Source organism: Copadichromis virginalis, linkage group LG4, assembly GCF_057382275.1.
Source record: "Copadichromis virginalis isolate Kocher_CV1m ecotype Utaka linkage group LG4, C_Virginalis_male_GT1.1, whole genome shotgun sequence".
Lineage (NCBI taxonomy): Eukaryota > Metazoa > Chordata > Actinopteri > Cichliformes > Cichlidae > Copadichromis > Copadichromis virginalis.
In genome coordinates, this window is record NC_140621.1 from 27,428,202 (window position 1) to 27,572,380 (window position 144,179).

At 38.5% G+C, this 144,179-nt stretch overlaps 6 protein-coding genes across 9 annotated transcripts; 1 reads left to right on the forward strand and 5 right to left on the reverse strand.

Annotated features, from left to right (window-relative positions):
- Positions 1-7,287: 7,287 nt before the first annotated feature.
- micall2a (mical-like 2a) lies at positions 7,288-19,229 on the reverse strand. Its single transcript, XM_085454643.1, has 17 exons — positions 18,874-19,229; positions 18,495-18,543; positions 16,447-16,588; positions 16,121-16,287; positions 15,779-15,909; positions 15,162-15,686; positions 14,856-15,040; positions 13,611-13,665; positions 12,988-13,187; positions 12,147-12,254; positions 11,884-11,948; positions 11,581-11,704; positions 8,661-8,763; positions 7,978-8,051; positions 7,786-7,900; positions 7,629-7,675; positions 7,288-7,549 (listed from the first exon to the last, which is right to left on the reverse strand). Exons 1-17 carry the CDS (start codon positions 19,014-19,016, stop codon positions 7,470-7,472), a joined length of 2,313 nt encoding a protein of 770 aa, XP_085310769.1. The 5' UTR covers positions 19,017-19,229; the 3' UTR covers positions 7,288-7,469.
- A 2,884-nt stretch (positions 19,230-22,113) lies between these two features.
- LOC146711692 (visual system homeobox 2) lies at positions 22,114-23,960 on the reverse strand. Its single transcript, XM_085455462.1, has 3 exons — positions 23,449-23,960; positions 23,003-23,160; positions 22,114-22,548 (listed from the first exon to the last, which is right to left on the reverse strand). Exons 1-3 carry the CDS (start codon positions 23,681-23,683, stop codon positions 22,174-22,176), a joined length of 768 nt encoding a protein of 255 aa, XP_085311588.1. The 5' UTR covers positions 23,684-23,960; the 3' UTR covers positions 22,114-22,173.
- A 7,871-nt stretch (positions 23,961-31,831) lies between these two features.
- Positions 31,832-51,056, reverse strand: ints1 (integrator complex subunit 1). Of its 3 annotated transcripts, none has more exons than XM_085454646.1 (48): positions 50,909-51,056; positions 50,430-50,549; positions 50,037-50,312; positions 49,725-49,921; positions 49,446-49,583; positions 49,203-49,362; positions 49,013-49,118; positions 48,645-48,831; positions 48,319-48,464; positions 48,087-48,228; positions 47,822-47,998; positions 47,630-47,738; positions 47,426-47,546; positions 47,262-47,339; positions 47,004-47,161; positions 46,644-46,743; positions 46,463-46,554; positions 46,306-46,366; positions 46,023-46,220; positions 45,686-45,815; positions 44,645-44,824; positions 44,331-44,480; positions 44,062-44,241; positions 43,869-43,973; positions 43,592-43,759; positions 42,917-43,028; positions 42,677-42,835; positions 42,439-42,585; positions 42,223-42,321; positions 39,964-40,088; positions 39,506-39,760; positions 39,241-39,400; positions 39,026-39,157; positions 38,660-38,828; positions 37,978-38,104; positions 37,757-37,872; positions 37,565-37,652; positions 37,221-37,471; positions 35,626-35,755; positions 34,995-35,128; positions 34,673-34,865; positions 34,424-34,548; positions 34,214-34,323; positions 33,887-34,000; positions 33,711-33,781; positions 33,530-33,621; positions 33,217-33,326; positions 31,832-32,757 (listed from the first exon to the last, which is right to left on the reverse strand). In XM_085454646.1, the coding sequence occupies exons 2-48, from the start codon at positions 50,482-50,484 to the stop codon at positions 32,642-32,644; spliced, it is 6,549 nt and encodes a 2,182-aa protein (XP_085310772.1). In that variant the 5' UTR covers positions 50,485-50,549; positions 50,909-51,056; the 3' UTR covers positions 31,832-32,641. The 3 variants fall into 3 exon arrangements, with proteins under 3 accessions (XP_085310772.1, XP_085310771.1, XP_085310770.1); XM_085454645.1 differs by having other exon boundaries at positions 46,644-46,740; positions 50,037-50,327; XM_085454644.1 differs by having other exon boundaries at positions 50,037-50,327.
- A 5,747-nt stretch (positions 51,057-56,803) lies between these two features.
- Positions 56,804-67,423, forward strand: mafk (MAF bZIP transcription factor K). 2 transcript variants are annotated; one of them, XM_085454649.1, is made up of 3 exons: positions 56,804-56,989; positions 62,825-62,901; positions 62,981-67,423. In XM_085454649.1, the coding sequence occupies exons 2-3, from the start codon at positions 62,857-62,859 to the stop codon at positions 63,416-63,418; spliced, it is 483 nt and encodes a 160-aa protein (XP_085310775.1). In that variant the 5' UTR covers positions 56,804-56,989; positions 62,825-62,856; the 3' UTR covers positions 63,419-67,423. The 2 variants fall into 2 exon arrangements, with proteins under 2 accessions (XP_085310775.1, XP_085310774.1); XM_085454648.1 differs by having other exon boundaries at positions 56,805-56,984.
- Positions 67,424-67,494: 71 nt separating this feature from the next.
- On the reverse strand, positions 67,495-88,049 carry tmem184a (transmembrane protein 184a). Its single transcript, XM_085454647.1, has 9 exons — positions 87,599-88,049; positions 87,190-87,396; positions 79,296-79,461; positions 78,284-78,374; positions 75,142-75,217; positions 72,103-72,194; positions 70,710-70,879; positions 70,422-70,619; positions 67,495-68,951 (listed from the first exon to the last, which is right to left on the reverse strand). The coding sequence occupies exons 2-9, from the start codon at positions 87,394-87,396 to the stop codon at positions 68,722-68,724; spliced, it is 1,230 nt and encodes a 409-aa protein (XP_085310773.1). The 5' UTR covers positions 87,599-88,049; the 3' UTR covers positions 67,495-68,721.
- Positions 88,050-91,243: 3,194 nt separating this feature from the next.
- On the reverse strand, positions 91,244-93,832 carry psmg3 (proteasome (prosome, macropain) assembly chaperone 3). The gene is made up of 3 exons (XM_085454650.1): positions 93,656-93,832; positions 92,570-92,792; positions 91,244-91,948 (listed from the first exon to the last, which is right to left on the reverse strand). The coding sequence occupies exons 2-3, from the start codon at positions 92,780-92,782 to the stop codon at positions 91,796-91,798; spliced, it is 366 nt and encodes a 121-aa protein (XP_085310776.1). The 5' UTR covers positions 92,783-92,792; positions 93,656-93,832; the 3' UTR covers positions 91,244-91,795.
- Positions 93,833-144,179: the final 50,347 nt, after the last annotated feature.

Genomic DNA, 144,179 nt, shown 5'->3' on the forward strand with positions numbered 1-144,179 from the left:
AATATATTAAAAATTGGCTCATACAAACAATTTAGAAGGCTGAAAAATTATTTTTAAAAAGTTGCAGAATCCATCTTGGTTGTTGTCTTTTTATTTTTTGGATAAACCTGGATTTAATGATGAAATGTGCTTATAATTAATTATGAGTGATGACTAATGTTGGGTGGGTGCTTGGGTGCGTGGAAGTGTATTTATAGTTTATGATATTGTAATGTCTCTGTAAGTCTCTGTTTATTGTTGTTTGAAATAGAAATAAAACTGTTAATCAAAAAAATATCTCAAGCTCAATCACTGCTGTAATAGATAATAGATTAAAATTGCTTACATGTACTCTGTGTAACAGAACTGGTCGCCAGTAAAAAAAAAACAAACGGGGGGGGGAAAAAAAAAAAAAAACACCTTTTAGTGTTTTTAATATTTTTACTCACAGCAGGCAGTTTTTAATGAAACTGATGAGATAAATCTACTTTGCAAAAAGTAAATCAGCTCAATCAGCACAATTCCAAATGAAACTAATGTTGCCCCTTCCTCTGCTGGCTGTTTAGACCTTGTAAAACAGCACCTTACAAAAATGTAGTTATTGCACAAGCCAAAAATGATGCATAAATATATAATAAAGTTTTTCATGTGCAAGTTTTTCCTCTCTGCAACTACAGCAAAGATGACGCATTTGTTAAGGTCATATTATCATCTACTGGAATAAAGCTTTGCCAGATGTGATTGGATAAACATAGAAAACTGATCAAAACTTCTTTGTCACAATGTGCACATGAAAGTAATGCATCAATATCTAGTGAAACCTAATTACCTATCTAATTACCTAACAGTTAGGGTTTCATACATCCATCCATTTTCTTCCACTTATCCAATTTAGGATTGCCGAGGGGCTGGAGCCTACGCCAGCTGTCATGGGGTAAGAGGTAGGGTATATCCTGGACAGGTCAGGTGTTGTGCATAAATAGCAATATTAATCCAACTACAAGTGGGCCTACTGTGCGTACCTTTCTTCAAACTGTAAATAGAGACATAAATAACACATTGATAACTGAAAAAGTCCCACACATAAATACAACTCTTTCATGTTTAAAATACTGTTAATCAGTGTATGAAGATGACATGACCAGCAGTAGCAGCAATTTCTTCAAGACAGAAAAGTTTCAGGATAATAAATTGGCTCACAGAAAGAAAGTTTCATTAAATTATACCAGTGATATATTTACCACTCTACTGTCAAGCTGCCTAACTTCTAGCCCTTCACAGGATCCTGGTAAGAAGCTACGTGGTGGGTTCTGCTAAAAGCCACCAGCATTCATCATGGTTTTAATGCTATCAAACTCTAATCTGTCTGGGATTTCATGTGTGTTAACACAGCTACAAATGCAGGGAGCATACACTTCAACAACACTACATAAATGTCTCAATATCCGAACTAGACAATAAACAAACCCATTCAGTTCCAGGGATTTGCATGAGAAACGTGAGCATTAGCGAACACTGAAGAGTCTTCTGCATTTCTGCAGAGGGGAACGATGGCTTCAAACATGATTCTTTGTCAGTCAGGATGGGGGACACAGTCGCGAGCGCTTCTCAGTTTTGGCAGATCTGGGCTCACAATGCCATAGATTAGTAACAGCCTGACCACGGATCTGGAATAAGCTAATTGCTTAATTAGCTGACCCAATTCTATAAGCTTCTTTTAGCATATTAACAAGAGCTATGTAACAAATAGTAATGTTTCACAGAGGCGGTGTTTGTTTATGGAATTACAATAATGAGGATCAAATACAAAACATCCGGTCAATGGCATTTCTTTTATGGAACCTCTGCTTTAGAAAATCATTGCATTGTGTGATTTCAGCAGAACACTGAGGTAAAACTTTGCTCTGATCATAATGCTTATTTGCTTCTTATTTTTTCCTTTTCTTTTAAACAATTAAGCTACTTTGGGGTAATGGTTTGACTGCCCTCTTAATGATACTGGACATTTGGGCAATGTGGGACAAATGAGGAAAAGGATGGGGGGGAAATGTTATTAGATTGAATGATGATTGAAATGGATTAATTTACATTTCCGGCATGCATACTTTACATACATGATCTTTGCTCAGCACAGGGAGTTCTGGGCAAAAGAGCACTATTTGTATGAGATGAACTCATCTATATGCTAATTCATTGGCATGTAGACCTGCTTCATTTCTACCATTCAGGACTGTTTACCTATTAGCTCTTATAGATGCAAAGGGAATTGGAATATTAAAATAAAGTAAAAAAAAAATAAAAATACAGGGCATTAGCAGCACATCAGCTGTTATTATATTTATAGAAGCGGTGGCATTTCTGCCCTTTGTTTAAGCTGTAACCAGCACCACAATCCAAGACTCAAAATGAAATAAGCCAACTCTTTCACTTAAGCGGGACTTGTTGCCACTGACAAAGGTGCTGCAGCTTTTTAGAAGTCATTCAAAGGACTAGAACAGACTAAACCAGGCTCAAAGCTATACAAACTCCTTTGATTCGAATGAAAAATGATCCGACGCTCAAAAAGCGCAAGGCAACTTCTCTTTAGCATGGAGCATTCAAGTCGATTTAAGGTGCTACATTATGTTTGTGTATTAGTCTACGTGACTATAATTCAAGCAAAAAAAGGAAGTGATTTAAATGTTGGCTGAGTGCTGCGTAGTAACACTAATATGGCCTTATAAAGAGATGTTTGACAGATCAAGCTGCAAGTGATGCCTAAATGCTAATGTAATTTCATATGAACCAGGCTGAAAGAGATGCAATCAACCATTCCCCGATTCAGATGACTGTTGTGTTTAAGAGGATGACAACCCCTTTTCTCATTGTCTATGTAATTCACCAAAATTGCCACTTACAGCCGCTAAGAGCAGGATGTTTCATCTCCAAGCTTCCTCTGGTCTTTGCTACTCATCCCATTTCTACTTCCTCCAAAAGTGCCACCACTTCATTAACCTTGCCAGGCATGAGATAAGAGAGGCAGTGCATCAAAGCTGCCAGCCCACAGAGAGAACAGAGCCCTGCATGTCTCCACTACACAGCGGCCGTCACACACACACACACACACACACACACACTCCAAAACCCATCCAACTCACAGAAAAGACCTTTTGTGTTCCAAACTGTCATTCACAAATGTGGTGGTTTTTTTCTGTTCTTGTGCACATGACATCATTATGTTTTAAATATAAGTCCGGGTGGAGCAAAAGCATTTGGTTGTTCCAAAGGTTTTAAGTGAGTTTGACTGTGAGGAATGCAAAATAATTGGTCTCGGTCAGACTTTTCATTGCCTCCAACACTTATCTCCTAACACGCATTGTCTCATTGCATAGTCATAAGAAGAGTTCAGGTACACGCTGCTGTCATCGCTATGACCTACACACTTAAAACCTCGAAAGGGAGAAAATGAAACAAGAAAAGCATCGAGCATCATTCAGCCCGATGAGTAACAACTCCCGACTTCCTCAAAGCATGACAGTAGATGGAAGGAAATATATTAACTGAGTCACAATATTGTTTTACTTGCACCACATACAAATCTCTCTGGTGTATTTAATCCCTCTACCCACAGTTTCTCAGAAAGGAGGATATAAATTATTTTCCTTTGGTGGAAACGGCAAATCCCTGTCTGGATTCTGTTAAAAGGCTTAAAATGTCACTAAATGCCAAGGCTGAGACTCCTGCTAACACGTAGGTCTTTAAGACAAGACGTTAAAGCGTTGAAAGTTACCTGAAATTGATGAGGTTAATATTCTTATCGCAGACTGAGGCTTCTGAGAAAGTGGATATTGAAAATAGCCAGGTAACCCTTCATATTAGAGGCTATCAGGCGGATTAGTAGCATAAACACCAATTACACATTTCATTGTTTGTTAGCATTTTAAAAACATGCCACAATGCATAAATTAAAAGGACCGGGATGTGAGGGGTGGGGGATGTATTTCGCTGTACAGTATCATTACCAGTATGGATTTCAGTAAAGAAGACAAGGAAATGTCCCTAAATAACAAGTCGGAATGCTGAATGCTGGGCTATAAATGAGTAATTTACCATGAATATCCTTCTCTATCCCTTTACAGCCATATGAGTTTCCAAACCACATTATAGGATCATGGAGGGGTCTGTCACTGAAATTTGAAATAGAGGACAAAGGGCCACGGAGCAAATAGGTTTTTTAGACACCATCCTCTGAGTTCTCTGCCAATGTGAATCAGAGGTAAAATACAGTGCATTAAGTCGACCTCTGAGGCTGCACAGAGGAGGGTAGAGTGAGACATTCTGCTATCTATTAAGACTTGCGTTATGTATATATTGTGTTTTGAAGGAATTTTACTGATCCACAAAACCAGCAGGCAAGGATAAGAGTGAGTCCCTAAGACCATGTGGTAAGCAACTGCAGTGCAAAATCTCAGGCAAGTTGAAAGTTGCTGTGCCGTTAAGGAGAAAGTCTGGCAGAATCCTGCATGCCCGCTGATAACATGGTTGGATTAAGGATGTTTAAGGGAAGTGAAAATTATTCATTTGAGATGGATGAAAGCTGCACTTGTCAAGTCTACCAGTCATGCACTTTATACATTTCATTTCCACTAGCCAGCATGCATAATTTCCCCTCAATGCAAATTTCTACACACTGAAAATGGTGAGCATATTTACACCGCTCCCTTAACACATTCTCTGACACAGAAAATGGATAATCTCTATTGAACAGGGAACAAAACAATGCAATTTTGTTTGCAGAGGTGTGAGAATCTAATTTTGTGCAGAAAGATAAACTCTCAAGACTCCCTAGAATGCAAACAATGGCTTTCATTTGAAATCATGCCTGAATGCCCCCCCAAAAAAAGAAAAGAAAAAAAAAAGACGACTATGTTTTGTGCCCTGCTCATCACAGACACATCTTTTGTAATTTTTAAAGCATGTGCCCAGTTATCCAAACGGGCTTGTCTTAGTAGTGTAATTACTGATTTTAAGTCACAAAGTCTTGGCCTTGGTGTTGTTCTAGGAGCTTTGCAACCAAGTGTGTATATGTATACTGTATCAGTCTCACTCTCTATACAAATATTATGATCTCTCTGATGAGAATTAAGTCTCCAGCCTGGATGGCCAATAAATTAGAGGCACGCTTCTCGTTTACTCATCAGAGCTAATGAGCCTGATAAAATTACCTCGAGGATCATAATTACAGGCTAGTGGCAGAGACTCTGGCAGTGACTGGAATAAGAGGAAACACACATACGCACACACACAGAATTTAGATGGTGTTGGAAGAGGCAGACTAACAGCCAACCTAGAACATCACAAAGAACTCACGCCCTATTAATAGAATAACAGACTAATTTCAGTAAAAGAAAAAAAAAATGCTTTGTACATTTTCATGAGACACACAGAAACCTATACTGTTTGACATCGCGTCGTCACGAAATGCACAAGATTAACATAATGTAAGGTTCTGAACAATATTACGATTTCCACCTTTCTGTTCGAGCAGTTCAAACTGATTTCACCACCCTTTCATAAAGATTAAGCACTTCATGGGTAATGGCATATTTTAATGAACGATGGCAGCCTGGACACAAGAGCTCACCTCAGAGGATTCCATTTCATCACACATTCACAGGATGAATTGTTTTACTTATGAATATTAATGTCTCTCTAATTTGAGGCTGTTGTTAATGCTTGTCGCTAGGAGCTCGGCAAATCAGGTCCCATTCCTGTTAAAACCATGTATTAGACACCCCCCTGACACTAAGCCCTCGCCTTTGATTCTTAATTGCAGAAGTGCAAGCATTTGCAGTAGATGGGGCGCAAAGCTTTAATTAACTCTAATATCACACATTCAGTCTCGACTGTCACCCACATCACGCGTGGCATTTTGTACCAATATCATCCTCAACTGTGCTCAGCTAGAAAGATTGTGTTCCAAGTTCATGATCACAATTTCATGCATCTCAAAATGAGCGATATGTAGTTTATAAGAAGCTGCGATATATTGACGCCAGTGAATTATCTTGATGCCGTCTTTAAAAAGCTTTAATGAAGGCATACATCGATGCTGCTCCGTGATCGCTCCGCAGCTTTAATGCAAAGGAGTTCCAGTGCTGTTGGCTTCTTACTGAAAGCAATGTCTGATCTTGGTAGTGTCATTGTATCAACAGTCATTGGTGAAGCTTGTAACATGGGGAGGGAAGAGATGAAAAGTTTGGGGATCTATTTAAAATGGAAGGAGGCGGTTATTGAGTAAATAATTCAACCTCTCGTTCGTTCTAATCTTCAAAGGATTTATTGGACAACAGATTTCAAGTTTTAAAATACTATAAATAGGAGAACGCATACACACACCTTTCAATAACACTTCTAAAATGCAACATTACAGAGCATTCCTTACAAACACAGCAAATGCCATTTTCACAGATGAGTGCCCTCGCACGTCATTTCAACATTTTAATAGCTCAGGTATGGAGCAATTCTGATGCAGATATTAGTAAAGAGTAATGTTTAATTAAACCAGGTTTGAAGATAAAGAGCTCAATACATCCTATAGTTTATAAGCCTTTGCCAGCCATAAGCTACTGCTCTTCCTAATCCTCTTTCACATAACATTATTGCATCAGCACAGCTGAACATTTTTGCAGCATTTATAAAATTAGCAAAGAAATTAACTGTCTGTACTGTGGCAAATAGGATTTCCAAGTTCTTGCCGTGTGATACAGCATACCCAGGCTGCCACCTACAGTACAGTCTGAGAGAGGAACTACAGCCCAACAGTTCAACATGTGTGGCTCCCCATTTTACACTCCACAGCCATTCAAACTTAATTGTCAAGGCTCCCTCTAATATCCTTACAGGAAATTTGTTAAAATCCATTATTAAATAAATACTGAAATAATTTCATTTTGACTCAAGACTGGCAAAGGATTACACATTTATCCTTCTCACTCCTATTCACATGTGGAAGAGCCAGTGTTCCCTCATCATTTTGACATTATGACAGTTGATTCGACGCTGCTTTTATTTTAAACCATGTGCGATTTTAAAATGGTTACTTTATTCCAAGAATATATATATCTATACAAATTAGTATATCCCCAAATGTGATATTCATTTTACTTTAGTGAGACTGAAATTATATTAACAGAAAAATGAGAATTTTCTATACGAACAACCTTAACAGTGGAACAACAGTGGAGTAGCAACAAACCAAGAATTGAAAGTGATTTTCTAAACAAAAACATTTGCACCAATTTTTTTTTCTTTTTTTTCTTCAAATGGTGTATAGACAAAATATGGCTTGGTACATCCTTCCTAATTTGAGATCTCTTCTGTTATCTTTCCCATGAGCACAAATTATACATAAAAAAAAGTTAAATTTTTAAAAGGAATATTAATACAATAGAAATAATGACAATTTAGTAAAAAATAAAAATAAATAAATCAAATAATCCCCTTTAGGATCATTCAAAGCGTCTTTTACTTCTTCGCCTGAACAGTTTTGAGATTGAGGATTTCCTTTCATTTTTGGCTTTCTTCACTCCTGTTCTCAACAAAACCAGTATATTAACAACTCAAATCAAATTGAAACAGAAAAAAAAGACATTTTATATGTTGCTTACCAAGGTTTTGCATCATTTTATTCAACTGCTGATCTTCCTCCACTTCCCTGAAATTAGCCAAAAATCAAACTAAGCACTGTCATATCTTTTTACCACATCAATCTTTAAGATTAACTGCATTGTACTTAAGAATTAATTAGAAGATTGATAATGTTACCTCAGCCTGTCCTCGTCGAGACCATCCACAATTGCGTTTCTGCCATCCACGATCTCCATCAATTTCTGCATTAGTTTCTTCTCCTGCCGTTGTTCCTCTCTGGACTTTAAATGATCTGTGACAATGTTAACAACCGCATGTCGGAAAAAGAAGTAAGACAGATGCTGACAGGCAAAGAGACCGAGCGCTTACCTGGCTTCTCGAGCAGCCTGCGAAGTTCCCCCTCAACACCTGGCTGCTGCTGCTCCAGCTCTTGAGTCCTGGCTCTGAGTTTTAACATCAAATACTAATTCAAAACTCACATTATATCTAAAACTTCTAAACAATCCTAAAAATTTTGAGTTTCTCAGTTAAGTTTGATTTTTGTCCTAATGTTAAATGCAAGTAAAAGTACAAGCAATGAGGGAAAAATCTTTAAAGAAAGTATCAGGTAAAATAAATAAGGTTTGGAATTAATATAATCAAATTGGGGCAGGGATAGCTCAGTAGGTAAAGTGGTCGCCCCATGATCGGAAGGTCAGCGGTTCGAATCCACTTAACGGCTACCCTGAGGTACCCCTGAGCAAGGTACCGTCCCTACACACTGCTCCCCGGGCGCCTGCTTAGTGGGCTGCCCACTGCTTCACTGAGTGAATGGGTCAAATGCAGAGAAAAACAAGTAATTTCCCCATGGGGATCAATAAAATATCCATTATTATTATTATATAAAGAGAAATCCAACTTTCAAGTCTCAAAGTCAAGTCAAAGTAAGAATATTGTTCAAAAGCCTTTTCTAGTGTAAACAAATATTATCCAAATGAGTAATAATTCCCTGAATAATGGAGAAAGGGTCATTTAATATTCTCAATCTACATCGATCCTTCAATAATACTCACATGTAAATGAGCTCTGATTCTTTCCTAATGAACATTTGTTTTTTTCGAATGAGGTTAAACCAGTCGACCATCAGTGGGTCCATCAAGATGTCACCTTCTCCATCTGCAAAACAAGTTAGTAGCACTCAGCTGAATTTATTCAAAAGATAAAATAAAAAGTTTTATAATCACTGATGTGTATATATTGTAGTAAATCAAGCAATTATAATCACTGACTAGATGTTTATTTAACAAGCTCATAACATTTATCATTTCACGTAAGCCAAATATTTTGTGCTGTTCTGATGTTAACTGATATACTCCAAGAGCAAACTTAAAAAAGATAAAAATTAAAATAAATAAATAAATAAATAAAAAATACCCCACTTGAGCAGACTCAACCTCACTGTTTGCAAGAAAAACATTAAGTAGAAATTAAGGGGGGGGGTTAGGATATTTTGGCTCATATGCAGGTAGGTGGTTCTCAATTTTTATTAAGAGAAGAAGTGACTCACATCCTGGAACCACGCTGTCACCTTTATTAAGACACTATGTCACAGCCAACAATCTTAAAATGGAGCTTAGCCTGCCAAACCCGAATCTATTTTTTTTTAATAATATCAAAATGTCACAGAACATGATGTTACAAAAAACCTGTCTATAGACACTTTATAGTTTGTCAGTCATCATTCCTGTGGCATCGACTTTAGAATATAATACAATGTTTTGTTGACAAACATCTTTTTGCAATTTACTCAAAAACCAATCCAGTAAAAAAAAAATAAATTAATGAATTACTAATTAAATCATTCACAACAATACTGCTTATATTTTTCCAAAGCTTTCATTATGTGGGGTTAAACTGGTGGCCACACATATACAAAGAAGCATTTTAAAATTTCATTTTCAGCCCTGAGAAGTTATATTATTACCCAGATTTTAAAGAAAATGTGAGAATGGATGAATTATGGATACATGATGCAGGGAACAATGCAATTTACCATCAAAGATGATTCAATATTTAAGGTTTTCAGGATACGGTGTATACTTTTCAGTATTGGTCCACCACAGTACTCCGACATGCACTGAAACAGTGCTTAAATTTGCTGCTTCACCGAGTCATACCCGAGTAGGTGGATCAATTGATTTTAGGCTGAATATTTTGCTAATCCTAATTAGCGACCAATCAGTCAAGTCACATTTACAACAGAGAGCGAGCTGCAGAGACAGAGGACAGAGCCCCACACATCCTGTCATTACCAGAACAAACATGATTTGATTCTGAACTGAACCTGAGTGCCAGGGTTTAGTTTTTATGCCAACAAATTCCAGTTGAGAAGTAGATGATCTCCTAGGTAGTGTGGAAATGATGTTAAATTCTGGCCAACTGACATGCTCAGGCTTCCTGGGTAGCATGTAGAAAGAAAAAAAAAAAAAAAGCAATCGACCAGAATACACACATATAAATATATATATAAAAATTTATTACTATATCCAAGTCATGTTGACCTTGAGCAAAGCAATAAGGCCCCCTACTCCTACGACCTCAAAGGAGACGCAACATCCCTGTGGGCTAGCTGTGCCTCTCACCTCATTTGACTGCAGAAACACTAATAGAAATGGCATGCACCTCACACACACACACACACACACACACACACACACACACACACACACACACACACACACACACACACACACACACACACACACCTTCAGCTGATGGTGAGCACATGTGTGAAGCACCCAAGATACAACTCACCAATGCAGCAGAGTGATTCAGCAGTTCAAACAAAAATATGATGTCAAATTTTAGTTTAAGGTTATTGCAAGACACATTTTGCTTTAGAATATTACCTCATTCAAACCAACATAGCGGTGAAGGGTCTACCAACCCCCCTCTTGTTCAGAAATGGCCAGGTATTAAATATTACCTAGCTTAGTCCGATCCACATATACAGATGTCATAATTGGTCATATTCAGTGATATAGATGTTACAGATGGGATAGGATAAAATAAAATAAAAAAGGAGATGCCGCAATAAAATTTAGTATAAACATCTTGCAGCTCAAACTTCTTGTTATTACACAGAAAATCCTTCACGTTTCCAGATAATCATACTTCAAGCAATGTGATGATTGTATGGAAAGATGTAGTAGCTTTTGCTTTAAGAGGTTATTAACATGGAATTAGATACAAATCAGTATTTTGAAACCCTGATTCCTGGTTTTTACATTACCATAGAAATAAGAAACTACAATAGACAATATGCCACAACATTAAACATAATATTTACAAATAATAATAATTATTATTATTGAAGGAAAAAAAGATAATATTTGCATTGTGACCTTGTGAATAAGGGGAAATGCTAGATCCCATAATCCCATCATCATAGTATGATAATACTATCCTGATATGGTAAAGCATCACCCAAAATAACCTTATGATTATGAGTTTACTACCACTTTAAAAAAAAAAAAAAAAATCACTGTATGAAAAATGTAAATGCACAGATGCAACGTATATGTATTCCTAACAAGTTATGATATCATTACCAATATACTGTATGATTAATTGGGTTTGCCTCAAAGGCATCTATGTTTTCATTGTATTGCCCCTAGATTTTGGCCCCTTATAAAATTTCAGTGTAATATTACTAAAGTAATTAGTAATGTAAGATATCACATGATATTCATTTGTAATCAAGATGTGGTAACTTGCCATTTCCATATCTTTAACTTATCATATCCAGCTTATTACCACACTACTGCTCTCACTTGTTCAGAAATAATATGGAACTACGCTGCAGAGTTAAGAGTGAAAAGCCAGCTACTAAATGTCTCATGAACCATGTCTGAAAGTGGACTATTGATTGCATTGTTTAATATTTGTATGTTTTTACAAGTAAAAAGGAGAAGTGGAAGACATAAAACGTACCTTCCTCACAGCTTCGAAGCTTCTGTTCCAGCTCCACACCCTCCTTCTCCAAATGAGCCAAGTTTGTCTCAATATCATTCAGCTGCCTTTCAATCTGCTCCATTGGGATATGATAAGACCTTACCTGGTGCAAAACAGAGAATTTAAGAGTCACTGTCAAGTAAAGATTATCGTAATTTGAAAATTCTGACTTTGGCCACTTTAATGTAAAGAAGGTCATCCATTTTTTGCTGGGAATGTAATGAAAGCATATTTGTAGAGCTGTTAATTAATCTCTTAAGAGACTTAATGGAGGGAACTTACAGAGGGTGACCTCATTTCAGTCCTGGAGGCGTTGGTGGGTGACAAATACTTTCCCTTTTTAGCAGCTAAGAGGTAGATAAAATAGGATTAGATAGTTCTTTCATGGCAGCTTTTTAGAAAAGTATTGTCACATATGACTTAACCTGTTTTCAGTAAAATAAATTTTTTTTAAATGTATTTATACACTTTTCATATGAAATCAACAAGAAATCTGAAATCATGTATATTTGGCTTTGATAGCTATTAAAAAGATGGGAAACAACCTGATGGATTTCCATGATTGGCTGGAAAAGTAGTTGAAGAGCTAATAGATTTCACAGCTGGCAGTCTGGGTGAGGATTTCACAGGCAAGCAACTCCCAAATTTAAAATCTAAAATAAAGAGAAGAGGCCTTAAACACTGCAGAAGTGCAGAGTTCACAAAATTTTGTTTTCATTTTGTTTGTTTAATATGGGAACTAATACAATAGGGTGTGTATAATTTTGTGGACGTTCAGAGCATACACAGGATGGGTCCCATTGGCTAGAGTGAGTCATTTAGCATTTCCTCAAGCAAAACCATGAGGTTCACATTTATAGTTTTCATTAAAATAAGCCAACTAAAACTGGCATAAAATTTACACAAACCACCAAGAATGTATTTCATTCTTTGTGTTGATGCTCTCGACTTCTCATACAGTCTAGATTATAGATAATATTTTTGGTTAGAACCCAATCACCCTACCCCCAAATTCAAAGTACAACTATTTTACCATCTTAATAGATGAAAGTGCAAATTTTCCACCAACTTCATAGTTTCATTATGTCGCTTTAGATTCTTCAAGAGCTTGAATAAGTTAGCCAAATAAATAAAATAAAATACACATACATTTGCTTTACTTGGGTATTGCTGCTCTCAGTGTGTATTAATTGATTCCATTAACACATGACTGAACTTTGTTATTTAAACATGAAAATGGCCAAGACAAAACAGCTTGAGTCACCAAAACCTTTACAGAGAGGTTCCTTGCAAGCTAGTTCTGGTTCACTTTGACATCAAACACTCAATTCATTTAATATATCAGCAGACAAATGTCTCTCATTATAATGCAAAGAAGCCTCTCACCTAGGATTTCAGAGGCAGGCTGAGGTTTCTGGGGACTGACTTCCCTAAAGCACGCAGGATCAAACAGAGCAAAGCTAACTCCTGGTGCTGCAGGTGTTTGAGCCAGAGGAAGCCTTGTTGGACTAATTGAGACATTAGATGGAGGTGTGGACATGAATTCAGCTTTATGATTTTCAGTAAAAGCTTCAGGTTCAGCATCTCTGTAAGATATAAACAAAGAAATGAACTTATTATTTTAATACAGAGGCATTAATCCGACACAGGTGAAATGTACTAATAGGTCAGACGAGTAACAACCTCACCTTAAATTTTGAAATGTTAAAAAGGTGATGAAAACAGTTGAGGAATCATCAGCAGGGGTTAGAAATGAGAAAATCTAGTGTTAAGGAGTAGGAAAGCAGGAGTTCAGGCCTTGCACTCCTCGGGACTTGTTAAGATGGGGGATAGAACTAGCGGCTCCACTTTGAGCCAGTCAGCAATAAAAGAGATGGACGAAGATGATTCTGCGTTCTGGAGAGTAAATAATCTGATAGGTCAGATGTATTTCAAGGCAAGTCTTTCAAGACATTCTGGTCCACTTGTGCAGCTTTTCAACTTTCAGCCGAGTAACTGCAAATACTTACTTTAGCCCGAGTTCGGTTTTAACAGGTTTTCTTTGCCACTCATGGTATACTGGATCTGCAGAGAAACGACAAAGTAAAATCAAAAATGAAAAATAAGATCATTATTGCTAGTCTCCAAAGACCATGAATACTTAGATGGGAAAACTATAACGGCATATCACTGCATTTAAGAAAGGACTTGCTTGATAAACAGCTGAAACAACCGTGATTAAAATGATGTTGATTCCAACGATTCATTTTTTCTTGCTGAAGCAGAAGGGCATTCCTCCACAAAGATCAACGATACTTTCCTCAATTCAAAGAAAGCGTTTCAAAATTTCAGAGGTGGTTCTTGTGCCTGTGATCGACATCGCCACCAAGTTTCCCAGCATCTCACTTGGCAGTCTTTTTCATAATCTTGCTGACAACAATAACACGAATCGCAATGATCACAAACGTCTAACTCTGCATTAACCTTGGCGAATAAAAAGCACAATGGTAAATCCGTCATTACACTTCACCTTATAATCTTGTGTAACTACCGTTTTAAAACTTTTAGAACGAGAGAAGATGGCGCATTGCAGCTTATGAGACATCTGCTTTGTCAGTGACGTGCACACTCGCGGCACTTCCAAGTTATTGTACACAATAAACAAAACAAAAAAAAAAAAAAAAAAAAAAAAACTTCCCTCGACTCGTGTGTCACACTCGTCTAAACAGCTGTCAAGCGCACAGTTACTGGTTTCATTATCTAGGTACCGGTATTCACAGCACTCCAATAAAATGATTGCGCTCCACATTCTCGTCTGCACACAAGAACAAAATGATGCTTTAATCACTGACCTTGGCGTAATGTCCAGTCAACATATGGTTAATATTAGTAAGAAACAGACTTCATTTCCATGTCTGGAAAACTTCCATCAATGCTAAAAGTAAAAGTGACTGAAAAACCATTCTCAATAGACCCACCAGTAATTGTATTTCTGTCTACAAACCCACCGACAGTCAGAATGTGACACCCGTGCATGCACATCCATCCCAGGAGAATGACAGTTCAACTATGAAAGTTCATTAGTGTGAGACAGGAATTAAAATGTCAGCTATCAGCATGCGAGATGCACTGGTTTTATAAATAGGGCAAAAATGACAAAAGGGCTTTGTTTTCTAGGAATGTGAGAGACAGACTGAATGGTGGGGGTGGGTGGATGCTGGCTGGATGTCAAATAATGGATCAGACACAAGTAAAATGAATTTAGTGGAGCTTGCCTTTGGTGGTTTTGTGTACAGTTGTTGGCCCTGTGTTGTCTTTATTGATGGCCTTTAGACATGGCAATTCCTTATTGTTTGCCTGAGTGGTGGAGGGCTGTCCTGCGTAGTTTCCTGCTGAGGCTTGGCTGCATTTATCCTTTTTCAAAGCAGAGCTGTCAGCTAAACTTGGCTCATCACCAAACCTGGGGACAGAGAAAGCCCTCACCATCAGCTTTAAAAAAAAAAAAAAAAGACTGTGGGAAAGTTTCCTTCAGAAGGACAGTGCATTCATGGCTATAGATTGTATATTAATGCAATGCTCACCATCTCTCATCCGCCGATCGGATTGTAAATGGGCGTTTGTTATTATTGTTGTAGTTTTGCTCTGCTAGTTTTTTTCCAACCATTACCCTCGACTGGCTCTTTCGATCATCATCATCATCATCAGTCGGGACCTTTGGCCTTACTTGAACACTTGATTGCTCTGTTGGCTTCCTGTTGTTGACTTTGGAGATTTCAGTAACTTGTGGCACAGTCTGGAAAAACTTCTGCCGGGCAGCCTGTGTCTTCTGGGCTGAGGCCGTCCAGGACTGGGAGGTTGGAGTAGGAGCAACTGGTTTCAAAACATTATTCAGTGGGGCTGACAACACCGAAGGGGGGTGTGGTGAAGGCCGTTTTAGGCTGGCATCATTTAGTGGTCGCGCAGCTGAACTGGTGAGACCATTTTTGATCAGAGCCTCAGAGGAGGAAGTCTTGGAAGTGTTCTGGTGGGAGTTACAGATAAAAGTGTCTGGATCCGTCCCAGGTTTGTAACCGCCTACATGGAGTACGCTGGCGCACTCGCCACACCTGGTGGTGGAAGTTTATTAATATTAAATTATTAATGGAATAAGCCCCTGTGCAGGGGAAAAAGCATCTATGAATATAGATTAAATTCTTACTTGAAACAGCTTCTGTGATAGAGCTTGCCTTCCACAAAGTGCCTCTGAACAAGATGAACATGGCCCTTGCATGAAACACATTTGCTATTGAGAGTCCCGTTTTTGTTGGGGTTTTCAGCCAAAACTACCTTCTGTGAAAAAGAATCAAAAGTGAGAAAACATTTATCCAGAAAGGTATCCCATTTCCCCTAGGATTCCTTTGGTGACCCACTGAAAATAAATGCTATGTTTAATCCTAAATATTATTCCTTTAAAAAGCAAAGGTGTGTAAAAGAAAGACGTTTTAACACACAGCCTTAATTTTAGCTGACTGATGACGTGCCGTTTGACATGACTACTGACCTGAGTAGAAGCTCTTGCCAATTTGGGTGAGGTCTGAGCTGTGTGAGTGGAAGGTAAACAACTCTCAGTGGCAGTTTTAGATACAAAGCTTTTGGCAACCACTGGGAGGTTTTTTTTCTCCGATGGCTCCTCCTTGGAGCCCTCTGCTGGCCTTTTTACACCTCCCACTGAAGACAGTAAAACATCATTAGTGTCAAAGAGTTGGGGGAAAAAAATACCTCAGCCTGTACATAAAAAAGAAATATATAAGGAAAAAGCTCAGAATTAAAGAGGATGAACTACTCAAATGCAGTTGCTAGGGATTTTTAAAGCAGACATATTCTCACTGGGAGGCCGTCCTTTGAAGTAGTTGTAGTACTGGGAGACGTAGGTAAGAATGCTCAGCCTGTCTGGGATCCTTAAAGCCACCATGTCCTCTGCATCTAACAAAGCTGGGATCCCCAGCTTCTCCTCTGCGATCTGAAAAGCCTTAAGAGAAAAAAATAAATCAAAGTTTAACCAACAGCCCCCAACTCCAACTAAATATGCCAAACAAAGTAGGCATATCCAAAGCACTTTTTCCATGTAAAAGCATGGCATTGGCTGGGCTACCTCCTACAGTTACAGCATGTGTAAATATGTCACACAATACAATTTACTTTAAATAGACTGGTGGTATTCTGTGGCACAACCCTAGGAGGTTTGGAAAGGGCTCTATAATGAATGGCACACTTCCTGTGAGCTTGTAGGGATAAGAAAGAGGATGGGAAGAGCGGGATATCAGTGCATTGTTTAGGATCAGCCTGGATATGCTCATTAAATTTAAAGAAAAGCCTTACGGAATAGCAAGTGGGCATATATAAAAAGAAGGGGATACTGAGGAGTTTAAGTGGACAAAACCACAAATTTCAGCTCATGGGGAGGAAAAAAAAAAGTCTAACATGGTTATTTATTAAATTAAAATATATAGAATTTACTCACCTTTAACCCCACCACCACCCCCTATCCCTGTACATGGTGGATTTTCCTAAACCTCCAGTAATATAAAAATAAATAACAGAGTATCGGAGATAGGGAAAATGGGTGTTCAATCAGGAGTTGGGCCTATAGGTACAGAATAGTGGATGTTTTTGACTATGAAGCAACCGGTTGCTCTGCTGGCCTCCACTGTGAGACGTCTGTGGGTTCAGATAAGGGCAACAAGAGGCCCAGGGAACTCATAAACATCAGAAGACCTCCGCTGCTGGCAACAGGAGGAGGAGCATAGGCCAACTCCTCCATTGCAGACCATGTTAAAGACCCTGGAAATAAAGGCAGCTGGGATAAAAATAAAAAAATAAAAAAAATAAAAAATCGGTTTCCAATGACCATGTTCTCCTACAGAATCCTTCCTTCAATTACTTCTCTCGATAGGTCTTGTTGAACAAAAGGCTTGCTTTCTGTCCACGTGGCTTGAGCTGAACTAAATAGCTTAGGCTTTTAGAGTGTAAAAACACACCACTGTCAGGTAAAGGGGTGTGCTTTATTTCTAACACAAAACAAAATTAGAGCTTTATGGTGAAAATGAATTCTAAGAAGCAATTTCATACTAGATTGTACCTGAAATTAAAATCCAATTTATCATCCAGCCCTACCTGTAAGAAGCGTGACACCATTCATGAAATATAGAAAGGGTGTGAATTACCAGGTGCTCTCTCATGTTTCAGTAGAGGGAGCATCTTCAGCAGTGTATCAAACTTAACCTTGACCAAACACACAGCTCTTTGCCCACAAATCGTTTTGTTCTCGTATACCATTCAAGATGTATGTATCAGCAGTGCCTTCAAGAGAACAGTCACCATAAGGACCGAGTGGCAGACAACAGTAAAGCCTCATTCAAAATGAATAGACTTGAGAGCCTCTCCCCTGAGGTCAGGTTTGCTGCTGACACAGCCAAGATGATCGAAAACAACAAGGAAGTCGTACGGAGCGCGTACTGTAGCACACTTACTGCAGGGCCTGTAACCCTCAGAGGAAGCCGGCAAGAGGTTAGAAAACTAAATAATGGAGAGGTCCCAGCTGTGCTGCTCATGTCACGCAGGGGTTAACCGAATAGATGAGTTCAAACGGACAGAGCAAGAGCAAAGATTGAGAAAGGTTGAGTTTGACAGGAGTCTAAAATTAGTAGAGAGATATGGCTTTTGCTTAATCTGCTGTGCTGTGAAAATTGAAACAGCTAAATATTTGTCCAATCTGCTGCATAGATGCCAAGGCAAGAACAAACAGCGTGTTGCTGCGTGGCCCGTCATGTCTGGGGTTAATGAAGTGGATGTTTTCTGCTACATCAGATTTTGCAGTTTGTGTATGAAGTCTGCTCCTCTCAGTAAGACGAAGGCTGAACATCTTGACATCTTACCAGTCTGTTGTTCTCAAACACATCCTCCTTTCTGAGTGAGTCATAGTCTCTGGGAAAACAGGAATACAATGAACACAGAGAAGTTACCTCAACTACCCAGAATAGCTCTTTTACAGCATGTAGAAAAAAATATATGTTTAAAAGAAGAAGAAAAAAACAGCACTGTGAAACTGGACAAATGACAATGTATTAATAAAACACAGAAATAAGAATAGGGATCACTTAAGTTAGTACTTATACAACTAACATATTAAAAACAAAATAAGGGTAAATTATTGGAGGAGGCAGGCTGTCTATATGTATTACAATTATTAAAGAACTTGACCAAACCAAAGTAAAGTAAAGTTTTGGGAGAAAAGAAAAAGTTTTCAATACTTACATCAGGTCCGGTCTGTACTTGTGTATTAGCGCACAAAAAGCCAACCCGTTCCTGAATGAAGTGGTCATGTTGGTGATGGCCACATCTCTGTAGCCCTCACATTGCATTTTACACCACTGCTCCAAAGCCTTGATGGCAGCCATGCTTGTAGCGCGACAGAACCACTGCTGCAGACAAAGTGTGCAACAGGCAGGAGGTGTGACGGAGTGAGAGGAAAGACAGATATAAAACAGCGTGTCTCTGTGCTGGCTTTGACCGTGATCTGCGAACTGCAGCTGCGTCCTGTTTCCTTCTTTCACCTGCTTGTCTGACTCACACACTCTGCGAAGTGCTGCTTGCTGCTGCTGGTGTGTGTTTCTCGGCTCATTTCACTAATTGACGCCACTGCCGATTCGTCATTCACGACAGTTGAAGAAAAGCTCATTCGGCTAAGGAAATAGTTGGCTAAGTCTGATGTTCATAATTCATGCACGTTTTAATCCCAGGAAGTGGATCATGCTGACCTATTATTTATTTATTTTCCCTGGGGTGTGATTATTGAGTTAAATGATGTTTAGAAAACCAAATGAAGGTTAAATCCAGTTAGTAGGTAGGTTAGTGTAATCTGTTATCAGACAGCACATGTTGTTATTTAGTGTTTTTAGATCCTCGTGCTTGTCTCACCTGACCTTCTTTTTTCCCCACAATTATGGCACATTTGAACCATCTTCTCTAATAGTCTTTATTGCATTTATTGACCCTGGTATGACAGCCAAAACGATGATCGTGGAATAAGCGCTTCTTGATTTTATTTTGCTGGTAAAACACGGTGTTGGACTTATATGCACGTGAGCCAGTTACGAAATTGAGTTTTCAGTTATATCTTTAAAGATGCAATTAAAAAGATCAAATTAAATAAAAGATATTAATTGAACATAATGACATGACAGTTATAGTTAAACAGACATAAGAGACATAACTAAACGACAGCTGCAACTTTTTGAGGACAGAAGTTTTATGGCCATAATATATTATTTTAATGCTAAATAAAAATATCCTTCGAGCTAAGCTTTGAAGAACAAGTGTGCTCTGGGATATCTAGAGTATAAAACCCCAGTATTGCTACCTCAGACAGTGTACATAAGGATAGTTAATGCTCTTCTACATGCATTCTTTAACCTTATTGTTCTTTGTGTGCGGCCTAATTGGGGACTAATTGAGGCCAGCAAGCCTCATCTAAAGATTCTGACCCAATTAACCCATGTCGCCATGTCCCATTAAATCTTAGGGAAAAGTTACATGTTAATTTCTGGGCAATTTTTCTATGTAGTAAACTGAATACTTAGACATTTGATTTGCAAAGACAGCTTGCAGAGTGATTTCACCTTAACTGGGAACAAAATAAGTCTGTGTGCTTCCCTGGTCCGTTTTGAAAAGTAGTCCCTAATCAAATTTGACCCAGACCTCATCCATGAGTATTCAAACCTCTGACACAGAGAATGTAATTAGTGTGAGACCAGAGCTGAAATTGAGTCTTTGAACTGGGAGCAACCCACACTGACCTCATCATCGATACATGTCACAATTACTGTAAGACATGAATTGCTTATTAATTGACACAGGGTGACTCAGAATATGAAAGCAAAGTCTAAAACTATTGCAGACAACAATTTAAAAAAAAAGTTTCAATACGTTACAATAAAATACAAATAAAAAACCGCATTCAGTCGGTACATGTAAAAAAACAAAAACAAAAAAAAAAGACAAACAATATTTGTCGCCTTGTCCTGTCTAAAGACGTATTGAAGCCCAGAAGGGGGCAGTGTCACACTGTTATCATACCGCTTTCAACCTGTGGTCAACTCTATAAACAAGGCACACATAACATAATTAGTATCTTTAAAATCTAGAAGTTTAGGTGAAGCAGGAACAATTCAAGAGGCACAGAGCACATATCATCAACCATATATCTTTCCGCACTTCTGTGTGTGATTCAGCACATCAGAGCACAATTTCCTAATACTAAATAAATAGGCTGTAATTATAGTACAGAGGAATTAGTATAAACAACAGGGTTTGTTGATCCAAAAACACCTGAAGGTTCCAAAGAGAACCAAACCACCCCTCTCACAAGTGCTACTATGCAAATATGAGAAATATCTTTTTTTTAAATGTATTGTAGACCACTTCTATCTCCTTTAACCTCAATATTAAACATGAGATAAAGTTTTGACCCGACATCAGAAATGAATAAATGTAGATTTTGTAACAGAAATGTTGTATTAGTTAGTATTAAATGTCTAATAAATGAGCGTAAATACTGCAGTTAGTCTTCATGATTTCATTTTTTAGCTATTTGCGTTGTTTCCTGTGAGGACGTGTGGCTGCATGTAGACATCCTGCCTGTGTGTGGAGGTAACCCAAGAGGTCAGGGATGGTTGTCATGCTGAAATCATTTACAGATTGAGTGTATCCCATTTCAGTTTTGCCCTGATAGGCTGACACAATAAGACGTCCACATTTATCATTTGTCATTGTTACATGTTGAGGCCCCACCATGAAGCATCTACCATTCATTGGGAGTGGATGCCACTGCACATATCTGAGGTGTATCTAAAACTGTATTCAGCATATAAAAAGACATGATCATTTGCATATATATACACACACACACACACACACACACACACACACACACACACACACACACACACACATACATATATATATATATATATATATATATATATATATATATATACATACATATATATACACACATATATACGTATATATACACATATATACATATATATACACACACACACATATATATATATATATATATATATATATATATATATATATATATATATATACATACACACACACACATATATATATATATATATATACATATATATATACACATACACACACATATATATATACGCACACATATATATATATACGCACACATATATACACATCTATCTATCTATCTATCTATCTATCTATATATATATATATATATATATATATATATATATATATATATATATATATATATATATATATATATATATATATATATATATATATATATATATACTCAAGAAAACATAAAGAAAGTTAAAAGTCAGTTGGAATGCACAGTAAAGCCAAAACCTTAAACTTTGACATTATGTAAATTTTATTTTTCAATATAAAATCTTACAGAATATATAGACATACATATATTCAGCTAATGACGGCTAAATATTTAAGTTCCACTTCCCCCAAAAGTTCCAACTCATGTATAAACAGGAAGATTGAAAATGATCAGTCATTGTGCGTGGCATCAGTTTCCTGTGTTTGTAACTGTTTGGTGCCTCCTGACATGCTTACATTGCCTTGGATCTCAGCCTCGTGCTCTCTGGCTTTGGCCCGCAGCTTAGCAATGCTGCAGGAGCGGAGCTCCTCTGAGCTCGGCCCCTCCGGCCTCTCCCACTTCCCCAACTTCTGGGTTGTCCATGGATAACCTTCAGCTTCCTGTTGTTTCTCCCAGTGCTCACCGTCCGATCTCTCTGCGTGTTTTAAACTCTTGCTCGCTTTTGGAGATGTTTCATCGTTGTCCCTTTTCACATAAGGCCCTGGACACTGGCCCTGGAGTTTCAGTTGCCGTCTCATTTTTGCACGGCGGTTTTGAAACCAAACCTTGGAATAAATGAAAGAGATATAATATATGAATGTAAATAACATGGAGATTATATAGTTAAAAAACAATAGTTGAAATGTAACTGCACTAAACAGGCTCTGATGTATCTGTAGTCAAGAATTACTTTCATACTGGTATCAGCTGAAACTGTGATTACATTTCTGTTGGGACAGAAAGGAATTTTGACCATATGGATAGCAAAAAATTACAGATTAATCTAGTCAAGTTATTGTATTCATATAGAATAAAATACTATTTTTTCTCCAGGCATTTTCCTTTATTTGGTGTGCAAGATGATTTCACTGTGAATTATTGTAAGTATTGTCAAACATGCCTATGATGGAAAATAAACAGTAGGGCTAAAGGCAAATTTGCACACTGTGCGTAAAAATTAATATCAGCTAAATGAGTACAAAGTTAACAACTCCAGCAGGAGTTCGTTGTGCCAATCACCTGGACTCTGGCCTCAATAAGGTCCAGTCTGAGGGCCAGGGCTTCCCTCATGAAGATGTCCGGGTAGTGGGTGGTCTCGAACGCCTTCTCCAGCTCCTCCAGCTGCCAGCTGCTGTAGTTGGCCCGTGCACGACGCTGCTTCACTGGCCTCTGTTCATCTGGAAAGCACACCACAAGCACCAATTACACAATCGCCAATGGGTGACAAGGAACTAATGGCTCTAGATTGGATAATTAGCACAGCAATCATTAGGCCCAATTTAACACTGCTTGATAATTGATTGTTAGTCAGTCTTTTGTAAACATTTACACTGCAATCAGATGGTGCTCACAGACTGTCTTTGAGACTGGTCATACTGTGCCAGTTTGGCTACGCTCTATCTGAACAAGTCCAGTATGATACAATCAGTCCCATTTTGGCTACAGCAGCTGTGGCTTGAACTCACCTATGCTCTCTGTGAGTGGCCCAATCCTGACCGCCTGTGTGGCCATTAGCAAAGCTTCCTTGCATAGCTCTGGCTGCAGATAATTCCTCAGGGATTCGTAGCTGATAAAAGGCCCCGGGATCAGGAACTGAGGTTGAGAGCCCAGTCTGGCTGGGAAGGCAGGAAAAAAATGAGCTGCAGGTGAATGGAAAACTGCAGGAAGGAGAGAGGATACCAGCTGCCCTGTGCCAAACATGTCCAAGTCCAATATTTAACGTCAGTCCACTGAAAAGGGTCTGGTTGACTTCTAGAGGTTTGCTGGTAGAAATGTAAAATGCATTCCAAGGTCCAGGGTACAAATAGAAGAGAAAATTAAAGAGCTACGATTGTCCAGCAGATGCATCCACTTGGTTGTCAGAGCTGCTGTTTGCTGCTGAGGTGCTCAGCCCAGGTACAAGGTGTTGCCTGAAGAGGAAAGGTAAGACTTGAGCGGTGGAGGTGGGCTCACCTTAGCTTTCTTCCCTTCCCCTCCAATCATCTTCCCCTCTTTTCCCAGTCACATGACATCTAAACAGATGTAGGTTTATGGCCTAAAAAAACAAAAAACCTATGATTTGTTTCTCACAGGATTAATAGTATCACCCCATCACTATTTACTGTATTTGTCATCTCTTCTCCAACCACATACATCCTGCAGTCTTTTTCAGACATGCCCCAAACCTCCTCTCACTCTCTCTCGCTCTCTCTGCCTTTCAGGGACAAGTTGCAACATCTTTGGCTCCTGAAATTTCAGTGAGTGAGACGAATGGCAGCTCAGTAAGTAGCAGAGATGTTTATGTTCACTTAGGCGCATACGCTTCAGACAACTAGTTCAACGGTTGTCAGATATAATAGCAACAAATTACTGTACAGGAGACATAATAAAAGCAGTTGTTCAGTTTTGTGGAATGGAAGTAAATACAACGGTAGCTGAACCTGAATAGCAGGTCTCAGTGTTATTGTTTTTGATTTTCTTCTTCTTTTTTTTTGGCTGTTCCCTTTCAGGGCTCACCACGGTGGATCAGATGCCTCCATGCTGGTTTGAGTTTATTGTTCTTAGTAAATGAATGCTGTTATGTTTTTTTAACAACAGCAAGGATAGCTGTACATCATGCCACTCATCTTACACAGTAGCAGAAGTGCAGCACAAATTACTTTTACATGATAAAATAAACTATTTAAATATTCAAATAGATAAACAAAGTTAGTTAAAATGTCTAAAAAAAAACCCAATAAAAACATAAAGTATTTTTATTGTGTGCATTTTGCTTTATCCTATACATATTCTATACTCTATATCTTAGACATCTTCTTTTGCAAAATTTGGTCCCAGACAGTGTTTTTTTTGTTTGTTTGTTTACAACTAATTTACTAATTTACAATTTTGGCAGACTCCCATTATAAATCCTGAAAATCTAATGTAATAATCTCAGTTTCCTGTAGATGACTAAAGATCAAAAATAATAACTTGTCTCACCTGTGTTTGCTGTACTTTGTATTCTTCTGAGTTTTAAAAAAATGCTAGAAGAAGCCTATTAAGGTAATTTTTCAAACCTTTATTCTTGCACTCTACTGATGTTTCTTGCATTTATAGTTCACAATACTGCTTTGTTGTATAGCCCATCTTCCATTTGGCTTTCTGTTAGCAGACTGCAGGTTTCATCCACAGGTGGGTGGGATTTCCCTGCCTAAAATGACCATAGTAGGTATATCGACTCTCGCTGATATCATACAGAGCCAGTGTTTGAAAAAAATGGTACATAGGTACATTTTAGCATGTTATCTATATAGGTTAGTTAACATTTAAGATGATAAACTTGAAGGTTTACAACTTTTAAAAGCACATCATCAACAGCTGCATGAATTGGAATACATTTTATAACACTTCTTTAAATGAATGGTCTCCTGTGGATGTTTGAAATTCTAGCACACTTTAAATGGCAATCATAAGTACTCTAACTGCTAACTCACTGTGTTAGGGTTACTTGCTTAAGGAAGTAACCAAGCGTCCATAACAAAGGGTATCTACATGCAAGGGTAGGTTTCCCTCATAATAACAACACTGTCACTTGTTCACTAAACCAGAATCAAAAATGCCACTTTTCTCACATCTGATAAAATACAAGTTTTAAAGAGGAACCAAATTGTCAAATATATCTTTTAAAAAACATTGCATCAGAAGGATATGTCCTTGATAGCAAATCTTTAAAAAGGCAATTTTCTATTTTTGTGTATTTGTATTCTGTCACTTATCCCCTATAAAAACCCACGTTAGAAGCGAACTAGAGAGACATAAAATCTAAAAATGTTCTGTAGTTACAGCAAAATAGTTTTATCATATCATGTGTTTGGTAATGATAATCTTACTTCCACAGCTGTAAAGTATGTAGTCAGTAGTCAAGCCCTGATGGGATTCTTCCATCTCAGATCAAAGCTAACACATCAACACATTAACAGCCAAGGCACGAAGATTATTAACACTTTTTTTTTTTAAAGCAAGACAGCTGTAGCTTAGTGGTGATGGCTCTCTGATGAGATGATCTCCAGCACTGTCTGTGAGAATTAAACCCAGGTGTGTCAATTAATCCAAAGTTACACATCACCTAACAACATCTCTTTCTAACTGCTCGTCAGCTCAAACGGTGGTGAAAACACTCCGCTGTCAGTGTTGTCACCACAGAGCTGGCGGGCTGAGGTGGCTTTGATCAGCCTGGGATCTCTGCAAGAGGCAGCTGGTCAGAGCTAAGGTGAGTCACAGGATGGTCATTCCTATACGTGCTGTGAGGACTGCAAATCCATCACCTGTGTGGCCCTTTCATCTGCACCTGTTCAAACACTAAATTAGGAGGCAGGATTAGGGGTTGAGCAATTCGGATGTCTTTACAGCCTGAGTTGTACCTGAAAGCCAGTATTTAGGTGGAGTGTCTTGTCTTGAATTGCAGATAAAAATTGCTCGTTTTCCCTACATTATGATTCCATAACAAAAACCTAACAACAAGGAAATGTCAGCTAATAAAGCATTTTAGCATCTCTTTAGCAATCAAATCACCCCAACCCAAGAAAACAGCACTTCTAACTGCACTATTAATCAGTATGAATGATCTATCGTTTTAAGTGAGCCAACTCAACAATTAACAGGTCTTAGCACTACTTTCTACTCATGTGGAAGCGTATGCATGTAGGGATGGGAAAGGACAGACGGCGATTGAGAGAAATAATTTCTTGCGTTTGCAGGGAAAAGGAAAATAGATTAGAAGTGTCTGGTTTGAGCTGTGGCTAAATAAACACTGTGTGTGGCGGGACTGACGACTGAATAGCCATTCTGTTTGTCCCTGGCACACAGATAGTTACAGGGATTTCTGGATTGTCTGAAAGTAGACCCCTTTTCCCACCCTCAAACTACTTCTGTTTGTCTGTGCCGGGGTCCTTTAATGCCCATTGATCCAGATAATCAGGGACAAGATTGGTGAAAAACCAGCGGGGGAGGTTCTGACAGTAGTTGCTCAAAAAGCCTGATAGTGGATAATTGAAGGAGGCATTAAGACAACAATAGTAATGGCTAATGCCAGCCTGTATTGGAGTTCCAGCTTCTTGAATGACAACACTGGAGATCCACAGCTAAAGTGGCAATCATTGTATTATTAGCAGACCTTCAAGTGAAGGGACGGACTACACATTATCTGAGATTTTAGTAAGTCACCAGTGGGATGCTCTTCACGTGTCTTTAGCTTGAAATTGGCATGTTTGAGCTTGAAATTATTCATTGTGAAAGTAAAAAAAAAAAAAAAAGTAAAATCAGTTTTTCGGTCTCAAAGTGAAGTAAAGTGTTTTGTTTCTTCCACTTCAGTCACACTTGAATTTAAAACCAATCATCAACTCTATCTGAAATAAAGAAGCAGAAAAGTACTATTAGACAAAAATCATTATTCAGATTTGAAATTTGTTTACACCTGAAAGCCAGTGTGACTGTTATATAGCCATCTGGCAGCAGTGTATATAAATTATGAACACAACATGGATATACAGTCATGGTACAAACAAAGTCCACCGGCTGTCTCTTCAAAGTTTCACATATCAGGACATAATATAAAATTATGTAAACCTTACTAGGTCTTAAATTAGGTAAATACAATCCCAGACGAACAACGCTTGACATATTATGCCATGTCACTATTTAACAAAGTCAAAATACAGAAGCAGTGTGTGAAAACTACAGTACAACTCATGAGTCAACAGTTTACAAAAGCACTTCTGGCAGCAACAACGTTAAGTAATTATTTCGTGTATGACCGAATCGGTCTCTTGCATCATTGTCAACTCTCATTTACAGCGATGCTTGAGTTCATAAAGATACGTGGGCACTCACAGCTCTTTTAAGTTCCCACCAAAGCAGTTCAATCCACCCAATTTGGTACAAAAGTCATCTATTGGACAGACAGCCTCAAATTTCACTCTAGAATACTTTAGTATACAGAGGAGTTGTGTTCATGACCCCTCCACCACTGTGCTTGACAGCTGGATTGAGGTGTTTGTGCTGATTTGCTTAAAGTGCTTCTTTAAGATCATTGCTAATATACCACCCCCTTAGCATTGTGTTAACATACACCTAAATGTTCCATATCTGCAAAATCCTGCTTTTATAGAAGTGCTCACACTTGCTAATGGTCAATTAATCTCTTGCAATTGATTATCAGCACCTGGCTGCTACTTACCTTCCAATGGAACCAGTTTTCAGATACGTCTTCTGCAGTTTGACCTAATGTTTGCCAAATACATAATGACACATTGTAATAAGACTTGTTTTGTTGTTCACCTGGAGTTGTACTTATCTAATTTTAAGACCTGTTAAGAACTAGATAACCTTTCATTATGTCCTGATATGTAAACCCTTAGAACTGGCAGAAGGTGCATCTCCTTTTTACCATGACTTTATCACTTTCGGGTTGAGATGGCAAACATTTTATCAAACAGCTGCTTTTCAGTAGATCCAGTTAAAAATAAGCATAAGGGAAGTCTGAATTGAATATCCAGATTCCTGATAAATCTTTGTCTATAATTAATGCTCTTGAATTAGTCAGTTTTGGTCGCCTACAACTCCTCCAAGAAAATACTTAAAGTGTCTATAGCAAGCACATCAGGAAGTTGCAGAGTGAGTCTGTCTGCAATTTGTTTTTTCTTTAACTTTGTAACCTAAAACAGCTTCTGGCCGCAGCCAAAAACAACATTACAAGAGCTGCGTGACACAGGAGCTGATAATTATCTGTAGGTTCAGTTTTCAAGTATATAAATATTAGTGGGGGAAAATAATAATCTCAATACCTCCAAACAAACCTATGTATAAAATAACCTACTGAAGACATGATAACTCTATTTAAAGCTATTAACAAGACTTTTTTACTGATGAAACTTTTTATATCTTTAAATTTGTTGCACAAAAAAAACACTTTCACTAAGCTGAAATTTAAATTAAATCACTCAGGCTATTTACCCACTTTTTTCCTTGACAGACATGGCTGAAGTGGATTAACTGTCACGCTCTGCCCTCGTTGTCATAAGATACCATCTGCTCTAATAGAGATCGTGAACACTGTGCATTATTATTTTTTCTGATCCACTCCAGTGGCACTTTAGCTCATAAAACAAGAGTTCTGCCAAATGTCATGCGAAGATGGATGATTATTGTCAGCTCCACTGTCATGGGAATTTATCTATCTGGTGTAATTTGCAGGCTGGAACAGCAATGAGCACAGATTCAATATTTAATGAAAGTATAAGTGAAGCTTAAGGGTTGTCACTTATGCCTCTGCTGTTAATGACGTGTCACATTATCATACTTATCTGATTGGGTCAATTTTAACTGCAATTACTAGCCTCATTTCTTTTTAATTCATTAAAAATGTTGGATCATTTCAGTTGTCCACCTCTGCAAACACATTGGGAATGTATTGTAATGTATTCTCTAGCTTCTATATATTTTAGTGTCAACTGTCAGCACAAACTTAAGTCTAAAATCTATTAATGGGAGCTTGGATTTGTATAATTCAATCAACACACCTAAAACATTTTAGTTTAGAGGGGAGAAAAAGTATGATGACTGAGGAAGCCCCCATGGTTGGTGCCTCACTCTCGCTGGTAACAGTATCCCACAGCGAACTGGTTGATTGTTTTAGTCCTGGATCACTGGCCATGGGATAAACCTGAGAGCCCAGCCTGCTTTTCATGTCAAAACCTTCAAGGGAAAGCGGCCACAATCCAAAAGCAATCACACTTGAGACATCAAAGTGCCAGGGAGAAGAGAGGCGAGAGACGGTCCACATTTTTTCCATGCAAGCCAAGTGCAACTCAAGCGTGGAGTAAAAGGAGATGATCTAAGACGAGGGTGCCATTGAGAGGAAGACGGAGAGCAGACAGATGTGCATGGGCAGGTAGTGGCACATCAGGGCCCCTCCTGCAGCTGAGAGAAAGACCAAAAGGCCTCCAGTGGTCGGCATTCCTGCTTGCCGCTCATTTACTGTCCACTTTGACATGGACGGGGAAAATCGGTGATTTTTCCAACACTTGCATGGTTGGTGCTGGAAGAAATATTAAGACGGTGTATTCAAATTAAAGTGATCTTACATTGAGCAAACCAATTATAGCATTCAAATTGTATAGTACCAAACAATTACAGCAAAATGTTCTGTAAAAATGAAAACTCCAAGCACTCGTTATGCACAAGTGACTGCTGTTAAAAAAAGAAAAGTGTACCGCAGGTTGAGATGGAGCTGAAATGTTTTAACCACAACTTAAACCGTTTGGTAGATTAGTCCACCCCCACCCCCACCAAGGTCACGGCCTTAACACAAGAGTGTGTGTTTTGGGGGCTGGAGACCATATGAGAAGCCTCGGTGTTGGAGCTGCAAATAACCAGGGAGAAATCTGAAATGTGATAAGGAGCACCAACAAGTTGACGTTCACGGCATTAAATAAGAATAACATTTACTTTTATTCTGAACTCTTTACCCTTAAATCAGCAGTTAAAGTCGGTGCCAAAATACATTTAGTGCATAATTACTTTCTGCAGTAGATTTGGTTTTTTGAAAGGATTCTTTATTTTACCATGAAGCAAAATGTTAACTGTGATCACGCAAACATTTAGCTCTCTGCAGCTGCCTTTGAGTGGATCTGGATTGGTATGATGAATAAAGACAGAGGTTGTTAACTTGTCAGTGGTCCATCAGGCTATTCAGCAATAGGCTTGGCCCCCCGCTCTCCCTCCCACCACTTCCTCGTTCGCTGTCACTCATCTCTGTTCCGCCTCACTGCTGTCCAGCCAATGGGATGCTGGCGCCGGACCAAGAGCCCAAGCTGCTTGGACTTGTGTAGTCTGTTGACTGATAACCATAAACAGAATTTTTGGCGAGTTACAGGACACCTTACAGGTGCAATTAACATATCACACAGCAAGTATGGTGCACGATATATATTTTCAAAACGTTTAAAATTTGAATTATGAACATCATTGTCACAAGTCACCCTGTGACAGTCCCCCAATATGTTTTTATAGCACTTTGTCCAACAGTTTTGTTATTGTTGGTTTTTTTTTATAAGAAAAAACACATTATTTTGATCTGAAGAAAACCTGCTTCCAGCTGCCAGGCCCATATATCTCAATGGGTGACTGAACATTTCTGAATGACAGATTCCACTGACCCACCAGTGTGGGCATGTCTTACCATCACTGATGATCCTCAACCGTGCTGCGACTGCATCTCCACGTCCTCCTATGTAACAAAACACCAGGAGCACTCTACGTTGTAAAACGGCCTACCCACATCACATCTTCAAAGAAGCCTTTGGTCTGTGTGATTGAACAATTACCACCATGGTTAATTTACCATAAATGTGGACGTCCACTTTGCTAGTTTACCGGCATGCCTGCACATTGTTTAACTTATCCCTTTGACTCCATCAAGAGGTTTCCAGATGAAGTCACTGGCACTGGGCAAAACAACTCACACTTTCATGGCAAAATGGTTTCCATCACAGCATGTGCATCACGCCTTTAATTTGTCTGTTACACCCCAGTGAAGAGCAAGCGTACATGTGACAGCTGTTTCCAGTTTTATCAGGATCCAAGAAATATTGGAATGAAATGAATCCTTACAGCATGAATTTTTCCTCAGTTCAATCTTTTTTTTGAGGTGCTAAAATATTATTTTGAAAGCTAATAATGGGTTCTTGTGAAATTTCTGTTGCTACATTTTGAACTTTAAACTGCTTTCCATATTAAGTTCCATCAAAGTGTCTCCACTGAGCTTCCAAACTACTGAAATATTACACTCCTCACATCCTGTCAGGTTGAGTTGAATGAAAAATAAAAAAGTGGCATTTTCCAAAAGTTATTTTATTAAGTTCACAATAAGGTTGCTTCCAAATGGTGCGCAGGTTTGAAAGGAATTCACAGCACTGTTTAAACAGTTACACTTTTTCGTTTCTTAGTTTTAATGATTCACAAGCTCTTCGAACATTTTAATAACTAGTTAATAAATGAAAGCTCTTCTTGAAACCAACTAATACAGTCAAGAAAATAAGTTAAACTCTTAATTTCAAATTCTGGAAATTCAAAAATTCAAAGAAGGACTTCATTTTCAAAACTATTAAAAGTGTGAAGCCAAAAAACCCCTTTTTTTTTTTTTCATGAAGCGTTGAAATAGTGCATCTGTAAATAATTTAATAACTTCAGAAATGCAAAAGTTTCTCTCCAAATTACACCCCAAATTATGAAATATGAATTCCTATATTATATTTATTTTTCATTATCTTCTGTTGAGAATTTCTTCAACGTTATCCGCTCTGCTGTCTCCAACTAATATTCCTATATAATAATATGACCTTTTGATGTTCCATTTAACTTTATTGTTGAAGTAATCGAACCAAGTTAAATAATCCATATCTATTCAAATGTAGCACAGTAATACCTGTTCCATTATTACAATTACGCTGATTTTACCATTTTAATTATATTATTTTCATTTTATTCAATGGGATTTTTTATGCATTTCTTGAAGTTAATAAATTATCCTGAAATTACTGAACTGAACTTAAGGGATTGAAAAAACATAATATCAAGGTGTGGAACGCAAAGAATGACTGACAGCATTTTTAGTCAGACGTGGAGTCAAACACTTTATCGTTAGGTTGTTGCTTCCATGTGAAGGACTTTCATGGACTCTGAGATCATTGAACTGGTGTCGATTTGTCCGTAGATACCCACCAAAAACGCCTTGTAGAGCAAGATGTCTGCATGTTCTGGAGAGGGAGGGGGGAAAAGAGAACACGGCATCATTCAGCTACAAATGTGCGACAAAGACCCAAACTCTTCCACGGCATGCATTTTTAATTTCTCTTTGATATTTGGGCATATTGGGGCCCGATGAATGTAAAAACAAAGAATTACCTGATTTTTTTTTTTTTTTACCTTATTTTTGTTTTTATAAAAAATAAGAGCCACATATGAGGATATTCGTTTAAAATTTTGATAGAACAGTAGCAGTATGATGTCCTCGTAAATGGTTATCAGGCCCTTGTGGAGTAAAATTGAGTATTTTGGTCTAAATAACCCAAAATGCGATGTCCACATATGTGGACGCCAAGTCCTAGGAGGTTAAATCACTTAAAATATTTAAAAATACACAATTTACAAAATGTTTAATATGTGGTTCGTTTGACCAGAATACCAGCGCAGGACTCACAGAAGTGTCTTCTTACCTTGACAGAGAAGCACATATTCCGGAAGATTCCTTAAAGCAGTCTGCACCACGTCAAAGTTGCCACTACCCATGCAATACATGAAAGTTGGCAGGAAGTCTGTTGCCAGGCTACAACACAAGAAACACACACTCTTATGTAAGCAATCAGAAATTATATAAATATATGAACTAAAGAACAATGACAGATAGAGATCAACATATTTTTTCATGACTATTGGCCTTTTTCCTCCTCTCAGTTATTGCCACACATTTTCTTTTGCTATCAGCATGTTTTCCTTTGAGTGGTTTGTCCTGAAATGCTTTGAACCTACCATGGATTATTCTGAATGCAGCGTAGGGCGAGACTGAAGGCCATGTTCCGACACAACTCCTCAGGCGAAGTCATGAGCCTCTGCAGATCATTCTACCAACAGAAACACAAGGTGGTGATTGACGTGTTTCACACTGAGACACTGCACTTGACCTTTTTTGTGTCCATTTTCTGTGACTCACAATGAAGTACTGTATGATCTCTGGGCTCCTCCTTGACTTCTCATCCACCTCTGTCAACACCTCCAACACATCTATAGCAGTTAAGGGGGAGAGAAAAAAATGAGTGTATTACTCACTATAGGTATTAAAACACTACATTACTCAGTATGTTGTAGGACATAGAGGAGAGAAGTTACCCTCGACTGCCTCTCCCTTTGACATCTTTTTCAAGTACATTGTCATGTCTGCAGCGCTCAGTAAAAATGAGGCCGATATGTTGACTAAGGGCAGAGAACCTGCAGCCAAGTCGTCTGGTAAAGAGAAAAAAAATGAGATTAAAGAATTCACGCTTTTGTGGAAACCACAGTTTGCATAGAGAAATTACAAAAGATGCTCTCAAAGTGTATCACTGAAAACGTAGCAATGTATTCAGATATACAGTATGCCAGCAGGCACAAGGTGATCACTTGTAGCTTTAGTGTAATTACACATGAGGATCAAATGTGGACAACAGCAACTCTTACCATCTCTCTCTTCTGTAGATACCTCTGCAGAAGAGCTTTTTACAGGCAAAGTGAGTCCAGCTAGGAGAGATTTCAGCTGGACCAAATCTGGATTTTCTGCACACAAACTCCTGAAACGAGAACAGAAAAATTTGCCAAGTCTTTCTGCAGACTTTTTTTTAAGGTGTTTACCCATCAGGAATGCTTTCTAAAGTTACTGCTGCCACTTACTGTAAGATGTCAGAGTGCTTCTGTAGATAAGGAATGGCTGCTGCTCCGTCGTGTGTAATGTACTTCTGTGTAAACTGAAGAAACTTGTTAATGAAGACCAACGGCGAACGTGTCCTCTGGAAATTCTACAAGGCAAGAGAGAGGCACAAACATAAAAAAGACACTATTAAAATCTTATTTGTAGCTCCTTTTGGTAGGATCCCGATACTAAATCCCCTAAAGAAGATTTGGAAACGTGGAGCTACCCACCTGAAGGACCTTCATAAAAGACAGAAGGCAGTCTTGAAGCGCCCTCTGGTGATCACTGTGGAAAACAAGTGGCTGCAGAAGCTCCAGAATAGCGAGTACATTGCTGAAGAATGTCATGTGGTTTTGCTGGCGAAACTCCTGCATGTTTAGGTGCATGCGACCGTGTAGGAGGCCTGCAATCATGGGCAGGTGTCTGGAAGGTCAAAAGAAACAAAAGCGCATCAGTAATCAGCTTAAACACAACACACACATCTATAGTGGTGGATAATTTACAAGCTCATGCAACAAAAAACGGCATCATAGTTTAGTCTTTCTTTTTCACCTGAGTAACAGTACAGGGTGCGATACAGCCAACTTCCTGCAAGCGAGGTTGGCATCAGACACGCGGCTCTCGGCAGACTTTGAGTCTCCTATATCAGCAAGCAGTGTGACCAGGCGATGCACCAGGACATCAAGCTGAGAAACATAACATTTGGCAGTAAGTGGTATGTAGTAGTGAAATTGTGATTTTAAGAATTCAGAAAACATTATTTATTAGGTAGACAGAGACAAAATATTTTACAAAAACACAATTCAGCATTATGAGAACTTTTAGTGGGGACATCAGAGACGGTTTAACCATTAAGCAAAGCTGCAAGTTACGATGTGTGACCCGTTTCTAATACACAACATCATGATATTGCTATAACTAATTGTAGCACTGAATAAAGGGAAATAAGAATAATTACATTTAAAGACACAATCAAATCACTCAATTACTTGTATTTAGTAAGAACTATACCATTCAGTCTACAGTAACATCTTGTTGCAAAGCTGGATCATTATTGGATCCTGGCATGTTGATGTTGTTTATACTTATAGTCCACCTTTACGTCGTTGGATACAAAAAAATACACGAGGAGCCTACACAAGATTAGGCAAGAAGTTCTATAACAGAGGGAAGACATCTTTACCTTGCAGCTGCTGCCATCTGCTGCCCCGCCGCTGCTGAACGTGCTTTCAGGCAGGGCAACGTGCTGGATGACCTCAGGGAAGTGCAGATAGATCTGTAGCAGCAGGTTCTGGCACCTCTTACTCATTGCACTGAAAGCCAAAATAAACAAAACACTAAGTATGCTATATGTTATGGTTCCACCATGAAAAGTTTCTTTGGGAGGCGGGGGGAAGACACCATTAATGCATTATTGGCTTAGAACAGTTCAGTTGTCCATCCTAAAGCTCCAAACTTAGCGAGAAAATAATCAAGAGTTTAATCCCTCATGTTATGGAGTTGTGTCACTTGGACCTTTTTATTTGACAGTAAATGGACGCTTACTTTTTGTGCAGTCACAGAACACTTGTCACAGCTTTTCTGCTCAAGCGAGCAAGAGTCCCACTGACTTTATAATGTAACTTTTATCAAATTCACCCAAACTAATCTTTTTGCAAGTGATTATACACCGAGCTGACGTGACACCAGTTTAAGGAACACGATATAGTAGTTCCCTATTATTTATGTCTGTAGGCAACAACAATTAACATATATTAACACAAGCTATTGACATGAATAGCTTGATGCAATTCAGAGGTATTCACCTTCGAGTCAATGCAGTTTTATAAAATCCTCTTACTTGCTAAGGCTCTTGTCAGGCTCAAATGATGCACTTCTACTAAATGAGCAGTTTATTACAGCTATGCATTAAGCAAATCAGAGTGACCTTGACCAAGAGTAAAACATCGGCTCACTGTTCAATAGTTTCTGTGTAATTGGAATAAACACCAGCTTATCTGTCAGCAAGCTCTCGCAAGAAGAATGCTTAACATACAATCAAGTATTTACTCGACACAAGGCCGAAACCCTCTACTTTCAACATGTTTTTATCCCGCCATATTTTCACTAGCAACCATTTCACCAAACAGCTTAACTGCACTTAAATTACTGTAATTCTGAAGCTAATTTTCCTTGACCTTGGCCAAAGTTTCCTCATTAAAGTGGTTTAATAACCAGAGACATATTCATGAAAGGAGGGTTTGCCTCCACAAAGAGTTGCACCCTGATCTCTGACAGCTAAGTCAGTGCAGGAATTCACAACACAGGCAAGTTTAGAGCTTCAGCCTTAATCCTCTTGCCTTCATTATAATACACTGAGCTTTTAAAGAGATCACAGTACAGACGACTTCTGCTGGTTTTAATTTCACACCAATAGACCTAATTATCAAGTTTTCCCTGGTCCACAGCATTGTGGCTGACAGAGGAAGTCTGAAAAGTTCATCTGCACTGAGAAGGAAAATCTGGTGCGATTTACCCCAAGTTTATCAGCACAGCATAAGAAGGAAAAAATGACTTTCAGTATTGGGGCCAATTAGTGTGATCAATACAATGTGTCACAATAAGATTAATTGACTACTATGGTAAAATATCCACAACTAAATGCAATAAACATATGTGTTACCAACTAAGAATGGATAAAGAAAAAATCAATCTGAAAAAAAAAACCCCAAAAAGATGAAGAAACAGAGGAGGCGTTGCCGATAAATACAGCAAATTTTTAAATAATATAAACCTTACCTGTCCTCCCATTTTTTTGAGCAGTTGATGAGGTACTCTGATACTTTCTTGATGTCTTCTAAATTTCCATTACAGTACGAGTGAAGGAGGGGCAGTCTGGATTGGATGAGGGAGCAGGGGGCCTGGTCCACACTGTTTTTGTCATCCTGGAGTGTGTCGTGGCTGTTAAGCTCTGATTCTGACAATATCAGGTCCATCAGGCTAATGAGCTCCTCTGAACTGAGCCGGAGAACAAACTTTTCGGTTTTCTTCTAAAAAGACCAAAAGGAGAGCACCAGTCACCAACATCAGCAGAAAAGAAATAAGAAAAAAAAGGTGGTAACTATGAAAGCTTTTGATCCTACTTGAGGGATCTTCTGGTCACGTCCTTGCCAGATACGAGGAATGTGGCTGCACGCCCACAAGAAATCCAGAGCAGAGGATGGGTCCAGTCTAATAAAAGCAGCAAAGTGAAATTTTGAATTCTCTACACATAGGATAATCCTCAATAAAACCTCAAGACTGTGGCAGACAAAGGTTGTGATAAAACTACATACTTGTAGTCTCTGCGCTTGCTGAGAAGAGCACTGATACACTGCAGCAGAGTGGACCAGTTTGACTGATGTGTAAGCAAGGCCAAAAGATAAGGTCTGTAAGCTGGGGTCCCTCGTGCCTGAAACAGATAAACAGTAAGAAAGGATGCATCGCTAATGCCAAGCAAACACCTTCTCTGGTGTGATAAGCCAAGAACACTATCTGCACACAAGCCTTATCTTACCTTGTTGAGGGCAAACAGCAGCTTCTGTTGAAGGTCTGGACACACTGAAGTAACCTCAGGGTCAAGACGCTCCAGCCAATCAACCAGAAGCCCAGAGCTAAGTCCTGACTTTGTCACCTCTGAGCCACTGCCAAAGATCAAACCAAAGGATTAGTTTATACAAATGTAACTCAGCATCTGTTAACTACTAACAGGAGAGCTAAGGCACATCAATAATAATATTTAGTGTTAACAAAGTTGTACTGGTCAATTAGAAACAACAAACCAATTTTGAAGTTGTTACATGGAACCTGTCTTTGTCACCTTTAATTATCATTTTAGCCTCAATAATGACAACAAAGCTTTTAGAGCTACATCCCTTTTCTGACAATTTACAGAGAGCATCCAATAGTGCTATTACTCCCTCTACTTGTACTCCTATCAGAAAATATATAACACAGTAAGCAACTTCTCAGTGGCAGAACTGATTACAGATGTCTTTGATGTCCATAGCACGTGCATCTGAAAAGCCACCACAAAGCTGAAAAGCTAATTCAACGTTAAAATCCAAATAAAGTATAAGGCCACAGGCAGCAGGCGCTGTTCTGTTATTTGTCCCAGGTAGGCATGTTTGCCATCTAGTCCTGTCAAATATAAATGTTTCTTGCATGACTTGTGAGGGAAATAGAATTGTAGCGCTCACTTATTAGAATCCACTTCCTTTTTCACAGCTCGCTCCTCGCTTTCCTGAAGGAGCAAAGAAATCACCATAGCAACAGAGCCCGCTGTCCCATTCTGTGTACCAACAGTCATCAGCAGAGACAGTAGCTCCTCCAAATATGGCGACTTCACCTCCATCAGCCCTTGTAGCACTGAAAAATATTAATAAGTAGTGTATTTATCATAGGCTTTGGACCACCTTTATATTGTTTAAACACAATAAATGGGAGTATGGGAGTGATAGTTCCTAATTCAAGCTGCTGTTTCTATCTATCTATCTATCTATCTATCTATCTATCTATCTATCTATCTATCTCTCTCCTAAACAATCCAGTGACTTCATTATTACCTTTGCCAACAAGTTCAGGTTCTGCATTACATTTCTCTCCAGTTTTCAGCATTGCTATGATGGCTCTCAGTGGAACTTCAGTATCTCTGCGATATGCCAACGCCTCAGCCAGGTGAAGGAAACCTGTACGTACTGCAAAGCAGAGAAACACATTACTCGCAGTTTATAGAAAATGAATAAAGCAGCATCTGCAAAGAAATTACTGGCATACTCACCATCACTGAGCCTGTGCTTGTGAGAGTTCTGTCCAGCAAAAGATCTGAGCAGAGTCTTTAGTGGTCCTGCCTCTACAGTTGGGTTGTCTAACCAGATTAACATCTCAACAATGACTTTGAGAAACAGTGATGAGAAAGCAATGTCCTGGGAAACGAGACGCTGCAAAGAACATGCAGAAAGCAAAAGATGGGAATACTGTATTTAGAAGCTTTATAAAAATACATAGAAATATGAACTGACTCTGCTTGTGTATGTGTGTTCCACCTGATAGAGATGAAGCTGGCGCATAAGAGGGCAGGACAGAGAGTGACTCCGATGCATTGATATTACTATTGGCCCTGCATGAGCAGAAGCGAGCAAGGCTGCAATGGCCTGCAGGAGTCGAAATGCCAAACCACCCTGCTGAATCTGGCCCTGCTTAGCTCGCATTAACTCTTTAGCTAAGGCCTGTTGGAGGGCCAGGGAGACCTGACTGGGAGGAGGGCCATGCCAGCGGGGGTCCACTTTCAAGGGGAAAATCTATAAAGATTAAGAGAAAAAACAAAGTAGGAGAAGTTACCCAACATCAGTCTCAAAAGAAATAAACTACTTTTTATTTGGATTTAAAACTCAAATAAATAATAAAATTCAGCCCAAAGGAAATTGTAACTTGTCTACTAAGTGAGCTAATAGTTTAAATAATGCCAGAAAGAGTGGAGAAATAAATGGCCAGTACATCCTACCTGAAGCAACATGCCAGTGAGATCATCGTCAGGCCCGACTACAGGAAGCTGAGTGGCTGCTCTCATCTTCACAGAGCTGTGAGGAGTTTCCACTGTAACTTTGGCCTTACTTGTTTCAGATGAATCTGCCGGGAACAGTGCAATAAGAACATTAAATAATGTTGAAAATGCAATAAATTCTGAGGTGTAACTTTGCAATCTACTTCAAATTAAAGCCCAGGGCCGTGTACTGTTAGAAATCAAAGCATAATATGTGGATAAACATTTAATCTATCCAGTGATTTTAATGTTTACTTAAATGTTTTCAGTGTTGGGGAGTAACGGAATACATGTACCGCCGTTACGTATTTAGAATACAAAATATGAGTAACTGTATTCCGTTACAGTTACCGTTTAAAAAGGTGGTATTCAGAATACAGTTACTTTGTTGAAATAAATGGATTACACTGGGGTACTTTCCTGTTTCATTTTGTCGCGGGTCAGGACTGTTTGGGTTTTGTTTGACAGCTACGTTCTGTTGTTCCAGGCGGCAGCGTTACGGTTGCCATGGTTACAGGGCGACGCTCTCTCTCTCTGCGACTGTGTGTTTCCTGGGTGAGAGAGCGCCTTTTCGTTGTTGTTGTGCTAAGCTAACAGGCAGAATGCTACAAGCATAGCTCTAAAGAATGTAGCATCATGTTCAGTGTAGTCCGTGCTGCTGGGAGAATGGACTGCCATATACGTTATGTGTCTGTGAGCGCTAGGAGGGAGAAAAAGGGGAGTGGAAAGGTACGAGCTGTCATCGAGCAAAAACGGGAGCTGGAAGCATGTAAATATAATAATAACCACTGCAGCCAAGAAGAGTGCCTGACGAGCCCAGTTGTAAGTAAGCTATTAAGACTCGACTGTACACCGTGTTCGTGTTTTCCTCCGAAACAATAAGTTCCGTTGGAGCAGCCTTTCAACGCCTCTCTCTGTCTGTCGCAAGAAAAGTTGACCCACACAACAAAGTAGAGCTATTTTTCGGCTACCAGCTGACAGGGACCCCGCCGTATTATGCTGGGCTTACACTGTGCGATTTTTTCAGTCGCGCGATTCAGCTCCTGCTCAAACTGTACGATTGACTCGCAGGGGTTAGAAGTTCATAGGTCACGATGCAGGGTCTCACACTATACAGCCCGATGCTCTGATGCGACCTGAGTGCTCACACTGTGCGTCCATAAAAATGAAGGTTATAACAGAAATTCTGTCGCTCGCTCTCCCTCTCCGTCTTTCACTCACACAGACACACCACCACCATCAACTTTGCTAAATTGCTAATGAAAAACATTGGTCAGGCAGCTGTGATTGAGCAGCAGTGTCGATCCAACTATTTTCACGGTTGTTGTGGTCGTGATAATTTTGTGAGGCCACATCGAAAGGGCTCGGATGGTTCTACAGGTTGTGCCTCCATCGCTTGTGTCCAGATCACACGCTGCACTGCCGTGCTACGCCGTCTTTTTCGCTGACATTTGTGTTTGCGCGTGCGCAGTGTGGCAAACTGCGGTGACACCCTCACGACCAAGCGATTGATGATCGGGAGCTGGTCGTGAGGTGTCAATCGCTTCTCGTTACCCCACGTATACTACACGATGCACGACGCACGATGAAGGCCAAAATCGGGCCGATCGCCAAAACGATCGCACGACTCAAAAATCGTCTCAAAATGGGCCAAAAATCGCACAGTGTGAGCCCAGCATTAGTCAGAGGTCCCTTTACTACAGTTCGGAGTCGCGGACCTTCAGTAATAGTAATAAATCACACAGCAATAGTACATTCACGTTGTTGTAAAAAGCATGATAATATTGTAGCGGGTCAGGGCTGTTCGGGGTTCTGCTTGTACAGTTATGTTTTGTGTATGTTGCCATGGTGACGGGTGACGCCCTCTCGCTGCGACGGTGTGTCCTTTCGGGGTCAGAGGGCGCCCTATGTGTGTTGTGGATGCCGCGCTGAGCAGTTAGCTAGTGGCAGTGTGTTCTTCTGCAAATGTAATAAACGGCTGTGCTCCCTGGCTAGCTCACGGGAAGCAAGACCAAACGATACCTCCGTCTCCTCCTTGTCTGAACTCGCCACAATATATTAAGTAATCCAAAGTATTCAGAATACGTTACTGTCATTGAGTAACGTAACGGAATAGGTTACAGAATACATTTTGGGGCATGTATTCTGTATTCTGTAATGGAATACATTTTAAAAGTAACCTTCCCAACACTGAATGTTTTACAGGATAAAGACACTGACCTCTGTGTGGAGGAAGAGAGGAACTGAGTAAAGAATGGAAAGTATGCCCCCCAGTGGCCCCTCGCTCATGCTGCACTTCAACCAAATGGGCCATGTAGTCTGTGACAGAGGATATACACAGTAAGATCAATGTTAAACAATTTTAAAAAATCCCCCAAAAAGTAAAAAAACAAAAACAAAAAAACAGGTAGAACACAGAAGAAAAGAAAATCTTACGCTTGTCCATGATGTTTTGCTCTAAAGCCTGTGGATCATGGGACACAGCCTGATCCAAGTACTGCAAAAGTTTACTCATACTGGAGACTGGAATCCCAAAAGATTGAACAAAAAGCAGCAGCTGCTGAGCCTCGAGGTCTTGTAAAGCTGATAAAAGGGTACACACACATTCATTAAAAAGTAAAAAATGAATTATTTGATGAAAAACAAAGATTTTTATCCACATGACAAGTTGTACCTGCATCGACCAGTCGTGAGACCTCAGAACGAATCATCCTCAATTTCAACCAATCGGGAAGCAGCAGGGCTTCCTCTGAGGTGTCAACCAGGAAGGCAGTGGGTAGAGGTTTCTTGTCAGGAAACCAAATGTCCAAAAGCATGTGGAAATCACTCTCTCCTGTAATGATACACAGTGCTAAACTTGTTCTTACAGCCCTTTAGCAGTGCTGACAATGTACTTTAAAGCAAACAGGGCTACCTTTGGGTGGTCCCAGAGTTAGCAAGATAACAATAGCATGGACTACAAGAATGTGCATTGTAGCAGTCTCCCCTGTAGTCCAGCGTAGAAACACCTGGTCTTGAGATTCTGACTGTAAAACACAAAATAAAGCATGAAGTTACAAAATAAATGCATCTTTCCCTGGTGTATGTCCCCAGTTTAAGAACAGAAATTACTCTTCGATTTAGAATGACTCTCAGGTGGAAGTTCAATATTTTCTGTACTTGGCTATTCAGTACTAGAATTTTTTTTTCTTTAACTCAAAACTGTTCAATGAAAACAGAAAAATTATTAGTTTACAAGGCCTAAAATCTTAACATTTATTTAAAAGAGGAGCTATTTTAAAAATTTCTGTTAACTTTCTTATCACTTAACTAGACTAGCTTTGCTAGGTTTAAAATAACCCTTATTTATCTTAAACGCAGCATTGGGCAGTTTTATCTCCCTTTAAGACCACCCTCCCTTAAAGAAGGAGGGTGGAGTCTAAAGCCTGAGCTTTTGGATCACAGGGATTACTTTTAGACAATTATTTGAAATCTTTAATAGAGAATCCAACATTGTAACAGTAGTTATATGACTAAAAATGAGGAAAAGTTTAAATTGCTGTGGGCTAGTGAGAAGATCAAGAGAGCAGCATTCATCGCCAGTGCTCACCCAGCTGTAAAGATCCTCGCCCTCCTTGGTCTTCCTCATCCTCTTAATATACGTAGAGAAGATGGAGAGGAAAGCATAGAGCACAGCATCAGACTCAGGTCTGCTGGAGTGTTTGGAAAAGAGGTTGTTCATGATGGTTGAACGCTCGACGATGAGCCGGGCAATGTCCTGCAGAGAGCAAAAGGGAGACCAGACCCATGTCAGCGCTGCTCATTGACAAAAAGAACGGTTTAAAATAAAGTGACATGTGGAAACTCAAGCAACTCGCTGTGATTACCAAAGCCAGGTCATTATGAGAAGCCTGCTCCTCCACTGGTGCATGCTGGGATAGATAGATGAGATAGGCACTGATCGTCTGTGGATCTGTCTCCATGTGAATGGCCTTTAGAAAGTTAACAGACATCAAAACTCTTATTAATCTTCATTAAAGTTTTACACTTATTTCCAGTCCACTGTTGAGAAAAACTGACCTGCTGCAGGGCAGTGGATGTCATGCCCCTGACACTGTCAAACAAAGGGAGCTTGGGGAGGTCCTGTAGCAGCCACTGGTAACCTGGCAAGAGCTCAGCATCTGCAGAGTCTTCTTCCATGGGCTGGTCTCGCTCCTCCCCATCTTTCAGGCCTCCTTCAGTCAGCACCAAAGACAAACCCTGCACACAAATATGCAATGTATATTTTAAATAATGATTTACGTACAACACAACACCATGAAACATTTTTCATCCTTTCAGGACGGTACCTTCATGGCTAAGACTCTTGATGCCACTTGAGAAGAGCTGAGACGGCGCAGGAAGTAATCCAGTACTTCACATGTTGTCTGCTCATCAGCCTTGGGACCTAACAAAAGATCCTGGAGGCGCCCAAGTAATTGCCTCTGCTTTTGTTGTCTCTGACAGGAATAAAGATTAGAAATCATAGGATTAGTCATTAAGTCTTATTTTGTACCCAGATGCAAATTTCTATTATCAAGCACATGTATACATTTTGTATGGAGGGTATGAATTTGGGATGAAGCCGTGTAATTAAGAAATAATGTTAAACTAATTAAAATACTTGTCTCTTCTTGGCTTTCTGCTCTTTGCTTTCTCCTTCTTCATCATCGTCTATGAGCAAGCTGTCATCTGCAGCATCGTGAAGAAGGAATTCACACAGGCATTGCACTGGGAGCACATCCAAGGATCCCTCACTGGACTGGACCAAATCAGCCAACCATGGCATGGACTGAGAAGAAGCCTGTAAGGGATTGAAAATATACATTTTAACACTGACATTACAACAGCAACACAATTTATATTTTCTTCCAAGTCAGTCCCATTCAACCAATCAGTCTGGATGTGAGAGGTAGGGTACACCCAGAACAGTTTGCAGGGGTTACACAAAGAGAGAGACAACCACTCACACTAACAACTTAGAAACACCAAGTAAAGTACAAGTACATGCACTTCTGGGGAGAATCCACACAGGTACAGGGATAAATATGTAAACTCTACTCAGAAAGGCCAAAGACAGCAAGAGGATTTGAACCCAGAAGCAATGGTACTAACAACAACTCAACCATGCTAAAGCTTACAGCACTCATGTGGTTTCCCATTCAAATACAAACCAGGTCAAACCCTGCTTAGCTCTTGAGATCAGATGAGAATCGGGCACACTCAGGGTGGTACAGCCTAAGCCCCAAGCCAAGCTAATATAGCTAATATGCACATCATATGTTTGTTGAGGCATAATCTAATCTTTTATATCTAATATAATTATAATCTAATATTACATGTTCTTGGAAACATTAGATAAGTACTGAAGTCAATATAATACAACAATGACCAGGTCATTTTGGACATTTTAAAACGATATGTTCCATGTAATGCCTTGAATTTGGTCATTGTTTGGCAATTACTGAAGATGAGTTTGAAAAAAATTTCAGTCGCAACAGACAAAACTCACTGATTAATAACATAAACTACTGCTCTTTTTCAGTACTGTGGCTGAACTGTCGGGACTACAACAAAAAAACTGAAAAGGGGGAAAAAAACGGGTTATTTTATGGAGATGGGGGGGGGATGCAGAGTTTGGGAGAGTTATTGAAATGGTCATTACCTGTCTCTGGATGATGTTGAGAAGAAAGTCGGGGTTGCGACTGCGGCAAAGGAGGTGACCGAGACGCAGAGACTGGTTGAGACTTTTAACCTGCTCCTGGACCTGAGGGGGAGGTCTACGAGGAGGTCCCCTAAACACAAACACCAGCTATGATTCTGACCAGCAAATAAAAGCTAAGATTATTTGTTATGACTTCATTCACATTGTGATGCAAAGATATTAAGCTTATATAATTTTTTTCAGTAAAATAGGGGATTTCAAATGTCCTAATATATGAGCAAAAATGTTTCATTCTAGTATGGGTGTCCACTCTCAAATAACTGTCTTGGTATCTTACTGTGGGTCCAGACTGGTAAGCTGAGACAAGAGCAAGCTGTTGCTCTCCGTGATGGTCTGTTTGGTTGAAGCTGCAGCCAAGTGGCTCTCAAAGGCTAAAATCTCTTGTTTCTCTCTCTGGGAGATCTGTAACTCTCTGTTGATCATCTCTGTTTTTGTGTCCTCATCCGCAATGGTACAAGGAGGGTATGTATAGTTACTATAAAACCACAGAGACAAAAGTGTTAGCCAATCAGAATTATTACATTTAAATAATTTAACTGTTACTGATAACCTTTACTTACTTTGTCATAACCATCTCCATAAGCATTTTTAGGGTGGGATATCCATCCCAGGCAGCCAAACCTAAAAGAAAAAAAAGATATCAGACACCATATCTGTCAACAGATACCTATAACAATTTATCTTATATGAAGATGTATGTAAATATGACTGCTGTACCTATCTTCTGAGGGTTAAATGCAGCCACAACAAGCAACAATAGCCATGCCTTCCAATAGAGTGTGGATATTGCCAAATTTGGTGGTTGGTACCTTAAACAAGAGTAGTCATTTGTTACTTAAGTCTGTAAACAGTATGACCTATATGTGTTCTTAAAAGCCATTAAGGATAAGTGACATACCCAGCAGGCAGTTGAATGTTCTCTGGGTGGTGGTATGTACACAGATTCAGAACAGCATCAATGAGCTGGATCCTCTCCACTCTCAGGACCTCGAGATCTGCTTAACAAGAAACAGGCAGACAACTCAGCAGCACGCATCGTGCCAAGAAAACTATAACAATGAAAATAGTCTTTCCTTTGTTCCTAACATTACTTAGCAGACGTAAAAAACATAAAAGTTGCCCCTTGAAATATTTATGGCAGCTCATTAAAGAGAGGCACAAGTGTTTAACAAATCTACAAACATTCGACTAGAGTTTATCATAAATAACTTTAACAGCAGTCATAAACATTTACAACCAAAATGGATCTTCCACAAACCATCTGACTGAACTCCGGCAGCTCTCTTAACCAGGTGATCAGCAAGCTCCATTGCGTCTGCCGGGCCCAGAGGCAAATCACGTGACAGCCCGATCACCAGAATACGCATCAGAGTGTCCTCCAAAAGAGGAACTTCAGAACAAAGGCGAAGGAAGAAACTGAGGAATGAAAAGAAAAGGTCCATAAAGTTACAGAAGCTAAAAAAAATTAAGAAATAACAAAAAGCAAATTATGTGCAACTATTTCAGGGTTGCTCACTTTCTGTCGCTCTCCGGAGGCCAGTTGTCCCACTTGTAATATGTCTCAGGCTGCTCTGTGAAAAGCACTTTGTGAAGGCTGCAGACATGAAGCAGATAAATGATTTATAAAGCAGCAAAAATATTTCCACGTGGACAATCGACACATCTGCTACGGATACTGACCAGTGAACGTAGTCTTTTGCACCAAGTTTGCTGATGGTAGGAACAACAGTGTGAAGCCACCACACAGCATCTCTCTGGATGGCAGCAATCTGATTCTGAAAGGACCTCAGGACCTCAAGATCTGAAACAAACCAGACACATGTTTAACCCAAGCCAAGTCGAGCTACTTTAAATACAGCAGAAGGACAAATAGACAGAACGCACTCTTCTTCTCTCCTTTGTCCCATGCAATGCCTGCTTCCTTGACCTGAGCGGTGATGCCCAACATCATAGAAACAGTGAGTAAATCTGTCACCTGGATGACAAATCGCTCCTATGGGAGAAATAACCAAGTTTAAATGCATGAACAAAACAGCTTCAACAAAGTAGGCCTGCTGAATTTTCATATCCACTGACTTTAAACTCCATGTCAACATAGCTGGCCTCTTTTCTCTCCTGCATCAAACCAAAGCAAAAGGACTGAAAGTTGATCTCATGCTTAGTCTGTTTGATGATTTCTCTGAGCAAAGCTCTTGAGGCACGAAGGTAATCATCTTTATTGGTTAACAGGTCCTGGAACACCATTGCCAAGAACTGCCGAGACAAAGATAAAATTAAATGCAGAGTTTATTAAAAAATAATTTCATTTCTGTTGAAATTTTTCCAAACGATCTAGTTTTACCTTTGGAGCTTGCTCTGGGCTGTGCTGCAGCACTGTATGGAGGACTTGCATGTTGTTGGGATTCCGGGCATTGGACAGCTCATTAAAGATGACGAGCTTCACCATAGTTCCCAGGTTGTCTCTGTGTGCATTTAGTAGCTCCCTGCAAAGATATACCCAAAGCTCCGGTTAGTGCGAATTACTGACTGTGATGACAAAATAGATGTGTGACAATAAGAACAACTTTACAGACCTGACACACAGCATGTAATGATTAAGAAGAACTTTGGGTTTGAGTCGGATCTTGATCAGGTTGGAGATAACCTCCATGTCATCTGCTCCGTGGGTGTTGCAGTTCATGCACAAAGACATCAGGAGGTCCTGAGCTGGGCGAGTCAACTGCAACCACAGAAAAACGTAAGCTAATGCTTAGTCGCCTACTTTTAATGTATTGCAATAGCTGTATCTTTAGAGGCCACATTTCACCTTTTATTTACACAAATCCTGCAACATATTATTAGTACAACTATATAACACTATGGATTTATTTAACACAGCTGTCAGTATCAAGGGTTTCACCTTTGGGTTCTGGAGCCACATCTCCAGCCTTTGCACCGCCATGAGTCTTGCCTCTTTGTAGCCACATGTGGCTGTGAGCAGACGCAACAGATTTCGGGACACATTGTCCATCGGCTGCCTGCGGTTCAACTGATCCCTGAGGACATCAAGCACATAGTCCTCCACACTCTCTGCAAGTTCGTCATACCTACAGGTTTCCAGTGAATAAGAACAATAAACACAAAATGATCAAGGAGCTCAGTGCATTGTTTCAATCATTTTTCATTGTTCAATTGTGAAAATTTAACCGCGTTACCTATATATGCTGTAAATCTGAACACACAGACTGTACGCTATGGCCGTCACATTTATGTTGGTAGCTTTCATACCTTGGCATAACCTGCCCTTCATCCTCAGGGCTGAGTTTCTCCTCAGCTATCAGCAACTCAGTCTGGCTGTCATCCTCATCTGGGGTTGATGGATGAGGGCTGCTACCTAAAGATCAAAAGCAGCATGACCAATCAGCACTTGTTTCTGACATCAGTAGTCCTGACTTACAGAAACCTGAATGTACTATACCTGCACTCAGATCTCCAGCAGAGCGGCCCGTATCAGCCTGGAGCAGCATACTCTTTGGGGGCATTTTTGTTCCAAAAGCAGTCTGAATGTTGTCAACAAAATTCTTACAGTGAGAGCTGTCCACCCAGATTCTTTCACCCAGAGAGTCCTCAATGTAAACCTGAAAGTATATGTCAGAAGGACAAATTATAAGAAGAGCTCATGCATGACAGAAATGTGTTTGAATTTTGTGGGTGTTCTCACTTTGACAAATATCTCTGGCCAGTTCTCATCCTCCTCGTATGCTGCCATCAGCAGATTGCATGCCAGAACAGAGACCAGGCTGTTGCCTTTTGCTTTAAAGTTGATAGAAGCATCCCTACGCAGGAGGCTGCACAAGGCCTAGTGACACAAGTGTAACACATGGAAAGTAACAAAGATTTTGTCAAATCAGTGAGGTTCACTTGGCGAAATATTGCAATGCTGATATACATTATTCATCTGTGTATATGTACTGAAGAATAACTGTGTTAAAATAATTACCTCAATAATTCCCTCAGTTGCAAAAACATTGGGCTTGATTTTGGCCAGAAACATGAGGCTAAGGTAGAGTGTGATGTCGGGCTTGGCTCTGTTCATCTTGAGCTGTTTCACTGCTCCACACAGCAATCCCTCAATGCGATCGTCATTTCCTTCTGATTCAGCAGCTTCAATCTCGTCCAACAGCACTGCTGGAGAAACTGCCACAGAGAAACATATTTTTTTACTTTCCTTGTCAGTTGTCACCTGAAGATTTTCTGACATTCCTATCTCAAATTTTACAACACTTCAGAAATGCACAGGCTTCAAAGTTACCTTCAATAGGTACTACTGATGGCTCCTTTATTGAGGGCGATATAGCCCTCTTGTCCACTGCAGCAACATCAGCGAGACGTCCAAGGGCACTGACAGGAGGGGTGGTGGATAGTTTGGGCCGCTTAGTTAGGTTGGCTAGCCCTGATGAGGATGGCAGAGTGGAGGAAGTCTCTCTCTTGCGGTCAGCAGGTAAATTTGTAGAGGTTGCCTTCAGGAGGACAGCAGGGGCTTTTGGCTCTCCTCCCTGGCTCTTAGAGCCCAGAGCAATAAAATCTCCTGTAGGGGGATGGCCTGCAAAAATGCAGATGTTACAATTTTAGTTTCTCGTGCCTAGGTGCTATTCAACATGGAACACACAGCTAAGATTGGATTTGGTTGCACAAGTAGTCCGACCTGATGGTTTCGCTGCACTGGGGCGCCTAAGAGTTGTAGGCTTTGGACGATTCATATTTACTGGTAGGCACAATTACAATCAAAGTAGAGCGGGAGACATGTATGTGTCATATGTGTAGCCTGTGTAAAACAAAACAATAAATAAACATGAGGTTAGTAACAACAGAAAAGTTAAAAACCAGTAATAAATAGCAGTTTAAATCGCTCTAAATCTCTACAGCTAGTAAATCAAAGCATAAGAAGACTAGCAAGAAGGATGCGTTCAATGCCGCTTAGCACTATAAAGGTTATTAATTACATGTTTACAACACACAAGACAAAAAATGCTAGGCTAACAACGAAAACTATGGCTAGTATGACTACTAGCACGACGTTAAACGTTAACACTGACAACTAACAGGCGTTAGGTTTCATTTAATTTAAATCAACCGTAATTCGTTTAATTAATATGCTCAATAAAAGTCATACTGATATGATACCTGGACGATATACTTCACACAAAAAAGTCATTCACCGCCTCAAAGCTATCAGACAGACAGAGCCGTGGTGGCTTCTTTTTCTCGACTGAAATTACTCGATAATACCAACAAGTAACAAGTAACAAGCGCCACCAAGCGCCAGGGAGGATCATGTACATCTACTTTGAGCGTCACCTCCGTATACGAACTTGCTCTCTTCTCTCAACTTTTTATTATTAAGGCATTTCCAATCAGTTCAAAGTAAAATAGTTCGTCGTATCCTTAAATGTCTATGCAGCAAACATTTGTGTGTAATTACTTTTACAGATTAAAATGGTTAACTCTTCCAATCATGGTGGTATTTTTATCTTTAACCCTCATCTGTAATATTTACGACAGAACTGCGCCATCACAGTTTTATGATTTTATTCCCCAGCTTCAGTACCAGTAGACGTGGTTTACAATATGTAAAAAAAGTTAAAAATCTAATAATAAAAACTATATATGTTTAGCCAGTTTTATTTGCGGGGAAAAACTTATCATTTAATCACATCTGCCTTGGTAGACATGACAAATCTTCTCCTATAACTTTGTTTAAAACTTTGTAACAAGTTTTTTTTAACCGGAAGTCGTATTATGTCATTGTTCCTGTAAGCTGACGAGCCAGCGGTGATCGTCAGAGGGCGTCCTTATACAAAATAACGACATTATAGATTCATAATACATAACTGTTTCCATTTACTGTTGATATAGCATAGATAATGTGTGTATAATGCTGTCACAGTACTATCTATGCTAATGTAATACACGTTAAAGGAAACGTGCTGTACACCACAGGGTTTGCACCATCACAGCAGACGAACGTGTATATTTGTGTGTACTGTCATTGGTCAATACTTAATTTAAAACATCTTCCGGTCACCTCCAAAATAAAAAAAACTTTTTTTTTCTTTTTTTTTTTTTAAGCGAAGTAATTACGCGATATTACCAATTGGGGGCGCTAAAGATTCACACATTTTTCTTCTCCCTTTAGTGTTAATAACATGAAAATAAAAATAAACAAGAATGTGTTGATAAAAATGTTTTTGTATCAAAATTACTGATGTTAACATCAGTAATTTTGTGAAAAATAAATATGTGTTAATTGAAATAGTTTATGGTAAAATTAAGTTGAAATCAGTGTCACATAAAGAGACAGAAATAATATTTTACTACTCTCTACAGTATTTAAGTATATTTATATTTAAATATGTCACTTTTTTCAATAGAATCTCCAAAATCTTTTTCTATTGGAGAAAAATATGAGAATAACAGCAGTGTTTTATACTTTGACTCAGCTTTTTGATTAGGTCTTTTTCTAAAATCCCAAGTGAAAGATGAAGAAATGGCCAGCAGATGTCATCACTCTAACTTTATCAAATGCTGCAAAACCGTGAATCATTTTAAGCATAGTTACTGGCATTTGCTTAATGGGTTTCAGTCAGTGCCTTGCAAAGCTTTTTCATCATCACTTGTGCCAGAGTCTGCAGATATTTTGCCATCTCATAATCATAGTCATCATTATTTCTGCACACTGTTCCTCACTACAGCTTTAGACTGGTCGAGCTTGAAAAAAATACCCCTCTTCTTTCCCATTTAACCTTCATTTTTTAGTCTCCTTTGTGTTCCCTTGTGAAGTCGGAGGACAAAAAGGCAAGCATTGCATTTGAACTGTGAGTTTTAAGCACTTTATTCTGAATTAAGAGACAAGATAGCTCTCATCACTTCATTTGATTCACATCATGCATTTAATTACTTTCATCCTTTGTGAAAATTAATTGAAAAAAATTAAACCCAAGCAAAACTTTGGCTGCTTTTAAGCTTAATAAAAGAACTGCATTTCGCTTTCAAAAACACCGCAGCCAAAGGTCTGGAATGAGATGCAGGTCAATCAGCTATTCTACTAAAATATGAAGATTAAATATTCTTCTGTGGAGGGATGCAGGTGCTTTTTTGCCCCCTTTAGCAGAAATGACCTTTTTTAAGAGTTTTTACATAATTGCTTACTATCTGGCACTGGCTGGTTGAAATTTTTTAACCACTCCTCTATGCAAAATTCCTTCAGTTGCCAGATGACCTTAGGCAGGAGGGTTTTCAAACAGCAGTTCCTCTATCAAATCCTTTTTGAACTCTGGGCTTTAAGGACATTCAATCACCTTACAGTTCTTCCTTTTGAGTTATTCCAGGGTGGACTGAAGGTTAATTATTGCCTTGTTGAAATGTCCCTTTCTGATTCACTTTTCAGACAGGTAGCCTCATATTATATTCCAATAATCTTAATTATGATGCAGAATTTATAGTTCAATAAATGATCGCCCAGTCCCCCAAGAGAAGGGAGGCGACCCCAGACCTTCCCATTTCTGTCAGTTCTTCTTCTACTAAGCTCCCGGTATGACAAACATGTCTACTGTTACTTTAACCAAAAAGCTCTGCCTCTGATTTGTCTAGACAGAACAAATTATTCTAGAACTCCCAGCCTCAGCCTGTTGGCAAAATGTATTTTACTCTTAAATTTTTTGCTTCGAACATCAAAGTATTTTCCCTGCCACATCTTCAATACAGGGAACCATCTCTTTCTGATTGTCTAAACCTTTGCCTTGACAGTAACACTTGCATGAGCTACCAGCAGCTCCTCTAGTTAAAACTAGGGGTTTTGTCACTCTTGGGTTGGATTTGCTTTGGCAGCCGGTTCAGTAAAAACTGGCAGCCATCTAAAATCTACAGTTTTTACTGAGAGTGGAATCGTGGCTGCAAAAAATAATTTAAAAAAAATCTCTTGCTATATTCTTCTGGAGGTCTTAGAGAAAACTTAAGATTGTGGCATGATGATTTCAAAGAGAAGCAGCAAACTCTAGATCGGTTTAATTAAGACAGGCTCCACTTGTCACTTTGCAAGCGGAGGCTTATTTTATGCTAACAGTGACTAAACTTTTCTGAATATAAAGAATTAACAGTGTTCATTTTAAATGTGTTCATCTTCACTTCTTTTTTTTTTTCAAATTTACAGCTATCAGTAGCTTTAGGGGAAAAAAATGAGAGCATCAAAGTGTTACACTTTATAATGCCCATATTTAGTCCCGCCCATAGTCAGCAGCAGTGAACTGTTCATTCCTTAAGCATTGCTCAGCTGTGACAGGAGTAAAAAAGAGAAATAACTCTGTCCTTCTCTCTGCTCTCTTGCTGTCTGCAAATCCCCAAACTCACTTTTTTGCCATTTAAAGCGTAAAAGAGAATCTTGGTATTAGACTTTAAACAGTCCACCAGTGTTTGCTCCAGCTAGTACTGCCATCACTACCACTGTAACCTCACCATGTTCATTTCCATGCTGCTCTAAGCTGCCAGCTGGTTACGTAAAGTGTTTTCATATGAAACACATTTTGGTGAAGTCAGTGGAATGTTCAGTAAATGCTCCAAATTAAATCTTGTGTCACATGTGAAGTCTACAAATGTACAAAAAAAAAAGCTGTTTTTTAGCTTTCGAAATTACGTACAGCTCAGACTGTGCCAGAGCTGGCTGTCTAATATGTCAGGTATTTTCAGCAAGTTGTGCCTGGACATTGTGGAAGGATCTAGTTGGGAGGAAAACAGGATTATTATTATTTTTAATGCAGTGTGAGTTAATTGGCTGTGAGTTTAAAGTATCCTATAAATATCTTAAAACCATTCTTCTGCTAACAAATCATTTGGAGTATTTGGAAGAAAAGGAATGATCCCCTTACAACAGTGGGCCTCTTTGTACCAGATCAGATTTCTTAGGAGTTCAGAAGTCTGAGTCAGAAAGAACCCAGATTAGTGAGTCAATGTTACTTCCTGTAATTCAAAACTGCCCGCAAGAACCCAGACCCCACAGCACGTCGATCTGACAAAAACCCCGGCAAGTCTGCCGCACATGGTTTTGCTGTTTTTGTTTTGTTTCACACGTCGGGTGTATTTCAGGTCATCCGCATACACTGCTGCCAGATGGACAGTAACAGAGGGTTATGCCATTGACTGAGCAGCTGGATGTCTGACTGGTGCAGAATATTCGCGGTGGTCCTGCAGAGACTCTCCAGTTTGATCTCTTTCTTTTCTCTGTCTGCACATTCTCTAGAAAACAAGCAATGCACCACACTTTTGTATTTACATTTTCTGCATTGTATCCCATCATCTTATTTCACTTAATATGTGATCCCGATTTACTCAAGCTCATCTTTAATACAGTCCAATAACAGTTATTCTAATAACTCATTTGTGTCTCATCTCATCTATAATCTGTGATGTGATGCAAGTAACCTGTACACAAAGAAGGTTACTCATTTGGTTTATTTGCTTTTTACTCGAAGCAGGTTCCAGCATAGATGAAAGTACGGAGCCAACCATCCTTAGTAAACAATTGATTCCATATGTGATTCGGGGGAAAAGGTTGAACTGTTGAGTCATTTGCCATAAATGATGACATTCATTTTAAATCTATCCCAGTCTGCTTGTCTGGCATAAAGCCAGAGTACCAAAAAAAAAAAAATGTTCTAAGGAATTAGTCAGTTTTTCTGTAAGCAAGCTTTTGTGAATCGTATAAAGGACTACTCCTCTCTGACTCAGAATTGTCAGTGTCCAATGTTTTTGTCAAGTGCTTTGGAAAAACTGTAAATGTTAAACCATCCACCCACCAGAGAGAAGTCTGCACAGAAAGATCTCAGCGCACTGAATCGCCCAGCCAGAAGCCAACTCAGCATTTCTTCTTTATTTACTAATAAACTACAACTCATTCTTTATCTAAAGGTCACGCTTTTGTCATGGATCGGACATTGTGTCTGTGTGCCGCTCTGTTTCCTCATTCGCCTCACCACTTGCTAAAGATAGCACCATTAAACATCATGGAACAAAAAATGATTCAATAATGAAGCTGCTTTTGGCCTAAAATGGTCAAAGAAAAAAAAAGCTTCCCTGACGTCCTGACAGCATGTCCATGCTCAGATTTTGAAGAGATGTATGGTAAATGCACAATAACAGCTCAAGAGAGTATTTAACTGTTTGATATTCGTCATAGGTAGCCATAAACCAATAAATAACCACAAATGGCTGAGTATGCACTTTAATAAAACCAACCAAAATCTACATATTTGGATGGCTTTGGATCCAGATGTTCACTTCCCCATGGTTTTACTGCATTGTACAGCAAAAAAAAAAAGAAAAAAAGAAAAGAAAAGTTTTCAGCAATTTCAGCTGCCCAGCTCAAAGTGTTTTCTAGTGTCAGCATACTGCATCTGACTATAACAGGCACCATAGTTCAAGTCAAAGCTGAGATCTTCTAATACCATATAGCTGCAGAGGAAAAGCCATACAAGTAGAGGCCATAAAAGGCTACTGACTTAACATATTTACATTCAGTACTTAATTACCCAGAATAACCTGTGACGCTATTGGCAGTAGTGCAGTAAAAATAAGAGAAATCCTGGGACTGCTGAGCTACTACACCACATACTTTCCTCAGGAATGGAATGCTGCTGCTGCTCCTCAAGTCTGAGGGAGGAGGTCGCTGTTTTCCCTCACTCAAAGGTATTTTTTGAATACCTTGTAGTGGAGAGCTGACTCAAAAATATAGGAGTAGGAGGAGAAGAAGGAGGAGGGGGTGGTGAACATACTTAGAGAGCAACAGGTTTATGACTTCCTTTAGAAATCTGAAGTTTTTCTTGGCTAATGCTGGCAACGTGAGCTGACTTTGTGCAGATTAGTTTTGTAAAGTAAGCAAAAGCAGTCGCCAGCAGTATCTGTCTTCTATTTATGGCCTCCCCCAGGCCTCCCCCCACCCCACCTCCCCAGACTGACGTCAGCACAAAGTTATTTTCATGAATGGAGGGGGCGGTCACGAGGAATCGGTGACGTGAGTGCTTGCGGAAGCAGAGCGTGGAATGTTGGTACATTGTTGTTGTTTTGTAGTTAATTTAGTACGAGGATACGCCGCTGCCCGTCTGTGCTGGACGCTTTTTACCAAGTTTGTCAACTTGCTTCACCGGTTGTCGAGGAAACATACTTTGACAGTTTTACACACTCCGGTCCACAGATATCTGAGTCCACAGAGGTGAGGTTGTATTTTTTTTAATTATTTATTTTTTTCGGGAAGATGTTTTGACATTCCTTTCTAAATTACTCGAGTTCTCACGGTGACATAGTGGCGCACGCAAACAGGCTTGTGTTGTGCATCCTCTTCGTAGGATAAGTTTTGATCCCAGTTATGAAAGCTCATGTTGATTTCGTAGATTTGTTTCTTTCGGGCGGACACGTGTTGTGCTGGAGATACATAATACAGTGCTTCAAAAGTGGCGCAGACCTCCGAGCAGTCGCATATAGGAAGTTAGAAATTGTATGAAAATATGTAAAAGGGGGAAACAAACGTGTGTTTTGTCGCTTTCCTGCGATTTGAAATAGTTCTTTGAAAATAACAGCGGTGATTATGACACTGACTGAATGCGGTCCCTTTAAAAAAAAATTATAGCTAATAATTTTTATAAACTGTATAACGAGCGAGGAGACGTTTTCGACCAGCATTGTGGGAGGGAAGAAAAATAAGACGATAAAAATCACACTATTTCTTCGCACTTCTCATTAAAAGTAAAGCTAAAGTTACAGAATGTGTTACAAAATATGTTTATATACTATTACTAAGCATGCCTGAACCTCTAAGGTTTTAGATTATAACTTTTTCTAGAACGAAAAAAACCCAAACCCCAAAATTGCATCCCCCCCCCCCCCCATGTGTGTTTATTTATAGCATTTCTGTGACTTGAATTAGATTTTCGGAAAATGGAAGTGAAATAAACTTCCTCACTTTCCTATTGAAACAAATCCATGTACAGCATTTTTCACATCCTCCTTAATTTTCGCGCTCTTCCCCAGCTCATGGCAGCGAGGTTGATAGCGGGTGCTATAATGCAGAATACCAGCCTGCTTTTGACATTGAAATCGACACGTGGTCTGCATTTTTAGACATGTGGGACAAAGGGCACGATGTGGAGTGGAGGTAGACCACCGGGGTTGACTAGCCTACAAGAAACAGCAGAAGGAACCCATATTTCCACAAACGATGAATCACTTTAGAGACTTTATCTCATCGCTGTGTTTAGCTATAATTCCTGCTCTGCATAACTCTTAATGAATTGGGTAAAGATAAGAAAACCTTGAATTACAATGACTAATTGAATTTTTGACCATGGCTCTAAAATAGCTCACAATGATCTTCTTTGCAGTCTTGTATGTCCACCTTTCAGTTTGCCCTTTGCCATTTACTTAAAAACTTGTGATTAATATATGGAAAATATTTGTCTGAGTAACTTGTTCCGCTTAGATGGTCACAGGTTGATGTCTTGAGGGGGGGCTTTATGATTCACTGTTGTTTCTGGTGGGTGCACACTGACTTTCAGTCTGAAGCAGTAGGAGCAGGGTGTGCTCCTGTCATGAGGTTAACATGTGGTTCAATCACCAAAGTGATGATATCTTTTTTGGATGGAGAAGTTACAGCAGCTGACTCATCATACCAGTATGGGACAGTGGGAGGAGGGGGGGGGGGGGGGGGAGAGAGAAATTCCCCTGAAGATGCAGCATATGGTCAAATTGTCTTCCCTTTGTTTCTCATTTTGCCGGACAGTGGTGATGGATGAAAGCAGTGCAGAATGCGAGACCGTTTTTGTGGTGGAGTATTGTGAAAGTGAAATGTTTGTGGTTAGCAATGCTATGACTCACACAGAACACGTTGGCTGTGATGTGTTTTGCTCCTCTTACTGGAAAAAAGATGTCAAGTTTTGATTACTGACTGTGGAAGCCAGTGATTTTTATTTGCAGCCGAACATGCCAACCAGAGTGGACACAGGCAATAAGAGGTGACTGTTTGAACAGGTCTGCCTTGCATCTGTCAAACGTGACTCCCTGGCAGTTATATAGCATTTGAGATTGTTCCCTCTGCCACTGGCAGCGACTTGTATCAAGTCATTTCTGTCAGAAAGACTGGATCTCAAACCACTGCTTTCACCTCATTATGGTCAGAGGTACTCCTGTAATTATATTGCCGGATTGTGTTGCTGGGAATTCTCTGTTGATTCCTGATGGAGCTGGATGCAACTCTTGATTCTGTTGTGATTCAAACTCAAATCAAATAATTCGAAACGTTTGCTCAACCTATCTGTCCTGAAAGAACATTATCGAAATCTTTAGGACTATTATTAGCAGTGACTGAATATTAATATGTCTTCTTTTATTCACTAATTATTAGTTATAATTAAAAAAAGGACCGATGTGTCCACTTTTCATTCTTTACATCGTTCTGAAAACCAGTGTCGATGACTGGGAGAATATCTTCTCACAGATATTCGGTGAGATCTCCTCCCTTTCCGCAAGAAAGTTCCGCTGGTCATGCCAACCATTTCTGAGGTTCTCTGTACTTTTCCTTCCTCTCCCTGAAACAACGGGATTTTCCAGGAAATGTCAGATCAGGAGGGTGTGATTCCCTGCTGCTGGTTGTCGCTTTTACCAGTAAACAGCATGACTCACTGCTCAGCTATGCTCTCCATTTCCTTCACATAATATCCCACCAAATGTGCTGCGCTGGAGAAAGAGCAGAGTGCTGCGTGCCTCAGTCTGTGAAGAAATCTCTCCACCCCCCTCCCCTTAGAAAAGTGTAAGAAATGCAAGCGCTTTCTCATGAAGACTAAAGTTGAATGTCAAGGGCAGCATTAAGTCTGCTTTGCGCTGAACCCCCTCCCCAACCTGCACAAAAAGAGAAGAAAAACAAAGAATCCAGACAAGCCAGCTCTGCATTTATTAGTGAAGTGTGAGCGCATAAGTCTTTGATACGCTGTTTATTTTAGGGGAAGGCTGGGCCCCACAGTTACCTGCTGTAACTGAACAGCAGCCATGAACTTGACCCGATCCCTGACTTCAAAAACAGTAAGCTATACTTTAACCACGAGGTATCGGTGAAGGAAAGGTACATACATTTATTTAACTGGCTTGGTCTCAGATGTGGAGTAAGGTTACAATGGATTTCTTGTCCCACAATTGTTTGCCTAGAGATGATTCTTTTTAAAATCACTGTTTTCTTGCTTCTGCTCTGGTTTACTTGCTTTTGAACTAGTTAAAAATATTCATAACATGCATCTGTACATCTTCAAAGAACACAGCAGGCAACATTGTGCTTTTTGCTCAAATCCCCCAGCAAACAAGCAGAGCCGTGAAATGTTTGTGCTTATAGTGGATAGACAGTGGAGCATTTACTCCAGTGAGTACTTATTTGGTTATCAGTCGTCAGAGGGGTGTCGTTAGGAATAAAACAGTATTGCTTGTTGTATATCAAAATGAGGGAAAGTGAATTTTTTAAAAAAATGAAGCACTTTGTTTACAATTTGTCCCTCAAAGGAACACAACAATAAGAAAGAAAGACTCCTGACTTCCACACGTAAGCATGCGCAGGCTGTTTTCCATTTATTTGGCCAAGTGACAGATGTGCGATACTTCAAAATTCCAGACATTTTGTGAAATTTGCAGCCATTGTTTTACAAGTGGGTTTGTCTCCACTCCACCCCCGTAGCTGAGCGCATTGCAGGATATATTCAGACTGCATGTTCCCTCTTCAGCGAAGGTTCGCCTGTGTGCATGTGAGGGTTTGCACATGTGTGTTCGCTCAGGAATGTGGTTTTGTTCTTTACCCGCCAACTGTGGCTTTTCTTTGAGGTAGCCTATTTTCCCAGACTCCTTTCCTTACTGTTATGAAGAAAAAAAAAAAAGCCTAACGTAAGTTGTTTTCTTGACTATAGTGAGAGGACGTGTTTTGTCTGTCTTCTCTGTGTGGTTGCTGGGGTTTGTTTTGTTCTCTGAGGAAACTTTGGTGTCTTAATCAAGAAAGCCGTGTCCCTGTGCAAGTTGCAAAAACATAAGCACATGCCTTAAGAATTTCAGGCAAACAATCTGGCATACTGGTTCAGACTGGGGACCTCTTGTATAAAGATCAGAGAGGCCCCAGTCCGCTTTTCCATGATTTTTTCAAGGAACATACCCAGGGACCCCCCTCTGACGCAATACCACTTAAATTAGACCGTTTAGGGCCAGCTTGCTTTTGAGGAATGTTTTATTTTAGTTCATCATCTTTATTTGATGCCTCTAAAATCTCAGTTATGTAATTCTTTGCAGCATGTTTTGCAGATAAATAAAGGACATCAGCGAGCACACCAGATGTTCCTTAAATCTCTAAACCGAAGTTTGTGTGGATTCTGTTTGTAGCTGTTCGCTCATTACACACATTTGCCATGTATTTATTTTCCAAGTTAGGATTCTGACTTGATTTTCTATTTCAGGACAATGACTTAGTAATGTTTAAAAAACAAGAAGAAGAAAAAAGCATTTGTTTTTCTAAGTTTTCACTGCACTACTGGTCTGAGTTAGAATCCCCTAGAGGCCCTGTATTAACAGAAATATATATATCACACAATGAACAGTCACACCCACAGTATTTTCTTCCACGAATGCTTCAGCTAATAGGTCTGAAGAGAATATTTCCCCTCTTACTGAGGGTATCACTTATCGCATTGCTCCCTTTAAATTGTTTAGTTGGCAGAAATTTGTGTCAGCACTGCGGGCTAAATATATCCACGAGCGTTAAATAAGGGCATAGGGCAGCTCAGGAAAGCCCAATGTAAGAGGATCCAACCACAGAGAGACGGCACTAAATCGATAGACTACATTGTCTCCCAGCAAAAATACATCAGTGACTATAAAGGAAACTATTTCTCTGTGACACTCTATCTTTAGGAATTTTCCACATGCTGCCCTGTAAAGTTCAGCAGAACTATAAATGTTATACTGATGTGATGATTTGCTTTGATGAGGAGGCAGAATCCTGTAGACTGCTGCTCTGTAAATCCAGAGAGGTCAGATCAGAAGATAAATGATGGATTTAAGAGGAGAATTGAGGATTTTTGTACACAGGTTGCCTTGAAGTTAGCAGCACAAGTTAGTGCTGTTCTTTTTTTCTTTTGGTCTGTACTATGTATGGGCTGTGTTGCGGTTATGAATGAGACTTGTTTACCCTTTTGGTGACCATGTGACTCACACTCCCACGCCCATTTGCAGGGCGTTTCCATGGTATCTGTTGAGCATGGAACAGTGCACTCGTAGTCAAGCTGGTCTGTAGGTCTTGAAATGGAGCCTTTGGGGGATGTGTGCCTCTCACAGGATCGCAGCTCAGCGCTCTTGCTTTTTTTGGCCATGGCAGCAGTCTGGAAAGCATGTGGCTCACTGTAATGAGTACAGAGAGGCTTTTCTAAATACTGCCCTGGCAAAATCACTGAGGCAGAGAGCTTAAATGCAAAGTTCTGTGTTTCTAATTTTGCCTGGTCTAGTGAACTACATTGTCACGGCCCTCTTTTTAATATGTAAAGACAGACAAGCAACAGTGCTGACAATTAATAGAGTCATGCTGCCATCTGCTGGTATTTATGTCACTAACAAACAAACATGAGCACTGACATATGATGTAACCCTGGGATGTGACGTCTGTGCAGTAAACTTCTCGAGTATCACCACTGGGGGTGTCATTTCTGCTTATCTGTCATATCTGAAATGTCAAATAACATGCAAGTAAAAAATATCAGTATCTCATTTTTAAAATATAGTGCTTGAACTAAAATGCACTGTTTAAAATTCCTGTATGTTAACGCACTCTGCAGCAGAAGTAACCCGAGTAGTATAAACTAATGATATGTGCAAAGTAACACATGCTGTCCAGTCATTCTAGTAGAATAACTTCACTACCTCAATTGCTTCTAAATTGCCAACATAAGTAGCTGAGTAAATCTGCTTAATTGTAATTACTTTCGTCCATCAATAATATGTTCTGTTTCACTTACTTGAGGTCGTATGTTTTTTACTTTTCAGTGTCTTCTGTGAGATTCTGGTCATTTGTCTTCATGCAGGGAATGACGACTACTTTTAAGACGAGCAAAGCTTTAAAGGTAAGCATGAGAAGTTTGAAAAATGTTTTAGTGATTCACACCTGCACACAGTTCTTCATGCACTGCTCGCGTCTTGCAGGTCAAGAAGGAGGTGGGTGAGAATGCCCCTGTGCTCAGCGATGATGAGTTGGTTGCCATGTCTGTGCGGGAGCTCAATCAGCACCTGCGTGGGCTCACCAAGGAGGATGTTGTGCGATTGAAGCAGCGACGGCGGACCCTGAAAAACCGCGGCTATGCCGCGAGCTGCCGCATCAAACGTGTTACCCAAAAGGAGGAGCTGGAGAGACAAAAGACCGAGCTGCAGCAGGAGGTGGACAAGCTGGCCCGTGAGAATGCCAGCATGAGATTGGAGTTGGATGCACTGCGAGCCAAGTATGAGGCTTTGCAGTGTTTCGCACGGACTGTGACCAGAGGGCCTCTCTCACCAGGCAAAGTTGCACCTACCAGCGTCATCACCATCGTCAAATCTACCAGCCAAAACAACTCCAGCCCATCCGCTTTCTCAACACCTTCCTAGTGTTGACAGGACTGGGCTCTCCTTTGCCTGCCTGGTCCTTCCTATTTCTGACCTGGTCTAAACCTACTCATCCCACACTGAGACGAGGCTCGGTAGTTAGACTGAGGGGTGGCCGGGGTGGCAAGCTCTATGTGATGTTATGCTGCATTCACAATTCTGTCTCCCTCTTTTTGTCTCTTTTACACAATCTACATTGTCTGTGCACTGTGCAAACCCCCTTCCTGACAACCAGCACCGGCAGGTTATCGGGCCTCTGTGACCCTACCTCCATGACTAATAGCAGAGATTTGCTTTTACTCAAATTTCAAGTATTTGACACGCCTTAATGTGGCAGCACATGGTCTGGGACACCTCTCATACTTTATGATGTAAAGAATAAAATACGAGAGGTTTAAAGTAACGCATATGAGACAGTATGGATACTTTTAAAGTCTTTGCCAAATCACATTTTCTTTGTATAAATATTAATGAGCCTGTGTCTGTTGCCTTGAACAGTTCTACATGTGATCTATGCAATATCTCACATGTATTTTAACACAGAGGTGATATCTTTCCACTGTGAGGTCAAATGGACACTTCTTCAAGGCCACAGTTATCAGATGCCTTTGAAAGCTAGCCAAACGCGGCACCGGAAACTTATATGCTTAGCACTTTTAGGAGGTGCTAAGCAGTAAAGTCACTTGACTAAGTGTTTGAGTAACATGAAAACTTATGTAGAAATGGTTCTGAGGGATCTTTGCATTATACTGTTGACAACTGACCAATGTTTAGCTAAAAAGCTATACTAGTCTTTTAACCATGATACCTATATAAGTAACTTATTTAGAAAGCAATACCAGTACAGTTCAGAGAAGTTTGAATGATGCAGCTAAAAGTGATCTAATCTGGCAGTTTTGAAGAAACACCTTAAATTAATATTTGGAAAGAGTTAAAATCACCCATTATGATAGAATTTGTCTTTGTCGGACTGGACTGTGTTTCCTTGTACAATATTCTGAAAAGTGCCATTTGTGCCTTCATTCCTCCTACTGGCAACTGAGAAAAGACATGTCTGAGTACCGTCAGATTTCAGAAGGGGTTCCGATCTCTCTTGTCAACTACATTCTAGTTGACAGATAGCTGAAAAGTACTGTTATGTTATGTTGTCAAAGACAGTGTAGGCAGTTGGAGCTGTTGCATGTGATTGCATTTGTGTGTGGCCCCTTGACTCAGAAGTTTCTTGATATATATTGTAGAAAATTTTTTAAATTCTGTTTAAATGGTAAACTTGGTCAGACTAAATTGCAAAACTGGAAAGTGATTAAGGAACATGCGTTTGACAATGGTGTCTTTCATCAAATAGCACTTAGAGAAGACTGTTAAGATACAGTGAGCAGAAAAAAAAAAAAATCACAGGGCCACTTGTTTAAAGGAAGTTACGCTTGCATTTCTGCAGTTACTGGAGCTTAACTAGGTGAAAACACAATGTGGTCGGACCACTTACAGGAAAGTTGTGCCGAATGTAACTAATGATAGTGAACTACTACTATCTGCTGAGGCACTTACTGAGTGGTGTTTAATCTCTTTTCTTTGTATGCAACTCTTGGTAGGTAATCCATATTGGATATAATAATAAGAGCAGACCTTTTAAGTATGATGCAATTCAAGTTGCTTACTGTATATTACAGACTAGAGACGGCAAAGCTCCCACCGCTTCTGTTGTCCCTTAGATTGAGAACTCCGTCCAAATAGAAATCATTCCTAATACTGGGTCACAAGAAGTGCTGCTGCCGGTGTTGGTATTTCCGAAACAGTAACCAGCTACTTTTCTTTTGACACGCTCTTCTACAAGAGAACTCCTGACGCCCGTCTCTAGAAACTGTGGTGTCAAGATAACTAAATGCAGTAAAGGCCTTGCTCTCATTGTACATTTTGTAATACCGTATTTAAATATGAAATTCACTTGAAATCGAGCTGTTCTTACCGAGAATCCATTCCCAATTTGGAGTGAAGTCAATAGATTGTTCATGTCAGGATTTTCTCTTGGCTAAGAGGACATGACTGTTCTTCCCCTGTTCCATAGCTGCAAAGAACAGTATGGGGAACTTTGCTGCTGTACAACCTGCTGTGATTTATAAGCAGGGGCATTGCTGTGTTCTTACTCTCATTTTGTATTTTTCATTTGGTTTGTGTCAATACAGCCCATATTCTTTTTTTCCTGATACTTAGTTTTATAAGCATATACATTATATAAATATACATTATATAGTACATATTTTTCTATATTTATGTCTTTTACTATGCTGGGAGTGGTGTGATTATGTAATCGGTCTTTGAAGTCTAATTATATGAATGCTGAACTTTTCTCTTAAAAAGAAAAAAAAAGGAAAAAAAATAGTATTCAAATTTACAACGAGAGAACTGTTTTCGTAACTTAAGTTTTGTGAGTATTTATGGCCCAAGAATAGTTCTTCTCAGCATATTCACAATGTATCTAATGCACGACTTGGACAGTAACTAGGGTTACATGCAGGCTGCAGATGACCTTCTGTAGAAGCTATCATATTTTGTCATGTCAAATTTGATCATTTCGAGTGTAACACGAAACACTGCCTAATATCAAAAGTGCCTAATTTCAACCAAGTGTTTAGTTTGCAAAATAGGCTTTTGGGCAGCGTTAACTGAGGAATTATTAAGAATATTGCAAATAGAATATGAGGAAAATTTGCTCTTAAAACAGATCAACCTGCATGCAAACCTAGTCCGCCCCTGCAGCCACTAAACCTGGTATACTTTTCTAAATATGTCAAGCCAGACATTTCAGTGACTGCAATGCTTTTGTAACTGCTTAACAAAAAACAAAACAAAAAGAACCCCAAAGCTCTTTTACGACTGTTCACCCAGGCCTCTTACAGATAAGGAATGTGTCAAGCCTTGGACAAATGAGTACATATTACCTGTTTACATAACTTATTTCTTGAGCACATTCACCTAAAAGGCTTTGTGGCTAAAAGCATTTTCTGCATAGCATTACAGTGACCTCTTGTGGTTTAGTTTCCAAGCAAAACTAAGCTACATCAGGGTTTCTTTAATTTTAGCACTTATTACTGTATTTGAGTCTGAGGTGAATACTTTTTTATGAGCACACCTAAATAATAATTACCTGAAAAAAAAAAACAGTTTCAAATTTTAAAGTATATATTTATGTACAGTGCCTAAATAAGGACAAACCTTCCTCTGGGTGAATTAAGTTCTACATTTCAGTATGACCTAGCAGAGAGTTTATTCATGCTCTTTTCTTAAGCTACCCAAAAAAGTCTAGTAGACACACAAGTTTAAAGAAGGTTAAAGATGTAGATACATTAATGTAGACATGTTTATAGGGGAAAATAAAAAAAACCCTCCTGCCATGGGTGAATACAAACCTTGGTTTGATCAGCTTTCTTTCTACATCGAAGTAAACCGCAGTTAATACCAAGGAGCAGTAATAGAACAGATCTTTTTTTAAATCTTTCATACAATAATTATAGCAAATGCATGTAGGGAAATGTGCATGCTTGTATGTCTTGAGTAAGCGTTCGAGGTGATCAGCCGTCTTTGATTAAATAAGCTTCAACACACAAGCTTTGCCAGTCCTACAAGCTATAGTATTTAACTTTAGCCATGTAGAAAGTCAGTTTTAATATTGTAAGAGTGGAGCATGTGTACAGATTAGGTGTGGCTAAAATTATGGATGAAATACATTGAATGTTAGTTTAACAGCAGCAACTTCTGCGTTTGTGAGTTTGAGATAAATGTCTCGAGGCTTAGAGTGACTGTCAAATAGCAGTAAAAAGGCAGCATAAATTGAGTATGTACCATTCATGACTTGTCATTACTCTGCTCATATATTTTATATTTATTTCAATGATTTGTGTAATTTTATTAAAAAGAAAAAACACCTAAATTATTTTTTACATTCATTTACATGTTTTCTTAATGAACTACCCTCATGTACAAATAAAATCTATGTTGTTTCTGCTCTTATTTAATGTGTGGTAAATTTATTCCTATAAATAAGGGTCACTGAGTCTTTTTTCTCATTAAAACAAAAAACATGTGAGTTAGAGAAGGAAACCTCTTATTTTATTTGGCTGATTAAGAAACAAGAATAAAACAATTTTGAATGTTTTTATACCCAAATGTAAATTAATTTCTGCTTTCCCAGAAAGACAGGCATTATTGGCACAAGAGGGTATAAAAATTCACAAGCATTTGTTAGCCTCTGTTTTAAAACAACTCTCATGTTTGCTGAAGGGGGAAAAAAAAAAAGAAATGAGCAAAAGTCTTTTTCTCCTAGCACAGGTTTTGGTTTTATCTAGGCCTGAGATACACACAATAAATATTATTAGGATCTTTAAAATTATACTCCAAACAGAACATATCATATCGAACTAATCAAATTCTGTACAGATTTCACAATCCCTGGAACATGGAATCATAATGTAAATAGTGATGTCCACATGTCAGCCTAAAAAAACAAAATAAAGCGCCACTAAAAGTACAACGCTGCAGGAACTGTGAAAAACGAATCTAGTAAACTGCTGTCTAGTTGCACTGAGTTTCACTCTTTAGCACACTGAGGAAATTAATGAGAATAATGTAACTCCCACACTGTAGGAGGCAGGTTTATCCAGTTTATCCCTGCTACGGTAGACACAAAGCATTGTGAAGTGCCTGCTCCAAAACTAATGTGTCTTTGAACAAATCCTTCCATTTGTCAGGAAACCGTGCTGAGGAATGCTCAGCAAATACTTCAAACAAGCAGATGCGGGAAACGGTCCATGAAGTGCCACTCCCAGCCATCGCTGGCTTCCCTGCTTCCCACCTGGAGTCACACATTAATCATCTCCTCTTTGAAGCGGACACGAATCAGAGAGAGCACACTTCAGACGGCCAGAGCGCGAGCAGTGACATAATGACAGAATCAGCATCGGCGACACAGCTGAAAATCCAGCAGCTTGATTTAAATAAAACACAGCGCTCCAGTCTTCTCTGATAGAGTGAAGGCGACATGTCGTTTTCATGCAATTATTACTGCTGATATGAACTCAGATCAGATATCTGGCTATTAAGCTATTCATTTTAATACGTAATCCATCATGTGGTCAAATTAGCATTGAAACAGGACAGAAGTAGGAAGCTCATCTGAAATACTGGGAAACTGAAAATTAAACACCTGGGTTCAATCCAGCTTTATGCACTATAAGATAAAGCTGTTCCTCCAGGGGGTCAGCAACAGGGGTGGGAAGGGCACAAACACCTGGATCTTGCTGGAAAAATGCCTAGTACTCATCATCAGATGTAATCAGCATGATTTTGTCAGACTTGCGGGAGCTCTTGTTGCCTGTGGCCACTTTTCCATTTGTGGTGGGCAGGGTCACCTCCTGTGTGGATTGCTGGGTGTACTGCTGATAGGCTGGAGAGAAGTTGTGGATGGCATCCTGCACCATGTCTCCCGGGTTTATCGTTTCCTTCAGACCACTGGAAATGCTCTGCATTGGTGGGAGAATTTCTGTAGAAAAGCAGGAACGAGGACAGGGGCACATTAACGATCAGACAAAATGAGACTGCAATATAATTGCTTTAAAAATTTCACAAAAGTGATCAATTTGGCCATCTGAATGCAAATAAATGTGAAGGAAGTGAACATTTTTTTTTTTTTTTTAAATAACGGCATAATACTTTATTAAATCACTGAAAATTTAAAAAGGAGTAGAGTTTTCATGTACTGACAATAATGTCTATCAAAACGTCCCAATTGCAATGCTAGCAATTGGTCACAAAAAGTAATTTCATGTCTTAAAAAACAACAACAAACTAATAAACCCTTAATAATGAATTCCAGTTATTGGTGGGATCCAGTTTTAATAATTTGTTAGTACTTCTAAATGTTCAAAACATCCAAAAATCCGCTAATCTGTGCAATCAACATTGTGTGATCATTGTATTGATTTCATTGTAGAGACAAAATGGTTTTTGATCTGGTTAAGTGACCAAAAATAGGGCTTGTCGCCATCAAGTGACTAAATATTTAATTTGTACTGTCTGTTTATTGTAAGACAACAATAAAAAATAAAAAAGGGGGTGGGGGGCTGGTAAAAAAAAAACATAGATTTTGGTTTCAGGGTCACTGGCTCAGGCTTACGAAGGTGTGCAACGAGAAGCGTAAGGTGTGGTAGTTAGGCATGGCTGACCAAGGTTTGGTGAAACTGTAAACCAGGGGGTGTGGCAACTTCTGAAATAACATATATCAACACCCGAGGAAATATGAATGTTATTGTCCCAAAGTTCAGCTGTATTCTTGAACGGGGTGACTTAAAACTAATCTAATAATGAGGTACTCTATAGAGAAACACTGTTCTATCCAAGTGGACCACATTTCAATTCTGAATTCAAAGAAGTTTAAATGAAACTATGCCTTTTCATCAGCATTTCCAGAAATTGTGTATAGTACGGATTTTAAGGAATGTAGGATTTCCTATATCAGGAAACATTGCAAAATGGCAGAAGACACATCTTTTAGCTTCTATTTGCAATTTTCTTGCAAGCAGCATCGCTCACTTCATCCTTTTTAAAGTACAGTGCCTTTCCCCTCATTTTCCTCTGGTTTGCTCAAAGGCAAATTTTCTCTAACTTATTAGTCAAATTATATGCTCAGCAACTCCAACAGTCACATAGTTCATGTTTGCACTAGATTTAACTCAAGTGCAAATGTGTAAATCTATAGCTACACATTTCAGTTTCTATATCGCTTAAATCAGAGGTATTGTGACTCCTCCAAGTTGCTGGTCTAAAGAGGTACAGGGCAATTCAATTACTTTTACTTCCCAGGCTTTCAGGCCAGTGTCACTCCTTATTCTCTAGGGAAGAAGGGCAATTAGCCTGGGAAGACGTCAACAGATTTTCAAGGCGAGGACAAGAGGTAACAATCAATTGTTTGTTGTTTGTTTCCTCTGTTCTCTGTAAAAACGACATCCCTCACCTGGCACTTCATTTTTTTTCTCCTGGTAGACAGTGCAGGTGAAGGCGTATCTGAGGGCAATGGCAGCAAAGAACATCTCAATGCAGATGATAAAGTTCTGCCAGCCCGCCGCCACAGTACCGGCGCCAACCTCGTGTCCGTCGATGAAAAGTGCATTGGGAATGACGCCACAGCGCTCCAGGATGGCGAGGACCATTCCTTCAAAAAGACAACATTTTTAAATCAATTTATATAATTCTATAGGCTGGCAAAGAAAAGAAAAAAAGGGGACACGCACACTGAGCTTACCTTGCCAGAAGGATAAGAAGATGACGGATTTAATTGTGAGAAACTTGAGCACCGGTTCGTACGGTCTGAGCAGGTCACTTGTTGCGAAGAAGAAAAGGAATAGAGCGTAGAGGGCCAGGCTGACTGAAATATTGTAGATGATTGTGATATACAGGTATCCTCCATTCACACTGCATGAAAAGAAAGTTGGAAGAACGGCATAGTAAATTTGCAAACATATATAGGATTTCTTTTGATAGTGTCTACTTATTTGGGTTTTGACTTCTTCAGCTCTTCAAGCTGACTGAGAAGAAGTGGCTTAAATTTGAGGACATTTCAGCCATATCGCATCTTTTTGTCCTCTTCTTTGAACAAGAGGTTAAGACTTTTATATATACACAGCCTTCTTATTTTTAGGATGCATCCAGTAAACAGACATTTTTGATTGTCAGCCTGCCTTTTTACCCTTTTTGCATTCTAGAGAGCCTCTCTGAGGATTCAGCTGTGACTACACTAATTACTCCCATGCAGTATACCGTGCACGGTTGGCTGAAAGCGTATAAGTAAACAATCTGTGAATCATTATAGCCTTACTGCAGAGCCTAAAGAAAGATGTGAAGAAAGACACTTATTTCTGACTGCCATTTTTCCTGTTGAAGTATATGAAGAAATAATAACTTTAAACTTCTAAAAAGTGGGCGATGATATAAAGCTGATTGGATACTTCTATAAAAAGCCCTCATTGAACTCTGTGCTTCATTGTGAAACAAGTGTTGTCACAGCTGAATCTTCAGAGAGAGACGGTGAATCAAGAGGCACAGAAGAGCACCTGAAAATAAGTCGGGCAGAATTTACGGCCTGCAGATTTTATAGCTTTTGATTATATGCTAAAGCTAATTTTATTGAATATATCACACTCTCCTTGTTCTGTTAAAAACCTTATTGGCACATGTGAAGCACTAAAGTATGCTGTAATTAAATCTTTCTGTCTGCAATTTATCCCCAGCTTTTGACAGACAAAGTAAAAATGTGAAATGAAGCAATGCTTCTCCTCCAAGCATAACAGGAAAAGAATGAAGGGCTTTCATTTCAAAACACTACATTTCAGGGAAAGTTGCAAAAAGCAATAACTTCACATTATCAACAATGCCACTGAAGCTGTGAGTGTGGCTACACATGTGACACAACTGGGACAAACGCAGCAGGGCACATGTGAAGTTTCTATCCATCAGTTTCAGCTTAAAATAAATACTTTTAATTCAACTATTTTCATCATGCCAGCTGTGAAGAGGTGATATAATTATCTCTATTTGCAAATTGTTCCCATGCACATAAACAGCAAACAAGCCTTCTGGCTATCATGAGGAAGCATATGATACATGGAGAAGGAAATGCAAAGAGAGGTGGTGCTCACTTAAAATCTCCATCGTGATATTTGCCAAAGACCTGCAGGATGATGGTGATGACTGCCATGATGGGTTTGACAACACAGAACTGGAGAGTCGCCTGAAGAAGAAATTGTAATTCAGAATGAGACATCAAGAAACTATGAAGGAGGATGTGAGAATCTGTTTGCACATCTGACAGACAAAAACAGTCTGTTATATCCCCAATCCCTTTAATGTCGTCACCAGCCATTTTCCCACCTCACAAGGTATGATTTTTTACATTATATGTCGTATACACCAATTCAGTTATTGTTTGTATTTAGTACAGCTAATAAATGTATGAGCTTACACAATTGAAGAAAAAAAGAAAGGAAAAAAACAAACAAAACACAATTCCATCTCCTGACATGGTAATAAACAGGTTAAAAGACAAATAACCGTTTTATGGTTTTATGAGGGGTTATGCACTGAACCATTTTTTGGCTATGAGAAACAACTTCCTGGGATCTCTTCTGGTTGCTGGGCAATTGCTCAAAGGTAAGAAACTGTCCTGCAGCATCGTCCCATAAAACAACAAATTGTTTTTAAACATCAGTTTCTGTGCAGAGTTATCATATCCAGTCTTTGAACTACGCTAACTGCTCTTAAATCAAGCTGACAGATGCTCTCAGCAACAAAACAAGCAGGCATATTTCATACAACAAATCATTGCTGTAATTATTAAAAGACTTAAAACACCTTATCATTGTAAAATATTATTTATTTAACCTACAGGATACATGTTTTAATGCTGATCTGGATGGAAGGTGGATGAAACAACAAAGTAGGCAGCGAATTGAGACCTGCATGCATGCATGCATCCCAAGAGTGACAGGTACTCTCTGTGTTGTGTATTGAAGCCAGAACTAACCAATTTGAAAGAGGTTGCTCTAAACTCCCATCACTGCTGCTACACTTGAAAGCAACAGACCAGGTCTTTTCAACTTGAGGGATTTCCAGTGACGATGGTCAGCTTGGCAAAACGGCATCGATAATCGTTTAGAACACCGATTTACTTTGAAGCTCAAGTACCAGCAGTTTTCACTTACCGTACGCCTATTCGAGTGCAAGCTTGTCACCCCGAATATCCCCAAAGCAAGTAATTTGCATGATACTTCCTGCCATGCTTAAAATTGAAAACAAAATACACGGCCATAGTTTGCAGTGGATTAACAGTCAACCATGGTTTCTGGTTCAAATTAATTCAGTCCAAGCAATCCACAGTCTTCATACACTTAAATACTAATCTCAGATACATGTGAGAGTGCACTGCATGATACATATGTAAGAGGACACTGTAATTCTGCATGTTTTTTCATCTTGACTAACAACTAGTCAGTGAGTCTCTTTGCTGTTTGGTGTTAACCATGTAGATTTCACACTACACACTAGAAGTGCGATAAGAAACAATCAAAACAGTAAAGCTGAGGACACAAAAATATTGTGAAGCTCTTCAAAGCCCTGGAAAGCTGAAGATGTATGTTATTCCTCTGCCAAGGAGCTGAGATGGAGGTATGTTTTCAGAGCTTTTCGTTTGTCTGTCAGCAGGATTACACAAAAAACTACTAAACTGAGTTTCATGAAACTTGGTTGAGAAGAGGACAGTGGGCAAAAGAAGAATCTTTCATTTTACAAACAGATCCAGACATTTCAAATTCTAAAACAAGGCATAAGCTTTGGTGAAGGATTCGCTCACAGAGGGCGACTTCATGTCAGCCTAATTCAACTTGTGATTACAAATTTGCACATTTGATAGAATATTAAGTACAGCAACCTATTAAAATGATCAAACTACAACACTTTGCGGTCATACCATGTTTTACTGCACCTTATTTGTTTATTTGGAAGCAAAACAGCCACAATTCACATCCACGGGATTTCACTTGTGCTCAGTTTCAAGAAAAATGATTCCCCAAAGCATCCGACAATGAGATAAATGACTTAAAACTGAAATGTCATCGAACAGTTTAGGATGTAAGAGCAGCTTATCCTCTAACCTTATCTTCAAGAAACACCATGACTCCAGGCTGCTTTTTCATATCACTATTTCATTTGTTAAGCCCCCTTATAATCACAAACTGACGCGTTCTCAAAATGTGCGAAGAATTTTAATGCTCGTTACACCCGTGAATGTAGATCGAGGCCTATCAGATGTCACGTTCTTCCAGTTTAAGTACTTTCTTGTAAAGAAACTCACAGAGAACAGTGTTTTCTTATTCTGAACCACAGCTTTGTGTGATTGATATGAAGTGCTTCAGTGATTTAGTTCAAATATATTAATATGTATGGCAGCCACTTAAGCTTGTTTGGAGCAACTGTCAATGACTTTGCTTTGGTTTACATAAGCAAAACAGAATTTAATCAGTTGTAAGGTGCTAGATTTATAGAAAGCTTAGTATTAAGCCCTTTCTCTAGGCCTACGTTTCACCGATACACAACAAATTACAAAAAAAATACTGGAGTATCTGGATCTATCTTCTTCTTGTCTTGTCTTAATTACCCCCTCGTAGAGAATTATCTTGTTTATAGCTTTACCTCAAAGAAATTGCAAGATTTTCCTTTTAAAACATTTCATGGAGGACTTCTGCCAGGGCACAATGAGTGTTTATCACTTGCTTCTTATTAAAAAATGTTCATTTTATGCATTTTCTTTTGAAGACAGTTCTAATATCCATCAGTGTTAGACTGGAAGCTTGTGCAGCATCCCAAGACACTGGGATGAAGCACTGCGCTGACAGCTCATATCATCGCTCTGTGTTTATTATCAAACTGCTTTCACCTGGCCTCGATTGCTTTTGTTTTCCTTTTTGTAACCAATGGATGTTATCCTCTGAAAAAACACAGAGCCAATTATAACAGCTGTCATTTTTAAGCAGTCTGAAGACTTGAAGTGAATAATAACTCGCAGTGAAGGGTTTTCGTTTTCTTTTTTTTGGATGTATTCTTGTTTTCACTTCGTGCGAGTTTATTTCAGAGGCCCGAAGGAGAGTGTTTAGAGCAGAGATAAAAGCATGATTGAAGCTTACCTGTTTGCAGAATCTCAAAAAGCCAATGGAGTAGCTCATTCCAACGAGGCAGCAGGTACCATACAGACAACTTGATCTGTCAAGTCAACAGAACATGAGGAGTTTTTAAGTTGTGTCAATACTGAAATGTCTGATAACAAAATCAAGCAAAGTACACAAAAGATATTTTTCAAACAAAAACTTAAGACATCAATTTGTTCAAGCTTTTGTGGAGATTTTACATTTTATCTGGCTATATTTTAGATTACTGTGAACTGAGTATATTTGGGCTTTGGATCATTGGTTTGACAGAAAAACACATTAGAAGGTATCACCTGGATCATGAGGATCTATACATATCTATATCTACCTATATAGGTATATATCTTTTTTATTTTTAATATTTTTATTTTTAATTTTTCAACTGTTTAACTCAAATATCTAAATCAACCAATGGCGTTGCAGCAATCCAATGCATTTAGGCATGTAGACAAGCACAGGATAACCTGTTTAAATTCATCTTCTCTTCTCCATTCAATCATTAGAATGTAAAGAGTAGTGCTTTAAGAGAATTTGAGCTTGGCATGGTTGTTGGTAACAGCAGCTGGACTGAATATTTCAAAAATCGCCCATCTCCTGAGATTTTCCTGCATCTCTACGATTTACAGAGACTGGTCCAAAAACGAAAATATCCAATAAATGTCAATTCTCTGGGTGAAAATGTCTTGTTGATGCCAGGTAAAATGGCCCAACTGCCTGAAGTTGAAAAAGGCAACAACAACTCAAACAGCCACTTGTTAAAACCAAGATATGCACAAGGCTATCTCTGAACGCACAGCACATATAACCTTGAGGAAGATGGGCTACTGCTGGAAAAGAACACACCGGGTGCCACTGCTGTCAGAGGAGAGCATGAAACAAAGATGCAATTTCACCAGAATTGGAAGATGAGAACTGGTCTGATGAATCTTAGTTCCTACCTTTCGGACGGTAGGGGTGTTGGTGAAAACAACATGAAAGCACCGATTCAACCTGCTTGTATCAATGTTTCAAACTGGTGGTGGTGGTGTAATGGTATTGGGGATTTTTTCTCGGCAGACTTTGGGCCCATTGGAACCAAACTAAAGATCGTTTAAATGTCATACCTTATCTGAGTATTGTTGCTGACAATGTTTTCCTTTTATAGCATGGTCAGCAACCATTTATAGCTTTATATGCAGTGTGTCCATATTCTGATGTAGGGCTGGGCCATATTATACCGTTCACGGTAATACCGGTATAATGTTAGGCAACGATAGGAAAATGAAATATCGCGATAGAATGGGAGTAAAACGCGCATGCGCAGTGCCTTTGTTTTCATACGCACATGGCCGATTGTTGAGTGAAACAGATGAACCAGAATTGGTTTGTAAAAATGGTGCAACTTCCGTGATGTGGAACTGGTTTGGTGTTTGTCCGTCAGATACACAACAAAGCACATTTTTTTGCAGAACATGCAAGCGGCCGTTGTTATTGTCATATTTGTCGGACTAAGATGCTCCTAAATCTGGGAGTAATCTGGGTCCTAAACTCCGTATTCTTCAGGTCAAACAACACTGCAGCATCACTTAGAGTTAAAAACTGTCTAAATTCTTTCATCTTTAATAAAACGATCAGCATTGCTGCTTTACCAGGTGTAACTATAAAGTTTAACTTCCAGGCATCCATGAAAACAAAAGTTATTACATTTAACGGAGTTAGAAGTTAGCAGGAAGCTAGCGGAAGTTAGCTCGCTAGTTACCTAAGCATGATATTGCATGTTCTGACTGAGAGATTTCTGAAAAAAATCAAACGTACAGCTCTGCTATCACTTCCAACATAAATGAAGACAGGAAACTAAACAGCAGTGACGTTTGTAGGGTTACTGAAGTTGGGCTAGCTGGTATATAATGATGTGCTACGTGATCGCTAGCGACACAGCTATGTTAGCATAACATAAACAGTGAAGCTGGAGGACGAACACTAACACTTTTCCACTTATAAAAGTTAACGTGAAGGTTCTTCATGGTTAGAGACAAATGCAATCGCATGGCAGGATGCTGTAAACGGACCAAACTTCAGTCAGGAGAACAACTGAGATAATCCATCCACAATACGAGGTTAGTCATTAATATACTGCAACAACATGGGAATAGAGCAGCTGCCAGAGAATTCAACACTAATGAATCAATGGTACAGAAGTGGAGGAAGCAAGAAGAATGAGTTTAATAAAGTTTGATTTATCTGACTGCTTTGTTTCGCTTAATGTGCCTTATAATCCCGTGCACCTTATGGTCCGAAAAATGCATACTGCACACTGCAGTTTAATGTTGCAAAGCACCTCTTTTTAACCATATAACCATATTATACGTGGTTATGCTCAGGATATGTCAGCCCATTTCTACTGGAAATGCCTTTTGGTTAAACTTTCAGCAAGGAATTTGCATTTGCACTGTTACATTTTTATAAAGCTTTAATGTACATAAAAACCAGCTTCTTGTTTAAGTGAAAATAAATGGAAGGTTGTCTTTTTGCGCTAGTAATGTTGTGGAGTTGTATTTTGTCTCGCATCAATTATATCGTCGGTTATATCGTTATCGCAAATTTTCAAATATATATCGTGATAAATATTTTTGGCCATATCGCCCTGCTCTATTCTGATGGCTGCTTCTGATAATGTCACAAAGCTCAAATCAGAGTTTCCATTGAATTCCTAAAGGGTGAATGATCCTTAAACAAGATAAGCATTATACATCTTGTCTCCACCAGCTCTGTCAAGAAATACCATCATTTAACAGAGATCAGATTAGAGTCTGAACACACTCGAGAAACTGGCCCAGACTAGCTGCCCTATGGCTGAGTCAGCCATAAACACAGCTTATGAAGACTGGGTAAAAGCAGAGAGATAAAGAGAAGCCTGACCTATGAACAACACAGCAGTTTATTGGTAGCACTTTCACTGTGCTGTTCAAACAAAATGCTAATTCAAGAGTAGAAAACGCACTTTGGACCTTTTGGGATCATAAAAAACAACTATAGTTGGTTCCAGGTGAACTAATGTATTTATTACTCCTAGGTCAACGTAATCATTAACACTAAAAAGCTTTCCATCATGTACATGTAACATAGAACTGAGTGCACTCACTGTATAGGCTTCCCTCGGATCTCTGACATGATTGCACTCTCTCCTCTCAAATACTCAAAGGACAGGCTCAGGAAATTGTAAATGACAAAAGCTGTAACAAAAAAGGAAGAGTTATTTGTCTTTTTACCAAATTTCAAACACATTTCACTGAATAATTTAAACTGTAGGATAATTTTCCATCACCTTTAAGTTTAACTTCACCAAAAAGGTCAAATCATTTTAGAGGAAAAAACTTTCACATGATAAAAAATAATTAGTCCTACATTTTATAACAATAAATGTTTTAGTCCTTACATTAAGAAGCTTCTAAGGGTTCTGTGTCTCGGAAATCCCTTCCTAATCCTTTGTTGCTATTTAAAGAGGGATTAATGAAGCTAATGCAGATGGTGTCCAGTCAAGAGAAGGTTCATTATGTTTTAGCCGTAGCCGCTGGTGGTATTCCAGTCTTCCTGCTTCCTGATGCACCGCACTATCAATCAGCCACAAAATTGGCCTGCAAACTGGAAACTAATCGCTTGAATAATGCATTTCCTATTTTTCTTCTTTCTCAAATTACTTGTAATCCATTTTGCATATGATTCACCTTTGCCACCGGTGAAGTGCTTTAGTCTCAAAACTTCAATTCATAATTATAGGTACACTGTAGAAAGCGGCTACTCTACCTAACTGCCACCTAGAGAACAGGGTTTACCGTAAATTAGATTTGCATATTGAAAGTTGCTGCAGGATTTTCAATATCAAACCAAAATAAATTACCTTTCCTGAAAGACAGAAACACTGCAAACCAGGGAACAAAACAAATTCACCAAAAAAAATTCAACTCACCCTAGAAATGTAACACCTGAAATAATGAGGTCTATGCACATGAGAACAACGACTGCTGTGAAAAACTAGTCTGGCTACTTCCTTGTGTTTCTACTCCTGGCAGCCATATAAAACAAAGGCATGGAAGTAACAATGACTGCCCATGAAGAACACCATCACCCACAGTACTGGTTCTTGTGATACTTACCTTCATAGCAGTCTCGGACAGAATCAAAGTAGACATAGTACTGGTTGTTGCTGATGAAAAGAAGGCTGAGCCAAGAATCAAAGGCATAAACTGGCACAATAAACAGGATGCGGATGATGTAGCGCTGCTCATTTGGGACGGTGTAGGATCTAAGGTGTGTATAGATCTGCAATGAAACCATAGTTAAAGCATAGGAGAACAATTAGGAAACAAATAACCCTTTTATTGCCAAGCATGAATACAGAACCACAAAAAAGGGTTATGAATTCAATAACTTCTATAACTATAGAAGTGATGTCTGCCTACATGTGAAAATTGGTTCAGACCTGCCTTTATTGTTCAACGAAAAACTGTTATAAGGAGTATTACAACCTCAACTTGAAAATAATTGTTTTTTTTTTTTAATTCATTATTTATGAAGTGTCAAAATGACTTGTTACCTGGCCAAAGAAAACACATATTTACATTCATATGAATCAAATACAAAGTAGAAAACCATCTATCTTTCTATGTAAATCAAGAACAGAATATGCAGTTTGACATTTATTCCTTTTCACCTTTTGAATTGACTGATAAATTCTTTAACAATTTGTTAACTCTAAATTTAACTTTAAGTTAAAAATATATCAATTGTAATGAAGATGCTGGCCAAAAAGAGATTTTGTATATACTGAATCCATCATTTAAATACTAATAGAACACTAGAAAGTGTGCAGACAACTACGCTAATGACATCCACATAAGGAGTGAGGAGTTGGCAAACCTAGAGTACAAAACAGAGACGAACAAACCACTTGCTACTCACAAACATCTGTTGATATTTATTAGAATAGTCACTAGACTTAGCATAAACATGAAAAGGGTTAAGGATTTACAACAGGGTTGTTATTAAGTGGAGATGATTTATTGGTATGATTTAGATCATTCAAAACACCAAGTTTTATATGTTAAATGTCAGTATGTTATTAGCTTAAAATCAATATGTTTATGTATATCAGTAGCAGAGATGAAGATCATATCACATTTTATGACCAGGTATTTCAAGAGTCAATTCAGCCTCCATAAGGCTTAGATTTTTTTAATCACTGCATACTGATAATAAACTTAATAAAACTGTAACTCACCATTGTTTAATGTCTTTGGACTTTGAAGTTTTTACTTTATGGTTACTTATCAAGCTTTTCAGCTTATCAGACATCTGTAGTGGAGAATGGTAACATAGGGGTGATAACTAATTCATTTTTTTTCTGTAATATACTTACATATCTATATTATTGCTAATATATATTGTAATATATGTATATCATGGCTAAAGCACTTCTGGATGGATGCAAACTGCATTTCGTTGCCCTGTACCTGTGACATGTGCAATGACAATAAAGTTGAATTCTATTCTATTCTAATTCTATTTTTCTACAGAGAAGAAACAATATAAACCACAAGAGTGTAAACACTAAAATGCCAGGCTCCCAGGAGCAACCATGTCACCATTTTCTTTTTAATCTGGATGGTATTCCTCGCCACATTGTATCTTGCCCTGACTGTTCTGTCTGCCACAATGAAATACTAGAAGCATGTTGTGTAAAATAAAGAGAAATTACCCAACACCCATTTTAATGACCTCCCCAAACAAAGTTACTGACCACACCTTACATTGTACAGCTCTTAACACTATGATCGGTAACTGGACTTGGTTTCAATTGAATTATATTTAAAATGGGATGTAGTGTATCTGGCAACACACACATATCACATGGCAGACAACTCAGCTGTAGTTTTTAGACTTTATATAAAAATCATCACCTGACAGGATAGTTTTACAATCATGTAAAACAGTCATGTTCAAAGCACCTACTTAAAATGAAGTATGGATAATAAAGTTAAGAAAGTGACTGGGTTTTACTATGTGTTTATGTTATGAAAAAATGTTAAGTGTAATTGTTCCTTTTGATGCTCTAAAGGTGACGTAATGCAATGCCACCACGGAAGTACTGTCTAGTACCATCAAGATTAAGAAATCCACAGCAAAATGCTGCAACATAAAGCAGTTGGGAAATATGGTGGTGGTTATATCCCAACTGTTTGTATCACTGAAATTTAAATTGATACAGTCTTGTCAAACTTATAATCATAGGAGCAATTGAACACAACAAAACCCAATGTTTATACTTATATCAGATTAAAACGAGTCTGTTTTGTATAAGAAAAACTTGTTCACAGGTTCTGTGGTAATATAATGATAACGCCTTTAATAAGCAGCTAAACAATGGCTGTTAGTACTAATATATAGTAGTGAGAAAAAGTCCCCCCCCCTCCCTTTCTGATTTTTTATTTTTTTGCTTGTTATCACATTTAAATGTTTTAGATCATCAAACAAATTTAAATATTAGACAAAGATTAAAAAAGGTAAACACAAAATACACTCTGAACCTAATAACTGGTTTGACCACCCTCAGCAGCAACAACTGTTTGATGAGTCTTTGACAACACTGCAGAGGAATTTTGACCTACTCATGTTTTTAATTCTGGTATGACGTTCCTTTTCTGAAATGCCGCGTTACTTTCCGCCAGATGTAATAGGATAAACCTTCCAAAAGATGTAAACCTTTGTCAGTGAACAGAATATTTTCCCAAAATCTCTGGGATCATCCATTTGTTTTTTGGCAGATGTGAGATGAGCCTGCGCATTCTTTTTGTTCAGCAGTGGTTATATCCTTGGAGTTCTCCAATGGATGCCATTTTTGCCCATTCTCTTATTTGTTGTTGAATCATGAACTCTGACCTTAACTGAGACATGTGAAGCCTGCGGTTCTTTCATGCTGTTCTGGGTTATTCTGTGACCTCCTGGATGAGCTGTCAATGTGCTCTTGGAGCAATTTTAGTAGGCTGGTCATTTCTGGGAAGGTTCATCACTGTTCCAAGTTTTCTCCATTTGTGGATAATGGCTCTCACCATGGTTCACTGGAGTTCCAAAGCCGTAGAAATTGCTTTGTAACCCTTTACAGACTGATAGATGTCAGTGACTTTGTTTCTCAGGTTTTTCTTTAGATCACAGCATGATGTGTTGCTTTTGAGATCTTTTAGCCTGCTCAACTTTGCCAGAAAGGTTTTATTCAATGATTTCTTGTTTTTACAGTCTTCCAGTAATCAGGCCTGAGTGTGTTTAGTGAAAATGAACTCAGTTTTCCATAAAATGTGGTTAATCACAGTAAATTCACAATTTAACATAAGCGCAATGACATATTTCACACAGGACCAGGTAGGTTTGGATAACCTTTCTCCCTTAATCAGTGAAATCATCATTTAAACACTGCATTGTGTATTTATTCAGGCCATCTTTGTGTAAAATAAAATTTGTTTAATGATCTGAAACATTTAAGTGTGACACATATGCAAAACACTAGGAAATCAGGAAGGGGCAAACACTTTATCACGCAACTGTAACTTCAGTAACTGCGATGTAAAGGTTCTTGATTTTCAATTAACATATTTTTTTTCAATATCTTGTAACTAGAAAAAGTCTATCTAAAGCCATTTTAATTTACAAGCGCTTGTAGTGCCATTTTCAAAGTTACTTTTTACCTAGACAACAGTAAAAACACAAAATGCCCAACTAACCTTACAATTACTGTAATTAATTACCAACAATTTGAAGCAAAAAGGGTTCTCTTGCTTAAATGTATTATTTAAACATCCAAAAAGTGTCTAAAGACGTATAATAACACCCAAATTAGCATATTGGAGTGAGGAGCTTGCAAAGTTGGAGTCTAATCAATGAAACAAAATTGTAGGTGTGCATTGGAGCTAAAGAAGGAAAAAAAAAAAGCCACAAGCAAAGCAAACCATTTGCTACACAGCATCCATTGATATTTCTTGGTCAAAACAGTTACTAAACTTATGAGCATCAACTATATTTACATAAAAAAACAAGAGTTAAAATTTACTAATGAGCCCAGTTAGAGAGGTTGTCACTAGGTGGAGACCATTTAGTACTGCGGGTACTCTACCTAGAAGTGAGTTCTGGGCTACAAAACCACAAGTACGTGGTTTTTAGCGGCTATTGAAAATCATGTCACATTTTATGACCAGCTAATTCCATAGGGCTCCCATACTTCTTGTCAGAAGTCATGTATACTGATAACAAACTTAATAAAACTGTAACTCACTTTTTGAAAATGTCTTAAAAAAGGAAGTTAGTGATGTGTAAGTGTCAACTTTAAGCTTATCAGACACTCTTATACCGATAATAACTAATGTTCCTTTTGTTTCTATAGAACAGACAAGACATATCACAAAGAGTGAACACAGACATATCAAACTCCTGAGTGCAACCATGTCATCTTTTTCTTTTTAATCTGTATGGTGTTATTTCTTGCGGCACTTTATCTTGTGACTGCCACAATGGAATACAAAAGGACAGAGGCATGTTGTCTAGAATAAAGAAAGATAATCCACCCTCCCACACCCTCCCAGAACATTCCTGCTACTAGATTACTAACCACACCTTACATTGAGGAGCTCCAACTTAAGTATATGTTCGCTATCTGGACTTTGTTTTAACAAACTGGTAAAAAGTCTTAACTTATTATTTTTACACACATGTGCATACACATACATACACACACAGTTGCCTCTATAAACATGGTTGACGACACGTAAACTAACACATGCACCATATGGCAGACAATTCAGCTATCATTCTTATCAGTGACCTTTAGCTTTTAGACAAAGCTTTACATAAACACGGAACAATTATTACACCAGTGAGTCACATTTATTGATTACTACTGTTAATATGGTTAAGAAAGGGATTGGCATTTTCCAGTCTGCTCTTAAATAAATAAAATGGAAATAAAACACATATCTGTTAGATAAGTAGTGGAAAGTCTGAGGAAGGTTCTTCCTTTCAGAGCTCTTGGGTAATGCAACGCTAATACGTAACCACAGTGGCTAAGACTGTCAAGATTAACAAATCGACAGTAAAACTGTTGGGAAATATGGAAGAGTTATATCTGTAGTAGTGTCTCTTCAGCTAAAAAATTAAATTTCACTGAAAAATTAGTCAAATTATCTCCTCGGTATTGCTATACTATTGCTGAAAATGGATGCAGTCAAGCACAAAGACCTCTTAAAGTAGAGTGATTATTAAAGAATAAAGAGAGACGACATTTTCTGGTAATAACTCAAGATTCATTCTTCATAAAATGACAATTTGAAGAAGAAAAAAGGACTAGCAGTTTAAATTTCCTCAGTAAACGCAGACACTTATGACTCATCAGTCAGCTACCTCTATATGAGAGGTAATCCAATTAATCCCACCAAGCTCAAGTCAATTTAGCCTAAAAATAAAAACATCATTATTTCAACTCTGACCATACCGCCTCCAATATTTGTATGATTATTTTTGTGGTTATTTCTGGATTGGCTGTAGCTCATTAGGTGGAGTGGAAGGGTGATGGTTTGTTCCCCCAACTCCCCCAGTCTGCATGCCAAATATCCTTGGGCAAGGCACTAACCACAAGTTGTTCTCTGATGCATCCATCGGAATATGAATATACAGTATGTGAATGTTAGCTAGAAAGCACTTAAAGGATAGAAAGTGCTTCTGTGAATGGTTGAATGTTGTATAAAGTGCTTTGAGTGCTCTGGGAGAGTAGAAAGGCACTATATAAGAATTAATCCATTTAGTCCATTATTTTTGATCTTTTTAAATTGTTAACTGAATAGCTTCAATTTAAAAGGTTACTAAAGACTTTAAAACAAACATTGTTGAACATTAGAAAAGCTGTGATGAGATTTTTTTAATATAATTTTGGGGTATCTTATCAAGACAAATTGACAAATCCAGTCACTCAAAAAAATAACTGCCACATTAACTGATACAGAAAATAATTACAACTTCACCTTAGACAAGCACACAACTAGTCTGTGGATCACAGAACTTTCTCTACATTAAATGAACTCTAACCTTGTGTAGAGCATAAAAAAGAAATCCTTCAGATATATCATTTTCAGTCATTTTTGTCACAAATTTATGCAAAGCCAGAAAGATGAGTGCTTTGACTGGTGACGGCACTGGTGTTTGTGACAACCCTTCAGTGTACGTGGTAATGGGTGTGTTTAAAAGCATTTTGCAGCGCTGTAGGAAATTGAGAAAATTATTACCAATTTAATTTTTTTTTTTCCACATGAATGCAAAAAAATGGCATGAATGGATCTAAAAATCTCACTTATAGCACTTTACTCAGCACATCCCCATTTCAGCCTACACATTAAAGGCTGATTACTGTGAAAACAGTGGCCATCATTTCACATATAGTGAAGCAGACTGTAGAATGATGCCCTAAATTTGCTTTAAAACACAGAAATATATATCCTTTCTGACTCCGCAGGCAAATCGTAGTTGTGTGATGAAAAATGGCTTCAGCCCACAGTATGGATAAGGGAAAAATGAATACACAAATAAACTAGAACAGGACTGAATCTAAAGTATACATGGTAGCTAAAGGAGAATGCCTCCTGGAACACATAATACAGTCATAAAACATGACATAAATTCAGTCTGATGTTCTTAATCCCAAATGCTTCACGTTTCAAAGGGACCAATAAGCCCACCATACACACACAAACTTCACAGATTGCTACTCCAAAATGCACTGGAAACATTATAGCAGAGGATCTAAGGCCATCGTCGATATGTGTTTAGTATTCAGAATGTGAGTTTAAGAGTCTATAGCAATCCTCTGGAGCGGAGTCAGATGAAACACCACTAGCATTGCAACACTCCTCCTGCAGACCATTTTATTCCCTCCTGTGCTACACAAAGGATGTCGGTTACAAGCCAGCATCCTCCCTGTGGAACACTTGTTGTTTATTTGTTCAATTAAGATGTCTTGCTGGTAAGTGTTTGGCCAAACATGTACTATATTAAAAAGATAGAAAACCAATTGGGTCGATACTGTGTCACAAGTCCCTAAACACAGATTGCTTTTGGATCACTGATTGCAACATTTTAATGCTCTCTATGTCGCAAACTTATTTATCTAAATAAATAACGTGTCTTTTATTCATCACACTACATAATATAAATATGACACTGTATACATTTAGTCCAATGATTCTGGATGGGTGCATAATCAGTATTTAGGCTATAAGATCAGTGAACATGAGCACAAAATCCTCTTCCTTTATAATGTGGAATATGTTATTTTAAAAAAATCAGTTGGTTTCCCTGCTGATGGTGCATAGCACTCTTTAGCATTCACTATGAGTGAAAAAAAACCATAATGATCAGCTATCATCTCAGCACAGCGGGCACATCAACCACACATGCGGAAACACTTCTTTGCAGCAGTGATAAAATGGTTTCTGGGTAAAGGTAGTCTGTTGTGAGCCACTCATTCATCGTGGCCATGTTCTTACCCATACAGAGAGGGCTCACTGTGCATTCATTGTCCTGTAATAAGCTTGGGTATTTTTGTCAGTTTTAATCTAGTAGTCAACAACAACTAAAAAGTAAAACAACGCTCACACTCACAACAAGTGAGGAAGTCCAAGCAAGTTAGGGACTAAATTACTTGCTTGCATGGGAATAAAGTAATACCTTTAAATTAGATAAGAAAGTGCCAGGGTGAGAACCAAAACAAATAAACAGTAAAAGCAGGGACAGTGAAGTCAGTGCACTAATAAGCCTTTAGGAATAGAATAATTTGTTTCTGTCCTCTGGACAGGGAAGTGCAGCACATCTGTTTCTGTTACACTAAAATGGTGAGCTGAACTCTTTATGCATTTGCATCTTTGAGCGTGTGATGCTTTGTAATGCAGTGATTTTAGTTCTTTTCACGTATTTACAGTGATTTACATGAAAGCCTTTTGTGAAATGGTGCATACTCACCTGGTGACAAGTTATTAGCAAGGCAGACCAGACGAATATCCCTGAAAGGACCTGGGCAGCCACTGTGTTTAAAAACATCCCATTCTGTATGATTGCTCCGTTGCCTGATACAATAATGGTCATGTTGGACATGCCTGATTTTGAAGCATCCAGGGCAGACGAATTATTTTCGGTTAATGAAGCCATGTCTTCCGAAGAAAGGTTCATCTGAAACAGAAAGAAAACACGCCAAGTCGGTTTAGTTTTTTTTACAGTGAGCACACGGCCCCTCTGTGTTTGACTGAGTGACTGTATGCTGCCCATTAGGCACAAGACAAAAAAGGCAATAGTGTTTGCTAAACGGACACAAGATGTGCCATTTTTAAAGAAAAGAGATGAATGTGGTTCAAATGATCTTATCGACTCGTACCTTCTTTACAGTCAACAAAGAGATCTCCTTGTCCCGGAGAGGGCGGAAGTAGCTTTATCGCGTTTAGAAGTCACTGTCCACGAGCCAAAATTACACGACGAGCTTTAAGGGTGAAATATATTTTCAGAACAGCTAAACGTGACAATTTAGGCCCATTTACTAACCGCTCGTTGACTTCATCCGCGACGCAGTCAACAAACTAGACTTCCTTGTTTGAGGCAGGTGTCTCGCAGAGGTCGAAGTCCACACAGTCGGAGAGCATAAAAAATGCTTCTATAGAGTATACAAATGTTGCGATAGAACCCGAATTTACTGCGAGATGCCGCGAAATAACAAATAAAATTATAAACAGCAGAGATTTGAACGTATCCTCGAGTGGCGACTCTGGGAAGCGGCACAAATCAACAGGTTTACAGGTGGAAGGTTCACGTGACCTGGACTTGACGCCTGTCGTCATCACGTTACTTCAGTGACAGAAAGTGCGGCACATTTCCGCTCACAGGTGCGCTTACACCTGAGGCTAGAGGCAGAGGTTCGCATAGAGTTCAGTGGTTACGTCAAAGGCACATCAGGATCACCCATCATCATCATCTGTGACACAGCCAAGGATATGCACCCAGACCCCAAGAATTATTGGTGAACTGGATGATTGCACCGACTGTAGCAGCATTTGCCGGCCTCCTCTCATATTATATACATCATGTATAACAAGACCACTGACTGTTGCTGCAAGATCACATAGACGGTGGCAGGACTTTCTTTAAAGGAGCCTGGACCAACAAACTCAGTGACACCTTGGTGCTGGTTTTGTATAATTAGACAAACATCATCTTATTCTTTACGTTGTCATATTATTGTAAAGTTTTTGTTATTGACTTTCCGTTTCTATGGGCTCTGCCTTCTGCCCTGTTTATGGGGAAAAATCTAAGATAAGATTCAAAGATGAGATGTATTCTCTGATGGATTTAGATGAATGCTCAAGTGCACTTAAGCTCTACTAGCCTCTCATCAATGAGCAGCGCCCCTATGCAAAGTTACATGAAACAACAGGAAATTGGATAAACGCAGTGCTTTATTATGTTCTATTTCTAGTTCTACATTATTCATGTCTTTAGATGTTTTATTTAATGATGATGCTTTGACAAAAGTTGATAAATTTATAGTTACTTCTTGTCTTCTCTTCAAGGCAGACCCTATAGGAGGAATTTGAGGAAGGTTACTTGGCTATGAAGATAATAAAATATGTAAAATATGACCTGGCCTCATTAAGGGAACATCGGGTTATATGACAAAAAGTGCTATTCAGTACCTGTTCATACTATTTTTATGAACTCACAACTTGTGACTGAATATTTAAAAAATGTTGTCTTTGTCTTTTCCTAATAAGTTTTCCTTGACGTTAGTATAAAGAATCATGAGGGCAATAAAAGCTGTGAAAGAAAATAACGCCCAGTGCTCCAAAAATGCTTGTGCTTTATTTTACTTGATAATGTGACAGCGGACATTGTTGATGTGACTCATTTAAACTATGTTGGCTGGAATAAAAGTGAATAACAGTGAAAAATATCATTAATTAAAAAAATAAAACCAAAAAAAACGTAACAGGAAAGAATTCAGTTGCTGCTTTGTTTTCAATCTTATACTAACTTTAGTTAATTTATGAATATATTTTGAAACTGCAACAAGTTGTTTAACCCACAGGCAAACTATGACCACAGCACTTTAGTAAAATCGGGTGGTAATGATGTTGTTGCCCTGTGAGAAGCACTTTGTAACGTTGATTTAGAAAACTGTCTTGCTATACAAAGATAATTAGCTATAATAAAATGATCAAAGTGAAGAGGGCTGTAGTGTATCTCAATTTGCATTATGGCGTTGCTGAGAAAATGCTAATAATACTTACCCTTAACAAGTGCAAGAGTTAAAATTGATCATCTCTTTAAATGGAAAGCAACCATTTTTATTTAAGTTCATTTCTTTTCTAAATTCCAGCCTTGGTAATCAAGTGATATTATATCACCTTTATTTATTTCAGACAAGATAAGTCCCTATTATTATAAAAGGGAAAAAAATAACAAAAGTACTTTTGTTATATTTATACTGACTGCAGACCTATGAAACAGAACAGTGAGATTACATGGGTTGGGTTTTCTCAGATGGGCTTTTTGTGGTCAGTTTTTATGTCGACAATGCAGTTTCAGTATTTCAGTTTATTTAAATCATATTTTTTGAGGCAAGTTCTTATTGAACGTGAATGAAAACAAAAACATTAGAAAGGCACAAATTGTTTGATTTAGGAGAAACACAAGGAATTCATCACGTTTTAATTTAATACACCATTGAAATGTCTGCTTAATCTTTTGTAAACATGAGAAAGATATTCTTTTGTAAAGCAAGAGCCTGGAATATGCTCAACTCAGAAAACAGGTAGTTAAAAGTTTTCTTCCATGAAGAAGGTTAAAAATATAAGATGGCATTCCTTTTAGTTTCATTTGATGCACTTACAAATTCACACACTCAGGCACTACTGCTGTGCGAACTGGTTATGTAATGCTAGTCTGTGAGGGTTTTAGTTTCATGTCTTAGGATGAAATTTGGATTAAGATACTAACATTGAAAATTGGACATAAATATGCAAATTGCTTTAATAAATAAGGTGCATTTATATTTTTGCTACATTGATTTCAACAGAACATGTAAACATTACATTCTTGAAATGTATATTCTGAGTTATAGATTATATACATTTATGTTTTAGGATAATTCAGTATTTTTGTAATTTTCTCTCTCTATGCCACCACAGTTTTGTCCCATTCCCATTTCAATCAAACAATCAAGATATGATAGAAGTAGCAGGATGAATTGTGAAACGTATAGAGTTATACTCTGCTCAGATCCAGCCAAATGCTGCAAAACTGATCAGACAGTGCTTCACAGTACAAATGGATAATGACCCAAAGAATACTGCAAAAGCAAACTAAGAGTTTTTCAAGGCAAAGTCATGGGATATTCAGCGTGCAAGCCAGTCACCTGATCTCAACCCCATGGAGCATGCTGTTGCACTACTGAAGACAAAACTGAATGCAAAAAGGCAGTAACTGAATGTAACTAAAAGTCTGGAAGAGCATCTCAAGGTGAGAAACATTTGGTAATGTCCGTGGGTTCAATACTTCAGTCAGTCACTAACTGCATTTTAAGCCTCTGAAAGTGGGAGAGGCACTTTTATCCAAGGCCTAACTCCTAAATAGTTGCAAATCAAAAAGACAGAAAACCAATTGCAAATCATTTCGTAAAACCACTTGAATTAAAGTTGACAGTCTGCACTTCAATCACAATTTCACTGCTTGACTTAAAATGCCCTGTGGGAGTGAAGCGAAGTGAAGTGAAGTTTCCAAATATTTATGGACTTGACTATACAACTTCACAAATGTAACAAAAATGTAGTATTTGTATATTACTGTCAGAAAATAAAATAATTTTTAGATGGCTATAATAAAATAATCTTTTAAGAAAGCTGGTCATTTTTCTCTGAAATTAAATGAATATTTCAGGGGTTTGGTCTATAGGTCCAGGATAAGACATCTAAAGGCTTTTCTTACTCCCATCTTACATTTAAACCAAAAAAATTGACCAAGCAAAACAAAATTGAGCATATTAATTACATTTAATGCATATAAAAGTTAGCTATTGTTCTAATATCAAAGCTCAAGTAGTGAGATGTTATAGAAACAAATAACAAAATGTACTTGACAAAACCAAGGCTCTTATCTTAACCAAGCTCATATGCATCTTTAAATACAAATGAATCATATGTTCTATAAAAGGCTTTTTTTCACAAAAGTACAAAGTTCTGAGGATGATGACAAAAATAATCCAGAGTGTTAATAATGAAAAAAATATACAGCGATGACATCATTTTGCAAACCATCACTTAGCACACTTTGAGCTTTTGAAAGGAAAACAACATGCAGAAAATCTTTCTTTTTAACAAACAGTTAATTATGCGTTTCATAAATTATGTTTTGTGGAAGACAATCTGCTCTGCACATTTATGTCTTGGAGACATAATTGTTTTAATCAGATTAATTTTTGGAGGAGTTTCATTTTAAAAAAGATGCAGAGATAAAACGTGACAGTGTATCCAGACGAGCTGTATTTTACGCCGCCTACAGGCTTCATGTCCGTTTTAATTACTTCCTACCAGACTTGACAACTTTTGATCATCTCTTTAATTTGTTTTATTGCATCTATGGAGGAATCCTTCAGTGCCAGTCCCAGCAAGACAGGCCGGTTGCCAGATTCCTGCGACACGAACATTGCCAGGTTTTTGGCACAGACATGTGTCAGAGGCTGGAAAGAGAAAAATCAGGCATTAGATTATCACCAAAGCATTATTTGTTCAGTTCGCTTAAATCACACACATTATGACTACAGCTAATTCATTTGTTGAGGTTCCCCTGCAGGGAAATCATACAACACACTTTAATTTTCTGTGTCATGACTGTAAACTTCAAAACGCACAGAAAGCCTGTGTAATGACCTCTATGTACTTTCTCACTCGATCTAAAACAGTTGTTCACTTTACAAGAAACAAGCATTGCAAGTATCACCATTTAAAATGGTTAGAGGAGCAAAAATAACAAAAAAAGTATTCATAAGCAAGTAAACTTTGTATTAATCCAATAAGACACTGATACTACTTCTCCTGCAATGTGTGACTGTGAGAAAATGACATGCTCATGCAGAGATGAAATAGGTTTTCTTGAGTAAATCTTAACAGACCACTGAGCTTCAGGCCTGCACACATCTAATTTCGCCACAATCCGCCTGAGCAGTCAAGAATCAATCTCATTTGCCCTTTAACGGCATGAAATGAGATACCCTGTGTTGCAACAAGTCTGCCTGATGTCCCGTGAACAAGTTTGCATCACACTGACACGATATTTGTGTGAACAATTTCAGCCAGTGTACCTCATCTTTGCCCAGCAGTACTTTTGTAGAGAACGTTGGGGTGGTTAGATCATTAGATCTGGAGTCGGGTGTGACAGAGATCAATGTCCCAATTTTGCCATACTGAGTGAGAACTACAAATATGTAATTACTGAACTCTGTACAGACGACTTCTGTTGGAATTCCATTGACTTCTCTCTGAGCTTGTTTCGATCTGATGACAGACTCAGACATTTTGTTAACCCTGCACAGAAAAAAAAAAGACAAAAATATGTACATGGAGTTTACAATGCAAGAGTATTTGCAGATTTTTAAAAATTTTAAACACAATATTTTAAATATTAATTATCTGCCACATGTTGTGGACAGGTTTAGTTTCCCACAGCAAAATATACATCTGGAACTTTATACACCATGCAACTATGCTTACAATGACTATCACAATTTCTGTAGACCTAAGATAAATTCTTCAAATTGCATTTTCTATTACACCTAGAGTTTATTATCTCATATGAAAATTAAACCGGCCCTTTCGCTAAAAAATCATACCACTATTCAAGTATAATAATAGGTACACATTAATGCTGCTAATCATGTCATAAAATAATCTACCAAAATGTTTCACTCATGTATTTATTTGGTGTGAACTGTGGAGTTCTTCTAGGTTTGTGCAAGTGCAAATCCCTCTCCAGTCAGCTTCAGGTATTCTTGATTACTAAAGGGCTTGCTATGTGTTGCATCCTCCCTGTTGTTTTTGTGTGCATGCTCGTTTTTAAACTGCACATCTGGTGGTTTCAAACCAGAGCTACAGGCGCAATATTATCTCATTTATTAGTAAATGACATTTTCAAACTAATAAGCTATCAGACTTTTCAGATACAATGCTGCACTAAGTACAGTTAGAAAAAGCTTGCTTTGAAGAATTATGCCCTTACTAAAAAAAACCGCATTCAATCACTTGGATCACAAATCGACTATATGTGTTATTTTCCTACCCTGTCGTCATCAACTCCCCACAAGGGATGCTGCATGCTCAGAGGCTAACGTTAGCTACACAGCTAGTCTGAGCTTAGACAGTGTATTAACCGATGGAATAAAAATACATACGTTTTGCCCCGTCTGTGAACAAATTCCTCGCCCTGTGTCTTCAGCTGCCCACAGTTAAAACTTTACTTTTCACAGAATCGCCTCACTTTAACTCAACTTCAGCCGTGCTCTGTCATTCAGCCTCCACCGTGAAAACAAACCGAAACGAACGTGCCTCGTTGTGTTGAGCGCGAGTACTCTGCGTGATGACGTTTTGACGTCACGCTCATTCCACCTCAGGACAAAGCGAGCAAGGAAGAAACGCTCGCGGTCAGGTTGAATGCAAAATAGATTTGTATATAAGCAACGTTATTATAGTTAACTAAAATTAAACTAAAAACCAAAAAAACATGTGAAAAAATTATTTTGGTTAACTAAAAACATATTTCGGTTTTTGATAAGAAAAAAAGATACAAGTAAAAACTAACTAAAAATTCAAAAACTAACTAAAATAAAATTAAAAATTAAAAATCTTGCCTTCGACACATGCCCTCCATACAATAATATTCAAAAACACTAAAACTAACATTGACACTAATAAAAACTAAAATAAAAACTAAGCATTTTTAAAAAATAAAAGCTTAACTGAAATAAGAAAATCCGCTTGGCAAACCAAAACAAAATAAAAATACATACTAATTAGAAAACGGAAAACTATAATAACTGCATATAAGTCAGCATAAAGTGCAAAGAACCTTGATTCAAATTCATTTTATGTGTGGTTCAAACTATTTGTTGTTGTGAAATAAGTAGCTAATTTTTAGAGAGCAAACATATGACAATTACAAGCATCAGGAATAGGCTATATTAAAAGCTTCGTGAAGTTGCACCTGCTGTGACTATGTCTAACATCATGATAAAGTTTTTTTTAATACAGACTTTTTCTATAAAAATATTAATAAGTATACTTTTTCCATAGTTATTGGTTTTCCAAGTGTACAGCTGTTATGGTCAATATGATTCATTTTGAAAGTCCTGCAAAAATATATGTTTAAGCAAAATGGGTAGCTGCAGCAAAGTAAATATACATCTCACAATGAAAGTTGTTATCAGCCCTCTTGTTTCTGGTTTGGTTTAGGAGAACAGTCTCCTTTTAGAAAGATTTGCAGGTTACCTTTTCATGCCCTTGGCATTGCTCTCACAAAACAGTTCCTTAGAAAATCCTCACAAACATGTTGTGGACAAGGGAAGTTTAGTTTCCCACAGACTTGAGGAATTAAAACACTTAATGCGTAAAGAGATCTTTGAGTTTTATTTTTCTCATACATTAAATATTCAAAGTTCTGGCATTGTTCACTTTGCATTATTATACTGAGAATGATTTAGCCAACTTTCATAAAGTATTATCAAAAGGGAATTTGTTTGAGCTTAAATTAAATCGGATCCCCTGGCCTGGTACATTTCAATCAATATTAGCCAACAGAAAGAGCTTTTCCAAAGCAAGCAATCACAGAAGCAGGATGTTTTTAATTAACTGTCAATGGAGCTTTAAAGAAGCAGATAAAGTTACGCCTTTTATTTTTCAGTTTATTTAATTATTTACTTTTGCTGTGGGTTTCGTTAAAATGTGATTTCACACTACTGGCTGAACAGTCCCTTTGTTTGATGAGGAGGCTGTAAAAGTCCATGGCACTATAACAGGAGATGAAAACAACAGATAGGGATGGACATTACAGTGTAATAAGTGGTATTTGCACTTCATCATTTTCTTTGTGCCTGACAGACAGTAATAAAAAAAATAGCTAACACACATGAGATGAAAACCACCTGCAAATGTATTGCCTCGACATTTAACGTATTCTAGTATTTGTGTGTAGGCCATGCAAGTACTGTTAAGTCGGCCCTTTACATTTAGACTACAGATTGGCCAACCAAGGCAGTCAGATTTGCTAATACAGCTAAAGGAGATACAGGCAGATGAGAAATTTTCACTGTTGGCAAAAATGCTTGCATGACTTTTTTTTTTCAAGTGGATGTGAGGCTTGACTGAAGTTTGTGAGTGCTGCATCAGGCTGATTCGAAAGGAGCCATCCCTATGAACATGACACATTCACAATGTCAAATAGAACAGGCTCAGCAGAATTGCTATGCACTCTGAGTAGGCAGCATTAGCTATGAAATTGGTTGGACCGCTCCCCATACTCCCTGACTGACCATCTGTGTCCTTGACTGATGATTCTGATCTAAACAAAATTGTAATGCAAATATCAATATATAGTATTTCTACATTAATGTATAGAATATAATAGAAGGAAAGATAAAAAAGTGGGCTGTTAATCAATGATATAAGTGACCATTTACCAGTCTTTGCATCGTATAATTGCCATTATAAAGTGAACAACGATGGACATAAGATTATTTACAAAAGAATAAGAACAGAGAAGACCTTAAATTGTCTTAGAAATGAACTTTTAAAGCAAGATTGGAATATTGTGTATGAACAAACAGAAGTTAATAAAGCTTACGAAGGATTTTTAAGAACATTTAACACATTACTTGATAAAAACTGCCCAGTAATTGAAATCAATAGGAAACACAACTATGCAGGAAGACCATGGATGACAAAAGGACTACAAAATGCCAGCAAAAAAAAGAATACCTTATATCGAGAATTCATAAAAAAGAGAACAATAGAAACTGAAATGAAGTATAAAACTTACAAAAATAAATTAACTAATATAATGAGATCCTGTAAAAGAGAGTATTACATTAAAAGGTTAGAACACAATAAAGATAACACAAGAGATATATGGAATGTATTAAACAGAATAATCAAAAATGAATCAAGGAATAATGATTACCCTGGGTACTTTATAGAAGGGACAAGAAGTATTAATAACATGGAGGAGATAGTAAATGGCTTTAATGAATTCTTCGTAAACATAGGGCCAAAACTGGCAGAAGAAATAAAGGTTGATGGAATAGAAAGGGACACTGGTGAAAATATTGAAAGGAATAGTAGCTCAATGTTTTTAAGAGCAGTGGAAGAGAAAGAGATTTATGACATGGTTAGAGGACTTAAGAACAAAACCAGTACAGACTGGAATGATATTGATATGGTAACGGTAAAGACAGTTATTGATGGTATCGTAAAACCATTAAAATATATATTCAACTTGTCGTTTCAAAAAGGAGTTTTTCCACAAAAAATGAAAGTTGCTAAAGTTATTCCCATTTACAAAACCGGTGAAAGACATAATTTTACAAACTATAGACCAGTGTCAATACTCTCCCAGTTCTCTAAGATACTGGAAAAACTCTTCATAAAAAGATTTGACAGTTTTGTGGAAAAATATGAATTAATGACAGATAGTCAGTATGGGTTCAGAAACAACAGATCAACAGCTTTGGCACTGATAGATTTAATGGAAAAGATAACGGAATGTATGGATAATAAGAGGTATGCGCTCGGAGTTTTCTTAGATCTAAAGAAGGCGTTTGATACTGTTAATCATGAAATTCTATTAAAAAAACTGGAAAAGTACGGGTTTAGGGGAGTGGTTTTGGAATGGTTAAAAAGCTATGTAGGGAATAGGCAACAATATGTACAAATAAATGAATATAAATCTAATTTGATGGATATAGCTTGTGGAGTACCTCAAGGTTCAGTACTGGGTCCAAAAATGTTTATTATGTACTTAAATGATATCTGCAGAGTATCGGAGATTTTAAAGTTTGTAATATTTGCAGATGACACAAATATACTGTGTGCAGGTGGGGAATTGCCACAGGTTTTGGAAATGATCACACAGGAATTAACGATATTAAAGAAGTGGTTTGATATAAATAAATTATCATTGAATCTCGATAAAACCAAATTTATGTTGTTTGGAAACCAAAAGAAAAACATCGAAGTAGAAATATGTGTTGACAATGTATATTTAGAAAGAGTAAATGAAATAAAATTTCTTGGGGTGATCATTGACCACAAGCTCTGTTGGAAGCCACACATTACTTATGTTCGGGGGAAATTGGCACGGGGCATTGCCGTCCTGGGAAAAGCAAAGCATATGTTGGATCAGAAAGCACTGCACATTTTATACTGTGCTTTACTACTGCCATATATGAGCTACTGTGTAGAGGTCTGGGGAAACACATACAAAAGTAACACACAAACAATAACTATTCAGTGTGTGAATGTGTGAGTGAATGGGTGGATGACTGGATATGTAAAGCGCTTTGGGGTCCTTAGGGACTAGTAAAGCGCTATATAAATACAGGCCATTTACCATTTACCATATAATACAGAAAAGGGCCATTAGATTAATAAATAATGTAGGGTACAGGGACCATACAAATGCACTCTTTGTCAAAATGCAAGCTATTAAATTCCAAGACTTGGTGAAGCTTAAAACAGCGCAAATAATGTATAAAGTCAGAAATAAATTGCTTCCCAAAGAAATCTGTAAATTGTTCATAGAAAGAGAAGGTGGGTATAACTTAAGAGGGAAATGGAATTTAAAAATACAAAGTGCTAGAACAACTTTAAGAACTATGTCTATCTCAATTGCAGGAGTTAAATTATGGAACAGTCTAACAGAAGAAATAAAAGACAGTCAAAACATAAAACAGTTTAAAGTAAAATATAAAAACCTAATTTTAAATAAGTATAAGAATGAAGAAAACGGGGTTAACCCAGGACGGTAATGTTGCTGGTAATGGTGTTGCGGTTCTTTTTTGGTTGTTTTTTTGTTTTGTTTTGGTTTGTTGTTTTTCCATAACTTGTGTATCTGCAAATATACACATTCTGTATTTTTCATATGAAAGAAACTATACTGTGGTGGGGCTTGCTAATTTCTTGTTTTTGATTTATGTATGTTATGTTTTGTTTTACTTCATATGTTTATATGTTTCATATGTTGTTTGTTTAATTTAAGACAAAAAAAAATTAAATGAATGAGAGGTAAAACTTGAGGGGGTAGGGACAAATAAGTAAATACTTCAGCCTACTCCTTTTCAAACAAATAATGGAATGATATTTTGTAATGATTGTGAAGGCACATGTTTGAAATGTTTGAAATAAAAATGAACTGAACTGAACTGAACTGAATAAGCTGATCCTTTCTTTTGAATTTGGGTGAGTTAAAAATCACTGTTTTATTTCCACAACATGAATAGAAGGCTTAGAGTTTTACACTTTGTGAGCCTTCAAGTGCACGAGTAGCAAATGGGCACAAGGTTTGGGAAAATTGTGAACATTCCTGTTGGAATAAATAAACATGTCCTTGTTGAAAATTGATAGAGCTACTTTCATAGCTGATTCAAAAGGATAAAGCTGCTTACAAACACAGCTTTCAGCTTTTTGATATCCAGGGAGTACACTATTTTATTTTTACAGATAAATAAAAGATGACAGATGATAAGAAAATAAGACAATTCACGTTAAAGAAATAAAAGAAAGAAAGAAACAGAAATACTAGGATAAGGCATGTTGTATGTACCAGTCATGGTGGGCAGTCTTAACATTTGACTTATGCGATCTTTTAATTTTTGTGTTGTAAGCACATTCTGGGCATCATAAGAAGAAGCAGGTTTTTCATTCTCAACTTGAAAATGGAGACCATATTTTTTTCTTCAAAGTTCTTCAAAGTTGAAGTCATTTTTTCAAAATGTGCATGAGCTGTTAGCAACTTAAGCTTTATGGTAATGTGAATCCTGTGCAAGACTTTAAAATGAATTTGTTGAATATTTGTGTTGCACAAAATGGAAAAACTATTATTTATATAGATTGCCCATTGATGTCTAATTATTCACTATTTAGGTCTGATGCCCATTTATTTGAAGAGAGCACACTTTTCCTAATAAAGGACGCAGAGCTTAAAACTATGGATATCAGTTTTGTACTTTGGAGTTTCTTTCAGCTGTATATAAATCGTGTAAAGCTACACTTTCAAGTTGTTCTTACATTCAAGATCAACACACAAAACAGAGATCTGTGCTAGCTACATGGCCCCTTCACTGAAGGTTCTCATAAAAGTTTTTTCATCCTTTAATTTTGTCTGTCTTTGTCTTCATCTGAGTTACATCAGTAATATTTCTTCAATCTTTAATCAGTTTGAATATGTCCTCAGGGTCCTTGTTATTTTAATTGCCAACAATTATGACATGAAAGGACAGGCATGTGTTGCCAAGCTGTTTCAAAAATCTTGCCTGCTGTGTTTTTTTTCCACATCACGGATTTTGACTTCAGATCTCTACATGTAAGAGTCCAAAGAAGCAAAGAAAAAACAGTGGTTTCAACAGGTTTTTGGGATATGGTTTAATGACAGCAAATGTCACTAAGACTTTGAAATGAGTGCGTGTCCGTGTATTATTAAATAGCAAATTACTAAAGGCATTGCTGTAAATAATGAGTTTTAGAGACAATAACGTCTATAGTGGTTTTTCCTGGGATTCAAGGGCTCTTGCTGTTTCCAGGTAAATTGAGAAACCATATAGTCATGTGCACCTGTAGCTCAGGTGGAAGAGCAGGTTGTCTACTAATCACAAGGTCGGTAGTTCAATCCCTCTCTTCTCCAGTTTTCCATAATCCGTGGGCAAGGTAATTACCCCTTTTATAATAAGATTCATGTAAAGACAGCAACATGTGTTTTTGTAATCAATGCTTTGTATTCTTCTCTTCATCTATTTTTATATTTGCTGCTTTTGCCCATGATGTCACTAAAAGTAGCCTTGCACCTGCACTGAATGAATATGCTCTGGAGCGATGCTTTGGAGGTCCTTGAAAGCAAAGCTTTTTGATTTCGAATCACATAAGTGAGGACATTTTATTTTAGTTTCTAGCTGTGTAAATAGATTTGCTCTCAAAAGGAAAAGGGAAGTCTGACCATGGTACATTTCTGGAAGAGTTACTGATACTTAAGTGTTCTCAGTTTTATAAACACATCCCATCCTTCTGTCTGTATGAGTAGTCAAGCGTTTACTCTGTATCACACACAGACGGTCTGTGTCAAAATGTCAACCCATGTAAAAAATATCTTATTTTGCTGAACGAAGCCACGGCTGTTCCATCACTTCATTTTGATGTTCTGTTTCATTAGATTTGTCTCATCAAATGTCTTCTGAATACACTGAATGCATATAAAGCCGAATATGTTTCTTTTTACACCCTTTTTTGAATAATAACTACCTTAATATTTAGTCATCAGTACTGACAAACATTTTCCTCAAATCTAAAAAGATGAGCAGCAAAGAGCCAAGCCTTCACACCTTAGTGTGAGTTACAAACACACCCATCCTGTATGTATAAACTTCTACATAAAACCACTCATAAACAACACATACCCTAACAAAAAAACACAAGTCGTGAACCTCAAACAGGCCTTTAAAGGTTTATTCCAAAGTGAAAACCAGCCTGAACCTCACTCACAAACTCTATAAGTTAAACTCAGTAGGCTAGCCATAAAAGTATACATGCGCGCGCACACACACACACACACACACACACACACACACACACACACAATTATTACCCTGGTGGCCACTAGAGTGCTGTGCTGTATTACAGATAGAACTCAAAAGAGTCTTTATCATGACATTTTTAAGTTGCACTACTGCTTTCTGGGACTGACCACTGGGGCTACTATCTGCGAAGTGTTTCTGAAACAGAGACAACAACAAGCCACAGTGAGCAGAAATCATATGTGCTGGCAAAATGTCAGACAGCCTGTGATTTACCTCTTCTGTCTTAGAACTACCCAATTACTATAATTTTTTAAATGATTTCATTAGAGTTTATTTAATAAGATGATGGAAAGATGCCAGTGTGAAATTGGTAGTTTGAAAGCTTTGTAAAAGCAGCAGAGGATGACTATAATCTAGGGGGGGATAGGAGCTGTACATTAATAATTAACGATTACATCACAGGCCAGAGTTTCTGGATTTGAAAGATCACTCTCAAATCAAAGCCAAAAAGAAAGAAAATCTCTGCCTGCAAGCTTATGATTGCCCAGGGTCCCATCCACTTTCCATTTATATTTAACTTCTCAATAACAGCGGCCAATACACCAAGCAACTGTTCAGACATTTATATATTAAAGCAAAAGAATCACTTGACAAATCCAATTTTGGGGGCTACTGATTTATTTCTCACTTCCTAATCGAAGGCATCATTTATGGAAGTTATGTATAGCAGTTTGTACAGTTTGTTCTATGAAAGAAATTAGATTCAAATATTTTTCAAAGGAAAAGAAATGGGAGTTTAATTCATTATAAACATTAAACCTTGTCACAGTGAGCTTCTTACTGTGTTCCAGAATTGCACACATGCAGCTATGAGTGAAATGTCTCAGGTTTCATGCTGTTCCCCACTCCTGAAATCATATCATGCACAGTTAAGACACAAGAAATTTGCTTGAAAATGATTTAGGAACTAGAAAAAGATTTCCAGGAAATGCTGCATACGGACTGATTCAAGCATCTTTGAAGTGCTAGTGTTCATGTGAAGTACACAAAATTTTGGTTGAAGTACTTCAGAAATTTGAAGCAAATGCTATAATCTCTCCTTCGCCACCTCCTTGTGATTGGCAGAGAGCAGTAAAGGAGACAGAGGGCAGATACTGTGTCTATACAGATTCAAATCAATAGTTAGCATATAAAAGCCTTCCCCAAGACTGATGTAGAGCTGCCATTAATGCTTTGGAGGTAATACAAACTCAGCATGGTGAGGAAATTGTTTAATCAAACTGTGGTCTGAGTACGGTATCTGTCTAATAACATGACATTCAGATAAAAATTTCTAACTCACATAATATTTGTGTTCATAGGTTACAAATTAGACCTGTTAAAGGAACAGGTATATTACTTAGCTATCAATGGTATTATTTTAGTTTTAATGCTCTAAATTGATTTTTAATTTGCAGATAATCATAATGTATCAGTATTTAAAAGTTATAATGAGTATAACAGATGTTTTTTGTCTTTTGATAACTGTTTATATGATTTATATATATATAAGAAATTATGTATGCATAAAAAGACAAACTAAATAGATTGCAAAGAACAATGTCAATGGAACCTGCAAATAGTTTTCTTGCCATTATGTGTGTAATATTACCCATACCACATCACATACTAAAAAATAATTGACTGTTAATGTAACAATAAAATAATTACACCAGGAAAATGGCCCTAAAAAGCTCATTCAACCATATTGCCATAAAACTACTGCTAATATTTAATATTTAAAAACAACATAACATGAAAGATGTAAAACAAGGCATGCTGTATCTTACTTTCACAGTTAGTTTGTTTTAATTTCAAATTTAGAATTTATGAAATAGCTTTGTGCCAGAAATGTTTATTTTAATAATTAATAAAAAAAATTTGCTTTGTAAACGAATTATATATTAAATTGTCTTTTTTCTGTTTCAAAAAGTGTTTGTGTGAACTACTTCATGAAATATCCATAATGAAAAGAAGGGTAGAATAAATCAGACCAGAGTGAAGGTGGGAACTTTGTGCAATATTAATATTTCCATCATGTTGAAAGTGAAACATGATCCTTTGGTTGAAAGTCACAAGGGGTTACATAACCGGTAACTGTTCAGCACCATCAGATTCCTCAGTATTCAGCAGTGCATGTATGCTATACTTGTCCTTGTTAGATTACTCTTACAAACACACTCTCAAGTCTTCTGCATTTTTTTGCAAATGCATCTTTTTGGAAAGACCCTTCACCTTTTGAGCAAGAAAATTTGAATAATTAGCAGCAAAGAAGGCTTACTTTTAACAAATTGCTCTCATCTCAGGGGTGCTTAACATATTAAGTGCTTCACATTTTCTTTGTTCTCACACATTAAGGCGCTGCATTACGGTCTTCAGTCTTGTATTTGTGAACATTAATCATCACTAATGACCTTCATTAGTACTTAACTTATTCTATCTAAGTCCATGCATGTTTGCTGTGCCAGCTGAGAGCAGACTTGGCCAATTATGTATATATAATAGTTCATACAAGATGGAATTAATGTCACTGAAGTTGGGGATATTGATGGGTTTCAGCAAGACCTTCTAAATAGTTGAGCATATTTGGCTGATGAATTCATTAACGGTAATCAGTTTCAACTGGCTCTTGCCACGTGCATTGAAATGAAACAAAAAAGCCGCGTGCCCTTTAGAGTTGTTTAAATTTTCACGCAAATATATCACCTGATTAATTCAAATAACTTTGTTAATTTGTGCCTCTGATTATCTGCCTTGTCTGTGATATAGCACCTCATTAGAACAGAATAGCCAGAAGGCATTCATAGCACCCCAGCTAAAAAATTTAATATTCTAAACAATTAATATTGATATACAGAGGTATAATGTAAGACAACATAATTAAATGTAGAGTTATTAAATAAATACTGAAACACACTTCTCAAAAGATGAGGATGAGAAGAAGAATACAAGGTGATAATTTAATACTTCACCTGAAGTACTAAAGTGCACTTTACTTTTTCTGAAGGACGATGGAAAAACTGCAGAGGAGAAAGTATAAAAAGTATATCCTGTGTTATTTATTTATTTCAAAATTAATTCATTCATTTTAAACCAATGTTAATGAGGAAGAGTTATTTTTTCCTCAACGCCTCAGGACCTGGACTCAGTGGCATCTATTAGTTTGCTACACTGTTGCTTTTGTGGTCCATGGAGTAATACCCCCACACCTTCAAACTCCACTGAAGCCAAGAAACTCAAGGCCACCTAGAAAAGCACTAGGCACACACACACACACACACATACGCATGCACACTATTGTGTACATCTTCCAACTCACATCTGCAGTTGAAACAAGCTGCTTACAAGAAGGTCATTCAGATTCTCCAAGTTCCCATCAAAGAAGTCAGAAGTCATGTGTAGAAAAAATGTGCCTGCATTAGAATATAGTGGATAAAATCATTTTCACAAACGAATCTTCCACAAATAGTTGTGTAAGTGGTACTTTTGAATAAACAGAATAAACAGTGAAAATTAGTCGAGCTGAGTAAATACCTAAGCGTGAGCCCTTCCAAATTTGAATTAGTTAATGTACCTACATATTTTCACAACTGTGACTTTGTTCTTGTTAAAGCTATCATTAATTAATTGAAACAATATTGTATTGCTGTTATTATAGCGTGCCCTCTTTTTAGAAACCAATACCCAGAAGGAAGGAAACATGCCTGAAACTCATCATGATTTGCAGATTTGAACATGTTTGAATGATGGAGCAGTGAATAGAACTTTTTTATAACCTTAGTGTCATTTTATATTCATAGTGCAGCCTCATATTTAATCTGCTTCCATTTTTGCTGTCCTCGATTTGGTTGAGACTGTTCTTATTAGTCTCCATTTTCTAAGCATAGGCTCAAAATACCCAAAGGCTATGTTGGCTATGTATTGTTGTTATTTCTTGTTCTTTTCTGCAAATATTCTTTTAGAACCTCGACAATTATAGCAGTAGTGCTTTGATTTGTGTACACCTAAACAGCAGGCAAATCCAAAGCAGCTCATTTAATTCGGAGCAATACGAAGGCGACTACATATTTAATGACTTCGTCCTTAATTGAACATGCTGTGACATTTCCACTAAAGAGGTAGGAGCTTTAAAATGTGCTGAGGAGTAAAACTCTGAAAGGATAATTTGCTGCGATTAATTTACGCATCTTCTTACAAACAAACAGAAAGCAGACGTTAATGATTTGCATTATATGAGACAGTGTTACCTGTAAGATTTCCCACATCCAAGTGTTCGATATGGTGTTTCATGATGGATCAAAACATACAAGATGTGCATATTTTACAGAGCTGAGCGTTGTCAACCATGCAGTGTTAAGAGGCGATTCGCATCCTAATAATACTTGATGTACACATACATCTTCTGCCCAGAGGTGCAGATACAATAAGAGGAGCCTCAAAACAATGAATGAATAAAACAAGACTTGTGGCGACTGTGAGAAAGGGTGCTTTTAATTTTCCTCTCCAGATCAGTCTCTGAGCAGCACTGAATTTTTCAGTAGTCTATCAGTATTGGTGCCTAAGAGGAAGCCTGTCAAACAGAGCTCTGTTGTCTGTCGCTGTTTCTTGTGTATGATGGCAGAGCAACTGAGAAAGGTTTTGTCAGCAGACAAAGAAACCTTTTAATCACAGAAGGGGCCTCAAAAGACAGCCAGGGCAGCATGTTCTAATTGTGTGGCTCTTCATCTAATATTCCTAAAGGTGGAAAACACTGTGAACAGATTTTAGGCTGAGCCAGGGAAGTTAAATCTATAATCTACAGTCTCAAGTAGCATTCTTCATCTCAGGGCAGATCTTGTTTTGGGAGTTGGTTTCAAGTTGTTTTTGACTTGTGTGTTTCACTGCTGCTGTGTGTCATTTCTTATGAGTTCTTTCCTTTGTGATGAGAATAAGAATTGGGTCTGGAGTAGCTTGCTGGAACACAGTTAAAAAACAATATTAAAATTAAAAATATTGAAAAAAAAATAAAAATATTGAAAAAAATATATTTGGAGTCTTCACTAAAAGGCATCTGTGTTTAAAAATTGAAAGCCCCCAGCCTTTTACTAACCTAACATTTGTGATTTCAATAGCAATAATTTGGCTGGTATTCAGTTTGTTGATGAATAACTGAGACCACTGGGTATTGTTTTTCATTCAGACATAATGGGCACAATATGTTACAGTGACATGGCAATGTCTTTGTAGACAGATCATCTTAAATTCATTCATCAATCTGGGTCCTTGTGTTTGATGACTGGTTGGCATTTGGTGAAGACTGAGTGCAGGAATGGTGTCTGGTCTGTGATTCTGCTTTGGCATTATTTAGAACAGCAGAAGGCTCAAAGAGACATTGCACACACGCAAGAAAAGGTCACAGAGAAAAATGGAAAACAGCAGCAAATTGCCTCTCCAGCCCATTACTGGTCTTTCTTACCACAATATGTTACCCAGTTTGGCATGCTGGAGGGCCAATGTGAACTATTGGCTCTGACTTAGGACAAGAACAAGTTAATCTGGTCTGGGTGCTTCCCTCTAGTCAACACAATCTATTTTCTTGTTTATTTGACTTACTCAGGTGAAAAAGGAAAAGAAAAAAAAGGAAATGACCCTTTTTCGAATATTTGCAGTGTTTAACTTTTGATTATATACTTACCTAAAACCAAGGTGTGAATATATTGATAATGACACTTTGAAGTGTGACATTTAATAATATGAGAAGACTCTAGTGAGCTGAATTTACTCCAGAAAGCCCAAGGCTGTTTTTTCTTCCAGATAAAATGGCCTGGGCATTTTGTTCAGATAAGTTGTTCATTTTTTCCTGTTTGTTTATTTTCGCTCCGAAATAAATGAAAAAGTGTTATAAATGATTCACAAGAAATTGCAGTCGCTAAAGCTAATGTTCTTTTTCATTCATTCCTGAGGTTTGTGACTAACAGTTGTACATCTGGTCTCTGAATGAGGATGTCATATCGTCATGACAGATTGGATAAACCCACAGAGTTCATGAATGACTGTGGCACTGCAAATGATTTGAATTTCACATTCCCGAACTCTCATATTTATCAGAATGAAAAAAGCACTGTAATCAACGACATTTGCATTTATGCAAAATATGTTTACTGTAGGGCACCATTTTTGCTTCAACTGACCTGTTCATTGTTTCATTCTTACATAATATTGCTATTCTGTCTCAAAATTGCTCATTTGCATCTGTCCAGCCTGCACAAAGAGATGTAATCCTGACATGTTCTTGGGGTCTGGTTTCCCCATTATAAGTGAAATTGGGATATACTCATTTTTGTCAGTTTCCTTGCAAAATTAAATTACTGGCAGCAACTATTTTGTTCACAGTGAGCCTGTTGTAATCTGTAACAATAGTTTCTTTCTTTGAAACTGTTAGGATCCTGTGTTTTGTAGAACATTGGCTTAGCAGTATAAAATGCAGCTTATGTGTATGTTCAATGAGGAGGATCTAAAATCACTCATTTGCTTGCTTTCCTGTCCTTCTCTACTGCTTGTCCGTTCTTTGCATCACTACCACTTTCCCACACTGTCTATCTCAGTACTCACATGATTACTCTAGTCCCTTTCAGACTTTCCTGTTCTCCCTTTCAGACTACCATTCATGCAAACCACTTCCTCCTCATCTTCACTTCACCTGGATCACAGACTCAAGCCTACAAGCTTCAGTCTTGATCTTCACCACCAGCATCTAGACTACTGGACATTCTGTAGTGCTGAAAACAATTTATTACTTTAAAATGTATCAAAGTGACAAACCCAATTCTGTAAAAGTTGGGAAACTGTGTAAAAAACTGTGATTACAAATTTCTATGATTACGAACAATTTCAGAATGTTACTCCAAAGTTCACCATGCCATCCACAAATACAGCTTAAAGCTCTATCATGCAAATAATTCAACTAAATTCAGCTTTATTTATATCACAAAAACAGCTGATTCAAGGCTGTTTATATTGGAAGGTAAAGACCCTACAATGATACAGAGAAAAAAGACAAAACCCCCAAAATCAGATGACACTCTATGACCAAGCACTCTGGTGACAGTGGGAAGGAAAAACTAACTTTTAAAGAAACTTCCAGCAAAGCCAGACTTTGTGACTGTGACTGGCCATCTGCTGTGACCACTTGGGGTAAGGGAGAAAGGCGGGACAAAGGCATGCTGTGGAAGAGAGCCAGATATTTATAATAACTAATGATTAAATGCAGTGTGGTGTATAAACACAGTGATTGAAAAAGGTGAAGGAATAAGAAATGCATCATCTGAGCAGCCTAGACCTATTGTAGCATAACTAAAGAAGGATTCAAGATCACCTGAATCAACCTGAATTATATTCTTTGTTTTTAACATAATATTAAAAATATAAAACTTGTTTGTCTCCCGAATTCTAATTTAAAATATTTGGTGCATCATGACACAAAAATATGGCAGAGATGATCAGGACAGTTCAGTAGCTAAAATCCTACATCAGACAAGAACGGGACACTACTCCTCTCATAAAAGTTCAGCAACTGGTCTCCTCAGTTCCCATACGTTTACTGGCTGCTGTTAAACAAAACGGGAATACTGATCAACTATTCTCCCTGTCCCAGCTTTTCTAAGATCTGTTGCTGCTATCAAATCTAGAATGGTACATCTCCTCAGTTTAAACATTTGATATTGTTCTATTGTGAATCATTTTTAACATTAAAATGTTAACATCTTATATGGTATCCCAACGTTTCTGGATTATATTTTGATTGGAATATTACTTTAAGACACATTTGCCCAGGGGCTGGACCAGAAAGCTTAGTATTAGCTATTCAGGGACTACATTATATTCGATTAAATAAAAAGTGTGTGGGTTGCCTGATACTGTACATGTTGTTGGGTTGGGAGAGCTAAGTGATTTTTCACTCCCTTTGTAGAAAATTGCATAAAAGGCTGCTACATCATATTCAGCTTTTTAAACTCACACCTGTTGCTGTTATTTGGGTCTACCAAGTTCAAACAACCTCTTTAAAATGTACCATTAAGAAGCCTGGCCACGTCCTTGCAAGTACACATGTTAGGTTTTGTCAGTGTCCATTACATTCTCTAAAGCTCTATTCAAGTAATTTCTTCAATTTTAAAAGAAGAAAAAAAATACATGTAACCACAGAAAATTCTGTTAAGGGCTGTTAGGTTTGAGGCACAGATGCTGGGATGATTTAGAACAAGTTTTACTCACTGCTATTACTGTCTAGAATAGGTGTTCTGAAACTTATAGTGACAGAAAAACTAACATTTTAAATGTTTAATGGCCTGATAAATTAGTTAACTAACTATCTTTACTGCTTAAGAAAATATATTCCAGTGAGTTCCCAGTCACACAGACTTAGAGACCTGTCAGCGACCCCTTGACAACCTCCAGTCCATGGAGAATAATCAGTGCTTCCTGATCAGCTGGTGAATGGTTGATGGAGCTTCCTGGCAGTGATAGTACTCTGTTTGGTGAAATTGGTCACAAAGTAACATGTAACATGTAACATGTTGCAATTAAATCTTCCTTGGAATTTCTTTGGTTGCTTACAGATGATCACATTTGCCTCTTGTTTGCATGGAAAATGCTGACTTGTCTGAAAGCACTTCGAAGGCAAACCTTTTCAAATTTACTACTGCTCAGCCAGTTGTTGTGAGTGTTTGAAGACAAGTTGGTTTCAGTGCAAACTACAGCTGTTCGTGGCTTTCTGCTACTGACCAAAGCAGGAGGTTTTTGGTGCAGCACCCTCTTTGTGACCAGTTTCACCCAGGGACAGCCAGCAACTGCCACTCACCAACTGGTTGGGAAACACATAATCTTCCTTAGTGGCTGGGGAATGCCAGGGATGTTACTGCCTGATATCTAGGGCTGACTGACTAAAGCTTTGTAACTTACAATTATTGAAATAGTGCACACTTACATGTTATGAATTGAACTGCCTTTATTCTTTAGTAAACACTAACAGATGTGTTATCTGGAAAATCAAGCTTTCCAACAGCTTGATGTTAAGTTACCTATATTGCTAAACTAAATCAGCAACATGTCCTGAACCATTTAGAGTGAGTACACCGCTTATCATGACTTAAAACTGCATCTGAGAATCAATGCTGACACGTGTCTGTGAGTGTGGGGGGTGAGGCGGTAGTAGCTGATGAGGTTAGGGAGGTGTGTGGGTCTCTGTGGTATTTGCTTCAGTTTACAATCTGTTTGGAAAAGACTCACAGCACAGGCTCAAATGTTCAAGGCTGTGTTTTTTCGAGTGTATCCAGTGTCCAGGGCTCGTCAGGCATACAGCAAAAATCTGCCAGTTTAATGTGCTCACTGAACAGGAACATTGTGTTTGACTGCGGCTGTTCTTATCTGCCCCTTGGTAGTATCCTACTCACATTCTAATTTACTTTTCACTGAAAGGCATTTTTGTTATTAAATTATTCAAATGAAGACTGCCACAGTATATGAAATAAACTTAAAGAGAATGGGCTTAGATTCCACTTTAGGCAATAATGGCTGCTTGCCATTTTCCAAAAAGAGAATCATTTAAACCAATAACCCTCAAACCATGTAGGAGGGGAAAAGCAATAAAGCCTACTCTGTCATGTGGATACCACACAACAAGAAGTGGTAAATCAAAACCCTCTATGAAGAGCATTTCCTTCTAAGTATCAATGCCAGTTATATTAAGTAGAAGGTATAATTCTTTGCTAATTTAATGCAATTCATGTTGCTTTAGATCATTTTTGTATATCGTCTTTGTTAAAAATATATAAAAAGGTAGAAATGTAGGTGGAATCAAAAGGGTGACCTACAGGGTTTAAGTTTATCATATGAAACTAATTCACTATTTCATTAATCTGACCATAACAAATAACACATGGGAAACAAAGTACATTAGCCCCACTTTTTCAGGAGTGTGTTCACTGAAGTGAAGAGCATAGCAGCATTTTTCAGAGCTTTGTAGAAGGTTTCAAGCTGAATTTCCACAAGTAATCTTTCAAGAATTTATTAGCTTAAGCTTTGACGCCACAAGGAGATATTTTGAGTGGAGTCTTACTTCCACTAGTGGTGGATTAACCATGTGTTGACAATAAATGTGATATTTATTTCATATCATAAACGACTGTGTGAATATTCTTTTTGCATGATTTAGTACACTAGATCATTGCACTTTGTTTTCTGATTTGGTTAGAGGAAGAAGTTAGAGGGTAATCTCCCTGTTAGCATTTATGATATATTATGGTATTATATTTCAATAAACATCATTATTGTGAAGTTTTTTGGCCATGATAATTGTTTTCTGAAAATCCGATATCTTGGCATCCCTAACTTGGATGTTGTCAGGTATATCATTTGCAGAGACTGATCCATTTAGTTTCAAGCCATATTAAATTGACTAGAAATGTCTGATGTTTGGATGGGACAGCTATGTTAATTTCACTCCTTTGTGGAAAATGACATGAAAGACCATCACATCATATTCACCTCATTACATTTGTACCTGTTGCTTGCCATTTAGTGCTTCTGAAGTCCAATAGTGTAGAGAGCCAAAAACATAAAAGAACAACAACAAAGCTGAAATCTGACAGGTCATTGCAACATCTGTGGTACGGCACACACACACAAAAGGAAAAGACTGGCAAGAGTGATGATTGTGAAAAAGTAAACTTTTTTGAAAGTAGTTTAAATTACAGGAAAACTGCACTAGGAGGAAATTTCATTTAGTCTAAACTAAGTCATGCTATTTTGTAAGACAGTGATCAAAATACACTACATAAACACCACATACCATTAAAAAATATCACATGAAGTACAAAGCAAAAGAAAATGAACTCTTCCTTCAAGACATGCCAGCCTAGGTAAGGCTATTGCACCAAGCAGCCTTATTTAAAAATGTCTTACACCTACTAATCTATATGTGGTTCAAATATCTTTATGCAGGTAAGGGAATACCAAAGCTGATTCAGTTCATCTGGATGTTGTGTTTTCAGTGGTAGAAACCACTCATACGAGTGGCTTCTTCACTCTGTACAGTCTAGCCGAGACTGAAGAAGTCACATGGATAAATGATGAAATATTTCTCCCTCTGAAAAAACTACATCCAAATGAACAGAACAAACTTTCTGGCATATATATGTAAGTCATTACTCCCCAACGAGACCGTTTATACATTGCTGCACCTCCTTGTGGATGGTGAAGGACATGCAATTTCTTAACTAGATGTAAATAAATAAATATATAAGTAAATATGTCACTTATTTTTCACAATGCACTATATCTCTTTTATTTTTCAAAAAGTCTTTGATAGTATCTGATTGATGTTCAATGGTTACCTAGGTTCAGTCAATCCTGAGCACACGGTACACCTCACCTGCCAACACAGCAGCACAAGAAAATCTTTGAAAAGGTGAATTTTAGATATCTCAATATCAGATGATCTGATACCCTTGCTTAGTCTATAAATATGGTGTCAGTGATAGATGGTCAAGATATTTTATAAATCAGGCTTTCATAACAGCCAGTGCCGAACTGCTGTCATACTGTTGTATGCCTGCTATCAGATCATCTCTGGCTTTGCTGGTAAGTAACAGTGTAGGTGGGTGTTATTCTAAAGAGCGGGTCCTTGCAGGTATTTTCTTTGCTTGCTGGCTTTACCAGTAAATAGCGGTCTCTGTTTTATCATCATTGTTTATTGTGTAATTCTGCCGGACACTGTTGGTGTGTGTAGCTTGTTCTCCGTACGTATTTGATTATTATTTTTTTCATTGACAGATGTTATGTGGTTAGGTTATCATTAGGACAGATATCACATAGGAAGGCATGCATGACTAATGCACATTTTACAGCATATAACATTTATACATATTTTATTCATGTGCATATTGAGAGTGCTACCCAGAACTCTAACACATGCTGTGCTCCCCAACACTGTTTCTATTATTTACATCCAAAGCCAATACATAATGCAAATGTGGGCATATTTTTTATGTAATACAGTCAGAAACAAGGTTCTGGAGTAAAACTGGGGTAGTGGATGGGTGTATGAGGTTGGAGTTCTCAGTCTTTTGATGTCTTCTAACATTTGATAGCAATGAACTGTTTCGCCATTTAACAAAAATGAAGAATAATTAATAATACAAAAAGATGCACCTGAATGCATTGTGAGGCAGGGTATTACACCACAGGAAGGTTTACACACTCTTCCCCCCCAAAAGAGACAAAAAATAAAAAATGCTGTTCTGCGTTACCATTAAACCAAATATTACCTATTAAAAATCCTCTGAATACCTCCAACAAAATGGCTTTGGAATCACCAAAGGCAAATGGCAATAATTTCTGTAACTCATTGTTCACACACCTTTCCTGGAGTGTGAACACCTCCGAGCTGCTGAAAAAGGCCCAACAGAGACTGTACTTCCTGAGAATTCTCAGGAGGAATAACATCACACAGAGACTGCTGGTGACCTTCTACAGAGCCACCATTGAGAGTGTTCTAACTTACTGCATATGCATCTGGTACACTAGCTGCACAGGGGCTCAGAGGAAAGCACTCCAAGGGATCATTAACACCGCCCAAAAGATCACTGGCTGCCCTCTCCCCACACTGGAAGTTCTACACAACGCCCACTGTTTTAAAAAGGCCCAAAACATCATAAAAGACACCTCACATCCTGGCCACTCCCTGTTCGAACTGTTGCCCTCAGGCAGACGGTACAGGGCAATCAGAGCAAGGACTAATAGACTCAAACACAGCTGTTATCCAACTGCAATAACACATCTGAATACTACAAAAAAATGTCCATCACGCCACTCTTGTGTTAATCTATGCACGGTCTGAAGCATGTGTGTGGGAATGTATGTGAATGTTTTACTGTTATATCTTATTAGTATTTTAAGTATTCTATCTATTTTATTTATTGAATTTTATTGTTTTATTTATATTTTGATATTGCTAGGGATGATGCAATGATCGGGGACCATTCTTAATTTCGTTGTTCTCATGACAATGACAATAAAGTTTCTGATTCTGATTTTACAACACTTCATCCCCAGAAAGCTGTAGAAAAATGTTAACTTTGCTCCTGCTGAAAGTGACTTCAGGCCCTGAAGCACTTTGGCAATTAATTAGAGATTTCTAATGATGGAACCATAGTTATGAATAATCTTGTCCCAAACCGCCAGAGTTAGCATAACCTTAAGGGAGCTCTACATGCAGGCTTATTGTAAGTATCATTACTATTCGTTTAATTCTTCCAACCATTATATATCACCCTTTGCTATCTACCATCTGATAAAATCTGTTTGCATTGCTCTGATCACAGCTCAAGTCAGACATTAAATAAACCAACAGTTTGTTTATTATTACCCATTCCCTTTTTCGCATTGAGAGTTTAGTAATTTTATAGCATCTCTGAGTGTTTTTTTTTTCCTATTAACATCACAGGAAGGATTACTGTTGTGGATTAGAAGCACTGAGTCATGTGTGGGTAGAACAGGTAAGCAGAAGCGAAGTGTTGCTATGGTGTTGGATTTGAAAGTACTCTTTATGTTTCAAGATATCAGACTTGCGTGGGCAAAGTCTGTGCAGTTGTCATCCAGCCGACCTCCAAGCTCAAGTCACATTTCTCTGTGCAGCATTTGATCTCAAATACAATGATAGATGGATAAATCAGAACTGTGTTTGCAGCAATAAAACTGTGAAAATGAGTCAAAAGCTTGTTTAAAGATACAGCAACATGGAAAAACATCAAATTATTAATACTTCTGCAAGATATTTTGAAAGAAAAATAGTAACTATAAAAAGTTGCATATGAAGAGTGGAGCTGAAACACAAAGAGGAAAATGGCAAAACTAAAAGAGCCACATGTTAGCATTTGAAGAGAAACCAGCAGGTTTCTGCCTTCCAGCAGAAGGAACCTGTTTTAGAAACCTACATTGCCTCTCATTAAATGTTCATAATATAACTATGTCATCCAGTGCAATCATTAACTTTTCAATAGCCAATAGCCAAAACTCATTAAATTTTACTTCAGCTCTACATCTACTCTACATTGGCAGTAAAACAACACACAAAAAATATAATTTCCGTGCTAACAGAATGATTTGTTCTGTAAACAGTTGAGAAAATTTCCCCCAAAATCACATATTTTCCTAAATATTTGCTTTACATAAATTCAAAACTGTAACTATTAAACACTAACTTTCTAAAGCAAAATGCCAACTGAATGAGATTAAGAGTTAAAAGAATACAGTATAAAAAATATAACATCAACTGTCCACAATATGCTGAACATGTCATCCTTTTGTGTAGTTTTCAAATTCTGAAAGCATATCATTGCAGATAAAAATATCTTATCATATCCTGCAGACACTATCACCTGTGAAGAGAACAGCACAACCCCCATAGTTAAGCTCTGGCATGCAAAAGCAAAGCTCCAGTAGACAAACACACATTCCAAAAAAAATAAATAAAAAACCCACCACACAATGACTTCTACTTCCCTTGTTTTCTTCCTCAGACAGGCATCCCAGTGGGCTGAACATACTGGCTGATATACTGTACAGCATGTGTACAAAAAAGTCCCATCAGTGCAAAAAGTGATCCAGCTCAGTCACAAATTGTTTGCCCTCTCTGCCTCAACATTCTGTGTGCCAGCAAATAACATTTTTAAGAGGCAGTACCTGACAATGAACCCCCCCCTCAGGTATCTGGAAACTGTTGTCTTCCCACCAAATTCAACAATGCAGGGTCAAAATCTCTTTCAGTACAAGTGAAAAAAATATTCATGTGAGTAGCAAACAGTAAACAGGTTATTTAATGATTTATCCAAATAAATGGTAATATGTTTAATAACCAAGTATGGAAAAAAGACTGGAATCATTTTTTCTTTCTAATTCATTAATGCAGGCTTTTCATTGCAATCAATGTTGGAATGACTCTTAATGCAATTAGTGTAGGCTGCATAAATTGGACTCAAGTCAGAATCAAGTCTTTGCTTCACTTTTGGTCAGGTTGGTTAAAAAAATAAATATGAACAATTATGTCTGCAAATATGAAAGTGGTTACATGGCATCATAATACTGTAGTTTCCATCAAACTCTAATTGATTTGCTGCTGCCAACATATGTGATTAGACTTGTTCTTCATTCTTCTCTTCCCTGCATTCTGCAGCTTTTCTTTAAAGTGTGATAGTATCTTGACAGGGTTTTGCCTATCTTTTAGCTCCATTCAGAGTCACCGCTTCACATACTTGTGTGAAACATCAATTGTCCAGGGTCCTGTTGCTGTAAAATTTCCTCTAAAACCCAATTAGAATCTGACACCTCTCTTTGAATATAGCTTTATTATATCACCAAGTGACCTCCTTTTATTCACAAAAGTACAATTTTGCTGTTATGCTTAGATATTCTGGCATTCTGATTATGTTAACTTAAATTCAACATAAAGGATGGGCATAGCTTCCACATCTGAAGGCAGAAAGTCCTTAAATCTAAATTATTCCTAATGACCATTTTCCTTGACAAAATGACCGCACTGCATGTGATTCATGTTCTTACCTTATAAAGTCCTATTTAATACAACACGATGTTCATTCTATAAATTATAGACCCTGACAGAGTAAAATTGAAGCTCAACTAAGATATGCCCCAGAGCTTAGCTACTCTACAAGTCCATACTTATTGTTTTTTCAGTTAGATCTACCACTAACTCCTGACATGTGTTAAAAAAAAATAGATGGTTATGGCCAAAATAGTTAAACGGGCCTTCAAAAACCAGTGTGTGATGTTGTGGTTGTAACCATCGACTGTTACCAGTTTTCATTAGCAGAGGCATCAGAAACGAACAACAGTACTATGAAAAGCTATGAACTCCTGGTAAACCAGCTGCGCACATCACTGGGGCCCTGTGGTGTTATTTTAAGCATGAAAGCATCCTAATAAACTCTTAAGCACTCACAATGATTAGCTATTGCATAACTGTGCCAGGGTTAAAGCCCAGTTTTAATGTAGTTTGGGTATTACTAGGCTTTGGTCTTGGGCTGTATTCCAAAAGGACAATTTAGGAGAATTACTGGAGGCACTTCAAGATGTCAAGATACCCATTCCATCAATGAAACTTTGTGCTGCTGAAGAAAAATACATCTCTCACATGTGGCCTTTGCCAATTTGCCACATGCATACTTTAAATTAACTAACATACAACAGTACAGCTGACTGACTGCCAGACCACTGCATGCTTTATTCTGTTTTTCTTTCTGATTAGAAAAAGAACTGTCCACTGTGTGGGCTGATGCACAGAAATTCATAACAACATAATAGCAGCAGCCTTTTGATTTCATTTGAGCACATTTATAAAGAGAACATTTTTGTGTTAGGAAGAGGTGGGAAGAATTCATGGTATTCATATGGGTTACTACACTTACATATATACAGCATCTTTTGCACATATGCTGTTTAACATCACTGTCATCGCTAATATCTGCAATCGCATTAGAAAGCTAAAAAAAAGGAAAAAACAAATACCAATAAAGCACTGTGAGCACTTATGCACTCCAGAGGATTTTTTTGTTTTGTTGTTTATTAAAAATGAATTAAAGTGATGTTCACTTTGGCAGGAAGCCTTGGATACACCAAGCAATTAAATGCATTATCACTTCTGAAATACTGATTTTTCAATGTTCTGGCAGGTACTCTCCATGCTTCCATTGAGAAAAAAATTATGTAAAGGAAAAACAAAGTGGCATGAATGCTCAAATGGAGACTTTGAACATGTTATTTATTTATTTATTTATTGTTAATATTTATTTTGCTTATTACCAGCATTGTTCCACAGTACCAAAAGATATATGGAAAAATTTAATGAACACATAATCGCCGTCTCTTTGAGGAGTCTCGGACACTGACTGTGTAAGAAAAATGGATAAAAGTAACCAATGTGCAAGCTGTGCCAAGTAAAGTAGATCCATCCCTGCAAAAACAAACATAATATATTAAATATTACTATTTCAGATGCATAGTCTTTGCCAAAATAATATACTAAACTTCAAACATCTACAAAAATTAAAAAGATTAATCTTGGTGATAAACATAACTGCACGAAATTTTAAGTTTTTCCTTTCATATGATCAGATGGTTGGAACATAAGGCTGTTGGCTCTGTCTTATTCTTTATTTGTATCAGACTTTTGATGATATCCACCAAAGCCTCTAACTTTAATACAAAAAATAACAATTTAGTTATTTTAAAGTTAGGTTAGCTGGTGGCAGAGTATCCAACCAAAGGTCTTGTAAAGAGATGCAGCTGATATCCATTTTCTGGAGATATTTTGGCAACTGATAAAGAATTACTCATTTTTGAATCAGACCTTTTCAAGGGACCTTCAGCCTGCATGGTTCTTGTGAACTGACTGAGAAGAACTGACTCACAGCAGCTTAAATACTGTGAATCAGATATGCTACAATTCCTTACTATATTTTATCCTTTATGAATAAAATCCAAAGACCTCGCAAAAAGACGCATGCACTGCAATTCATTCATTGTATTTGAAAGTTCTTCTATATAATATCTTCTTTATTTAATCTCTATTTCTGTCTAAATTTACAATTTAAATTTACTCTGTGTATAGTAACTATGCTGGGAAATCACATATTCAAACACGCTGTAAGATAAGATAAGATAAGATAAGATAAGATAAGATAGAACTTTATTAATCCCTCGGGTGGGTTCCTCTGGGAAATTCGACTTCCAAAAAAAGCACAGCAACGACCAAAGTTACAGTTACAGAACTGTTATATATATACACACACACACACACACACACACACACACACACACACACACACACACACACACACACACACACACACACACACACACACACACATATATATAAATACAGAGACAAATATAAATAAAATATACAAAGGGGATAAATAGAATAAATAGGAATAAAAAATAAAAATACAAGTGAATTGCACATTTCAAGTATTGAGTCTATTGCACTGTTGACTATTTACAAAAAGTATTGCACAAGGTATTGTACAGTGAGGTGCAGAGGCACTACAGCTTAGTTGTTCCCCCCTCCTTTGTCCTCCTGTTTCCCCTCCCTCTCCCCTCCAGAGAGGAGTTAAACAGTCTGATGGCGTGTGGGACAAAGGAGTTTTTAAGTCTGTTAGTTCTTGTCTTGGGGAGAAGCAACCTGTCACTGAACAGACTCTTCTGATTGTTTATGGCCGTGTGCAGAGGATGCCTGGCATTGTCCATAATGTCCATCAGTTTCTTTAATGTCCTTTTCTCTGCCACTGTCACCAGAGTGTCCAGCTTCATGCCGACCACAGAGCTAGCCCTCCTGATCAGTTTCTCCAGCCTGGATGAGTCCCTCTTTGCTGTGCTGCTCCCCCAGCACACCACAGCATAGAAAAGTACTCCAGCAACCACTGACTGGTAAAACATCCTCAGGAGCTTCCTGCAGATGTTGAAAGACCTCAGCCTCCTGAGGAAGTACAGTCGGCTTTGGGCTTTTTTATACAGGTGCTCTGTGTTGCATGACCAGTCCAGTTTATTGTCCATCCACAGCCCGAGGTACTTGTACTTGTTGACCACCTCCACCTCCTCCCCCTCTATCTGAACTGGCAGTGGACCTTCTCTGGACCTCCCGAAGTCCACAACCAGTTCCTTAGTCTTTGAGGTGTTGAGTTGCAGGTGGTTTGTGTGACTCCATGCGACAAAGTTCCTCACCAGACTTCTGTACTCCTCTTCCTGATCATCCCAGATACACCCCATGATGGCCGTGTCATCTGCAAACTTCTGAATATGGCATAATTCAGAGTTGTAGCAGAAGTCAGAGGTGTACAGGGTGAAGAGAAGAGGGGACAGCACAGTTCCCTGTGGTGCTCCTGTGCTGCTGACCACAGTGTCAGACGTGATGTCCTTCAGCCTGACGTACTGTGGTCTGTCGGTGAGGTAGTCGGAGATCCAAGCCACCAGGCAGGGGTCCACCTCCATCCTGTTCAGTTTTTCCTGAAGCATACAGGGCCGGATGGTATTAAAGGCACTGGAAAAGTCAAGAAACAGGATCCTGACCGTGCCTTTTCCCCCATCCAGGTGTGAGTGGGCTCTGTGTAGGAGGTACAGGATGGCATCCTCCACTCCGACACCCACCTTGTATGCAAACTGTAGTGGGTCCTGGGCATGTTGTACCTGTGGTCGGAGGAGGTTGAGGAAGAGCCGCTCTAGAGTCTTCATAAGATGTGACGTCAGTGCCACCGGTCGGAAGTCATTCAGCTCATTGGGCCGGTTCTTTTTGGGGACCGGGACGATGCAGGATGTCTTCCATAGGGCGGGCACTCTCCCCAGTCGCAGACTGAGGTTGAAGACTCGTTGTAGCGGCTCCCCAAGTTCAGCAGCACACGCCTTAAGCATCCTAGGACACACCTTGTCTGGGCCTGCTGCCTTTCTGGGGCGAAGCTTCCTCAGTTGCCTCCTGACCTGATCCACTGTGACACTGGGAGATGTTTGGGAGGAGGGGAGGGGGGGAGATGTCTTGCTGCTGAGAGAGGGATTGGAGGAGGGGGGTGTCATGGTGTCAGGAAGGGGGGGGAAGCGAGGGAGGCAGGAGAGTGGGGAGAGGACTCTGTAGTGAGGGTGAGGGTGGGGGGGTTGTGGGCTGGTCAAACCTGTTGAAGAAGTTGTTGAGTTCGTTTGCCTTCTCCACAGTCCCCCCCACTGTGCTTTTCTTGGTGTTGTGGCCTGTGATGGTTTTCACACCATTCCAGACCTCCCTCATATTGTTCCTCTCCAACTTCTGCTCCACCTTCCTCCTGTAGGTGTCCTTTGCTTCCCTCAGGCAGCGTTTCACCTCCCGCTGTGCTGCTTTCATCTCCTCCTTCACTTTGCTCCTGAAAGCCTTCTTCTTCATGTTGAGGACAGCTTTGACTTCCTGTGTTACCCACGGTTTGTTATTAGGATAACACCGTACCGTCTTAGCAGGGGCGACTGTGTCCACACAAAAGTTGAGGTAGTCTGTAAGACAGTGTGTCGCCCCCTCTATGTCCTCACCATGTGGGCTCAGGAGCACATCCCAGTCTGTGGTGTCATAGCAGTCTCTCAGAGCATCCTCCTTTTCTGGGGTCCATCTCCGGATGGAGCGCGTTGTGACAGGCTGCCTTTGGACGAGGGGTGTGTATTGTGGCTGTAGGTAAACCAGGTTGTGGTCTGACTTCCCTAGTGGGGGGAGGGGGGTGGCTCTGTATGCATCTCTCACATTAGCATACAGTAGGTCAATTGTCCTGTTGCTCCTTGTGGGACAATTCACAAACTGGTGAAAAGCAGCCAGAGTAGAATCCAGTGTGGCATGGTTAAAGTCTCCAGATATAATAATGAAAGCCTCGGGGTTTTGTGTCTGAAGTCTTGCTGTGACTGTGTGTATTTTCTCACAGGCAGCTGTAAATGACAATGAAAAAAATACGTCTTGTCAGACAAACTTTAATCAAGTCCTCAGGCCAGATACAAACAGAACCTGCATTCACTGATAAGTATTCTTATTGTTATTTATTGCAGAGCAAATAATGTCAGTTGAGTTGGCCTTGTTTATAGCTAAATACCATCAATCTGTCCATATATATACATCTTTTCTCAGCAACTTGTTCAAATTAGAGTCATGGGGGATTGGAGCCTATAGCTGTCACAGTGTAAAAGGTGGGGCAAACCCACAGAGCTAAAGCTACAAGTTTAAAAGTTGGTAAGCGGAGAAACCAGTGACCAAAAATACAAACACCATAGATATAATAGCATATACAAACAGCAATGACTATACCCTAATAACAGAAAAAATGACTGGACACCCCTAATACCACATCCTCTACAGGGAACGTTACAAAGTCAGTATAATAAGAGAGGCACCTCAATATCAACTATATTTAATTTTGTGTACATATAAACTGGGATATTTATAATTAGAGCTATTTGTATATATTTTGCTTTATTGCAACATATTGTATTATTTAGTTTAGTTTAGTTATCTGCTGTTTTTACTGTCTTGTGATCACATAATTTTCTCTGGGATTAATAAATTATTCTGATTCTGATGATTCAGTACAAAAGTCACCATACCTAACCTCCATGCTAGGCTTCTGATTGTGTATTCGGTCCAAGAACAGGGTTATTACACAATTCATCAGGTTAGTTCTGCTGTTAAGTGTTAGATACAGTAGGAGTGCTGGATTTGCTTGCATTAGTATTTTCTTTGTTTTCCACTGGGAAAGCCCAGGCTGTCCTGCTGTACTCTCTGGATATTACGAACTTACCTGATGGACACTACCTGAGCATAAATATTCAAACTCGGTGCCACCATCTGTGCTGCCACATTAGAAATAGCATTATCATTTTACAAAACAAAAGCATTAATACCATACACTTGTAGAATTAGAATACTCCTTTTCAGCCTCAGAAACACTATGGCATTTTTAAGAGTGCACAATTATTCAAATTCTAGACATGTTTTAAAAGCGCAATTTGCATAATGCAAAAAAGGTAGGGCAGGGATTCACAGAGGTGCATTATTACCAGTGACACTGAGGGTAAACAGATGAAAGCACCACAAAATACAGATTTTAATCAAAATAAATGTTATATACTATTATATATAATGCTAACAAAAATACAACGATTTTCCTTTTCATTTTCTTTATGTTTTCATTTTAAACATTATTTAACTTTATATGAGTACTTATGCATGTGTTCACCACGGATTAGTTCTAATATGGTTATCCTAGCTTATTTCTTACAATTACCACTGAATAAAATCCTCTGTACAAAAAATTAAAAACAAAAACAAAAAACCCCCAACTGTTTTTAATTAAAGCCTGTTGCTTAGAAATGCTCAAGCCAGCCTCTAATCTCAAAGCAGCATGATGTTGAGTACAAGGGTAGATTATTTTCAGGTCAAAATTTAATTCTCTTCCCATCAAAATCAAAGACCTGAACAAAGGACGTCACTTCTTCATGTTGTCGAATTGGATTTTTCCCTCCTAAAATGTAAGGGAAAAATGTTGTCTGATGTCTTTACTGAGTAGAGGATGTCAATGAAGCTTTTTATGTGAGCTGCTGTCTAACTGCTTTACTCTGGTCTGCTTCATTTACTTAATAGTTTTCACCTTTTTAGTACAAGCTATTTTACTTTTTTACAGAAAGTAAAAAGTTTCTGCATCAGAAACTCCTGAAACCTGGAAGAAAACACCAAAATGCAGAAGAACAGCATGTGAGAGAGAATGTCTGCATTTAACAGTTGGTGAAATATTTAGTTTGGAAAATCCAACATTTAACTTTAGTTAAATATTTAGTTTAGAAAAACCTTAATTTGGGGTTTACTGAAATATTTAACTTAGGGAACACTCTGCGTGATTTCATTAAATATTCATTTTGGAAATGTAACATTTAGTTAAATATTTAGTTTGGGACCAACTTCTGTTACAGCAAAAGCATTTTTGCATGTTTTTAAATAGTGTCTTAAAACATGTTACAAAATATCACTGAGATGATATGATATGATATAAATATAATGTATTTATTCCACTTATTTTATCCATACAGTTCTTCAGCAGCCACAATATAAAGTTTAGGCTATTCAAAGATCATGACATACCACCTTTTCCTATGGATAACATGTCATATTAAACATATATCCCTCTTGGGAACAGCTAACATTTAAACTAACTGGAGTTGATGAAATCTTACTTGATGAAATGTAGTTGTCCACATTTCACTGAACCAGCAGATCAGAAAAAAACAAAAAACAAATAGGCTATATCTGTAGAGTGGTTGAATTATAATTCACAAATGCGTTTTATTAATTTTACTTAATTCAGGGTCCTAGGTGGGTTGGAATCTAGCCCACCGATTAACCTATCATACGTGTCTTTGGACAGTGTAAGGAAACCAGAGTCCCTGAAAAGAAACCACACATACACATAGAAAAGCCCCAGCTGACCAGCAGATTCAAACCCAGGCTCTTCTTGCTGTGGAGTGCAACCACTCCACCACTCAGCTACCCTTTAAATTAATCAAGTTGAAATTAAGAAGATAAAATTACAGACCTTACCTACACACATTATCTAAGAATATTACTTGAGTCTCAGTCTGGGAATACATCTAGTCTGCATACATCTAGTCTTATTTCACACATTCTAGGTGGGCCAGTGGGCATCCAGGCCAAGACTTCCTGTTCCATCTGCAGGTCATTGTTACAAATATTATACACTTTAAAAAGCTAATGGAAAGTTAAATTGCCATCAGATGATACGCAATGATTTCAATATTGTTTTTCATCTAATCCAATCTATCTTTTGCTCTCAACACACACTGTTTATTTCCAGACAAGTATTTGGGCTTTCAACATTGATATCTAGTAGCATCTTGTTTTTAATTCTTCTTGTTCTTTTGGCTGCTCTCATTAGGAGTCACCACAACTAATCATTTTTCTCTTTCTCACCCTGGCATACTCCTCTGTCACACCAACCCTCTGCATGACCTCCTTCACAACATCCACGAATATTCTTTGTGGTCGTCCTCTTTTCCTCCTGCCTGGAAGCTCCAACAACCTTTATCCTCTGCACATGAGCAAACCATGTCAACCTTGCCTCTCTAACTTTCTCAAAACTACTCATCCTCAGCTGTCCCTCTGATGTACTCATTTGTAATCCTGTTCATTCTAGCCATTCCCAATGAAAATCTGAGCCTCTTCAGTGCTGCCATCTCCAGCTCGGCCTCCGGTCTTTTTGTCAGTGCCACTGTCTCCAAACCATACAACATAGCAGGTCTCATTACCACCTTGTAAACCTTCCCTGTCACTCTATCCTGCCATCCTTCTGCCACAAATCACCCCTGACAGTCATCCACACCTACTCCACCCTGCACTCTCTTCTTTACCTCTCCTGTGCATCGTCCACCGCTTTGAGTGGTTAACCCCAAGTATTTAACTCGTCCGCCTTCATTGCCTCTGCATGTATTCTGTCTGTCTTCTGCTGACTTCCATTTCTCTTTTCTCCAGAACATATCTCCACATCTCCAGGCTCTCTTCTACCTGCTACCTCCCTACTCTCACTATAGATCACAATGTCATCTGCAAGTATCTTAGTCCATGGACACTCCTCCCTGACCTCATCTGTCAGGCTGTTCTGAGAAATCCCTGAGAAGGGGCTCAGAGTCAACACTGATGAAATTCCACCCCCCACCTGTCACTCCTACTTCATCTCACCGCTTTCTTCATCCTGCACCACCCTCACATACTTCTCTGCCATCCTGACTTCCTCAGAAAATACCACACTTCCTATCATGGCACCCTATCATATACTTTCTCTAGATCCACAACGACACAGTGCAACTCCTTCTGACCTTCTCTATACTTCTCCATCAACACTCTCAAATCAAACATCGCCTCTGAAGTGCCCTTTACAGCATGAAGTCATACTGCTGCTCCTGGCTGTCACCACTCTTCTTTACCTAGCTTCAACAACTCTGTCCCATATTTCATGGTATGGCTCATCAGCTTCATCCTGATAAGGACACTTCTTCTCCATTCCTCAGGCATCCTCCCACTCTCAAGGATTGTGTTAAACAGCCTGGTTCAAAAGTCCACTGTCCTCTTTTCCAGACATCTCCATACCTCCACAGGTATGTCATCAGTACCAACCATCTTTCCTCTCTTCATCGTCTTCATAGCTGCCCTTTCTTCCCCCTTACTACAGCTACTTTCCCAGTCACTGACAACATTTCCCTACCACCCAGAGCCTATCTCAGCTCCTTCCTGAAGTCTGTGCAACAACCTTCCTTCTTCAACTTCCACCATTTAATCCTTGCCTCTTCCTGTTTCTAACGTATTACTAATAAAGAAATAGTTGGCTCATTCATCAAATATACCTTTCCCCAATAGATCCCAACCAGGTGAGACAATGAGTCAAAACATAGTCCTCCATCTAGATAGGTTTTAAACAAGCAAGTCAACAAACAACCTCCAAAAGAGGAGAGCAAAATCTGTGAGTTCCCCGATGCTTTGCATGGACCGAGCTGTCTGTTTTCCTGCTGTTAATGCTGGCTACAGTATAACACATGTCTTTCCATATATTTTTCACTGAACAATATGAATTAAAAAAGAAAAAAAAAGAAGATTCTATAAGACCGTAGAACATCTTTATCATCATGTCATCATTAAAATGCTTGTTTATGAAAGTAACTGTTCATTAGTTTAGCTCTCGTTTTTCCGATTCAGCTTCAAAAGGTATTTTTGTTTTCTTACTGAACATCCGATAAGAAATCTGCACAATGAGTAATGACAATCTCATTCTGACACGTGAATCATACTGAAAAATATGCTTATCGCTCTGTAACACAGTGTGAATATTAAACAAGCAGTTTATCTAAATGATGAAGTTAAATGATAACAATATTTTCCGCCAGATAAAATTATCATTTCAAATGTCTCTCTATTCAGTAGCCCCCTCACCTTTACAACCTCTCCCATAAAGTGAAAATGTCCTCTGAATTTTAAATCTGCAATATAAAGATACTTGTGAAAAGGTCAGAGGGCCTCTTTCATTTAGCCTTTGAGACTTTCAGGGACTGTTATCATTACCAAACTTACGTTCAGTCCAAACTGCTACAGCCTCAACATGCTTTTGATGATGTTAAATTTCTGGGTGTTATTTTAAATATTCATTGAAACTTATGATCTGGTTTGAGTGCTATGAAAATGCCATCTGTGCAATCAAACTTTCATGATATATTGATTCTAAAAAAACTGGATTTAAAACAGACCTAAGCCTTTGAAGAGCACAATCCCATCCCATATTTTCCACTCCATCTGCTATGTTGATTTGCCAGCTTTTATACGTTGGCTTTATTTGTTTTTTCTTGAATCATATGCATTTGCAATTCCAAACTTTTGCCAAAGTAATATCTTTCTTTAGCACAGAGTGGACAAGCAAGCTTATCTGTTGAGAGCCAATTTTCTTTTAGAACTCATTCACAAAAAAAGAAAAAAAGAAAGAAGGGAAAAAAACATCACTGCAAGCAGCAAATTTCACTAATAATGTAAATTTCGTGTCTAATTGGCAGCTCACCAGCTGTTTCTCATCAAAATAATGAGTCTGTTTTTCCTTTATGAGAAAATTATCTATCTTCTTTAGACACTGAAAGCTTGGCTTCAGTTACTGTGTATTTCTACTGATGCAGTTTGCCCTGACTACACCACTGCACCCTGAGGTTTCCAGATCTGGCCTGAACTTGCCTATCATTGCCAGCAGCTAAAAAGGCGAGGGAGAGAAAGAGAAAGGGAGCGAGACAGAGAGAGACTTTAACTACCAGCAGGCAGCTCATTCACTGCTTAAGACTTACTGATTTATTTCCTGTCTTTGTTGGTTAAGACAACACAGACCCTTTCATAAGTCTTCCTGCTCATCTTCATCCTCCTTAATGGCTCACTGCACAGTTTGATTGTATGCAGATGAGGGAATCTGAGGAAGTCTCTTTTTTTGGACATGCATAACTGCAGGGTCTTAGATCTGCCACTCGAGTGTGACTTATTAATGATTTCTGGGACTTCAACCCTTGCATATGCACTGAGCAATATAAAAGGTTAATAGGTATTTTATTTTCACAGTCTGGAGAAAGGCTGGTCAGATTACAGTTATTGGTGGATATTAAACAAATGCATTATAAGCAGTCAGCATAAGAAATTGAGTGGCAGCCATTCAGCAGGATGAGCATTGGCTCAATAGATTGTTAAGAGAGAAACTACCTACAAGGACAAAAAAAAAAATCCAAGCAAAATCCAACCAAACCACCAAAGTGGGAGAATATGACAAATTTTCTGCAATTTTCTCATTAAAGACACAGGGAAATTTGAAATTTGGACCTGGTGATAGTCAGTGTAAAGAAAAGCTCAAACTATGGAGATTTAGAAACTCAATTACACAAGCACATTAACATACATGCCTCCTCAACATACACAAAACACTTTTGACACTTGCCACTATACATAAACATTAGTGTGAAAACCATAGCACTCCAACTGAGTTTCATTGTGACATCAGATATATTTCCAAAGCTCCACTTAGAGCATTTATGAGTCATTTTCTTCTCCAGCACAAAATATATTGCTAAGTGACTGCATGCAATTATGTAGTATGAAAGATGTGATACTGAGAAGGTTCACAGCATGAAGTGTCATTGTTCCAATATACATTGTATAGCGTGTTCTTCAGTATTACCTTCATATTGCTAATACACTTCATAAAGAAAAAAGTGCATATATATATATGCTTATTGAATACCTCAGGCAGCAGAAATCCAAGATAGAGGAGCAAGAGGAGGAACCACTATTGAAGGTATGTACCACCGGTAGATAGAGGAAGTGGCTGAACAAAGCTGGGGTCTATCACACCAGGCAAGACACCAGGTGCAGGCTGTATAAAGATGCCCCTGACACTATCCAGCACATAACAGCAGGGTGTAAGATGCTAGCAGGCAGGGCATACATGGAACGCCATAACCAAGTGGACTACATAGTATACAGAAACATCTGTGCCAAGAATGTCCTGGAAGTCCTGAGGTCAAAAGGGGAGACGCCTCCTAAGGTGCTTGAGAATGACCGAGCTGAGATCCTGTGGGACTTCCAGATACAGACAGACAAAATGGCGGCGGCTAACCAACCAGACATAGTGGTGGTAGACAAGGAGAGGAAGACGCTCCCAGACCTCTGGTAGAGGACCCAAGGTTGAAGGATAGACCGCCACACATGTCTTTCCATAGATTTCCCAAATATACCCTTTTAGTATAACACACAGTTTTAGCTTCATGAAACTATCTGATATTCATGTCATGGTACAGTTAAAGCTGGAGACAGAGCAATACTGGAATAGCATTGGGGATATCTAAGCGCAGACCACGGCAACCTCCTTGAACAGGGTTCAGTAACCATCACAGTTACAGTCATCCAAGAATCCAAGGGTCTCCAGTATGAAGAGTTGGACAGCACCAGGCCCCAACATGATTCACACCTACTAGCTGAATAAGCTAACTGCACTCCATGAGTGTCTGGCAGTACAAATGAACCAGTTCCTAGTCAACAAGAGACACCTAGAATAGCTGACCAAAGGCCAGAAAGTGCTGATCCCCAAGCATCCCCCTGAAAGACCAGACTAATAATAATGCTCCTATCAGGCATTATAGCAGCACAGATGAACAGGCACATGGTTCAGTACATGTGCGGGACCCAGAAAGGAATTGGCAGAGGAGGACCCAACCAGAGGAGTGAAACACCAGATCTTGGTAGATGAGCAGTCGCCCAAGACTGCAAGACCAGGCTGACTAACCTATGCACCACCTGGTTGACTACAAGAAAGCCTACGACTCAATGGCCCACACCTGGATCCTGGAATGCATAGGACTATACAAAATCAACAGGGACTTAAGACACTTCATCAGGAACTCTATGGGAACAACACCAAAGGCCAACTTCAAGCCAACATCCCAAGTAGGCATCAAGTGCGGTATCTACCAAGGTAGAACACTGCTGTTCTGCACCCCCTCAGTGAGGTTATCAATATGATGTATACCTTGTATACCCCTGCTAGGTTTACATCATATACCGTCTCAATCTGCAGATTGTGGTGTTGATCTTATTCTTCCCATTCAGCGGACTCCTCAGGACTTGCCCTACTCTCTGTAGGTATTTGGTAGTTGCGGCTTTCTGTAACGGCCCTTTTATGGTTCTCACTTGCCTCTGGGATTCCCAGGTACCTTTAGCTGACGTAGATTTTTGTGGTATTGCCTTCCGGTAGTGTAGTCCCCTCATTTCTGACTGCCTTCCCTTTCTTTGTTACCATCTTACTACATTTCTACAGCCATTGCTGTGGATCCTAGTGGTATGGATCAGTCAATCTGTCATGTGAAGCTGTGTGGCAGGCAGGATTGGACCCAAATGCATGACTCATAGACGGAAGGTAAAACTAAAGGTGGCAGCTTTATTGTTGGGAAAAATGGTCAAAAACATAAACTCACAAAAAACAAACTAAACTTTAGAAAAATGGAAGGTAGAAACATAAACACTAGGGAAAAGAAAACTCTAACACCATGAAATAAGAGACTCACGCAGATGAGGTGGTACGACATGACAAAGGGCAAAGGCAAACACGGGGCTTAAATATACAGAGGAGTAAAGAGGGAATGGGAAACAGTGGAAGGGAGACAGTTGGGATTAATTAGACATAACGAGACGAGGGAAGCAAAACTAGAAACTAGAGATGGCACGATACCACTTTTTTATGTCCGATACCGATATCATAAATTTGGATATCGACCGATACCGATATGAATCCGATATAGTGTATTTTTTAATCAATAAAACAGTTTTTTAACATCTTGCTGCATTTTGTATAAGTTCAAACTCAAGTTAAAAAAAAAAACACACTAAAGCTATTCTGTTATACCTGTATGCAAAAAATACACTGCACCCAAAATATTTCATAGTTCAGCAATACTGATCAATCAAATAAACTTAAACCTACTCCATCATCCCTATTCTGGTATTTTAAAGAGTAAGCAACCTAACTAATAGGGTTGCAAACTCCCAGCAAAAAATAAATAAATAGGGAACCACTCCCCACCTCATGATGCTTAATCGACGTAATCAACTTTAATTTGATGCAGTGTGAAAAAAAAATGCACAGAAATGCTAGGGTATATCAGACTTAATAGTTACTATATACAGTAATGGACTTCTATACATTTTTCATCAGATTAAAACTTTGGGTGTAAGATTCAGATATTTACTTATTAAAAGCTAGACATTTTAAATGAGAATAAGAAAGAAAAGTATGTCTTTGTGCCCCCTTTTCCCTGTTCATGCCCTATCGGCCCCCTTGGCTAAACTTTGCTAGATCCACCCCTGCACAGTTACCAGTGTCAGCTATGTAGAAAAAGATCCTGGTCTAGAAAGTAATATTAAATAAATTCTAACAACAGATTAGCAAGCTTAACGTGCTGCTGTTGTTCAGCCGCTGGTTTCCTCTTTCTGGAGCGAAATGGGCGATAAACAAACAAGAGAGACTGACTCGTGACAGAAAAACCGATCAGCTGATCATTAATCAGTTTCATGATTGAAGTAGCAGCAGGAGAGGAAGGGAGAGAGAAGAGGCAGTCGCTCCATATATTGGTTGTTAAGCTTAACGCTGGAATGCTTTACAAACATTCAGAGATGAACTTACACACTTGCTTTACTTGTTTCTGGGATAACTTTCTCGGAGATGAAATGCCGGTTTGGTAGTGAGGCTCCAATGCTCAACCAGACAACAGGTCTTGCACGCCACAGCCGCTCTATCACGTGATGCATACTGCTCCGACGTGCTACAGTTATGAGCCGAGTTATGCCATGTCGCAAGTTTTGTGAGGTGCTTTTTTGATATTTAATGGATCGGATTACATTTTTTTATTTCTCTCTGATATCCGATCCAGTAATTTAGATCAGTATTGGACTGATACCGATAGGTAATATCGGATCGGTCCATCTTTACTAGAAACACTGACATGAGACACAGACTTTCAAAGTAAAACAGGAAATATAACACAGAGATGCGGACTTGACAATGAGACAGAGAGACATGACTGACCGGGGAGACAGAGGGAACATGAAGCATGGAGACAAAGGGTAACCAAACGTGAAACACAGGGAGGGTACAGAAACAGAAACTCCAAGCTTCTTTAACAATAATCAAGAATTATAAATCAAACACAAAACACTGGGTCACACCCAGGACCACGACAGAACCAATGTCTCATTCACTTTTGACATATAGCTTAATGTCATCCATGTAGCGGAAGTGGCTAAGGATTGCTCCATTCCGTAGTTGGTATCCAAAACCATCCTGAGCCACGTTCATGTATGAAACTATGTGCCTGTTCATCATAGCCTGACAGGAGCTTTCATGTTGTACTGATGAAGGTTATTGGCAGGTAGTTGGATAGAATTGATCCTTTCTCAGGATCCTTGGGGATCAAGACTTTTTGGTCTTCAGTTAGCCATTTGTGCTGCCAAACACTCATGACACAGTTAGGTTCTTTACCCAGTAAGTGTGAATCATATCAGGGCCTGGTACTGTCCAGCTCTTCATATTTGGCACTCTTTCTTGGATGTCTGCCATTGTGATAGTTACTGGAGCCTGTTCAGAGAAGTTGCTATGGTCTGCTCTTAGCTCCACTAGCCAAGTATGTACTCCTTGTGGTTTCCAACTAAGTTGTCCTTTTAATGTTATGATAATTTAACATTATTCTTGCATGATTACATAACATTTGCAGTAAATTGTACACCATCTCTAAGAGGTAAGTCCTAACAGAAATGAGCAAACTGTCAATACAGCTGACTTTTATGTCTTATGAGTCACAGACTGGAATACAGCGGCTATATTTACATTATTGTTTTTTTTTAATCACAACTAAATATATGTCAGTTAATGATACAAGTAAAGGAGAAAAGATGTGTACAATATGACAAAAGTTTTGCATTTACATCACATTAAGTCTGTGAAGGTTCTCAGTCATCCAGGTCATCGTAGTCAAAGGAGCTTGCAAAGAAAAGCGTCTGGACTTCTTTAAGTTGCTTGAAGACGTTTCACCTCTCATCCGAGAAGCTTCTTCAGTTCTAAGGTCAAATGGTGGAGAGTCCCAGATATAAACCTAGTGGGAGTGATCCCCACAGAGGGACAAAAGGACCCCCTGATGATCGTCTAATCACCTGAGCCAAGGTGTGAAATTGGGTGTGGGACCCAATCAGCCAGAGTTTCGGGTGTGTTCATTGTGAAACCTGGCCCCACCTTGTCATGCGAATTCCTGAGGTCAGATGGCCCAGGATGTGAGTGGGCGTTAAGGCGTCTGGGAAGGGATCTCAAAACTGGATTATAGATGGCAGAGAGTTGGTGTCGTAAACCCCCGCCTCTGTTCAGAGACCAAACAGCCACTTCACAAGCGCATGGCACAACACAGAAGAGCCACCACCACAGGACAAGACTCAGCAGTCCATCTGCATCTTAAGGATAAAGGACACTCTTTCGAGGATGCCAATGTTCACATTTTGGACAGAGAGGACAGATGGTTTGAAAGAGGAGTGAAAGAAGCCATCTATGTCCACTGTGAGCGACCATCTTTGAACAGAGGCGGGGGTTTACGACACCAACTCTCTGCCATCTATAATCCAGTTTTGAGATCCCTTCCCAGACGCCTTAACGCCCACTCACATCCTGGGCCATCTGACCTCAGGAATTCGCATGACAAGGTGGGGCCAGGTTTCACAATGAACACACCCGAAACTCTGGCTGATTGGGTCCCACACCCAATTTCACACCTTGGCTCAGGTGATTAGAGGATCATCAGGGGGTCCTTTTGTCCCTCTGTGGGGGGTCACTCCCACTAGGTTTATATCTGGGACTCTCCACCATTTGACCTTAGAACTGAAGAAGCTTCTCGGATGAGAGGTGAAACGTCTTCAAGCAACTTAAAGAAGTCCAGACGCCTTTCTTTGCAAGCTCCTTTGACTACATCACATTAACAAGAACTCATGTCACAACTCATCAACACATGAAGGCAACCTTGACTAGAACTGCATAATCTCTCCTGCTTGGGCTATTCAAATTCTATTTACATGTAGTGAATATTGAGTGTTGAATTCAAGGTGAACTCAACCTCAGTCCAGTCTTAATACACTGATATCTGTAATGCTTCTATTGAATGTTTCCACATTTCAATACTTGTTAATGAATTTTGAAAATTGACTTTTATCTACAGAACTGCAAGAGAAATGTTTCTTGCAGTTCAAGCGATCATCAAAATAATTAATGTTTTGCTCAACTGCGAGATGCTGATGTTAGTTTTGATACATTACAATTCTACAGAATTTGCTAGAAGCAGTAAAGTTGTAACTTTATATATTTGTTCTCTTTGGAAAAGTTAATCCATCCCACATGCCCCAGTAGTTGACACACAGTAACGTCATAAATACTAATGCAAGCTGCAAACACATTTGCCAGGGGATGCAGCCAACAGTCTGTTTGGAATAATTGTCTTGGCTCTTTTTGTATAGTCAGTTAACTAAATAGCTGTATTTACCTCATATCAGGCCTTACTCAGAGATAATGTCAGTGGTGGTGAAAGTCAGGCTTGCTTTCATGGCAGCAGCTTGTTGCCACTCTGAAGACCCGAAGACATGGGACCAATCAACCACGAGAAGGTATAAATAATGTTTGTGCTGCTTATTAATATTTTTTTTTATAATTGATTTAGACAGTATAACAGTTTTACTGTTCACATATTTATGTTGTTAAAAAATGGAAAATACTAATATTGGAAGAATTTAATGTTTGACACTTTATTGGAAGTATAGTGACAGATATTCAAGTGAAGCTGCCAGGAACTTGCTCATTCATACGCAGACTTTATAAATCCTTTAATGAGAATTATGCATTTGGTGTGACATAATGTAACCAAATTCTCTAAGGCGTCCTCTAAAACTTCCATTTGGACTTTAATTTAATGCCAAAGCTGTTATGGATTTGATGTTCAAAAACAATGAAAGAGGAATGAAAACTTGTAAGGTGACAGAGGAGACTGTATAATTGAAAACAAAATCATAGAGCCCCTGAAGAGCCCATAGTAATTTGCATAATAATGAATACGCATGTGTTATTTTGTAGTCCTGTACATGCTGTTTAACTACACTAAGACTTTGAAATTGTTTGTTCCTGGGCTTTGAACCTCTTGCTGTACAGCTGATGACTTTGCGCCGAGCAAAATGACAGAAAAATAATGGAACACCATCTCTTTCACGTCAGAGTTCTCTGTAAATTCATTTGAACACATCTGTTCCCCTGGAGTGTCATCAAGTGATGCAGCTGTAAAATGTGGAAGCATCATCTGTTAATGGGGATCAGCACAAATGGCTACCACAACCCATCAGCTACCATTTATTTAGAAATAAAATGGACTTATTTGTATACTCAGTCAGCTTTCTCTGCTCAGGGGACAACTGAAATGATATCCTAGCAGTGGAAACAATAAATTGGAATTGTACCTAAATGCTGAATAAAAACCAGTTATCTAATTTATCAATTAAAAAACTCACTTTGCCTGCCCATATGCCTGCCATTAGCAGTCTGTTATTCCTCGTGTTGGCGAACAAGTGCTTTTTGCCCTTGACCTGAATGAAATATTCAACAGAGAGCTACATACACACTCACACACAAACTCACATAGACGCTGAACAAATGCAGGTGCTAGCTTAGGATGAGCAAAAAGCAGACATCTTCATCTCCAGTCATCGGAGTTGTCATTGCTCGGCTCCAAGCCTCTCCAACCTGCCTGACACCTGCATCATTTTAATGGTTTGATTAGCTTGAGCCTGAGAGATATGAAGAAGGATTACTGCGACTGCATCTGTACCACTTGAATCTGGTGGTATCACAGTGTCACATAAGTGTATGACTGAAGACCCTACAAAGTCAGAACTCACTAACACTCATTTGTAATGTTTTTTGTCTTCCCTGGTAATCCAAAGTGGAAAAAAAAAACCCAGTTAAATATCTCACTTTAATCACAATTTAGCACATACATGTACAGCCATGCAAACGAGAACGTTTTCACAGGAACCTCTTGTACATCCCACAGTTCAGCAGCTTATAGAACCACTTTTACCAGCAATAACTTGAAGTAACTATTTTCTATATGACTTTATCAGTTTCTCACGTCATTGTGGAGCAGTTTTGGCCCAATCATATTTACAGTATTTTTTCAATTCATTAAGGTTAGTGGGCATTCATTTATGCACAGCTCTCTTAAGATCCCCTCAGCATTTCAACCAGGTCGAGGTACCTTAATTCTTTTCTTTTTCAGCCAGTCTCTTGTAAATTTGCTGGTGTACTTAGGCTCAATTTCTTCTTGCATGAGCCAATTTGGTCCAAGCTTTAGCTGTTGGATCGATGGCCTCACATCTGACTCTTGAATCCTTTGGTATACAGAGGATCTCCTCTTGACCTCAGTGACTGCAGTGTGTCTAGGTACTGTGGCAGCAAAACAAGCCTAAATTATCACTGTGTATATCAGTTGGTATGGAGTGTTTGTACACATAATGCACATAATGCATTATCAGCACAAACACGTGACCATATTAGAGTTTTGCCAAATCAGGCACTATGCATTATGACCAGACATCTCCACCTCTCATCTGGTCAGTCTAAAGGAAACTATTCCTGAAGTCTTGTGGTTTGATTAGATACCATTTTACAAACCTAGGCTGTGCTGCCATGTACTTTTTAGAGAGAAGAAGTTTTCTCCTTGCAGCCCTTTCAACTTGTTTAGCCTTTTTCTAATTGTACTGTCATTAACTTTAGCATTTAATATACTAACTCGGGCCCATAGAGTCTGAGATGGAGCTCTTGGGCTTTTGAGCGTCTGACCTTGGGTTGAAGACTGTAGCATTGTGATAACACATACCTGAATCCTTGAGCTTTTAAATAAGTGGTCACACTTGCTAATCATCAGGTAATCAGGTAATGCACCTGATTTTAGCAGTGCTTACCCTCTTAATTCCTATGGAATTCTCAGTGTTCATATTATGTACCCGTGAAAGCTATTTTTCACATGACTGCATTCGTGTGTGTATATACATATATAATACATGACTGTAAATACAGCTACCTTGAATTCAAGATTCAAGATTCAAGATTCTTGAATTGACTCTAAATACAGTTACCTTGAATTAAGGCTTACTAAGCTGTAAATGTATTTGCTGTTAGATGTTAGGCTTTGTAAGAAATGTACATATGCTATATTAATTTGTCTGTGTATTAGTGCTAGAATGTGTAGTTTGAACCGATACATGCTCAGGCTTAATTCCCTCCCGCCACCCACCAGTTACCTGTTCAATAACAAGGTTTATATAAAATGCCAAAAGGAATGTCTTTAAAATCTCCCTCACTAAATGTTGCATGGATAATGGCTACATTGTTGATAATGAAATGTATGTGTAGCTGTGGTTTTTTGTGAGATATGATGTGTTAATTAAAGATTTCATTGCCTTAGGACAGAATGAGGCTAGCTGATTTCCTCCTGTTTCCAGTCTTTGTGTTATCAACCCTAAGTACCTGCTGGTTGCCACTTCACATGCTAACTACATTTTTGAGAGTGGTGTCAGTCTTCTCTGACTGAAGAAAGCAAATGAGCATGTTTCCTTTTCTGTTGACTTTTCATCTGTTATTATGATTAATACAGAAAGGTGCTTACATACGCGCCGAGCAAAATACAGTTTTACGTTGTCTTTGCTGAAAGAGCCAGTGGGCTTTTTTGGATGAATGAGTCCATATGCTGCATCCCTCACACATAAGAGCTGCAGGCCGGAAACAAGGCAGAAGCTGTTCTCAGTGGTCCTTACGACATGCTGTCTCTGTCTCTGGGGCTTTTGGGTTTGCATGTGTGAGACCAAACTCATACAGCATTAAAATCCTTCCTCTGTTTCACATAAAAACCCCCATTTACTTAAGCTACTTTATCTCACTTTAACCTAAATGAATTTGTCCTAATCTGCCCCTAAAACTACAAGTTATAAAAAAAATTAAAACTGAAGAACTTGTCCTAAGTCTTACTTTTGACAAATATGTAACCATTTGACAGTGATGTAACAATCTTTTTGCTGACAGCAGATTATTCATTAGATCATAATAGTAACACCAGCTGCTGCCCTTATACTTGCTGATTTGTGTGTATTTGACACCTTTGTAAGCACTCAATGTGGAAGTATTCATAACTCTTCCTGGCACACTGAATAGAGCAGAATTGGAGCATTTTTTAAAAATGTACAGTAATAATTAAAATGCTGCTTTTGCATGCAGCAGAGATTTCATGATTTATTTCTCCTTGCTCGTTTCAGGGACCCCCCTGGTGATGTACTCACTCGATTCAACGTGTTTTCCTCTGAGAGCAGCTCTTTTAGAAAGTGATGCGTGATTATCTCCGCTAGTCACAATTCTAATCAAAATAAAGTTCAGATGTACCGTGGAGCCAGCATTTTGGGAGAAGCACAGATGTTTCAGATGGCATGAATCAGGTGGTACTCTCATTCTGCTAAGAACAAATGATGTGATTTGCAAAAAGGGAAGAAAAACCTCTAGAATTTTATTGGAAGTACAGTATAAGGCTTTTGAGTGCTTCTATAAGACTTTTAGTGGCAACATAGGAGTATTTGTCCAACTGCTGCAGTGTTTTGATACAGTTCAGTGCATCTTTGCAGGACTTGAGAGACACCAACATAGCATTCATGGTAGAGCTAGCAGGCATATAGAGTAATCCAGAGTTAAACAGGTGGTCAGGCTTTAATGATATTAACACAGTGGAGCTATTGTGTGGTAAACACACACAAACTATGTTCTGTTTGAAAGAAAACTTTGGGTGTATGGTAATGAAAAATAAAGTTTAAAGACTAGTTAAACTAGTTACATTGACCTAAAGAAAAAGAGTGGGTGTGTTTAATTTTTGTTATGTTTAATATATCTATTATTGTAAGAACATCAGATTTCTTTACATAAACATTTTATTAATTTTAACTGAAAAATCATTCATGCTAACATCACAAATCAGTAACTGGAACTATCTAAACAGTCTGAACTGCATAAGGCTCATGCATGGCTTCACTTTGTTCATAATTGTATTTCATTGTAAGCAGTCATATCATATTTGCTCAGGACAGAGAGAAAAAAAGCGTAGCTGGAGTTCTGGTGCAGGAAAACTCAGTATAATTATTTTACTGAATAATACATTTCTGATTTCTGAAACAAGTTCTGAGAGTTCTGTGTTGCATTTTAATTAAGAAGCACCACAGGCCCGAAGACATCTGATTTCTTCAAATTAAAGCAAACAGCTTTTTTTTTTTTTTTTTTTAAATAGAGGCTACACACAAAAATGTGAAAATCTATTTCCCAAATATCCCTCTAGTTAAAAAACTTGGCAACCCACAAGGAAGCAGCAAAAGTTAAAAAATTATCCCCCCCAGTACCCTGTTGGGATAATAAGCTGGCCAAAGAAGGAGATAGAAGCCTCTGACCATGCATGGAGGATTCACCCCAAGTCCATAACCCTAAGATTGTAGGTTAAGCAGAATAAAGGAGGCTGGAGACTAGTGAGTGTCAGTGCCACAGTCAAGGATGAGGCAACAAACATCCACAAGTACATCAGGAAGATGGCCACGACTGACTGTGTCCTAAGTGAATACCTCATGCAGCAAAAACCCAAGAAAGAGGCGCAAGAGAAGGAACCACCATGGAAGGACAGGACCATGTCCCGTCAGCAGATACAGGAAGTGGCTGACATCCAGAAATCCCACCACTGGCTGGACAAAGCTGGACTGAAAGATAGCACAGAGGCACTAATCATGGATGCACAGGAACAAGTTCTAAGTACAGAATCAGTAGAGGCTGGGGTCTATCACACCAAGCAAGACCTCAGGTGCAGGCTGTGTAAAGATGACCCTGAGGCAATCCAGCACATTGATTGATTGATTGAATCTTTATTTTGAACATGTTGAAAAAGTACAACAACATAGAATTAAAAAGAGACAAATAAACAAAGGAAAACAAAAGGAAAACAAGCAACCACAACTACAAATAACTTTCATGTTCAAAAAGGAGCAGGAAGAAGCATAAGCTTGTTTGATCCCACCCCTTTTCCATTATCTAGTAATCAATAGACTACAGAAATACCACCTTGCAATTGCATTATATGTTACGTGTATTTTTATTTATTAATTTATTAATTTTTATATTAAAAAAAAACACCCAGCTTGCCCCTGTGGGCGGTTTATCCTTCAAGCTTGGGTCCTCTACCAGAGGCCTGGGAGCTTGAGGGTCCTGCGCAGTATCTTAGTTGTTCCCAGGACTGCGCTCTTCTGGACAGAGATCTCCGATGTTATTCCCGGGATCTGCTGGAGCCACTCGCCTAGCTTGGGAGTCACCGCACCTAGTGCTCCGATTACCACGGGGACCACCGTTACCTTCACCCTCCACATCCTCTCGAGCTATTCTCTGAGCCCTTGGTATTTCTCGAGCTTCTCGTGTTCCTTCTTCCTGATGTTGCTGTCATTCGGAACAGCATGTTCCGATGTATGGCCGTCTTCTTCTCCTTGTCTACCACCACTATGTCCGGTTGGTTAGCCACCACCATTTTGTCCGTCTGTATCTGGAAGTCCCACAGGATCTTAGCTCGGTCATTCTCCACCACTCTTGGGGGCATCTCCCATTTTGACCTCGGGACTTCCAGGCCATATTCGGCACAGATGTTTCTGTATACTATGCCGGCCACTTGGTTATGGCGTTCCATGTATGCCCTGCCTGCTAGCATCTTGCACCCTGCTGTTATGTGCTGGATAGTGTCAGGGGCATCTTTACACAGCCTGCACCTGGGGTCTTGCCTGGTGTGATAGACCCCAGCCTCTATGGATCTTGTACTCAGAGCTTGTTCTTGTGCTGCCATGATTAGTGCCTCTGTGCTGTCTTTCAGTCCAGCTTTGTCCAGCCACTGGTAGCCCTCCTCTTTCTTGGGTTTCTGCTGCCTGAGGTATTCACTGAGCACTCGGTCAGTTGGGGCCATCTTCCCAATGTATTCTTGGATGTTTGTTGTCTCATCCTGGACTTAGTCTGTTTCACAGCTTCACTCCACACACATAGATGCAAAAGCTTTTTAATGTTGTACGATACAAGGATGTTTTAAATTTAATTCCCCCCTCAAATTGTATCCCCGTTCCCTTTTAGAAAACAGTTTTAGAATATTGTCAGGAAGCAGGTTATTTATTGCTTTATACATAATTTGTGCAGTGAGAAAATGAACCTGTGAATTTTAGAATTTTTGATTTTAAGAATAGTGGATTTGTATGATCTCTGTAACCAGTTTTATGGATTATCCTTATGGCCCTTTTTTGTAATATAAAGATTGATGATAGCGAACATTTGTAAGTATTTCCCCAAACCTCTGCACAGTAATGCAAATATTGTGCATTTAGGGAACAATAGAGAATGTGGAGTGATTTGTGGTCCAGAATGTGTTTTACTTTACTCAAGATTGAAACACTTCTTGAAGTTTTGTTATGTATATGATTTATATGAGACTTCCAGTTTAATTTATCATCTATAATCACACCAAGAAACTTATGTTCAAGTACTCTTTCAATTTCCACACCATCTATATGAATCTGAACTTGTGCATTTCTAAGGGAATTCCCAAATAAGATTATTTTAGTTTTACTTCGATTTAGCGATAATTTGTTCCTGTTAAACCATTTTTTAAATTTTGTGCATTTCTGAAGTAATTGTATCCAGCAGCTCCTTTAGATTCCCCATTTGTGTGGTCTGCAAATAATACAAATTATAATATATCAGATGCCTTACAAATATCATTTATATAAATAATAAATAATTTTGGACCCAGTACAGAGCCTTGTGGAACACCACAAACAATGTCCAAGCATGATGAGGAATGGACACCCAGCTTCACAAATTGTTTCCTGTCACTTAAATAATTTTTCACCCAATGCAGTACAACCCCCCTGATCCCGCACCGTTCCAGTTTATTAATTAATATGTCGTGATTGATTGTGTGTAAGATGCTTGCAGGCAGGGCATACATGGAACTCCATAACTAAGTGGTCGGCATAGTATACAGAAACATATCTGCTGAATATGGCCTGGAAGTCCCGAGAAAAATGGGAGATGCCCCCTACATTGCTCGAAAATGACTGATCTAAAATCCTGTGGGACTTCCAGATACAGGAGCTTGGATAAAAGGATAAAAGGATCTTGACAGATTAAAGATCTGTGTTCCATTACAGATAAAAGGGGCGAGAAGGGAATTTTTACAATTCTCCACCTCTGGTCCTCTACCAGAGGCTTAGGAACTTCAGCCCCCTAAACAATATCTTTGCTGTTCCTAAGACTGCGCTCTAAGGGAATTTACTATTTACTATTCGTGGTTCCCGTTTGTCTGTGGGATTCTCAGGTAATTGTAGCTGCCCTCAATGTCTGCAATATTGCCTTCTGGTAGTACAATCCCCTCAGTTCTGACTGTCTTCCCTCTTTTGGTGCCATCCAACTACACTTCTCTAGTCTGTATGGCATTCCGATGTGATTGCTGTAGATTCTAGTGGAATGGATCAGTGAATCAATGTCTTGTTCACTCTTGGCACACAGCTTGCTGTCATCCATGTAGCGGAGGTGGCTGATGATTGGTTTACGAAGCCTGAGTGTTTGTAAGATTAGCCTGCTGCAGTGGGGCTAACTAGTAATGAAGTTATGCATATTTGAATATATATAATAATCAGTATCCTTGTATGCTGAGATATTTTAACAGCATCCCTGTATTAATATTGTCATGCAATAATAATACAAGCAAAGTTAATACAAATAATGCTTTGTCTAAAATGAGTTCATGAATAATTCTTCTCCTAATGACTGGTTATTAATATGTCAAGCTAATAAGCTTATGGGGGATTTTGTGCTTCATCAAAACCTTGGAAATTTCTGCTGAGACTGAGGCCGTATATGCCAGTCAACTTAACAGAAATCTGAGTGTGCAGTTGTGTCAGTGTTCATGCATGCCTATGTGTGTGAGTCATGCTTTTATTGCTTTATAGCTACAATAACACCACCTGCAATAATAGCTGAGCATGTTCCTGCTGCGTGTGAGTGCACTTCACTTGCCCTCTTCTCACCTTAACAGAAGCAGTGGTGTTCAAAAGAATGAAGTGCTTTTAGCCCGAGTTTATCAAAACAATCCCTTTCTCTGCACCATCTGTCAGAAATCATGGGTCAGCTCGTAACCTTTAACCTTGGGGTTTTTATTCAAGCATGGCAGCCCAGTAATGAAAAGTTTTAAAGGAACTGAAACAAGTATTTCCTCTGAACACTTTCCAACCTCCGCTGATCATACACTTCACAATCTGCTCTGGTTTTTTCATCGTTACGTGAGCTGGGGAATCATTTAGACAACACAGTGTAGGCGGATGTCCTTTTGTCAGTGCGCAGCATCTGTGTGGGCTGCCTGCTAGGCTCAGCTCTCTTATGGATAGGGCACTGGAAAGCACAAGCTCCCTAGCTGCAGTCAGACAGATGCAGACTGGTGGGCGCCTTATTGCTAACTGCCTGCAGACAGATGCACCAGCACAGGCTACAATGTACCAACACTTAGTTGGAAATCACTGCAAGAGTAATGTGTGTATAATATACATGTGTGCCTCAGTCCACTTCCCTGGCCTCTGACCCACCATCAGTCTGTTTACATCCTATAAAATGAGTCAGATGTTGTGAATGAAAAAACAAGACTGTGTAGGATGAATGTTTTATCAGGATGTATGCATATATTGTTGCCATAACTGTTTTATCTGTTACTTGCTCTTGTATCATTCAGCCACATGTACAGTTGTGGAATGAGGCTTACATATGCTCATCACAGACATGAATTTCATGGTATTTTAGGTTTTTAATGATTTCTTTGAACTGTTCTTTTTTACCAGGGTGGAATGATTGTACAGCATAAATCTTTAATGACTTAAAAGTTTCAACTTATTTAGGGTTTTATCTAATCCACACAGGTTCAGAAGTATGCATACTAGCCCAAATATATGGATACATCACCGCTAATATTTGCCTAAATGTCCCTTAACAACTTCCACCTTGGTCAGGAACTTTTGGCAGGCATTATAATGGCTAGATATTTGACCACTCTGCGTGGCAGAATTTGTAGAGTTCATTTTTATTTGCTTGGTTTCCTGGCACTGAACTGGCTTTTAAACACAGTGCACAAATTTTTTATATGTTTGAGATTGGGTCTTTGGGTAGGCCATTACAGCAGCTTATTGTTAGCCTGCTTTATTCATTTCAAAACCACTTCTGATGTGTGCTTGCAATCGCTGTCCTGTTGGAACACCCAACTGTGTACAAGTTTCAATTATCTAGCTAAATTTGGAGATCATCCTTCTTCTTCATTATTTGAG

Coding starts and splice junctions, on each gene's coding strand:
- micall2a (XM_085454643.1), bottom strand. CDS start 19,016: ATGGCTGCCATCAAGGCTTTGGAGCAGTGGTGTAAAATGCAATGTGAG. Junction 16,288..16,446: donor CTTCAAAGGACGGCCTCCCA/GTGAGAATATGT, acceptor TACTGTCTTCAG/TGGGAGGTGTAAAAAGGCCA. Junction 13,666..14,855: donor TGTACACAAAACCACCAAAG/GCAAGCTCCACT, acceptor GTTTCTCTGCAG/ATCCAGTATACCATGAGTGG.
- LOC146711692 (XM_085455462.1), bottom strand. CDS start 23,683: ATGTTTGGCACAGGGCAGCTGGTATCCTCTCTCCTTCCTGCAGTTTTC. Junction 23,161..23,448: donor GCCACTCACAGAGAGCATAG/GTGAGTTCAAGC, acceptor TGTGCTTTCCAG/ATGAACAGAGGCCAGTGAAG. Junction 22,549..23,002: donor TTATTGAGGCCAGAGTCCAG/GTGATTGGCACA, acceptor ATTTATTCCAAG/GTTTGGTTTCAAAACCGCCG.
- ints1 (XM_085454644.1), bottom strand. CDS start 50,484: ATGAATCGTCCAAAGCCTACAACTCTTAGGCGCCCCAGTGCAGCGAAA. Junction 42,586..42,676: donor CTCACGACTGGTCGATGCAG/GTACAACTTGTC, acceptor CCCTTTTATCAG/CTTTACAAGACCTCGAGGCT. Junction 37,873..37,977: donor TGCTGTTTGCCCTCAACAAG/GTAAGATAAGGC, acceptor TATCTGTTTCAG/GCACGAGGGACCCCAGCTTA.
- mafk (XM_085454649.1), top strand. CDS start 62,857: ATGCAGGGAATGACGACTACTTTTAAGACGAGCAAAGCTTTAAAG. Junction 62,902..62,980: donor AGACGAGCAAAGCTTTAAAG/GTAAGCATGAGA, acceptor CGCGTCTTGCAG/GTCAAGAAGGAGGTGGGTGA.
- tmem184a (XM_085454647.1), bottom strand. CDS start 87,396: ATGAACCTTTCTTCGGAAGACATGGCTTCATTAACCGAAAATAATTCG. Junction 79,462..87,189: donor TGCTAATAACTTGTCACCAG/GTGAGTATGCAC, acceptor GTTTCATTGCAG/ATCTATACACACCTTAGATC. Junction 70,620..70,709: donor CTTCTTATCCTTCTGGCAAG/GTAAGCTCAGTG, acceptor GTCTTTTTGAAG/GAATGGTCCTCGCCATCCTG.
- psmg3 (XM_085454650.1), bottom strand. CDS start 92,782: ATGTCTGAGTCTGTCATCAGATCGAAACAAGCTCAGAGAGAAGTCAAT. Junction 91,949..92,569: donor TACTGCTGGGCAAAGATGAG/GTACACTGGCTG, acceptor TTCTCTTTCCAG/CCTCTGACACATGTCTGTGC.